The sequence below is a fragment of the Lissotriton helveticus genome, chromosome 5_1 (genome assembly GCF_964261635.1).
Source record: "Lissotriton helveticus chromosome 5_1, aLisHel1.1, whole genome shotgun sequence".
Lineage (NCBI taxonomy): Eukaryota > Metazoa > Chordata > Amphibia > Caudata > Salamandridae > Lissotriton > Lissotriton helveticus.
Window position 1 is genome coordinate 877,708,959 of NC_136065.1, and position 144,179 is coordinate 877,853,137.

Here is a 144,179-nt window from a genome sequence, read left to right on the forward strand (position 1 = left end):
TGCGAATGCAGCTATCACAGGACATACATTTGTACTACAGGCGTGCACAGAAGAAGTCTTAAAATCCTTAGACTTTTGATACTGGGAAGTTCACATGTTGAAAGGAGATTGATTGTTGCTGGTATCCTAAAAACAACATTGACATGAAAACTCTGTAATTCTGATTTTATTTCAGATTTTGGCTCCTTTTACACCTAGAACTCACTCTCCCCCTCTGTGCCGCAGATCACCATTAACTGGGTGAGCCAGGCTCAGATCCTGGACAATGCTCTGTATTACATACAGTACATGCGATGGTGCAAATGCAGACATGAACTTGATATGGCACTGGGAAAAGGACATTAGTCAAAGGGGACCAGCTGTTTGGACACACCAGTCCACCTTTCCTAGAGAAAGAAACACAGCCTACATTTCAAAGCGGGAAAGAGATCCTTCTGCAGGTGGGTTCAAGGAGTGACTACACCACCTGCCTAAGGGGTCACTAGGCCTCATGTGCACCTTCATGAGATGCACTGCCTGCACACCACCTCTATATGCAGGACAGTCAATGCACATCCTGATGATCTCCTTTCCTCTGCGCCCATAGCTGTAGCACAAGGGAAAAGGTACCCAATACCCTTATTTATATGCCCCTATGCAAACAAGGGAAGCCCCATTCGGATCATGCATCTGCATATTTAGACATTTTGCTCTGGCATAATCTGCATTACAGAAGGCGTTAGACAAGTGTCTCCAGTCCATTTTGTAATTCCAAACGACTCCATGGCCTGTGGAAGAAGGAACCGTGGGCAGCAGGGGAATCTATCTGCCCTAAAATTTAAAGTGGGGGGGACACAAGGGACAACATTCCGTCAGGTAGTACAGTGGAAACTGAAGACTGAACAATTGCTGCAGAACATGCCTCTTTGAAACCTTACTTTACATCACCTAAGTCTCTTTAAATCACTGTAACCTGAGGCGCAAACTCAATGACATTTGAGTTTTGTCAGGTATGTAATTGTTGTCATTGACATGTTAAATCTCTCCTAAAACCATGCTGCTCGTCAAGCCAGGCAAGCCTGCAGAGTTAGGGAGTAAAGGGAAGGCAGGAAACACTATTTTAAGTAAATATTAGTGCTGGCTCGGCTGGCTTGAGAAAATAAAAATGATTTTAGGATAGGCCGAACACCTCAATGACAACAAATATATATTTGAAACAAAAAAATGAAGAGCTCTCCCAGAGTTTGTCTTGCAGCGTATTTTCAGCCAGGCATGTTCTGTCACTGCGAGTGATCTTCAGTGTCTGTGGAAAAATTCCAAACAGAAAAGCACGCCTTTAAACTACACACAATATATATGTGTGTGTATGTAGCATCAGTTCGGTTTTAGGTGTGATAAGTGTATTTATTGAAGTTCATTTACTAACACTAATTGAATAACAATAATTGAAAAATTCAACACAATACACTGATCGCACCCCTACAATCTCTGAACTGCTCAATATGCAATCCTGGACTCAAATCTCAGCTTCATCCTTTGAACAAATTGGCTGTACCACATTTTTTATGACATTTATTGCCTTATTTACATCTTTTGATGGTTCAGCTTGTGCATTGGCTCTTATAGCCAAGCTAGACCTCTAACGCAGCTCTACCCAAGGCTGTGTCTGTCGTCCCATCATGGGGTTAGAGTTTTGGGTACTTTGTAACAAAATGGTAGCTATCCTGTCTGCTTTATTACAAGTGCATTATAACCTGTGGCATATGTTAAAAGGCAGATGTGATATTCGCCACATTGGTGACAAAGTAAGCCATCTGCCAAACTCTAAAGCCGGCCCATGGCAAGGAATATTGAGATATCATTTATGATATACTTTTTTAGGTGACGAAACTGATCTCAAAGAACTGCAGACCTGGTAAGGAACCCAACGTAATTCATGCTGAGCTGGGGAGATGTGGTCACAATTCTTTTGATGTTTGATAAGCCATGCATTGGCATTTAGTGTGGCTTTGAAAGGGCCATAGTGTAAACTGGTTAGCATTCAGGAGAATGTTACCTCCATAAAGATGGTGGAGGACCTATGCTTTGATTATTGTTCTGAAGTCTGTATGAAAGGGTTTTAATTTTGTCAGTGGTGAGATCTTGTACCAAGTAGCCTTAGATATCTTTTACAGAGTTCTGTACTGATGGTCAGCTGGGGAAGCGCGGTTCAATGGTTAGAGCGGCAGACACTGATGCAGAAGTCTGGCCTGGGACCAGGGTTCAATTCCCACCTCGGCGGCTCTTGGACTCAATCTCCCCGGTCCTGATATTTCTCGCCTCGGTGCCTAGTCTAATCATGGGTCCCACTCTGTGACTCGGGGCAATAGCTTGCTTAATCTCCACAATGGCCCCAGCAGCGCTTGCATGCATGGCTTTACCTTGGGGGTGCCCAGGAGTGGACATCTCACAGGAAAGACAGGAAGGGTTCCACAGCGGTATGAATACAGCGCTACGAGACCTCTGGGTAGAAGTGCGCTATATAAATACAAAACACATGAAGTCATCAAGTCATATCAGACAACAAGTCTTGGATATGTCGTTGTTTGCAGTTTTTCACAAATAAGCAACCCCACCTTTATTTGGTTATGTTCCAAGTAGGTATCTTATTTCTAATTCAGGATTAGTTCAAGGCAGCTTAAGAGACCTTAAATGTTGTTTGTTAATGCTTATCTAAGATAGAGTTGAGTACTGTTGGCATATGGGTGGAGCTTGTGTTGTTGTTGCTGTGTAAAGCCACCAAACTTTATCGGTAGATGTTGAAGAAAATGGGCCAGAGGACGAAACCTGTGATACTGTGCAGGAGATGGAAAACTTCTGGTATACCCTGGCTCCTCTCTGTATGAAAGTTAGGGTGTGGTGATGTAGGTAGTGAATCATTGTAAGACTGTGTCGGAAAAGCCCACACATGTTTACAGGGTATGACGAAGACTGTGTTTTAGGTCACAGAGAGGTTGACCAGGATCAAGTGGGAGGGATTGCTTGAAAGTAGCTAGCTTAGACATGACTAACAGTTACAAGAATGGATTATTATCTTACATCCTATTAGCAGCTGAGTGTGACAAATAATATATGAAGGCACAATTTCATAAAGTGGGTATATTGTTTATGGCTACACTTAAATATCTTTTGCATAAACACCATGAAATCCAAAAAGAATTTTCCTCTAAAGTGATATCTGGAGAAAGACCCAGACCACCAAAGTGATCTACAATGACCTGTTTATGGTCTTTTCTTATACTTATGTTATAACGGGTGAATATGATGTCACTGTGCACCATGATATATGCAAGCCCAACACCAGCAATACCAATAAATGCAAAGCCAACGTATGCCATGAACTATGCCCCATAACAATGTCAATACCAATAAATGCAATTTCAACGTATGCCATAAACCATGCCTGCATTACAATGTCAATACCAATAGAAACAATGTCAATGTATGCCGTGATCTAGACATGCATAACAATGTCAATATCAGTAAAGACAATATAAATGTGCCCTATGACAACTGTACGCACAATACGGAGGCTGTCTGTAAAAATGATATCAATGACCACCACAATATTTGTAGAAGTTCTAACAAACTGGTATCATTGCCATCAGATTCACCCAAGGTGACCTCCCCATCAACCCTGAGTCAGTGATCGGTGGTCAGATAGGCCCTGTGAACCCAACCCATGCCTACTAATAATAGGTCACAGTTGGGGTCTCCCTTAACCCAAAGACAAATGCACACCCAGGGAAAGCCCTGATCGCTCCCACCGATAGACAGTTGCACCACAAACAGGTCAGAGGAAATTGGCCCCAATAACATGTTTGGCCAGAAGCGCGCATTCCCAAAATACAACAAAGCTTACTGTCTCATATGGATAGAAACACTCTGCCATCCAGAACACAATATGCACACCACACGCAGTGATTACACGCTCCACACACCAGGCAGCTGGACACATACATACTGGCATACACTAGTTTGCCCCAAAGTCGAAAGCCACTTGTGTCTCCTTATCAGATTACTGTACTTGTTATTTACAATTAAGATGCTTTTTCAAGAATGCAGAATTGGTTTACTGTACCTCACAAGATGTATATATTGTTGGGCGAGACTCAGTACAGCAAGAGACTTTCTTCAGACACAACTCTGTCGATAGTCTCCCGGCCACTTCATTTAATTAAACCAACTTGTTCCTATTTTGCCAAAAGCCTCTTATCTTTTCATTTCTTTAAGGTAAATTTATATCCATGCAACATTTTGGCAAGCCAGCAAAGAGAGATTTGTTTATTGCGCTCACACTGCTGCCGATGGACAAGGAGTCCTGCCCGAATGGACTCACATGCACAAAAAGATCTGTGAGCAGAAGCCATTGTTGATTAGAACTTCTGCTGAACCCGCGGAGCGGAGGTTTGTCAGGAGGCCGCTGTCACAGGGTAAGACTACATCTGATCCTTAGTCCCAGTAGGTGGCATATTGGAAACTAGGACTACCCTAAATATCACTTTTGTTTTCCCCCTAGTTAGCACGCTAGAGATGGGAAAGGTGGATACAGTTTTTGGACCAATTTGCAGAACACAGGGTATGCTTGTCTCTGGCTGTCAGATAGGGATCACAGGAACCACTGGGCATGATACAGAGGTAGGCTCATTTCTGGGTTTTAGACAGGGACCACCTGGACCACTAGACTTGGTACAGAGGTATACTTGTCTCTGGGTGTCAAATAGGGGCCACCTGGACCACTGGGCATGGTACAGAGGTACGCTTAGGCTCTGGGGCTATAGGGCCAGCATCTCTATTTTATTTTTTAGTCTCAAAGAATTTTAGTGCTATCATTTTAATACATTGGTAGAATCTGAAAGAAGTGAAAGGTGTTACTCACTTGGACCACTGGGTGTTAGGCAGTTGGTAAGCACTAACCTTGGAGGTGACATAAAGTGTAATTCAGACATTTGGGAACAACTTGGACCTTGGTGAATAAGGTGTAGTTAGTGTCTGGCCACAGTGTGCCGATGATTGTCAGGTTATTTCTTTTTCTCTGCGTAAATTGTTGACGTTTTTGTCTGCCAAGCCTATATTGGCAGACAATGGAGCTCCCTTAGCTCTGTGTGTTACACAGAGCATCCCTCTCCTTGGGCTGTTGGCGCTAGGAGGGGGCTACGATTTCTTGGGGACAAAATAATAATGTTTTCTGTCAACCTTTTCTCTTTTTGTCTTTTTTAAATTTTTCTTGTGTGCATTTATTTTTGTGGTGGTGCTGTTAAAAATGTACAATTCTACTTCATGTTTAAATGTTATGTCATGTCAGTGAGTCTAAGGGGCCCATTAAAATTGCGGGTGGATTGCCACAGCCCTTTTGGCAGCGGTGATCCGCCAGCGAAAAACCTCCACCCGCTGTGCATATACCCCCGCCACATTACCATGGCGAGGGGGACCCCGGTGGATGGACAAACCGTCTGCCGGTTTTCCGCCCGGTTGCCGAGTCGACCGAGCAGAAAAGCTGCTAACCTGGTGGCGGGGTCTGGGAGACACCGCCATCCATATTAGCATGCCTGCAGGGTTGTGCCGTTGCCGCCATGGAAAGGCAGGTGTGTTTCGCAATTGGCGGCCCATAGCGGGCCCCCTGGGATTCGGGGGGTGGGGGTGCACATCGGGGATACCTATGGTACCCCCTGTAGTTCCATGCACAACATGGTAGGCACCGTGCGGTGCCTTCAATGTTGTGCATGGAAGTGCACAATATGCCTTCCTGGCATTATGGCGGACGGTGCTGGGTGCACCGCCCGCCACAATGTCAGGGATGCAGGATGCGCCCGCCAGTGTGGCGGGCGCATCCTAATGACAACGACAGAACCCCCGCAGCATCGGCGGGTGGTCCCAATCCCCGAAAGGAAGGCAGGCGGACAAAGTCCACCCGCCATCCTAATGACCCCCTAAGTTTTATGAAATAATAACCATTTTTCCCAAATCAGAATTTCTGCTAGTTTATTGCTACAAATCAAATCAACTCATGCTGTTCTGAACAAACAATTGCACTTTGTTACAGGTTATTACTATTTTATTGCATTTGTGTTTGTCTATTTTTAAGTGCTATTTTTCTTGATGCATTAATTTTTATAGAGCTCATAGCCAGTAGATTGTTTTCGGTACAACCCTCTGTACACAGTTTCCCACAATCAGAGTAGAATTTGGAATTATTTATAAAAATCTCGAGACAATAAAAAAACTTCCAAAATTCATAAACAAGTTCTCCAGCCCATCATGGAAACTCCACTAGACCGCATGCAAGTGAGGCTAACATACTAGTGAAACACTGCCACAAGTGGCACACCCACATGAAAGCACATGCATTTCTCTGGCCTGAGGAAGGAACATTCAATACCAACATGATAGAAAATACAAAGGCTCACATACAGACCTGGTATGGAGGACAGAAAAAGGATAAATGAGAGGCCCTTCTAGAACTGTAGGTCATCTTTGAGGTGAACCCATCCTACAATACTATCTCTGAGTTGGTAAGCGAGGCATCTGCACCTCTCTCACCATACAGCGGCAGGGGTGTGCTTTCCTGATGCCAGCCATCCCAGCCACCCCTCTACTGGGTTACACCAGTCCTCTCTGGTCAAGGGGGTTGGTGGACCCTCCCGGGGAAAAAAGGCACCAGGTCAAAAAGCTGAAGAGCCTTCATTGGCTCCCTCTACTCCAACGCTCTCTGTTTAAGGTAGGCTGTATCATCTATAAAGCCCTATCAAGGCGCGGGCCCATCTTCATTGCCTCCAATATTCAACGGAACACCACCTCTCGTGACCTACGCTCTTCAAACAAAAACATATTGGTCTCCCACTCTTTTAAACGTAAAAAATATGAAGGTCTTAGATACACAATCCTAGCCCCCCAGTTTTGGAACTTTCTTCCTTTTAATCTGCGCTCTGCTGAATCTTACACCAAGTTCAGGAATTTACTTAAGACCAGGCTATTCTCAGAGGTGTACAATTGAAAATCCACTCTCTATTTTGTAACCGCTGCCGTCCTTCCTTAGCGCCAAGAAACCGTCTGGTGAAGGTGCGCTTTATAAGCCGCCTATGACATAACATAACAGGACCAACCAGCCCAGATGCAGTTCACTGCCAGGTTTCTTCAGAGTTTGATTCCCATCCTCTTGGTCATGGCGAATAAGGTCCAAGACAAGCAGGGAGCATATACTCCTGACTGCCCCACAGAGCACCCTAGATCAGAGGTAAGTTTGTGGCGCTCCTGTAGGGTGATTCTACAAGTGGAGGGGAGAAAGGCGTCTCAGTCGTCCAAAATCCAACTTAGAAGGAGGAGCCATGGGCTATTCTAACCCAAGGTATGCCTATGGTGTGTGGATGCATCGGGGAGTGAGTTTAAGGCCCAGCCATTGCCTAGATAAACAGCACGCTGCACTGAGCGAAGGAGGTATCCCAGGTGGGAATTAGAGAAGAGGCCTGAGATAAGGATAGAAAGAGAGGGAGCTCTCGCCGGAGAATCCCAGCACGGAGGGGAAACAACTCCCTCTCCCATGGAGGGAACCGATGCTAGGCCTTGGGCCCCAAATATTTTTTAGCCCAAGGAAAAGTCACAAGGAAGGCCCCTAATAAAAGTACATACGTCACCTGGCCATCAGTGTCGGAAAGGGACTGACCAGGGAATAAGTGGTCAGGATAGCCTGACTGTAACCCATGCATGTGCATGAGGAGAGTGACAACGAGGATGTCCACCACTCCCCTCGAATGTGCAGGTCAGCAAGAGCAACCCCCAGAGAGATAGTATCCAGAGAGGAGGGCGAGGCCTTTATGTGGCATTTTTGCATGTCCTTGGCCAGAGGGACTGATTTATTTTCTTTACATTTTAGCCCTGCACATTTTTGGGCATATATATATGTTTTCTATCCTTATTTATTCCGGGAGAATATGTTTTTGGGTATAAACTAGGCTTAATGGGATTCCAGACTGTTTATCTCTCAGGTTAGTTCTACTTTAGATATCCTTAATTACTCTGACTTGTGTTCTAAGTAGACAGCATCTAATAACCTACTCTTTCTTATAGATGTATACCATTTACTCTGCTCGTGGACACCATCTGACCTAAGTGGGAGAGGAATTTTTACAGGTAGTTATTCCATAGTATTAAATTAATTAGGCTTCATTACTATTTTCTAAAGCATACACATTGTAATACATATACCTTATTTTCACTACAGGAATCATAAAGACCATCCGACTAGAATATTCATACCTGGTGCACGTTGGTGACATGTCTTCCTTTTTCCGTGTTTTGTTTCTCCTCTTCCCCCATTTCTACCAAGTTAGCTTTAACATTGTTGGGCGGTCATTGGTGAGTGTGCGAAGTTAGGTCCTTGCTTCAGAACTTGCATCTCACTCTTGCGGAAACAACAGTCTCTTGCCCCCATAGTTCTCTTATTCTATCTAGGAAATCAGTCATGGTCTCCCAAGACTTTATACTCTCTGCCATCAGTCCTCTTACATCTGGCTGCTCGGACCATATTCAGCCCCTTTTGTACCTGTTTTGCTTTGCCCCTCGTGCTCATGCGATCGGGAGCGGAGAAAGCCTGTCAGGTACAGGACAGCCCTGGACTAGTCCAGGTCCCTAGGTTGCATTCTTCTACCACATCCTCAAAAGGGGACTACCCACTGAAATCCAGACCAGAATAGATGGCAGAGTAGGGATAGACACCAAACCTTGGCAAGAAATACAGGCCCACATATTACACTATTCAGACACGACAGGCGAAGGACAGAGAAAAAGCAGGAGCAGGCACAAAGAGACACCACCAAATTGGTCCAACAGAAGTTGAAATAGAATGCCTTTAAGGTAGCCACGTTGGCTACAGATGCCCAGATAGCACCAGCCACAAAGGGAGCTCTGCCTGCAGACCTCAGAGGATATCCACCAAGTTTTTGCAGCCTAGGTCAGGGAGGCTAGGTCCCAACCTGCATAATAAAGGGCCACTATTGTCACAGAGTGGACCACATGGCTATTCAGTGCCGTCTAAAAATGTATCACGATCAGTATATGATTGTACCCAGACAGCCCCCACAGAATACCCATCCCCAAATCAAGCCCAGAACAATGCAAATGCATTGCACAATCAGCTTCAATGAAATCAGGATGCAGCCACCCTACTGCAACAGAAGCCAGGTGGTTGGCTGAGCACAGGACAACCACTGAAACAAGGGAGCTCAGTCCAACAGGGACAGGGCCCACACCCATGGCAAAGACAGGTGACTGTCAGGGGGTGGCAATGCCCTAGCTCAATAAGAGGGTACAAAAACGAAGTAAGTCTAAAACCATCCCCCCAAATCACCTATCCCCTTCATAGCACTTCCAGACACATTTCGTTACCTGCATTCATAGCCAGCCTCTAAGGCCACCCTACTAAGTCTACTGTGAATCCTCAAAAGAGTTTACCATCCGGGTGCCCACAGGGGCCTAGGCCCCCTCTGCTGTTAATCCCTCAGGACGGAGTTTACCAAAAACGCCTCTGGGAAAGACAGTCTGATGAGTGAGTAGGGTGGCCCCCAACTGGTGCATAAAACTGGCACTCAGATCCAGCAGTCTAAAGTCCAGCCTTGGGCAAGCTATGTTAGTCTCACCAACCCTAGGGTTTGCACCAAATGAGGGCCCCTTACAGTTCCAAAACGATGCAAATGTTCCAGTGATGGGAGCCAGGTTTTTTCCATGTTTAGGGCTGGGACATCCGCAAAACTTTGGAAGGAAGTGACCACACAACCCCAGTCCATAGCGAAAATTCCATTGAGTTAATTTGCATTACCCACAGCAGGCTGAGCACACATAGACCCAACGATACCACCTGACTCTCGTCGAAAAACACACCAAACACACACAATACCAGCCATTACCCTGCAGGTCTGTCCGGGGCCGCAAATGATGCCCCTACTACCTCCAGAATGCTGTATTAGAAGCAGCAACGGCCAAACCACAGGAAATACACCCAACGGAATCTGCACAAATTAGCCAAAAAGTAGCCCAAACACCCCAACCTTACAAAAGGATGGTGTAACCCAGCAACTCAGCCCAATTTAAAAAAAAAACTTGTTCCACACCACGTGCAGAGATTCAAGGGATGCGTTCTTGTCAGCAGAAAATTTGCCTTAAAAATTAAACATTCTGTTCCCCACACAATTACATGCAGCATATGCAGTTCAAAAGGAAACCTCTGCACTGGTTGAACATCACACATTTAAAAACGGAGCAGACCACAGAGGAAGAGTACTGCCCCCACAATAGCAAGGAGAGGGGGAAACCAAAATACAAACAGCACTACAGTAGCTTAAAGTCACCATTGCCCAACTTTTCTAGCACCTCCTTCCAGTATCTCGCTAGGAAATAATTGCTCATAGTAAAACCAAAGAGTGTATCAGTGAAAAGTAAACACAGGACATTTCCAAACAGCTGCCTAACTATGTCATTTTTCCAAGCTAACCTACAACCAACAGCTCTTGTCCTACAGATCTGCGATTGAGCTGCAAGTGCACCATCATAGCTGCAGGCCACCACCCTTTCGATAAAAGCTTTCAAACGGACTTTCACAAGGCCAACTGCTCAAGCAACACAGACTACATGCCATTACAAACATTTTCATAAAAAGGCTCTTTTTGTACTGTATCAAGACAAGACACCTCAGGACGCCTAGACAACAGACATTTCCCCTGAAGATGATCCTACAGCCTATGAATGTTTTCTAAGCTACGTGTTTTTGTCTTTTTGTAAACCCTCTATTTAGCTGACAAGCGCTTGCACCCTTCAGGAGCCAGAAGTATGTTTAGTCTCATAAACTCTACTTTGACATTCTTGAAATGCATGCTCAGAGACCTCAGTCACCTCAAATACACATATACTGAACCAAATGCTAGCATTCCTCATGTATTACGCAGCGTACTCCTACACATTATCTGGTACCGATATATGACCGCCGTAGGCACTAAAACCATGAACAGGTATTGCTATATATGTTCACTGATACCCCAAGCTGTAGGTACAGAGAGGCTTTACTTATCTCAGGAGAGAGCCCCTGAAAAATCAAAGTGCCTCGTCCATCTGTAGCTATGAAGGATCAGGGCCAAGATTCAAACCACTAGAGTAGTACCCTGTAGGGCAATAGTAAACATCTCCCGGTATGAGACCAACTCCTCAGCACCGTATCTTTTCACAGATTCTAGCGATATCCAAATTGAGCAAGACAGGATGCAGAGAAGGGGTACTATAGGGGTGAACACTGTTTGGCCCAGGGACTTTGTAGAAAAGAGGTTCGTTCTTGGAGGTAGTAAGAGGACCACACCAGTCCTCAAATATGTCCATTCCTGCCTCTGTCTGCGGTCCCAAGGTGTCCCTTAATGTCTTTGGGGCCATCTTCTTTAATGATAAGTGATCTCCGGACAAGGAATTCCAGTGCAGGGCCGCTCACCTTGATCACTCTAGGGGAAATTAGTCTTATGGGAGGGGGTCCAATAGTAGTATAGACACCCTGTGCCAGGAAATCTTGGATACCGAGATCAATAGGTATACATGGTTGGAGGGAAAGGGTCAACCCCTAGAAAATACAAAGGCTCACATACAGACCTGGTATGGAGGACAGAAAAAGGATAAATGAGAGGCCCTTCTAGAACTGTAGGTCATCTTTGAGGTGAACCCATCCTACAATACTATCTCTGAGTTGGTAAGCGAGGCATCTGCACCTCTCTCACCATACAGCGGCAGGGGTGTGCTTTCCTGATGCCAGCCATCCCAGCCACCCCTCTACTGGGTTACACCAGTCCTCTCTGGTCAAGGGGGTTGGTGGACCCTGCCGGGGAAAAAAGGCACCAGGTCAAAAAGCTGAAGAGCCTTCATTGGCTCCCTCTACTCCAACGCTCTCTGTTTAAGGTAGGCTGCATCATCTATAAAGCCCTATCAAGGCGCGGGCCCATCTTCATTGCCTCCAATATTCAACGGAACACCACCTCTCGTGACCTACGCTCTTCAAACAAAAACATATTGGTCTCCCACTCTTTTAAACGTAAAAAATATGAAGGTATTAGATACACAATCCTAGCCCCCCAGTTTTGGAACTTTCTTCCTTTTAATCTGCACTCTGCTGAATCTTACACCAAGTTCAGGAATTTACTTAAGACCTGGCTATTCTCAGAGGTGTACAATTGAAAATCCACTCTCTATTTTGTAACCGCTGCCGTCCTTCCTTAGCGCCAAGAAACCGTCTGGTGAAGGTGCGCTTTATAAGCCGCCTATGACATAACATAACAGGACCAACCAGCCCAGATGCAGTTCACTGCCAGGTTTCTTCAGAGTTTGATTCCCATCCTCTTGGTCATGGCGAATAAGGTCCAAGACAAGCAGGGAGCATATACTCCTGACTGCCCCACAGAGAACCCTAGATCAGAGGTAAGTTTGTGGCGCTCCTGGAGGGTGATTCTACAAGTGGAGGGGAGAAAGGCGTCTCAGTTGTCCAAAATCCAACTTAGAAGGAGGAGCCATGGGCTATTCTCCCCCAAGGTATGCCTATGGTGTGTGGATGCATCGGGGAGTGAGTTTAAGGCCCAGCCATTGCCTAGATAAACAGCACGCTGCACTGAGCGAAGGAGGTATCCCAGGTGGGAATTAGAGAAGAGGCCTGAGTTAAGGATAGAAAGAGAGGGAGCTCTCGCCGGAGAATCCCAGCACGGAGGGGAAACAACTCCCTCTCCCATGGAGGGAACCGATGCTAGGCCTTGGGCCCCAAATATTTTTTAGCCCAAGGAAAAGTCACAAGGAAGGCCCCTAATAAAAGTACATACGTCACCTGGCCATCAGTGTCGGAAAGGGACTGACCAGGGAATAAGTGGTCAGGATAGCCTGACTGTAACCCATGCATGTGCATGAGGAGAGTGACAACGAGGATGTCCACCACTCCCCTCGAATGCGCAGGTCAGCAAGAGCAACCCCCAGAGAGATAGTATCCAGAGAGGAGGGCGAGGTCTTTATGTGGCATTTTTGCATGTCCTTGGCCAGAGGGACTGATTTATTTTCTTTACATTTTAGCCCTGCACATTTTTGGGCATATATATATGTTTTCTATCCTTATTTATTCCGGGAGAATATGTTTTTGGGTATAAACTAGGCTTAATGGGATTCCAAACTGTTTATCTCTCAGGTTAGTTCTACTTTAGATATCCTTAATTACTCTGACTTGTGTTCTAAGTAGACAGCATCTAATAACCTACTCTTTCTTATAGATGTATACCATTTACTCTGCTCGTGGACACCATCTGACCTAAGTGGGAGAGGAATTTTTACAGGTAGTTATTCCATAGTATTAAATTAATTAGGCTTCATTACTATTTTCTAAAGCATACACATTGTAATACATATACCTTATTTTCACTACAGGAATCATAAAGACCATCCGACTAGAATATTCATACCTGGTGCACGTTGGTGACATGTCTTCCTTTTTCTGTGTTTTGTTTCTCCTCTTCCCCCATTTCTACCAAGTTAGCTTTAACATTGTTGGGCGGTCATTGGTGAGTGTGCGAAGTTAGGTCCTTGCTTCAGAACTTGCATCTCACTCTTGCGGAAACAACAGTCTCTTGCCCCCATAGTTCTCTTATTCTATCTAGGAAATCAGTCATGGTCTCCCAAGACTTTATACTCTCTGCCATCAGTCCTCTTACATCTGGCTGCTCGGACCATATTCAGCCCCTTTTGTACCTGTTTTGCTTTGCCCCTCGTGCTCATGCGATCGGGAGCGGAGAAAGCCTGTCAGGTACAGGACAGCCCTGGACTAGTCCAGGTCCCTAGGTTGCATTCTTCTACCACATCCTCAAAAGGGGACTACCCACTGAAATCCAGACCAGAATAGATGGCAGAGTAGGGATAGACACCAAACCTTGGCAAGAAATACAGGCCCACATAGTACACTATTCAGACAAGACAGGTGAAGGACAGAGAAAAAGCAGGAGCAGGCACAAAGAGACACCACCAAATTGGTCCAACAGAAGTTGAAATAGAATGCCTTTAAGGTAGCCACGTTGGCTACAGATGCCCAGATAGCACCAGCCACAAAGGGAGCTCCGCCTGCAGACCTCAGAGGATATCCACCAAGTTTTTGCAGCCTAGGTCAGGGAGGCTAGGTCCCAACCTGCATAATAGAGGGCCACTATTGTCACAGAGTGGACCACATGGCTATTCGGTGCCGTCTAAAAATGTATCATGATCAGTATATGATTGTCTCCAGACAGCCCCCACAGAATACCCATCCCCAAATCAAGCCCAGAACAATGCAAATGCATTGCACAATCAGCTTCAATGAAATCAGGATGCAGCCACCCTACTGCAACAGAAGCCAGGTGGTTGGCTGAGCACAGGACAACCACTGAAACAAGGGAGCTCAGTCCAACAGGGACAGGGCCCACACCCATGGCAAAGACAGGTGACTGTCAGGGGGTGGCAATGCCCTAGCACAATAACAGGGTACAAAAACGAAGTAAGTCTAAAACCATCCCCCCAAATCACCTATCCCCTTCATAGCACTTCCAGACACATTTCGTTACCTGCATTCATAGCCAGCCTCCAAGGCCACCCTACTAAGTCTACTGTGAATCCTCAAAAGAGTTTACCATCCGGGTGCCCACAGGGGCCTAGGCTCCCTCTGCTGTTAATCCCTCAGGACGGAGTTTACCAAAAACGCCTCTGGGAAAGGCAGTCTGATGAGTGAGTAGGGTGGCCCCCAACTGGTGCATAAAACTGGCACTCAGATCCAGCAGTCTAAAGTCCAGCCTTGGGCAAGCTGTGTAAGTCTCACCAACCCTAGGGTTTGCGCCAAATGAGGGCCCCTTACAGTTCCAAAACGATGCAAATGTTCCAGTGATGGGAGCCAGGTTTTTTCCATGTTTAGGGATGGGACATCCGCAAAACTTTGGAAGGAAGTGACCCCACAACCCCAGTCCATAGCGAAAATTCCATTGAGTTAATTTGCATTACCCACAGCAGGCTGAGCACACATGGACCGAACGATACCACCTGACTCTCGTCAAAAAACACACCAAACACACACAATACCAGCCATTACCCTGCAGGTCTGTCCGGGGCCGCAAATGATGCCCCTACTACCTCCAGAATGCTGTATTAGAAGCAGCAACGGCCAAACCACAGGAAATACACCCAACGGAATCTGCACAAATTAGCCAAAAAGTAGCCCAAACACCCCAACCTTACAAAAGGATGGTGTAACCCAGCAACTCTGCCCAATTTAAAAAAAAACTTGTTCCACACCACGTGCAGAGATTCAAGGGATGCGTTCTTGTCAGCAGAAAATTTGCCTTAAAAATTAAACATTCTGTTCCCCACACAATTACATGCAGCACATGCAGTTCAAAAGGAAACCTCTGCACTGGTTGAACATCACACATTTAAAAATGGAGCAGACCACAGAGGAAGAGTACTGCCCCCACAATAGCAAGGAGAGGGGGAAACCAAAATACAAACAGCACTACAGTAGCTTAAAGTCACCATTGCCCAACTTTTCTAGCACCTCCTTCCAGTATCTCGCTAGGAAATAATTGCTCATAGTAAAACCAAAGAGTGTATCAGTGAAAAGTAAACACAGGACATTTCCAAACAGCTGCCTAACTATGTCATTTCAAGAGGAGCGTGAACAGGACTGGTCAACCCTTTTAACACCAAACCCCTTTCAGGTTTTTTAGATACAGAGATGGAGGCAGATAAGGGCGCTAGTCTTGATGCAGAGGCATCTATTGAGCAGATATTCCAATCTACTACATCAGACTCATTATCTGAAAATTCACCTGTTGTTGCTACTGCTGAGTTGGGAGAGAAGACGGAAGACAACATATTTACAAGGAGGGATGAAACTTTTGTTAATGGAAAGACGGTATTCTCCTCGGTTGAATTAGGTTCAGGTCAGCAAGAGAGATCTGCCTCAACAGATGTGTCTGTCATGGAACTGTTAAGGAAATTGGAACGGGATATTCATCTAGGCTTTGAAGCCTCTAAAAAGAATCAAGAGCGCATAAGTGCTACATGTACACTGTTAGAGGATAAGATCGACAAATTAACGATACGTGCGGGAGAGATGGAATCCGAGATGAAAGTTGTGCAGGGAAGAGTTCTGGATAACCGTAAGGAGATAGAGACATTATATTCTAAAGATAGAGAAATGGATGAAAGACTAGAAAGATTGGAAAACATGCAAAGGCGCAATAACCTAAAAATTCTAAAACTTCCAGAAGGAAAAGAGGGGACGGATATAAAGACTTTTGTTGTGCAGTTGCTGAAGAAGGAATTAGCACTAGTTGAAACTGAGGAAATTTTGGCCCGAGACATTCAACGAATACATCGTGATCCTTTTAGGCTGAATCCTGACTGTGCTAAGCCAAGAAAAATTTTGATCAACTTTGCGACATATTCGTTAAAGGAAAAAATTCTGTCACTTGCTTTAAAGAAAAAGACTATTGTGATAGATGGAGTATCAGTAGACATTAGGTCGGATTTGTCACCAGCTACAGCAAATAGGCAGTGGGAGATGGGAAAGCGATTGATACCCTTAAGAGAGATAGGAGCCACGGCTCAGCTAAAATTTCCCGCTTTTCTAAAAGTAATGTGGCATAACAAGATGTATACATTCCGTACAGTTGACGAGGTAGATGCTTTTTTGGATGTTACTCAAAATGTATAGTAACAGATTACCGACCACAGTTTATGCAAAATAATAAAAAGAGACATCACCACTGAGACATCCACTGGCCTAGGCCATGGGAGTAATGGTTGGGTTTTCCAGGGAGGGAATTGAGAGTAAGGGGAGGGGAGGGAGAGGGGTAAGGGAAAAAATAAAAAAATATATTCCTCATGAGCGGTCTTGCTGTGCTTTACTTAGAAGGAGAAAATGGGCAGTATGTGACAAGTATGATAAGTATGATGAGCAGGGTTAATAATAAGGAGCTAAGGTTCCTTACATGGAATGTTAACGGGCTCCGGGTTAAATCAAGGAGATTACTTATTTTGAAATATTTAGAAGATTCACCAGCGCAGGTTATTATTTTGCAAGAAACACATGTAACACAAAAGGAAAGTAAAGAGATATTTAGTACTCAAAAATGGATTGCAAATGCTATTTTTTCATCTCAAGACTTGGTTACAAAGGGAGTGGCTATTTTGATTAGAAAAGGATCTAACATAGTAGTTGAAAATAGTTTAGTGGACAGTGGAGGAAGATGGGTGATCTGTAAACTACGACTGTTGGGTGAAGTGCTGATAGTTGTTGGTTATTACGGTCCGAATGTAGATGATCCCACAGTTTTAGAAAAAATTGAATTGGAGCTATTGGATTTTTCAGGCAAAGTCATCATGGCAGGAGATTTCAATACAGTATTAGATGGCAAGCTGGATAGAGCTGGCAATGCTAGGGCAATAATGAATAGTAAAATGACCACCAAAGTTAAGTCAGTGATGGTGCAGCTAGGGCTTTGTGATATTTGGAGACTTAAAGCAGCACAACAGTTAGGGTTTACTTTCTATAATAAAAAATACAAACATAACTCACGGATAGATTTTTTTCTGATAGACAATAGGTTGAAAGAGCGAGTTAGAGGTGTAGATCACATAGGGGCACACCTATCAGATCATTCTGCTGTAAGTTTAAACTTGAGTTTGGAAGTAGAAGAGATGAGCTCAGTTTGGAGACTAGACCGTACAATTTTAGCTGATGTAGAAGTTCTAGAAACTCTCAAAGAGGAGATACAAGTTTTCCTAGATGTAAATGTGGGCTCAGCTAAGGAAGAAATAGTATGGGAAGCGTGCAAAGCGTTCATGAGAGGTAGAATGGGAGCTCAAGGTGCAAAGAAACGAAGATTGTATTACAGTCAAGTTTTAAATCTAGAAAAAGAGATTCGAGAGTGTGAAATCAATCGAATCCCCCAGGGTGCTACTACTTCAGATGGCCCATGGGAGAAAAATTTTTTAGATTTAAAGGTTCAACTTACTGCAACACTTACACAAAGAGTTAAAGAGAGATGGGAAGCTAGTCAGTTGGCACACTTTTCATATGGAGAGGGATGTGGCAAGTTACTAGCGTGGAAAGCCAAGAAAGATGTCATACGGAATCAAATTAAGGAGATTAAGAAACCGGGCACAGGTCAAATTATAACAGAAAATAAACAGATTGTAGAAGCATTTCAGGAATATTTTTCGAATGTTTATACAGAGGACCTTTGTCCAGATAAGGATGAGATTGAGACTTGGTTACCTTTAATAAAACCATTGGCAGATGAGGATATGCTTGAGTTAAATAAGGAAATCACCCAAGAAGAGCTGATGAAAGTGATTAAGGATAGTAAAAGAGCGAAAGCCCCTGGGCCAGACGGTCTACCCGCAGAAGTGTACAAAGCCCTAGGAAACACGATGGTCCCCACTCTGTGTCATCTGTATAATAAATTTTTTAGAGGGGAAGCGACAATTCCAAGCTCTTGGAATGAGGCAAATATTGTTTTAATACTTAAACCAGGGAAATCTCCCAAAAATATGGATGCGTACAGGCCGATCTCACTGTTAAATTGTGATTATAAATTCTTCTCTAAAATTCTGGCTGACAGGCTTAGTAAAATCATCCATAAATTGATACATGAAGATCAAAGAGGCTTTAATAAGATGAGGTATTTAAAAGAACTTACCTACTCCTTGATAGGTATGATAGATTTAGCCTCTAAGTATGAATATCCCTTGGCTGTGATAGCATTAGATGCTGCCAAGGCTTTTGACCGAGTTAATTTTGTATATTTAAAAACTCTCCTGCAGTATCTCAACCTAGGAGATAAATTTACGCAATCCATTTTTTCTTTGTATTCTGCACCGACATCGCGAGTACTTGTAAACGGAACTCTTACACTTCCTATTAGAGTAATGCGGGGCACCCGACAAGGATGTCCCTTATCACCTTTGCTTTTTAATATATACATAGAGCCTCTTGCATGTAAAATTAGAGCCTCAGAAGAGATACCCCCTTTTGTTGTGATGGACTGGTCAAAGAAACTTGGCTTATATGCGGATGATATTATTGTTTATTCTACTAATTTAGTTGGGTCTTTGAAAAATTTAGTAAATACAACAAAAGACTTTGGTAAGATTTCTGGATACCAGTTGAATCAAGATAAAACCGAGATAATGACTTGGAATCTTAATACGAGAGGGGTAAAAACTACAACAGAAATGAGATACCTTGGAGTTAGGATAACTCAGAAGATTGAGGATTTGGCTAAATCTAATTTTGATAGAGTGAAAAAAGAGGTTGGTGACATGCTAAAAGGCTGGATGAATATACCTCTGTCAATATATGGGAGATCTAACCTTGTAAAGATGGTGATAGTACCAAAAATTACTTTTTTGTTTGAGACTATTCCGTTGGGTTTTAAAAAGGAATGGTTGGTGAAATTTCGAAGTATGATAACATCATTTATTTGGGCGTCAAAGGCCTCTCGAATCTCATGGAAGAAAATAAGGAGAAGTATAAATAAAGGAGGATTGGCGGCTCCAGATATACAAATATATGCATGGGCTTTTTGTTTAAAAAACTGCAGAATGCTGTTGGGTACCCTTTTTAGTTCTCAGATCGGCGGACTTTTTGGGATAATGCTGAAGATATCAGGTTATCATGAGTTTGGTTATTTATACAAGTTTGGAGACCCCAAATTTTTAAAAAAAGTGAAACTCAAGACTCTGAGGGACTTGGCCGAGATATGGTATAAAATCAGGAAAATATCTAAGATCCCTTATCTTAGTTATATGGCTCCGATATGGGAATCTCCGGGAGCTCCTTCCTGGACAAGAGATGCGTTAGCTTTAAACTTGATAAAGGAGCCTGCTTTGCAAAGGTGGAAAGATTTGTTTCAAGATGGCAATCTAATTTCTTGGAGTTGTTGTCAGCAAAAATGGGGCCCAGTTTTTTCAAAATACAAATACTTACAGATCCAAAGCTGGGCAAATCATTTAGAATCAGAGATTGGAACGGAAAATGATTTTGAGCTAAAGTTGGAGTCAAGGGCTTTTAAGAAGGAAGTAGCTTTCTGGTATTGGCGAATACTAGAAATTGAGGATGGACCATTCGACCTACCAGAGACCCTGTGGAAGAACAGCTTGCCAAGGATTGCGACAGAAGATCAATGGCAAGTAACTATGAGCATGCTATATAGAATTGTTAAACCTGCAAACCTAAGGCGAAATCTTCTATTTACCATTCACAGGGCATACTGGTCTCCGTACAGACTTTCTAAATTTAAGGATGGAGGGATTGTCGAATGTCCAAAATGTAAAGCTCCAAATGTCGATGACTTGCACATGTTTGTATCTTGTCCAAATATCAAGCAATTTTGGATTGACGTGAGTAATTCTCTTTCCAAATCGTTGAATCAATCCATTGAGGTAAGCCCTGAATTAATTATTACTGGGAGATATGATTTACAAAACAGAGTTTTGAGTAACAATGTTAGACTTATTTTTTATGCTATATTGTTAGCACGTCGAGAGATATGTAAGTTATGGGTCTCACCACTTAGTCCTATTTTACTGGACTGGATCTTAGCCATGAGGTACATGGCTAAGCTTGATATGTTAGATCGCTCTAAAAGAAATAGAGGTTTTTGGATACCCTTTTTGTTAAATTTTGGTGAAGTTATATTTACGTTAAAGTCCGATGATTAAGCCCGTGCCTATCTCGCTGGTATATGGACTATCCTAGGACGATGAATAGAGATGGTGGAGGACACACATGTTGGGTTAGGTGGTTAAGAAGGATAGTTTTGAGGAAGGCCAGACCCAAAATATGTGTTGTCTATGCCCCATTACTCTAACCCAGCCTAAGAGATAATAACAGCCGAGTGGTGGATTAGTACGAAGTTATGGGCGGCAAGACGGCAAATGAGGATTAAAAAAAAAAAAAAAAAAAAAAAGGAGAGGGGGAAACCAAAATACAAACAGCACTACAGTAGCTTAAAGTCACCATTGCCCAACTTTTCTAGCACCTCCTTCCAGTATCTCGCTAGGAAATAATTGCTCATAGTAAAACCAAAGAGTGTATCAGTGAAAAGTAAACACAGGACATTTCCAAACAGCTGCCTAACTATGTCATTTTTCCAAGCTAACCTACAACCAACAGCTCTTGTCCTACAGATCTGCGATTGAGCTGCAAGTGCACCATCATAGCTGCAGGCCACCACCCTTTCGATAAAAGCTTTGAAACGGACTTTCACAAGGCCAACTGCTCAATCAACACAGACTACATGCCATTACAAACATTTTCATAAAAAGGCTCTTTTTGTACTGTATCAAGACAAGACACCTCAGGACGCCTAGACAACAGACATTTCCCCTGAAGATGATCCTACAGCCTATGAATGTTTTCTAAGCTACGTGTTTTTGTCTTTTTGTAAACCCTCTATTTAGCTGACAAGCGCTTGCACCCTTCAGGAGCCAGAAGTATGTTTAGTCTCATAAACTCTACTTTGACATTCTTGAAATGCATGCTCAGAGACCTCAGTCACCTCAAATACACATATACTGAACCAAATGCTAGCATTCCTCATGTATTACGCAGCGTACTCCTACACATTATCTGGTACCGATATATGACCGCCGTAGGCACTAAAACCATGAACAGGTATTGCTATATATGTTCACTGATACCCCAAGCTGTAGGTACAGAGAGGCTTTACTTATCCCAGGAGAGAGCCCCTGAAAAATCAAAGTGCCTCGTCCATCTGTAGCTATGAAGGATCAGGGCCAAGATTCAAACCACTAGAGTAGTACCCTGTAGGGCAATAGTAAACATCTCCCGGTATGAGACCAACTCCTCAGCACCGTATCTTTTCACAGATTCTAGCGATATCCAAATTGAGCAAGACAGGATGCAGAGAAGGGGTACTATAGGGGTGAGCACTGTTTGGCCCAGGGACTTTGTAGAAAAGAGGTTTGTTCTTGGAGGTAGCAAGAGGACCACACCAGTCCTCAAATATGTCCATTCCTGCCTCTTTCTGCGGTCCCAAGGTGTCCCTTAATGTCTTTGGGGCCACCTTCTTTAATGATAAGTGATCTCCGGACAAGGAATTCCAGTGCAGGGCCGCTCACCTTGATCACTCTAGGGGAAATTAGTCTTATGGGAGGGGGTCCAATGGTAGTATAGACACCCTGTGCCAGGAAATCTGGGATACCGAGATCAATAGGTATACATGAAACCACCGCAATGGAGCGCACACTGCTAGCCCCTCCTCCGGATCGCCCCTCGGGACTCTGGCACTTGTAGTTCAATAGTGGATCACCCAGGTGGGTGCAAGTCGGTACTTGTTGGACTGATGAATCTCTAGACCCGATACATGTCCCGGGTTTTTGGGTATCGCCCGAGACATGGCTCGGGTTTCGGGATAACTTCCCTCATCAGTAGAGAAATGGTTAGGGGTGGAGGAGAAGGCCGCCAAACAACCGTCAATGGCCTCGATGCCCGAACCGGCACGCAGGGCAGCATCCAGGAGCCCGTCGGCTCAAAGCTCAAGGGAGCCAATTAGTAGAAACCACCGCAATGGAGCGCACACCGCTAGCCCCTCCTCCGGATCGCCCCTCGGGACTCTGGCACTTGTAGTTCAATAGTGGATCACCCAGGTGGGTGCAAGTCGGTACTTGTTGGACTGATGAATCTCTAGACCCGATACATGTCCCGGGCTTTTGGGTATCGCCCGAGACATGGCTCGGGTTTCGGGTTAACTTCCCTCATCAGTAGAGAAATGGTTAGGGGTGGAGGAGAAGGCCACCAAACAACCGTCAATGGCCTCGATGCCCGAACCGGCACGCAGGGCAGCATCCAGGAGCCCGTCGGCTCAAAGCTCAAGGGAGCCAATTAGTAGAAACCACCGCAATGGAGCGCACACCGCTAGCCCCTCCTCCGGATCGCCCCTCGGGACTCTGGCACTTGTAGTTTAATAGTGGATCACCCAGGTGGGTGCAAGTCGGTACTTGTTGGACTGATGAATCTCTAGACCCGATACATGTCCCGGGTTTTTGGGTATCGCCCGAGACATGGCTCGGGTTTCGGGATAACTTCCCTCATCAGTAGAGAAATGGTTAGGGGTGGAGGAGAAGGCCGCCAAACAACCGTCAATAGCCTCGATGCCCGAACCGGCACGCAGGGCAGCATCCAGGAGCCCGGCGGCTAAAAGCTCAAGGGAGCCAATTAGTAGAAACCACCGCAATGGAGCGCACACCGCTAGCCCCTCCTCCGGATCGCCCCTCGGGACTCTGGCACGTGTAGTTCAATAGTGGATCACCCAGGTGGGTTTAAGTCGGTACTTGTTGGACTGATGAATCTCTAGACCCGATACATGTCCCGGGTTTTTGGGTATCGCCCGAGACATGGCTCGGGTTTCGGGATAACTTCCCTCATCAGTAGAGAAATGGTTAGGGGTGGAGGAGAAGGCCGCCAAACAACCGTCACTGGCCTCGATGCCCGAACCGGCATGCAGGGCAGCATCCAGGAGCCCGTCGGCTCAAAGCTCAAGGGAGCCAATTAGTAGAAACCACCGCAATGGAGCGCACACCGCTAGCCCCTCCTCCGGATCGCCCCTCGGGACTCTGGCACTTGTAGTTCAATAGTGGATCACCCAGGTGGGTGCAAGTCGGTACTTGTTGGACTGATGAATCTCTAGACCCGATACATGTCCCGGGTTTTTGGGTATCGCCCGAGACATGGCTCGGGTTTCGGGATAACTTCCCTCATCAGTAGAGAAATGGTTAGGGGTGGAGGAGAAGGCCGCCAAACAACCGTCAATGGCCTCGATGCCCGAACCGGCACGCAGGGCAGCATCCAGGAGCCCGTCGGCTCAAAGCTCAAGGGAGCCAATTAGTAGAAACCACCGCAATGGAGCGCACACCGCTAGCCCCTCCTCCGGATCGCCCCTCGGGACTCTGGCACTTGTAGTTCAATAGTGGATCACCCAGGTGGGTGCAAGTCGGTACTTGTTGGACTGATGAATCTCTAGACCCGATACATGTCCCGGGTTTTTGGGTATCGCCTGAGACATGGCTCGGGTTTCGGGATAACTTCCCTCATCAGTAGAGAAATGGTTAGGGGTGGAGGAGAAGGCCGCCAAACAACCGTCAATGGCCTCGATGCCCGAACCGGCACGCAGGGCAGCATCCAGGAGCCCGTCGGCTCAAAGCTCAAGGGAGCCAATTAGTAGAAACCACCGCAATGGAGCGCACACCGCTAGCCCCTCCTCCGGATCGCCCCTCGGGACTCTGGCACTTGTAGTTCAATAGTGGATCACCCAGGTGGGTGCAAGTCGGTACTTGTTGGACTGATGAATCTCTAGACCCGATACATGTCCCGGGTTTTTGGGTATCGCCCGAGACATGGCTCGGGTTTCGGGATAACTTCCCTCATCAGTAGAGAAAATGGTTAGGGGTGATCCACTATTGAACTACAAGTGCCAGAGTCCCGAGGGGCGATCCGGAGGAGGGGCTAGCGGTGTGCGCTCCATTGCGGTGGTTTCTACTAATTGGCTCCCTTGAGCTTTGAGCCGACGGGCTCCTGGATGCTGCCCTGCATGCCGGTTCGGGCATCGAGGCCATTGACGGTTGTTTGGCGGCCTTCTCCTCCACCCCTAACCATTTCTCTACTGATGAGGGAAGTTATCCCGAAACCCGAGCCTTGAGCGTTGAGCCGACGGGCTCCTGGATGCTGCCCTGCGTGCCGGTTCGGGCATCGAAGCCATTGACGGTTGTTTGGCGGCCTTCTCCTCCACCCCTAACCATTTTCTCTACTGATGAGGGAAGTTATCCCGAAACCCGAGCCATGTCTCGGGCGATACCCAAAAACCCGGGACATGTATCGGGTCTAGAGATTCATCAGTCCAACAAGTACCGACCTGCACCCACCTGGGTGATCCACTATTGAACTACAAGTACCAGAGTCCCGAGGGGCGATCCGGAGGAGGGGCTAGCGGTGTGCGCTCCATTGCTGTGGTTTCTATTAATTGGCTCCCTTGAGCGTTGAGCCGACGGGCTCCTGGATGCTGCCCTGCGTGCCGGTTCGGGCATCGAAGCCATTGACGGTTGTTTGGTGGCCTTCTCCTCCACCCCTAACCATTTTCTCTACTGATGAGGGAAGTTATCCCGAAACCCGAGCCATGTCTCGGGCGATACCCAAAAACCCGGGACATGTATCGGGTCTAGAGATTCATCAGTCCAACCAGTACCGACTTGCACCCACCTGGGTGATCCACTATTGAACTACAAGTATCAGAGTCCCGAGGGGCGATCCGGAGGAGGGGCTAGCGGTGTGCGCTCCATTGCTGTGGTTTCTATTAATTGGCTCCCTTGAGCGTTGAGCCGACGGGCTCCTGGATGCTGCCCTGCGTGCCGGTTCGGGCATCGAAGCCATTGACGGTTGTTTGGCGGCCTTCTCCTCCACCCCTAACCATTTTCTCTACTGATGAGGGAAGTTATCCCGAAACCCGAGCCATGTCTCGGGCGATACCCAAAAACCCGGGACATGTATCGGGTCTAGAGATTCATCAGTCCAACAAGTACCGACTTGCACCCACCTGGGTGATCCACTATTGAACTACAAGTACCAGAGTCCCGAGGGGCGATCCGGAGGAGGGGCTAGCGGTGTGCGCTCCATTGCTGTGGTTTCTATTAATTGGCTCCCTTGAGCGTTGAGCCGACAGGCTCCTGGATGCTGCCCTGCGTGCCGGTTCGGGCATCGAAGCCATTGACGGTTGTTTGGCGGCCTTCTCCTCCACCCCTAACCATTTTCTCTACTGATGAGGGAAGTTATCCCGAAACCCGAGCCATGTCTCGGGCGATACCCAAAAACCCGGGACATGTATCGGGTCTAGAGTTTCATCAGTCCAACAAGTACCGACTTGCACCCACCTGGGTGATCCACTATTGAACTACAAGTACCAGAGTCCCGAGGGGCGATCCAGAGGAGGGGCTAGCGGTGTGCGCTCCATTGCTGTGGTTTCTATTAATTGGCTCCCTTGAGCGTTGAGCCGACGGGCTCCTGGATGCTGCCCTGCGTGCCGGTTCGGGCATCGAAGCCATTGACGGTTGTTTGGCGGCCTTCTCCTCCACCCCTAACCATTTTCTCTACTGATGAGGGAAGTTATCCCGAAACCCGAGCCATGTCTCGGGTGATACCCAAAAACCCGGGACATGTATCGGGTCTAGAGATTCATCAGTCCAACAAGTACCAACTTGCACCCACCTGGGTGATCCACTATTGAACTACAAGTACCAGAGTCCCGAGGGGCGATCCGGAGGAGGGGCTAGTGGTGTGCGCTCCATTGCTGTGGTTTCTATTAATTGGCTCCCTTGAGCGTTGAGCCGACGGGCTCCTGGATGCTGCCCTGCGTGCCGGTTCGGGCATCGAAGCCATTGACGGTTGTTTGGCGGCCTTCTCCTCCACCCCTAACCATTTTCTCTACTGATGAGGGAAGTTATCCCGAAACCCGATCCATGTCTCGGGCGATACCCAAAAACCCGGGACATGTATCGGGTCTAGAGATTCATCAGTCCAACAAGTACCGACTTGCACCCACCTGGGTGTTCCACTATTGAACTACAAGTTCCAGAGTCCCGAGGGGCGATCCGGAGGAGGGGCTAGCGGTGTGTGCTCCATTGCTGTGGTTTCTATTAATTGGCTCCCTTGAGCGTTGAGCCGACGGGCTCCTGGATGCTGCCCTGCGTGCCGGTTCGGGCATCGAAGCCATTGACGGTTGTTTGGCGGCCTTCTCCTCCACCCCTAACCATTTTCTCTACTGATGAGGGAAGTTATCCCGAAACCCGAGCCATGTCTCGGGCGATACCCAAAAACCCGGGACATGTATCGGGTCTAGAGATTCATCAGTCCAACAAGTACCGACTTGCACCCACCTGGGTGATCCACTATTGAACTACAAGTACCAGAGTCCCGAGGGGCGATCCGGAGGAGGGGCTAGCGGTGTGCGCTCCATTGCTGTGGTTTCTAATAATCGGCTCCCTTGAGCGTTGAGCCGACGGGCTCCTGGATGCTGCCCTGCGTGCCGGTTCGGGCATCGAAGCCATTGACTGTTGTTTGGCGGCCTTCTCCTCCACCCCTAACCATTTTCTCTACTGATGAGGGAAGTTATCCCAAAACCCGAGCCATGTCTCGGGCGATACCCAAAAACCCGGGACATGTATCGGGTCTAGAGATTCATCAGTCCAACAAGTACCGACTTGCACCCACCTGGGTGATCCACTATTGAACTACAAGTACCAGAGTCCCGAGGGGCGGTCCGGAGGAGGGCCTAGCGGTGTGTGCTCCATTGCTGTGGTTTCTATTAATTGGATCCCTTGAGCGTTGAGCCGACGGGCTCCTGGATGCTGCCCTGCGTGCCGGATCGGGCATCGAAGCCATTGACGGTTGTTTGGCGGCCTTCTCCTCCACCCCTAACCATTTTCTCTACTGATGAGGGAAGTTATCCCGAAACCCGAGCCATGTCTCGGGCGATACCCAAAAACCCGGGACATGTATCGGGTCTAGAGATTAATCAGTCCAACAAGTACCGACTTGCACCCACCTGGGTGATCCACTATTGAACTACAAGTACCAGAGTCCCGAGGGGCGATCCGGAGGAGGGGCTAGCGGTGTGCGCTCCATTGCTGTGGTTTCTATTAATTGGCTCCCTTGAGCGTTGAGCCGACGGGCTCCTGGATGCTGCCCTGCGTGCCGGTTCGGGCATCGAAGCCATTGACGGTAGTTTGGCGGCCTTCTCCTCCACCCCTAACCATTTTCTCTACTGATGAGGGAAGTTATCCCGAAACCCGAGCCATGTCTCGGGCGATACCCAAAAACCCGGGACATGTATCGGGTCTAGAGATTCATCAGTCCAACCAGTACCGACTTGCACCCACCTGGGTGATCCACTATTGAACTACAAGTACCAGAGTCCCGAGGGGCGATCCGGAGGAGGGGCTAGCGGTGTGCGCTCCATTGCTGTGGTTTCTATTAATTGGCTCCCTTGAGCGTTGAGCCGACGGGCTCCTGGATGCTGCCCTGCGTGCCGGTTCGGGCATCGAAGCCATTGACGGTTGTTTGGCGGCCTTCTCCTCCACCCCTAACCATTTTCTCTACTGATGAGGGAAGTTATCCCGAAACCCGAGCCATGTCTCGGGCGATACCCAAAAACCCGGGACATGTATCGGGTCTAGAGATTCATCAGTCCAACAAGTACCGACTTGCACCCACCTGGGTGATCCACTATTGAACTACAAGTACCAGAGTCCCGAGGGGCGATCCGGAGGAGGGGCTAGCGGTGTGCGCTCCATTGCTGTGGTTTCTATTAATTGGCTCCCTTGAGCGTTGAGCCGACGGGCTCCTGGATGCTGCCCTGCGTGCCGGTTCGGGCATCAAAGCCATTGATGGTTGTTTGGCGGCCTTCTCCTCCACCCCTAACCATTTTCTCTACTGATGAGGGAAGTTATCCCGAAACCCGAGCCATGTCTCGGGCGATACCCAAAAACCCGGGACATGTATCGGGTCTAGAGTTTCATCAGTCCAACAAGTACCGACTTGCACCCACCTGGGTGATCCACTATTGAACTACAAGTACCAGAGTCCCGAGGGGCGATCCGGAGGAGGGGCTAGCGGTGTGCGCTCCATTGCTGTGGTTTCTATTAATTGGCTCCCTTGAGCGTTGAGCCGACGGGCTCCTGGATGCTGCCCTGCGTGCCGGTTCGGGCATCGAAGCCATTGACGGTTGTTTGGCGGCCTTCTCCTCCACCCCTAACCATTTTCTCTACTGATGAGGGAAGTTATCCCGAAACCCGAGCCATGCCTCGGGCGATACCCAAAAACCCGGGACATGTATCGGGTCTAGAGATTCATCAGTCCAACAAGCACCAACTTGCACCCACCCGGGTGATCCACTATTGAACTACAAGTACCAGAGTCCTGAGGGGCGATCCGGAGGAGGGGCTAGCGGTGTGCGCTCCATTGCTGTGGTTTCTATTAATTTTTGCTCCCTTGAGCGTTGAGCCGACGGGCTCCTGGATGCTGCCCTGCGTGCCGGTTCGGGCATCGAAGCCATTGACGGTTGTTTGGCGGCCTTCTCCTCCACCTCTAACCATTTTCTCTACTGATGAGGGAAGTTATCCCGAAACCCGAGCCATGTCTCGGGCGATACCCAAAAACCCGGGACATGTATCGGGTCTAGAGATTCATCAGTCCAACAAGTACCAACTTGCACCCACCTGGGTGATCCACTATTGAACTACAAGTACCAGAGTCCCGAGGGGCGATCCGGAGGAGGGGCTAGCGGTGTGCGCTCCATTGCTGTGGTTTCTATTAATTGGCTCCCTTGAGCGTTGAGCCGACGGGCTCCTGGATGCTGCCCTGCGTGCCGGTTCGGGCATCGAAGCCATTGACGGTTGTTTGGCGGCCTTCTCCTCCACCCCTAACCATTTTCTCTACTGATGAGGGAAGTTATCCCGAAACCCGAGCCATGTCTCGGGCGATACCCAAAAACCCGGGACATGTATCGGGTCTAGAGATTCATCAGTCCAACATGTACCGACTTGCACCCACCTGGGTGATCCACTATTGAACTACAAGTACCAGAGTCCCGAGGGGCGATCCGGAGGAGGGGCTAGCGGTGTGCGCTCCATTGCTGTGGTTTCTATTAATTGGCTCCCTTGAGCGTTGAGCCGACGGGCTCCTGGATGCTGCCCTGCGTGCCGGTTCGGGCATCGAAGCCATTGACGGTTGTTTGGTGGCCTTCTCCTCCACCCCTAACCATTTTCTCTACTGATGAGGGAAGTTATCCCGAAACCCGAGCCATGTCTCGGGCGATACCCAAAAACCAGCGACATGTATCGGGTCTAGAGATTCATCAGTCCAACAAGTACCGACTTGCACCCACCTGGGTGATCCACTATTGAACTACAAGTACCAGAGTCCCGAGGGGCGATCCGGAGGAGGGGCTAGCGGTGTGCGCTCCATTGCTGTGGTTTCTATTAATTGGCTCCCTTGAGCGTTGAGCCGACGGGCTCCTGGATGCTGCCCTGCGTGCCGGTTCGGGCATCGAAGCCATTGACGGTTGTTTGGCGGCCTTCTCCTCCACCCCTAACCATTTTCTCTACTGATGAGGGAAGTTATCCCGAAACCCGAGCCATGTCTCGGGCGATACCCAAAAACCCGGGACATGTATCGGGTCTAGAGATTCATCAGTCCAACAAGTACCGACTTGCACCCACCTGGGTGATCCACTATTGAACTACAAGTACCAGAGTCCCGAGGGGCGATCCGGAGGAGGGGCTAGCGGTGTGCGCTCCATTGCTGTGGTTTCTATTAATTGGCTCCCTTGAGCGTTGAGCCGACGGGCTCCTGGATGCTGCCCTGCGTGCCGGTTCGGGCATCGAAGCCATTGACGGTTGTTTGGCGGCCTTCTCCTCCACCCCTAACCATTTTCTCTACTGATGAGAGAAGTTATCCCGAAACCCGAGCCATGTCTCGGGCGATACCCAAAAACCCGGGACATGTATCGGGTCTAGAGATTCATCAGTCCAACAAGTACCGACTTGCACCCACCTGGGTGATCCACAATTGAACTACAAGTACCAGAGTCCCGAGGGGCGATCCGGAGGAGGGGCTAGCGGTGTGCGCTCCATTGCTGTGGTTTCTATTAATTGGCTCCCTTGAGCGTTGAGCCGACGGGCTCCTGGATGCTGCCCTGCGTGCCGGTTCGGGCATCGAAGCCATTGACGGTTGTTTGGCGGCCTTCTCCTTCACCCCTAACCATTTTCTCTACTGATGAGGGAAGTTATCCCGAAACCCGAGCCATGTCTCGGGCGATACCCAAAAACCCGGGACATGTATCGGGTCTAGAGATTCATCAGTCCAACAAGTACCGACTTGCACCCACCTGGGTGATCCACTATTGAACTACAAGTACCAGAGTCCCGAGGGGCGATCCGGAGGAGGGGCTAGCGGTGTGCGCTCCATTGCTGTGGTTTCTATCAATAGGTATACATGGTTGGAGGGAAATGGTCAACCCCTAATTGTACTGAAACATCCACTGTATTCTTTGTGTTTCATAGGCAAAAGAACCATACCACTTGGCAGCAACAAAAATGTGCGTGATACTACATATACCGGACTTGTAATGGGGTATCCCCACATTAATGGATATCTACTGACTATGCAGTGAACTTGCCTACACCAAGCTCATCCCCAGATGGCGGAGCATCTGCACCCTCATGACCATACACACCCCAACGCTGGTCATCCTTGGAAAGATCTGCCTGAGCTGTATCAAAATCTGTTACAGAAGAAAACATGTCTGTTGCAGCAGGCTCGAAGAAGAAGAAGAACTGCTCATTATTTTGGCTGGGGTCAGTACAAGGACATTCCCAGAGAATTTAGACTGTTTACGCAGACTCAAGTAAACGCAGGAGGGTCGATACCCTTCTTCACAATGCGTACAAAGGCATATGCCTGCTAGTTACAGATAACCAGGTGAGAGTTATTTAAAATGATAAATGACACTGAGCTCAGCCTAAACACTATCAAGAACTAAGAGCCATCCGCCTTATGGTGATGCAACATCGATACATGTTAAACTTGATGTCAGTGATGGGGGTGTTTCCGCGATTGGTGCTTCTTGTTGTACTTTTACTTCAGGAAATGATCTCAACAATGGAACTTTCATGTTTGCATGTTTTAAAAAAAATATATTTTTCATTGACATCACATTAGGATATTATTTGCATAATTTCGTAACATAAATCACAGTGAATAGTAATTGCTGTCATCATTAGAGTACATTCAATAAATCAGAGTAGATAAATATAATCAGAATCAATATCTGGTAAATTGATCAGCAAAAATTCAACAAAAATAATTACAATACACCGTAAATAATCGTTCTTACTACAACCCATCAATCCTATATACATAAAGACAGAGTAATAGGTTTCTTTATCAAAATTAATCTATATCACGACAATAGGACCCCAAATTTTCTCAATCTTAACCATAGATCCTAATCCCCTAGTCTTTGCCAGAGAAGTTTCCAGGCCATGGGTATCTTTAATTATAGACCATCAATCACAAATAGTTGGCGCTAGTGGTGAAATCCACCTCTGAGCAGTAGCTAGCCTAGCTGCCCCCATCATTATTGAGAAAGACCGTGCGACAGCTTGTTTATCATCTTTATAGCCTAGCATAATTTCTATATCCGCTAGCATAGGTCTCACACCAAGCTTACTAAAAAACACTTGACCAATCTTCTGCCAATAAGTCCGCAATTCCGAGCATTCTTTAAACATGTGAGTAAGATTTGCAGCTTGAGTCCCACATTTAGGGCATTTGGTCTTCTCGCTGCCATTATTAGCTCCTGCCCATTTGGCAATCCTCTCTGGTGTATATTACAACATGCCACCTGTGCAAAATTGTCGTAGTCGTAAACTAACAGAATGGACAGAATCACTTATGTTACCCAGAGCCTGAGTAATCATAAAGGGTGTTATGACTGTATTCAGCACTTGACCCCAGCATGTCGCTAATTTTACAGAACCATCTACCTTGAAACTGGCCAACTATTTGTACAAATTGCCTATGAGAGATCTGGTTACCTCCCCATATAAAATATCCCAGATAGGAGATTTAGTAATCGCAATTGGATCCAAGTTCTTCCCCAGATAATCCATTATCTGAAGGTATTTAAATAGAGAGAGGTAGTAAGTAATTTATATTGTAATTGTAAAGCTTAACCCCTCCCATGCTGGTGACGGAACCGCTCCGTCACTAGCCACGGACGCGCTGTGCTGATGACGGAGCGGTACCCTCACGGCCCGCTCGGAGCGCCTGGGCGGCGTGGATTCCGCGCCTGCGCTGGACGTTCCATTGAGCGGGCGGGGCCGTGACGGAACCGCTCCGTCATAAGCACCCGAGGCTCGTGACGGAGTGGTTCCGTCACGAGCATGGGAGCGCCACACGGCCGCCCCACCCCCCTAGCTCTGCGGCGGGTTAAAATGATTTGATTCCTCTGACCGCGAACAAATCACCCAAGCATAAAATCCCATGTTTAGACCACTATCTACAACTATAATCTTGAAATACTTCAGGAAACATTGGATTACCCCAGAGTGGAAGCTTAGTATGTATTAACGACAAGTTGCTTCTGACAGCCATAGCCGGCCATATGAAGACACTGTCTCTAACTGTCTTAAATTTAACACGTTTAAAATAATTTGGGTCATTAACGTAGTATAAGAAAAATATCATCCCCTAGAAGTAGTTTGTATAAAGAATTTTGCTGATCAACCCCCAGGAGGCAACGGAAGCGTCCGGTAAACGCTGCCCAAATGTAAGTTCTGAAGTCGGATAAGCCCAAGCCACCTTGTTTATGAGGTGATTTAAGCAGATCAATGGCGTATCAAGCCTTCTTGAAGCCTCAAATAAAACTACTCAGCACTCCATTTAATTTTTTTTAAAAATATTAGAAAGACGTAGAGGGATAGATCTAAAAAGATATACAAATTTTGAAGTATTTTCATCTTTATTAGATTACATCTGATTGAATCCTTTCAATTGAGCAGAAAGGACAAGCAGGTTTGCAGGCAGACATGAAAAGAAGGAAAGGCCTCTGTTTTTACAGTGCATTTCTTTAAAAGTGTCCTTCCTGCTCAATCGAAATGTAAAGAAAGGAAGTGTCACATTTACTTTGAAGTCTTGCAGTGGTTCTGGCAGACTCTAAAGACAAAGACAAAACATGCCTCTTTCTCTGGTGCTTCTACGCCCCCTCCTATGCTTTTCTTATTTATACCAACCCTGCTGTCTGATTTTGGGACACTTATGTCAGTGTCAAAGTGCTCTGTGTTGTGCTGCTGGGGGAGAAGGGGTGAGCTGCAGCCTGGTGCTCAAAAGACACACAGGGACACGTTGTAAAGGCACAGGCTCTCAGAAGGCATTTGGGCTCTCACCCGCAGAGTCCACTTGAGTGTGTGCACTACTGTCGAAAGTATGGCCCGAGGCTCATTACATTCACTGACTGAGGTAAAGAGTCAGTGCCAGGGATGCCCAATGGCTACTTCCATTCCCAGCCGCTGTGTTTTTGAGAAAAAAATCGGCCTGGCGCAAATCGGCGGCATGTTATGAAATTTGCACTGCAGTGAGGAGCAATCATGGCACCAGGGCAGTTATGATCCGCGAATGGACCCGATCTTACTACCAGCGGCAGACTCTTAAAAGTACCTCCTGCTGGCAACATGTTGGAAGAGCCGCTCGCACAGCGGTGGTAATTATTAATTAAATTGATCCCGCTGTGACCGGATTGACCCGACCCCAATGGATTCCGGCGGCCTGGCTGAGAGAGAACCATGGACCTCGGCGGCCGCTGGATTGGTTGTCCTCAGCTCAGACCACTGTCACCAGTCCAATATGTGTACCTGCCAGAATTATGAAGCCTGACGTTGGTTGCCGTGGGAGTGAGAGTCCATGACTGCAGGCCGGCCTTTTTCCGCGGCACTGGCCCGCCTCGCTAAGAACTACTGTACTATGCCTGATTCTCCTAGTTGTACTTAATTTATTATGCCTTTAAAGGCGTACAGCGGTCATCCAGTGTTACCGAGAACTGTGCAGTCTTTTTTTTGTGCATTATGATTAGCGCATTAACACATTTGGCCGGGGTGACTTAGCGCCACAAATGTGGGCCACTGAACTTGCAAGTAGCGGTCAGCATGGCGGACCCTGGGTGGTAGGCCACTCAGCTATTAAAGAATGTTATCAGTGTGAGCTAAAAGTCTTCATGAAATAATTCATACAGTCTAGTCTCTATGTTTCCCATTGCTTCATTTTACTCGGGGAAAAAGTATCACTGATAGTCATTGAAATGTCACTCATAATTACTTTAAATTATGAAAATGTCACACACAGCAATCTGAAACTTGGCAGCTATGGTAGCTATGTTACACGAGGCGCTGATGAAAGGTAACCCGTTTTTTAAGCATGCGAGTGCTTTTACTGTAAATGCGTGCACTCTAATTAAACACTCACATGCAGTGTCAGATGGAGAAGAGCCCTTCTGCCCGTTTGAGGTGCTGCAATGCTCTGCAATCTCGTCAGACGAGGCACAGCTTTACCCTGCTTTCAGGGCAAATGGGGACATTTGGTAGCAAAATGCCCTGGGTTTGTCCACAAACAGAAAAGGAAATGCACGCACAGCCGTGCGAGCACAACGTCGGGTGACAAGCAGAAGCGAATATTAAAATAAGGCCAATCACCCTTCAGCTTGAACCTAAAGCTCAATGTTGATTGGCCAGATTGTATTGTAGTCTTGCCGTCCGGCGCCAACAACATACACACTTCTTATCTGCTGTGAGAGCGGGCGTTTCGTTTTCTACAACAACGGTAGGCACTCAAGTCCTGCGGACCCCCTGGGAATGTGTCACGGACCCCTGGGGGTCCGCGGACCACAGTTTGGGAAACGCTGGGTTAGAATATGAACCAAAGTATGAAATCTTAGCTGTAGGTTTATAATATAGAGCACGCACCCACTGCCTAAACTGATCACCAAGGCCAAATGCACTTAGTGTAGCCCATAGAAATTCCCAACTGAACTTGTCAAAGGCCTTTTCGGCATCTAAAAGGATCATCCCCAGACCCACCCCCTCTTTCTCCGCATAGTTGAACGCACCAATGGTCACGTTGACATGAGCTGTAGTGTCTCTACCTGGTATAAAACCATGTTGGATGTCGGACACTAGTCCTTCATCATTGGTGCGAGTCGATTTGCGAGGATTTTCGCAAAGATCTTTGCATTTGTATTTATGAGGGAAATGAGTCGGTACGATCCACAGTCTGTAGGTATTTTGCCCTTTTTAAGGAAAAAAACTATTTGAGTCATATTCCATGATTCCGGCGTCCTTCCGCCCATACCAGCATATTGAATGACTGTACTGAATGGTGCCAGCAGAGTACTTTTAAAAATCTTACAACATTCTATTGGTAGCAAATCTACCCCTGCAGCTTTGCTTGAAGGTAAAGCAGAGATGGCAAATCCTATTTCTTCCAATAATATTGTGTTAATTAAAGATACTACCTCGTCATCACTCAATATCGGAAGATTACTCTCAGTAATATACTGTGTAATATCTTCCTTATCAATCATAGAAGAAGATGAGTAGAGTTTCTGATAAAATAGTGAGGACTGCTCCAGAATAGGTGAAGTATGATTATGTAAAACACCATCCGGGCTCTTTGTAGCATTAATTTTAGTTTGGGCCTTCATTTCTGCTGTTTGAAAAGCTAGAACTTTACCAATATGTTCACCATATTCGCATTGTGTCAGACGGTACTTATTGTACCTCACTGCTATTTTTCCCCTAAAAAATGTTTTCACTGCTTTTCTAGCATCCAATAGAGTAAGAAACAGCTGATCCTGATCTAATTGGCCTCTTGGTACTGCCTCTACATTATGTTTTTCCTTATTTTGTAAATCCCTGATGAGGTTCTCCATATTGTTTTGTCTTAATTTATTCTGCCGCTAAATGTATTGTTGGGTCATACCTCTGACATACATACAAATCCTGAAAGGTTTTTGTTGTCAGATAGGCAAAGGGTGCACTGCCATCTGTAGACGCATCTGTTAATAGCGCGCTGTGTGAAGATGGTGCAACTGGGTGAGTGGGAAACCCTTGGAACCACTCTGTAGTTAGTAAAATGTCTACTAACTAAATGAGTAACAGAAGTACCCTATGCACACACAAAAGATCAATTAAAAGTTATGTAACAATAATTATACAGTGTACAAAGAAACAAAGCAGAAGAATGTAGTAAAAATCTCCTGTGGGAGAGTAGTCCGATGAACTCCTTTATTATGTTAGACAGCCAGCCGAAACGTGTTTCATCGCCTATGCGAATCCTAAGGGCTCTATATGGCTGTGATAAACCGGGAGGTCGCTCTGCTGGTGATATTTCCGACCCAGCAGGGCCCGTGACCTTAGTTGAATATCTCAGGGAATTGAGGTCCACACCCTGTGTCAGGGAGTGGGTTATCCCTTTTTTTGGAATCCCAGAATTCTGCGTTGACACGCATAGAAGAACCGTGTAGATTGTGCCATTCTCCAGACAGAGTAGAGAGGTGTTGAACCCAGGAGTCGTGTGCGAACTCGATACAAATAGCCGATAGTCAACGAAAAGTCTGATGAAAGTGAGTGCAGTGAAGCCGCGTACTCCCGGGTCGCCGTGTTTCTGTGTGATAATATACTGTGTAATATCTTCCTTATCAATCATAGAAGAAGATGAGTAGAGATTCTGATAAAATAGTGAGGACTGCTCCAGAATAGCTGAAGTATGATTATGTAAAACACCATCCGGGCTCTTTGTAGCATTAATTTTAGTTTGGGCCTTCATTTCTGCTGTTTGAAAAGCTAGAACTTTACCAATATGTTCACCCATATTCGCATTGTGCCAGACGGAACTTATTGTACCTCACTGCTATTTTTCCCCTAAAAAATGTTTTCACTGCTTTTCTAGCATCCAGTAGAGTAATAAACAGCGGATCCTGATCTAATTGGCCTCTTGTTACTGCCTCTACATTATGTTTTCCCTTATTTTTTAAATCCCTGATCAGGTTCTCCATATTGTTTTTTCTTAATTTATTCTGCCGCTAAATGTATTGTTTGGTCATACATCTGACATACGCTTTCATGGTATCCCAGACGATCAATGGGGAAGCTGTCCCTACGTCTTCCTCAAAAAAAGTCTCTAATTGTTGTTTCATACTAGAGACATATTCCACATCAGTAAATAAATATCTAGGAAAAGAGAATGGTCTGACATTTTTTTCTTCAGGGGTAACCATGAAAGATAGCAGAATAGGGTTATGGTCAGATGTCACCTGAGGGCATATGACAATATCTAAGGCTATCATTAAACTGTTGGAGACCCAAGCCATATTAATCCTAGAGTAAGATTTATGAGGAGCCGAATAATAAGTATACCAAGGGATAAGTGAATATATCTGTCTCCAAGCATCCTGCAAGGATTGTAATCTAGCCATTTCTAGTATTGCTGCCCTGACCTTTCGCATTCTGCTAATACCCCCTTTTTTGTTGCGTCAATATTATAGTCCATTACACAGTTAAAATCACTCATTATCAGACGTTCCCCATCCCAGTTCAACAGTTCAAAGATAAGAAAATCAAATATGCCAGGATCATCAGTATTTGATCTATAAATTGAGCCAAACCCATATTTCTTACCCTGAATCTCAATTTGGGCCAATACCCATCGACCTCTTGGATCAGCCATTGTCTTGACTATTTTACAGAAAAACCTTTAATCTTTTAATATAGCAGTCCCTTTCATAGATATAGTTTGGGAAGTACTAACAATTGTCTGATACCCTAAGTGTTTTAACAAATGACAATCCTTGAAGGCCAAGTGGGTTTCAGTAATTAAAAATAGATGCAGTTGATGCACTTTTAGCTCCTCCTGTACCAATTGACGTTTATTAGCACTATTAAGTCCGGCCACATTCCATGCCATGTGTCATGTGTGTTAGACAGGGTGCTTGTTACTTATTGTAATAAATTATTTTGTTTGTATACATTGTATTGTAAAGACAAAGGAATTGTTTTTCGAATTCTAATGCAGAAATGATTATAATTATCGTGGATGAATTGATAAATATATATGTAAAATTAAAAAAAAGTCTTTTTTGATATACCACTAAAAAAATGAATAAAATACCAGAAATAGAGGGAAAACTTGTGTATCTGTGTTAATCTGAAGTTTCACTGTTGAAATATTTAAGCTATGCTCTTTGAGAAAGTATGAATAGACCATGGGGAAATCTCGTTATGTTTTATACATTTTATCTTAGCCATAATAAATTATATTCCTTATTGACTTTCCCCTACAAATAAAGATTAGCCCTAAAAAACTGAAAACACAAGCAGAATCTGATGACGACTTAATAGTCCTTTATGATAGCTAGGTTTTACCCTAATGATGTCATCATTGGTTTTTTTTGCCCCCCCACCCACAGACCCCTTCCAGTCCTCCCTCTGACCCGAGATACCCTTGGAACCCAACCCCCTCCCAGTGACTAGTAGGAGGAATCCCCCATTTAACCTACTGCCACTGGAAAGGCAGTACTAGAGAGCTACCACCAATACGGTAGCTGGCCCACACCAGAACAAGTACCATAGGTGAAGAAATATAAGAAGTACCAGTTAAGATTAATCCCAAAGGGCTAGCTATTTTATCATACACATTTATTTTCCCTTTTGTTTGTAATATTAGGGCCCACACAGAAAAAAGGCATATAAAAAACACCCAACTTCATTAAAACATATACATATACATGTAAATATACATCTTGTTAAGACTTCTGTGCAGCTTCCGTTTGCCAATTAACAATAGTAGATTTAACTTCTTGTTCATCAACAAAAAATATGACCGACCATTTTTGAAAACCTTCAAGCGTGCCGGTTCTTCTAAATACACTTGTGCTCCAAACGCCTTAAGGGGGTCAATAAACTGGCTAAGCTGCCAGCGTCTGTCCATAGTAGTCTTACAAAGGTATGATCTAACAAAGAAAATAAAAGATTCCACAGTAACAGGTGTATTGGGTCGAGCCTTAAGGGCAACTGCCTGCCTTAACAAAAAGTTTCCAAAAAACCAAGAGTGGATGGGGTATTTACCTACCTGATTACCTTTACCAGTAGGGAGCCTATGCACTCTTTGCAATTGAGAATCCCAGTCCCAATCCGATAAATCGGGGACAGCCTTTTAGAATCACTGTACAAGATAGGCCCTGGGATCTGCTCCTTCTGGAATGCCAAATCATCGGAGGTTATGGCGGCGTTGACGATTCTCTAAGTCCTCAAGTTTAGGCTGGAGAGTTGAAATTTGGGTAACCTGCTGCCGAACTACAGTACCTGTTAGTCTTGCAGTTTACTCTGTCTCTCCTACTCTCTGTTGAAAGCCTTATATATCACTAGCAAGGCCCCCCACTTTGACTGACATCTCCTGTAACATCTGCAACATCTTGTCTGTATCCGACTTGGCTTGCATATAATGTTCTTGTGCCTCACTTCTTTGGTCTTTTAAAAACTGAATTATCAAGGCAAGTGTTGGTTCAGTATCTGCCAGGATATCAGCTGGCTGAGTCAATGTCCCTCGAAACGATACTGCTGAAGTAGATACTTGTTGGGAGCAAGCTCCCCTCTCTCTCTGTTCTTCTGCCAAACTGGCCCCTTTCTCTGCTCGTTTTACCGCAGGAGTATTGCTCGCCCTGTTATCCTCAGTAATGTTTTCAATGGGGCTATTACCAGTGATCTGGGAGACCATACTCTTCACTCATCCCTTAGCTTGAGCCCATTTACGAAGAGAACTGTTCTCTGAATAACATTTCCCACGTATGCTGATTTGAGGTGAATTTTGTTGTAAATGGTCCGGCCTCTGGGGAGTTTTCTTATTTTTGACTATGGACTTGATTTTCTTTCCAGGCTGTGTCTTATTAGATCTAGTACTTACTCCCGCTCCCGCTATTAAGGCTATTGAAGCATCATTGCTGTGGGAAGCCACCTCTTTCCATTCCTCCAAGGCATTCTCTCCAATGCCAGTGACCCTGCTGTTACATGTGCCGGTAGACTGATTTCTGATAATCTGCCCCTTAACTCCATTAAAGACTGGCTCATTAGCTCACCCATTTCTGGTGAGTTCACTGGCGTAGAAATATCTGATTGTTTTCAGTAAAGACTTCTGTCTCTGCTTCTTCCCTGACATTGTCTGACTAACAGACACGGCTGCGAGCAGCTCAGCAGCCTTCCCAGTCTGAAACAGGTGAAGTATTGGCTTGCAATGATCAAAGCTCCCATCTTATGTTCAGTGACAACAGCAGCAGTCTTATTTTCAGCAGCAGCAGCAGCTTCACTCACATCACCCCCTACATCGCCTCCATTAGCGTGAGTAAGGGCACAACCAGCCTGTGTTCCTCTCGGGGGGTTCTTTGGAGGTGCCATATCCTGCCTTATTATCAGCGTTGCCGTTGGAAAACCCAGCAAAAACAACCCTGGCCAGTTGAGTACCGAGCAGCAGCCGGATCTCCAATGGGTCAGCCTGAAAGCCCGCAGCCCGCAAACAAATTCGCGCAGAACTGATTGTCTGCATGCGTGCTCAAGTCTGCTCGCAATCCTTCACCAGCGGTATAATGTTGAAGCTACATTCCAGCTCCTCTAACCGTTAGCTCTTGACCGTTAACTCTTGGTCAGGTCTGGTCCCACTCTACAGCTCCACAATTCTACTCTGCTCCACTCGGACTATGGACTACACAGCAGACCAAGTGAAAGCGAGAAAACTCCACCTCCAACTTAATATCCTCTCCCCAGTTGACAGTGAGTGGTGTTTTGTTGTTTATTAATTTAACAGCTGCAAACTTTTTTTTATTTTTATTAAACTAAAGGCAGCTTTAAGTTCAAGCAGCAGGTTGGGCAGTTTTTTGCACTTATTGTGAGGCAGCTCCCTTAGGTCCCCGGGGCGCCAGTTTGTGTCCTGCGACCCTTGCCCCTGCTTCAAACTGCAACCCGGGGGGCTCACTCACAACTTGGCCGGACTGGCTGGCTGGTGACCTGGCTATCTTAGCATGTCACGGTGTATCAAAGCGCATGACTGGCCCTCCGCAGCTCACTCGCGTCTGACCTCTCCCCTGCTGGGTTCACATGCAAAGGCTTTAAGCTGAAGGTCATATGCGCCTTGCACGTTCTCCCGCCGCTCCAGAAGCACTCAGCATGGCTCGGCAGGGCTCAAGACACCGACCGCAACTTCCCCGGTGCTCCGCCTTGGACCCTGGGCCGCACTCTCCTCTCATTACACCAGCCGGCATGGCAGTGGCAGTCAGCGTTCTGGCCCGCGCTCTGGTCTCCCGGTGCAGTGAAAACACGGACAATCTTGCCGCTAGAAGCTTTCAGAAAGTCCAGGTGTGGTTAGGCTTCTGCGTGCGGTGTGCTCAGTGGCGGTGTAAGTCCGCCATCTTGCTCCTCTCCCCAAATAAAAAAATTAAAAACAGGAACTTTCAGGTTTGCCATCCAAGAACTGCATCATCTACAAGCTGACATGAAGAAGGAGAGAGGTACCCCTGAGCAGGACAGGTTGCATAGTATCTTTTCTTGGATCCCCCTATGGGTGTCTAAACTAATCTCGTAACTAACCCCAGTTTTAGTTATTGTTCTTCTGTTGTGTGGTTTCATACAAATAGGAGTATCCTGCTATAAAAACGCAGTCCCCAAATTAGGTAGTATGCACATAGCTAGGAAGATAATAACAGACACTAGAGCAACAAACACAGTTTCAAATAAAGTAACTGTTGTTGCATATGAGGAGGATAAATTAGTTGAAAATTCAACTAAAGGAAGAATATTCGAATGAGGGTATATGATGTCAATGTACACCATGATATATGCAGACCTGACACCAGCAATAACAATAAATGTATCATATTATGCCATAAACTCCGCCTGCTGAACAATGTTGATACCAGTAGAAACAATCTCAATGTTTGCCATAATCTATGCAGGCATAACAGTATCGATACCAGTAGAAACAATGTCAATGTACACCATGATCTAGGCACACAAAACTATGTCAATATCAGTAAAGACAATATCGATGTGCGCTATGACAATTGTACGCAAATACTGAGGATGTCAGTAAAAATGATATCAATGACCACCATATTATTTGTGGAAGTTCTAAACAACTCATATTGTTGCCATCAGATTCATCGAAGGTGACCTCCCCATCAACCCTGAGTCAAAGATGCGTGATCAGACAGTTCCTGCGACCCAAACCCATGCCCATCAAGTGACGGATCAAAGATGGGATCTCACTTAGCCACAAAGACAAACACACACTCAGGGAAAGCCCTTATCGATCCTATACTCTGTCTATACTCTCCTGGGTGCTGCATTTAATTAAACCAGCTTGTTCCTGTTTTTCCAAATGCCTCTTATCTTGTCATTTATTTAAGGTAAATTCACATGCGCCAACACTTAACACTGACGTTTTTGGAATTTTTTTGAGGGGATGTTCCACAGAAAATTATGAAGGAGGTAATACATAAGCAACGGAAGTAGGAATAGGTCACCACACTTCTGATGAAACTAATGTCTAGCTGTGACGTTATCCACATGCCTCCTCCAAATGTACCCAACCAAATCTGTCAAGGGAAGTTACAAGATAATTGCCAGAAAATGTGGAAAAACATATATTAGTCCATAATTATTTTTCAAGACTCCTAATTCTATTATTCTATTCTATTTATTTATTCGAGTGCTTGTGGATACACAATGTTTTGTTTTTCCGTCTGGTGCGTACATCAGTATTCAAAAGATTATGAGGGCACTGGGGGGGCCGATATTTAAAAAAATATTATGCCAAAAACTTTCGCGGGAGTGTACTCAACAACTTCCCAAAGTTTCCTGGCGATCGGATGAATGCTGTTTTAATTCTATTTATTTATTCGAGCGCTTGTGGATACACAATGTTTTGTTTTTCCGTCTTGTGCGTACATCAGTTTTCGAAAGATTATGAGGGCCCTGGGGGGCCGATATTTAAAAATCTTTTATGCCAGAAACCTTCACGGGAGTGTACTCAACAACTTCCCAAAGTTTCATGGTGTTCGGATGAATGGTCTTTTAATTCTATTTATTTATTCGAGTGCTTGTGGATACAGGATTTGTTGTTTTTCCTTCTGGTGCGCACATCAGTATTCGAAAGATTATGAGGGCCCTGGAGCGCCGATATTTAAAAAACGTTTATGCCAGAAACCTTCGCGGGAGTGTACTCAACAACTTCCTAAAGTTTCATGGCAATCGGATGAATAGTGTAGTAATGCATAAAGGACAGACAGACATACATTCGTTTTTATATATATAGATAAGCGAATTCCTCTTTGTGGCATTATTAAAAACCCTGTTGAATGCTGCACATACCTTGGACATCAAGTTCATCTAGTGATACTTTCAATTTTTCATTCCTATGAGTTGGGTAATTTATGATCCATTTGAGTCTTGATTTCTTCCAGCATAAGCTACTCAGACGTCCAGATTCTGAGGATTGAAGCTTCCAGCACAGTTTTACGAAAGAGTTCATGCTTTGAATTTTCTGGTTCTGGAGATCAAATTCTAGGCGAATGTGGGCTGGTGATGCAGATTTGTGGAGGCTGAGTACTGCCTTTTACACCTTGGTCTGAAGCTCACTCAATATTTCAATTATCTTACCACACCAAGATGCTAAACCATATGACAGAGTAGGTAGTATTTGCACTGCCATCACTTTTACAAGGTGGCTGTAAGATGGGCAACTCAGTTTTTTGCTCAAGAATTTATACGCAAAGATCAATGATTTGGCTTTAGATCCTAATACCTTTTTGTGTTCCCTATTTGATGTCCTTCGCTCCAAATGTATGTCCAAATATTTATATGCTGGTGTCTCTTCTATTTTTTGCTGTTCTGAGTATCCACCAAACATACCACCTTAGTTTTCTTTTTATTCAACTCCGGTCCTTGCCTGTCCAGATATTTTATCAAGTTGTTTATGACTCTTTGCAGGCCAATCCGTCTTTGGCTCAAAACGACTATGTCATCCGCATATTGTAGGTATGGAATTGGTTCCTTAGAGAGGTTAGGAGAATGGCTTTTGGAGGATAGTATATAGTTGTTTGTGTCGGCTAAATACAGATTAAAAAGGCTTGGAGCCAGGACGCAGCCTTGTTTCAGGCCATGCGTGGTGTTAAACCTGGCTGACACTCTACTACCATCTACGAGTTTGACCCTCGCCCAGGTATCACTGTGGAGAGCGATCAAGGCTTCAAGTAGATGCGTTGGTTATCCCCATTCTTTTGATTTTTCCCAAAGATGATTCCCCAGGACTTCATCAAATGCAGATTTCAGATCTACAAAACATGCAAGGTGCCTAGATTTTCTTTTTATAGTTTTTTCTGTTAGAAGTGCCAAGGTTGCTAGGTTTATGATGGTTCCCACACCGGGCCTGAAACCTGTTTGGAACTTCGGTATTGCACATTTTTCCTCGGACCAGGCTTAAAGATGGACTAAAATGCAGGATGCATATAGTTTTTTCTCTATGTTACTCAAAGCTATTAGCCTGTAATCTTCTGGCAGGCTTTGACTTCCGTTTTTAAAGATGGGATGAAATGTACTACCTTTCCAGGAGCTTGGTAGCTTATTCTGGCTAAAGATATGGTTGAAGAGTAGCGTAAAGTAATCTGCCCAGAAGCTTGGTGCCTGTTTGAATAGGGCATTTGGGAGTCCATTTGGCCCTGCCGCCCCTTCTGTGTTTAGTTTTTATATTATTGCTAAGCTGTTTAGCATCAGTTAGGATGTATGGTCCGTTGGACTTGAAACTGATAATCTTGCTGCCGGGGGTCGATGGCTGATGATTGTTTCTCTGTGCCTTTCCTCATGGGGGGCATCCTGATGCACAGTCTCTTTCTTTCTTGTGATGTTATTGTATTATTAAACATTTCGAGAATATGCTGTTTCCATATGGCTTCACTAATTCCTTCTTCTTGACATAATCTCTGTCCTTTTGATAGATTATTGATGTTTCCCAAAATTCCCTACTAGTTGACAGTTTATTAGCCCAAAGTAATTTGCTCTATAAATTTTCTTTATGCGCCATTTTTTCCTTCCTACAATTTTCCCTGTATTGCTTACTCATTTCTCTTAATTTGCTCTTATCAGTTGTTTCCCCTTTTCTTGCTATCGCAGCCTGTTGTCACACCACTCTATTGATCTTTCTTTTCTGGTTGCGCAACTGAATGTTGAACCATGGCTCTTTTCTTATTCCAAAGTTCTTTCGACGTGCTAGTTTTGCTGGGAATTTTTGTATTAGGATTTGTCTCAGATGTTCCTAGTTTTCTATGATCGATTTTTCTCTCAGAAAACCTGTGCTGTTCACATAATCCTGTACAACTTCCATGAGTTGTTTTGTGTCAGTTTCTCGCCATTTCATTTTTTTTTATTGTACTTATCTGAAAGGTAAAGTAGTGCTTTTGCTGTACACGTCGGGAGCAATTGAATGTTTATCTTCAGGGTATGTGGAATATGATCACTTCCTGGCATGGGCAAATTTGAAAGGAATCAGTCAGTCAGTCAGAAACCTTTATTCGATGCCAAATAAATCATAAAAGTTCACAAGGAAGACATACAATCATAAAATAAGACAATATTTACAAAAAAGCATAAATGATATCTTACGCAGACAATATAACAGCCAATTACGTACTTTGCATTGCATTTCGTTTCCTTACTATAAAAACAATTTTTATAAAATTAAGCACAGAGCTACAAATGGAAACATTTGCTAGGGAATGTAAATAATTTAAACCCATTGTTTAAAATTGGTTCAAGAAAACGCGCTGTGGGGTCTTTATATAATGTGCAAAATAACATAAGGTGCATAGTATTTTGTTGGGCTGTGCGGTTACAAGGACAGGGGGGTAGCCTTTCACCCCACCCAACCTGTTTTTGAAAAGCCACAAGAAAGTGCAGTGAGCCTAAATGGAATCTAGTCAATAAAAAATGTGCATTTCCCTGTAAGCTAAAAGACAAATAAAATTGTTGATATTTTTAAAAAGGGGGGACCGGTTTGTTTGTGGGCCTAGAAGATATACTCAGCTTAGATCCAAAAGCTTCTTTTATGGACATTTTCATGTTTGGCGGTATACACTCAGGCTTATCATAAAAATCTTCTAACCCTATTTTATAAAAAGTTTGTTTAACGTAGCGTAACCAGAGTACCGCCATTGCATTGTCTAGATTCATGCAATATTTTAGGACAAGTTGGGAGAAATTAAGTTCCTCTGAAGACCAGATTTACCCCCATAAAAACAGGGGTGTCATGTGTATTCTGTCTGTAATATAATCCATGCCCACCTGCGAGTGACAAAATGAGGTAGGCGAACTAGACGGGATAAATAAGAGTCTCTTCAAAAATGAGTTCTCAATTATTTGGATCTGTGTGCTCCTTTGGTATCCCCACACTCCTGCACCATAAGTTTCTCCTGACAGACATTTTGATTTGTATAGGGTTATCAGCTCTGCAACAGGCTTATGACCAAGTTTGGCCGCAAATCGAATCAGACCCTCAATAACTCTTGAAGCTTGTTGCACCCGGGATACTAAAAGTTGGTCCCAGATAACTAAAGTGTTTTACCTTCTCAATAGCTATCCCATTCACTGTGTATTGCCGTGTTTTCATTAATTTGGGCCTGCATGCCATGACAAAGGATTTTCCTATAATTCACCTTCAAATCTAGTGACGTCATATATTCGGTGAAAGCATCCAAACATCCCTGAAGGCTGTTGGCAGTCAAGGCCATCAGGACCGTATCGTCAGCATACGACAAAAAAGGTACTTGGGCACCTGCTATTTTTGGGAAGTCCAAATGTTTGTTTAACTGAAACTGCTCCAGCCCATTTGTATAAACCAAAAATAAAAACGGGGCTAGGATGCAGATTTGCCGGACCCCCTCTGTCGACACGATGGGCTTTGTCTTCTCTCCCCCTAAACCATACCGGATGACTACAGAAGTGGAAGCATGTAGTCTGTGGAGGAGAGTGACAAGTGGTTCCTCGAAGCCCATATCTTCCATCAGCGCCCACAACTTGCTCCTGCATACCGTGTCGAAGGCACTGGACAAGTCCATGAAAGCCAGGTGGATCGACGCTCCCCTGGCCTTTCTGTACTTGCCCATGATCATCGACAAGTTGAGGCACTGTTCGACAGTTCCCATTCCTTTCCTAAACCCATATTGGGTACGTGATATTAGTTCAGCACTATCGGGCCATAACTCTAAGCGTGCCGGAATCAACCTCCCCATCACCTTACATGTAGCATCTATAAGGGGAATCGGCCTATAACTGGTCGGATCGTTTCTATTTCCCTTTTTGAATATTGGCACTACCACTGCTTTCTTCCACGATTGTGGGATCTGGATAGTTATAACAGCTCTAAAGACATTTAATAGAACAGGGCTCCAAAGTGCCGGGTTTCTTTTAAAGAGGTCCAAATGTACCCCATCTGGGCCTGGGGCTTTAAAGGCAATGCCCATTCTAAGAGCCTCCTCCACTTTGCCTAAAGATAGGGATGCACTTAGTTGCCGGGCGGATTCAGGGTTGAAAAATTTACCAGGCTGGCTGTCCTGTGGGCTTATATCATTTGGGTTAAAAATCTTCGTAACATTGGACTCCCAAGCTAAACTCATTATATTTGATTCTGAGTTCCTGCTTACATCCGTGAAGAGTAGGCGATTGATCACCTCCCAAAAGGACCTGGAGTCTCTTAGCATTCCTGCCTTCTCTAAATCTTCCCAGGCCTGGTGTCTCAATTCTTCTCTTCAAAGCTCTATTGTGTTTTTATGAGACGGTCTAACTTCCTTAATCAGGGCCCTGTCCCGTGGTACTACGCTTAATGCTATTTTTAAAGCTTTATTTGCCGCTGAGCACTCCGAATCAAACCATTTATGTTCGGGGCGATTCAGTCATTTGGAGGAGATCATTGCTCACAAAGGTGAAATCGATGGTTGATTTCCTTGTTCCACTCAAGAAAGCGATTGCTGCTGGTCTATCACTCTTGGTGTTTCTGTTTAAAATTGTGAGGTCTAATAATTCCAGTTCTCATCTTAATTTCAGATTTTCTGTCTCCTTTTGTCTCGACCTCCTATTGGGGTTGCTCATGATGAGATTGCTGTTGATGCCCCCTGAGATAATCATTTTACTGTGCTGGTGAGTCATTTGCAGAACCTTTGTCAAGTTCAGGCTAGTAGATTTATCTTCCTTCCATTTTTTCTCAGGATATATGTATACATTTATTATTATTAGTTGCCAGGTTGTTACTTTGGTAGGGAGTTTACATACTCATTTCAGTACTCGGAGCCAGTTTTCTCCAGAGTCTAATACTTCAGAAGACCCATTTAGTTTTACAGTGGCAAATATTGACAGGCCTCCCCTTGGGTGCTCAACATTAGAGAGTCTTTCTGCAAGTACATGGTGTTCTTCATAGCCTATAAGTGTAATTGATTCCAGGTTCAATGTTTCCTGAAGAATGATAAGATCAAAACTTTGATAAAATGAAAGAGTATTGTGATCTTGTCCCATTTCTTTGAAACCATGGACATTTCATGAACAAATCTTTATGACGTACCCTTTGTTTGCCCTAGTAAATGCCCCTATACTTTCATGAGGTCCACCGTTGACTCAGGGTCATGGGCAACCATGACCAGTCCTGTTTGTCTACAGACTGTGGTTTGGACATTGGCGTGCTTGGCCTGACTTTGCTCTCAGCTAAATCTTTCTGTACTTTGAAGCAGGGGCAGTGTGTCCATCAGGGCGCTTGGGCATTGCCCCACTAATTAATTTGAGGATGGCACCGCACTCGAGTTGAACGTTGCTTTTGCCGTCACTCTTTCCTGACTCTCACTCACATTTGGAATTGAAATGCAATCACCTCAGCCCAGGCCGCCGCAGGAAGTCGGCTCAGAAGGGGGTGGGGCAGCAGCACTACAGAAGTTCAGCTGCAAGGCTCCAAGTGTCTGATGAGCCATCAATCATGACATCCACGATAAAATCAGGTGGTCAGCGGAGCACACACCAAGAGTGTGCATGTTATGTTTAGGGCTTAAACATTTTTGGTACCAGCCCGCACATGTGCACTAGGCGCTGCTCATTAGAAGAGCGAGGGTTGTTCCATGCCGCTCTTCTAATGAGCAGCCTAGTGCGCATGTGCAAGCTGGTCCCAGGGCCGGCTCAAGGCTCACGGAGGCCCTGAGAAGGAAGTGTAGGCAGGGGGCCCAAGGCCGCCAAATCCCTGCCAGGCGCCGCCACGCAAATATGTATTTAAGGATATATATTGGCGTGGCGGCCCCTGGGGTTTGGCGGCCCTGTGCAGGTGCACAGCTTGCACATGCCTTAGGCCGGCCCTGCTGGTCCCCAAAAATGTTAAGACCTAAACAGAACACGCGCACTACTGCTCAAGCCAACCCCGACGCTGCTGCTGGAGCAGCGTCTGGATTGGCTGAGCCGGCGGTACTTGCCAAGGCGGGAGTCGTACCCCGGCCCAGGAGGACTCGCAGAGGCGGCGCGGACCCGGTAAGTTTAGTTTGGTCAATGCTGCAGGTTTATTTTAAACACCCCCGTGCTGCACGCGAGCCCCCCCCCCCCCTCTAGTATTGGCGTGCGAGCTGCGACTGTCGGTACTGAACAATGAAAAAAACCCAGGCATGGCCGAGTTTGGTAAAAAAATGAATAGAAAGTAGAAGTTGTTGCATCTGCCAGGTTGAGGGCACTATGAGGCATTAGCTCCTGGGGAAAGTTTGAGCAGACAGTGAATTTTCCCTCATACGGTAAGAAAAATTGATCATAGGCGCTAATCCGATAAATATACCAACGTGAATTGAGCCTGCCTTTCCTAGCTCCCTTTTCTCAATTATCTATTTTTTACTAAAATGACATTTGTGTCATGTGGCACGTATATCGTGCACAATCATAATGATTAAACACTAAAAAATGTGTGTGAATGTATTTCTTCATAAGCGCGGGCCCGAGATGGCTGATGCGTTCCGTGATTAGAAACAAAGGGAAACAGAGTAAAGGATTACTATATATTGTATCCCATTCTGTCAGCCTGTAACCCCTGTGCCCTCAACAATTGCGTTTGGTATGGTGCATGTACAATAGACTGGGTATTAAAATAATACAGCTAAATAGGTTGAGCGCCTGCAGCACAGAGGCATGTGTTTTAACTGCAGATCGAGGGTTATAACCTCAGCAGGGTGCATTTAGTTTATCGCTCTTGTAGATACATCAAGAAGCATTGTAAAAAAGTAAGAAGGAAATAAAATAGTTTGCATTGTGTGCTGCGCAAATGGTGAATATTATTTTTCTCTCATTTCGAAACTCGCAATGTGCGGAGGGTACGAGAGTCTGCTCTCCTCGCCTACACGGACTGCAGAGCAGTCTCCAAATGTTAAGCGGCATTGACCTTCGCTTGATTAATCCATGCAACTAAAAACAATAGACAAATAATTACAAATGATAAGCACATGACGCCAACATACATTATAAAACAATTGAAATGAACAAAAATCAACGGTAATAAATAAAATGCAATTTAAATACAACAAATAATTAGCAGATCAAACGAAATTGTCCGGGCAGTCTTTTGTCATACTTTGATGTGGTATATGGTAAAACGCCTTAGTTAAATTGCATTTTGGGAAAAGCCAATAAAATATCTTTCAGAACCAATGTGCAGAGTGCGCCTAGGCTATGGAGCAGAAGTGCGCTTTGCAGCCGCTCATAAAAATACATCATCTTCCAAGTTGGAATGTATAATACTACCCCTTGTTGGCTTGTGTACAGTGTTTCGCTGCCTCTTGGGCCAAGGTCAGTGCACTAGGAATACTTTTAATAAAACATGAACACCTTGGTGTTCATCTCTTGCAGCCTGTCTAGCAGGTGTGTGTTGGTTTCCAGTTATTGTATCAGGTTCTTGCATTAGGTGAGAGACCCTTTTCTTGGTGTTCTGGGGCAATCACTGGTTATTTGTTAGTGTTGTGACTGTGCACCTTGGGGGCAGAGGGAGCATGAAGGCTACTAAGATGGCACAAAGTGACACACGTGGATTACACACACTACAGAGTCTGTGAAATATTTGCTTATGTATTATTGACAAGGTTTTTTGTGGTGCTCATACTTGAGCTCTGCACATTCAGGTTCCATTCTGTTGTGATTGATTGTTCAGTAAACCAGTGTAACAACACCTATTTTGATCACTTTTATCTGGCACTGCTTCTGGTTCCTTGATAGGAACGTAATTCTAAACTGGTTTAGCATTGCAGTACTTACCCTTATAAAATCTTTGACTTTGTTCCTTGAGAGGATTTTTACTTTGTGCACCAGTGTTGTTGTACAATGTACGTTTGCTATTTGCGATGCTAACAAGTTGTACATCGATACCATTTCAGTTCCCTATTGATGCAAGTTGTGATCCTGATACAATCGCATAATGTTTCATATTTGCCAGTGTTTTTGGAGTGATTTGGTATAACACTGTAGCAGAGAATGGGCAGGAAATAGGCAGACTTACGGGGTTGTGCCAGGGCCGGCTCTAGGCTCACGGAGGCCCTGAGCAGGGAGTGTAGGTAGGGGGCCCGAGGCCGCCAAATCTCTGCCAGGGGCCGCCACGCAAATATGTATCTAAGGATATATATTGTCGTAGCGGCCCCTGGGGTTTGGCGCCCTGTGCAGGTGCACAGCTTGCACATGCCTTAGGCCGGCCCTGGTTGTGCCTGTATTGACTGTTGATAGAAAAGTAATGGTTGTATGTATTTAAACATATTTTAATGCCTCATACCCCTAACTACTTCCTGGCTTTTAGAATGCAGCATGGTGTTTCAGAGGTGCAAGCTTGAACATTTGAGATGGAAGGGGAGAGGAGGCTGAGTGTCTAACTATTTGTGTGCATTATAATTCCTATTATAAGATCCGTTTGGGTGTCTCTGCTTTACAGTTTCAAGACTGAGATGTGTCTGCTTGTTAGTTGTGAATTTGTCTGTCTATTTGGAAATCCCCAGTAGAGAGGTGTGTGTACACCTGTGAGTGAGCATGGGTCTCTGGGGAGCTGGGTGAAGGTACAAGAGCAAAGCTGTGTGAAGTGAGGGAGGGGAGGTGGAGTGACCGATCTATGTTTATTAGCCCGAGCACTAATTGCTTTATTAACCTTCCTGCTTCCTCAAATTTGCTTAAAAATGCACCATTTGTCTACTCTTTTTTCAAAATTATCTTGGGGGATGAACCCCCCCCCCGAACCCCCGAAAGTTGTTCACGCTCGCTCGCCGCAGTGTAGTACGACAATAATGTTACGCCCTACCACTTTCAAATGCTTCTTGCACCCCTTATGCAAGAAGTTTGCCATTTGCAGTGACGTCACCAGTTTGTAGTGCCTCCTTTTTTTGTAAGAGAGGAAACGGATATTTTGGTTGTTTATGAATATTTAGGCTAATTCCCCAGGCTTCAAATGCCGGTCTTGTCGCATAGATCCGACCCACTAATTCGTTGGATATCCAGGTTGTTATCATTTCTTCCATTTCTGGACAATTTGCCTTTTGTTGAAACTCTACTGATTAGAGGTCTGGTGTTGTTATACCCCTTAAGTCTGGTATCTCTTTGAAAAATTTTTGTAGGTTACCTCTAATTAGTACGTCTTGACTCCCCTTGGTTTTATATTCAGGCACACATTTCAATTTTGATGTTACTTTTCATATTTCGTGTGGAATTTGCCGTTTCTGATTTGTAACTTTTTGATGTGATTGGTAATTATGATTTCAGTGACCTCTTGAGTTTCTTTATCTTGAACCTCTTTATCGGCTCTGTCATTAAATATGATAATAGAATCACCTTCTCTTGTGATTTGGGGTTCCAGACTTGCAGGTTTTATTGTGTTGGTTCCCGTGGGTACTCGGCCCTTGTTAATGGTTCAGTAGATAATTTGCAAAGTCATCCATGCATATTTACACTGACTTTTATTATGTTCCTGTATTCTTGTTCTATATCCATTGGATCGCCTGATGATTTTACAGCTGATATTTTTTTTTCTTTAACAGTTTTTTTTGTTTTACCAGCATGTTTGTATTCACTGTTTGCACCTCATGTTTTATTTCTCTACGTCTTGACTGTATTGATGTTGAGTATTCCCTTCTCGTGTTTGTTTTACCTTCTGTAATATTCGGTTGTTTGTGTTCTGATCTTACTCCCGGGCTTTTTGATTTTGTGTAGCCTTGTTGAGCTTCAACATATTCTGTTGTATTGGTTTCAGCAGGGTTTTATTCCTGATCGTTCCTGATGGCTTGGTCAGGTGAAAATATTTGAGTTTGTTTTTTAATGAAACTGAATGGTGTTATGAGTTGCACCCTAAATTCGAGGTGTCTGATGTTATTCTATATTACTCATGTCTTTTATGCTTGGTCTTAGTTGTTTTGTGAATATTGGATAGATTTTTCTGGATCCCACAATGGTTTGGTTACTGAACTTGAGTCTGGCCTTTCTAGCATATTTTTACTACCTTTTTGTTAAAACCCAGTTTGGTGAACAGTGTTTCGGCATTAAATTTACATAGTCCTGTTTTTTAGTTGTACGTCTTGCTTCAACTGTTTCCACTTTTGTAGTATTTCCAATTTGCACTGTCTTGGTGGCCTCAGAGGGACCTGCTGTATCTTGATTTTCATTGATCCAATGTTCCTCGATTGTGGGTTCTCTTGTTGATTGAACCACCTTCAGTGTTCCTGTGAGAATTTCTGGAAGTAAAGGCAACTTATCAATTATGTGTCCACAGCCACAGTTTGCAGTTGGTTGAGGGCTAGTGTCTTGCGCCTTAGTGTTCTTTCCTTTTGTAAATTCAGCTGATATAAATTCCAATTTAGTGTTTATTCCTGCAATATATTCTGCAATCAGATTCATTAGGTTGATCTGTTCCTCCATTTATCCGATTGGAAATGTAATACTTTTATGGCTTGCTCTAAAGTTCGTAACAAGGTTTCGCTCCACTGTGCTGCTGAGATTTTTTGTGGAGAGGTCCCCGTTGTCCCCGGAGATAATTCAATTCCACTTGTGGATGAAATTGTGATGGGTGATGACTGGTGTCTTCGACTTACTTTCGGATGAATGTTTTCGTCTTTTTTTTTCTTCTGCTGGTTTGGACTTGGGGAGTGATTTTTAGGGGTAGAAGCAACCCCCCTTCCACACCATCTATTTCGCCCATAGATGAAACTGTGGCAAGGTGTTGCCCTGAGTTGGTTAATTCAATCTCGTTTTGCTTTAATATATTTATTTCCAGGTCTTGCAGAAGATCAGCATTGTTTGATAGAGAAAAAAAGCCGGACTAGGCTCCTTCCTAAGATTTTTCTTGAATGCCGTTTTATCCGGAATGTCAATTTTTTGGGAGGATTCCTTCTTGCCTGAATTTAGGCTGCTGGCTACTTCCTTCTTTGAGGACTGCATGGGCTCACTTATGTGTACCTGTGCAGTTGTTCTTAACAGTACATGGGGAGTAATTTTCCCCTGTCGTGCTAAGTTCACTATGCTATCTGTTTAATGAAAGTTCTTTGCACTAAGTGAGATTCCGTTAGCCTGGGTTTGCCTGTTATATAATTTGGCGGATCCTTGTATATATTGTTCTACTTTGTCTGTTTTGTTTGGAACTATAGGACTTGGTAGGCCTGGTGCCTCGCCTGTTGGGGCATATAAAGAGTGGTGGTTCTGGTGTTGATGCTGAGACCAGCAACTCTTTTCGCCTGGTTGTGTTCTTTTTTTTACTTGAAATAGGAGTAATGACCTTTGAGAGGCCATTTTTCCTGTTTTTTCCGGTTACAGCCTGACGGATCTTTACTGATCTCATTTCCCCTGGTGTGAGATTTATTGTTTGAACAAGTTGAAATTTTGGCTGCTTGCTTTGTTTGCTTGGTTTATGTGGGGTTTGTATGCAGTGGCTGTTTACTTATTTGGATAGTCTTAAGTGGTAAAGCTGAGGGGATCTGATTCTAGCACTCCAGTGTGCCCCCCTGCTGCCCCTGTCCCCCTCTTGCTGCCCGCTTTGGGAACTCCATCTCCAGGAGTCTGCAAGGTTTCGTGGGCCTAATAAGTTGTATGTGGCCTGTTGTTTGCAGGATAAAGATCTAGGGAATTTCCTCAAAGTTATCTTTAGGAAGGTTTAGGAGAGAGACGCTGAAAGAAAGCCGATCGGGAGAAAGCGGGAGGAAAGCCGAGCGGGAGCACTCAGAGACTGCACAAGCCGTGCCCAGTCCTAGGCAGGCCGCTTCAGCACAGAGCCTGGGCTCACATTTCGCAACGGCAAATACGTTACTGCGTTCGGTTTCCCCTTACCTTGAGTTTGTTTCACTTCTGCTCGTGTTTCACCTCACCTCGCATCTCTCTCCTGCCACACCTGCGCAGGCCTTGGGTCTCGGGTCTCGAGCTTCATCCAGCCCATTAATTCCATTAATTCCATTCTGCCACCTTCCTGTCAGACTCGGCCTTTTACTTTTCTGTAGCCTTTCAGAAGCCGCCGTGCGTGGCCTCCTCTCCTCGTTATAGTCCTCCAACACTGTACCGTGCCCTTCGGAAGTCAGCTGATCACAGGTAAACCACTCTTAACTCAGAGGGGTGTCCTGGCACTGTGGGGGGATGATTTCTTAACTTATGAAGCAGGAATGAGATCAGCTCAAATTCGGATATGTAATCTGCAGTTTACACAATAATCTCTGCAACAGGTGTTCAACACACTGAGCTGTTCTACTTACCAGTTTCATTCTCTACTTGCTGCTGCTGAGGATAACATTGGGGAGTCATTAATACATTTAATAAGCTGTTTTTCCAATTGGGGCCAGGTAGCTCTGTCATGTTTGGTGTCTTTGGAATTGTAATGAAAAACCTATCTAAGGGTAAAGTAAGGTTTTTATTACAATTTTGAAAATGTCTGTTTTAGAAAGTTGGCATTTTCCTGCCCTTAACACTTTTCACTTTTGTGGCTGCACCATGTCTTGAGTCACGTGACTGGGTGTAACTAGCAATTAGAGATTGTGAATTCCTTCCAGACAGTCACACAATAGAAGAATTAGGTGTGCCTCAATGGCACATCCCTACTTGCAACTGAATAAGGAGTGTTCTGCCTTCACCCAAAGGAGCTAACACCTTCACATTGTCACTGTAGCCAGCTTCGAGCCCAATTTTTAGAAGACGGGCACCAAGGTATAAAAATAGAACCTCAGACACCAACTCTTCAGTTCCTGGGCCTGTGGAAGGACTCTCAAAGGACTGCCTGCTGCTGTCTGCTGTGCACTCTGCAAAACTGCAATGCTGTACCTGGAATCACTGCTTTGCTGCCTGGATCCTGCCTTGAACCCTCAAAGGCCTGCCCTGCTGTTGAGCCCTGCATCTTCACCTGAACTACTCAGAACTAGTTTGTTGGCCTCCTGTTAAGATCTACAGGGACAAAAAAGGCTCCCCCCATCTTGAACCTGCACACGGACCCAACCTGAGTGAGTCCAGAACTTCCAAGTAGTGTCCCACCCTTGGTTGTGGTACTAAAAGTGCCCAGTTACCCAAATAAAAAAATTGAGACTCAGATCATAGTTGGCCAAAAAGTGGTCAGAGAATCAAGAGGAACTTCGACCAACCTGCTCGCCTATCTGCTTAAGGTGCACCTTGATTGATTTCACGGCTTCTCCCACTCCACAGCAGCAAATCCTGTTCAGAAATCCTTCGACAAATGGGTATTGTGCCTCCTGGAATGGTCTTCGGCTACAGCCATTTATCTCATCCTGCTGGAGATTTTTGACTTCCTGAAAAGAGACTAATTTCGAACATAGAAACATTCACCGCAGCTTCAACCCAAGGCTCCTCGACAACAACACTCCTTCCTTAGCCACCGCCTGCAGCATTGCCCCGCTAAACTTTTCCTTCTCAGAAAATTTTTCTCAAAATTTATTTTTAAGTCGGAAGGTGAGCGCTGACCACAGCAAATATAGCTCTTGTATCCGAGCCATGCTCCATGGTGGGCAGTCACATTTTTCAACTTTGACCCAGTCTCACGCGACTAAATGGCTGTGGTTGGAGTTTTGATCTTTTAGGTGCTTGTATATACTAAAAACTATGTAAATTCATGGATCCTGTTCTACTAATTGGATAATTGTTCTTTTAGTGTCACATCATTTATTAAAATGTGCACAATTTCTTTAATTGGTTTGTGATTTTTCATGTGTTGTGTTTTCACTTAATTATTGTTTGTGTACAGAATACATTCTTTAAGCATTGCCTCTAAGTTAAGCCTGTTTGCTTTTACTGCCAAGCTATCCAGTGTTAAGCACAGTATGTCTTAGTGACTTTTTGTTTTTTCCCATGCAAGTGATTGTGCCTGTTGCTTGGCAAGGGCCCACACCCCAGTAAGCCAACAACCCAATTTCTTACAAATACTGTGTTCCCTACTTATTTATGGTAGCACTGCAATTGCTGGCTCTATCTGCCCTAGATTATGGAGATGGCACCTTGATAGCTACCTCTCCAGTTTAAAGCAATGTGAATGTTGGAAAGTAGGTTATTAGTAGTGGTAAATATGCTTTTACCACTGGCAATAAGGCCACTAGGGCTCAAAATAGGTCTCAGAAAATTATTTCCATTCTCACCCCTTGGTAGCTTGGTTGCAAGGAGTCAGGCTTAACTTCAGTGACAGGTATCTAAAGCATTTAAAACCACCAATTCATTCAATAATTAGGACACAACACAAAATAAAATCCAACATCAATTTATAAAATTAGGAAATAGCTTTATCTTTAAAAAGACAGCAAAACTAAAATAATCCAATGTAGGAAAACAGAGATATGAATTTTTAATGATTTAACACCATAGAGCACATAGAAACCGTTAGCACCATTTGTGACCTCTGGTCATGCTAGACCAGGACAAAGTCAAAGTTTCAGGCTGACTGCGATGGAGCCCTGCGCGGCTACCCCTAGCGGAAGGCCTCAGTCAAAGTTTCACCTTCGGACTTAGAAACCTTTCTGGAGCTTTTTCTGCTTGGATCCTTCGATGCTCTTCACCAGTCTGGGCTCTGCGAGGGTTCACTGGCTTGCTTTCTGGTCAAACACAGGAAGTCCGACCTCCAGAGCTTTTGTGTTGGCCGATCCAGCATGGAGGCCGGCTCACGGTTGAAGGTTGAGTTGGTCCCCATCTGGAGCTTTTTATAAAGTTGATCCAAAGTTATCCAAAGCTCTGGAACTTCTTCCTTAAGTTCCTATGGATGTCCAAAAGTGTACAAAACACAGTCCAATGGTATTTAATCTCCAAGATGATCCATGAAAGTTTGGGACTTCAGTTCCCACAATCCACTTGTACAAAACCCTCACAAACCTCACACCAGGTTGGGGATACTTCATGGTGATGGTCCAGGTGAGCACTGTTAACCTGTAGCTTACAGGAAGTCCACTTTGTATTACTCTTGAAGCAAGTTAAGTTAAGCCCACAGGGCTTTAGTTCCAGATTGTGCAGCAGGCGCAGTCAGTCAGAGTGCAGGGCATAGTTGGTGCAAATCAAACTTCTAGTATGGACTCTTCCTCTTCTCTTACTTTCAAGCATCAGATCTCAGAGTCCCCCGTTCTCAGATACTTATCCAGTGTTCTCCGGGGTTAAGCAGGAGGGCACTCCTGTCCAATAAGGTGCAGGGCAACCCCCCAAAGCATGACCACTTCCTCCAAAGTGTTGCATAATGGTCTCCCAGATAGCACTATTTCTCCAAAATCCAATATGACTAAAATGTCAGCAGAAGAGACAGAAATAGTTAAACCAACCTCCAGTATGGCTCATTTCCATAGCTGTCCTCCATCAAACATCTGAAAGTTCCTTTCTTAAGCCTTCCACTTGGCTTGATTCAGAGGGGATGGGGGTAGATGGGCCAGGCCTTTTCTGCCTGTCCCATTCTTCCTTTGAAGCCCATGCTTTACAACCCTTCCCCCCTGCACTGGCATCCCATGTAGCGGAGTCCTCTCCTACCAGATAGCCTCTCTCCCCTGGGACCATTTATCACTTCATCAAAGCAGCCTGGCTAATCGGGGTTGGGGAGACCACACAAAGGCTGAATTTACGTTTACAGATAGGAAAGTCTTATAACTTCTTTTTTGTATATTTGAGGATAAACTCAACAATAGCATATTGCTGGATTTATGAATACCATTCTCCGTGAATGATATATTTTGCTAATCACTAGCGATAGTTATGAGTTCATAAACTATTTGAATATTAGCCAATGTGTCTGGTGTTCTACAATGGGGAAAACAATTCCAATATCCTGAAACACCTGGACCTATAAATCATCTTTTATAAGGACCCTGCTTATATTTACATGACCCCTCACCCATGGGACAGCTAGGGCAGATTTAGGGGACTCTGATCTAGACCCTCACTCCGCAGTGCTCCTACCACAAAGGCGGATTTTGGGAAGCATTTTACTAAAATGGGGGAAGTGAAATGTGCAACTTCTTTATACCCAGAGCATATAAAACATATTTTATAGGAACCCTTCTTACCCTTACCTGACCCCCCTCCCCTGGGACACCTAGGGAAGACCCTGGGGATACCTATCATGCCAAATTATTGTAGTTTATCATTTCTCAGTACCCATACCATCAAAGTCTGGTTTGGGCACAATTTACATTTAAAAGCAGTGCTGCAATACAGGAATGCTTTCCTCTGGCTCTCAGCAGTGCACACATACAAGTGCAGAAAGGGCTCCAGGCCTCCAAACTGCTGTGCCCTGTTATATACTAGGGACTTAAAGGTAGTTTTAGACCCCTGTCCTGGTATATATTAGAGACGTATAGGGTGGGTCATTCCCATCATAGGGGTACCATAACAGGTACCCTAATGTGTATGTGTGTTTTCACTGTGTTTTCACCATAGCACTGGCCCTGGGCCCGGTTAGGCAGAGCCCAGGGGCATTCAGAGTCAGTCAGAGTCAGTTATCACCAGTCAGCAAAAATGGGAGTGCCCAGGGTACAGGATGACTTTGCAACAGTGAACATAGCAAACACCACCCGTTTCATCTGAAGAATTTAGTAATTTGGCCAAGCAGCCTACTTACACTCCCTCCATGGACTAACAATGGCTGTCAGGTATGGGGTTGCCCTAAAAAGTTTTGGAAAATATGGAAGCCATGGCTAGCACATCATAGGCTTTCACTCTCTGACTCAGGTGTACAGGTTTCGGTACCGGAAGGGACCCACAGTAATGTATGAGAATATGCTGCAATTATTTGATTGTCGACCACTGTCGTTCACGTATGATGATGCCGTTACACTGAATATGCTATTATGTTTCACTGCTCAACGATGTCTTTGTACTGTAATTAAGAAAATTTTAATAAACATATTTATTTTTAAAAAAACAATGGCAGTCAGCATTGATTTTAAAATAGCCTTCATAACCCTGAAAGTGCATCACAAACATCAGAAAATAGCCAGCCTTTTGGAAAGATATCCCATAGATGTAATACAAACATTTTAACAATCTATCACTATAAACTGGTGCTTGGAGGGAACACGTGACCTGTTACTCGAGAGGAATGGTGGAAGGCCAATAATGTACTGACTGGAATCCTGAGAGCAAGCAAGCTTCTTACACTGCTCAACAGGCTTGTCAAGTGAAACAAAAGGAGCTAGGCCCTTAAGGACAGGTGGGAAGGCTGGACCTTATCTTGAGCAAAAACACCAAAAAATTGCCTAACCACCTACATTTAGATCCACATTTATGGAAAGTTGAAAACGCTTACTGTCAGATTCAACCAGGTACTTTTATTTATACCAAACAACTTTTTTAGTTTTATCAAAATTTGTCAAAGAAGGTACATCAAAACACACAAAGACACTTATCTATTTTACATATTTACACTGTACAAAAAATATGGAATATAATCAATAACTAATATTTGAAACAACCCTACAAAAAAACTGAACAATTTTCACATGTGTAAAGAATAATTGTGGTGAATGAACAAAGTATAAAGAAAAGTAATAAAAGAAAAAAGAGTGAGAAAGGAGTACAGACAATTTATGAATTATTTTGCCACCAGTGAATGCTGGTCAAAAGGACTAAATTCCAAATTGATCCTTTCTAACTAGCCGACGCGTTTCGAATCCAGTTGGCAATTTCCTGGAATCTCATGATTAATCTGTCAGAGTAAAAGACGAAGAAAATTCAAGGGACAGAACACGCTGAGTCTAGCTGTGTGGAACTGGGCATCTCGAGTTGCAGTCAAGGAAAGGCAGGGGCCACCTTCAGCCAGTAAAGGCGAGGGGCCCTGGCGGCTGTCGCCGTTTTAGCGTGGTTTCCTGTCTGATTTCAACAAAGGAGAGGGACCATGGGCGCTTTTAATTGCACCAACAGTGGGTTGGTGCTTCGCGTGTCGAATTTTTGGAAGAATGTATCCTCTCGGTCCAAGTTAGTTAAGGCTTCCGCTGGGCTTGCCTTAGTCCTTGTCTACGGCGTTCTGCAGTTGAGCCAAGCAGCCTACTTACACTCCCTCCATGGACTAACAATGGCTGTCAGGTATGGGGTTGCCCTAATAAGTTTTGGAAAATATGGAAGCCATGGCTAGCACATTATAGGCTTTCACTCCCTGACTCAGGTGTACAGGTTTCGGTACCGGAAGGGACCCACAGTAATGTATGAGAATATGCTGCAATTATTTGATTGTCGACCACTGTCGTTCACGTATAATGATGCCGCCGTACACTGAATATGCTATTATGTTTCACTGCTCAACGATGTCTTTGTACTGTAATTAAGAAAATGTTAATAAACATATTTATTTAAAAAAAAACAATGGCAGTCAGCATTGATTTTAAAATAGCCTTCATAACCCTGAAAGTGCATCACACACATCAGAAAATAGCCAGCCTTTTGGAAAGATATCCCATAGATGTAATACAAACATTTGAACAATCTACCACTATAAACTAGTGCTTGGAGGGAACACGTGACCTGTTACTCGAGAGGAATGGTGGAAGGCCAATAATGCACTGACTGGAATCCTGAGAGCAAGCAAGCTTCTTCCACTGCTCAACAGGCTTGTCAAGGCATCTCTGTATCGAGATCACCTCTACAGCAGTGCGAATCTTTGGGTTAGTTACAGAAAAGTGAAAGCATTCTATCACTTTAAAATACATAAATGATTGTCAATGATTATCATTGTATGTAACACAATCAAGACATTTGGAAAGGTAGCAAATCTGTCTACACTGAATGATATTCTAACAACTTCCAACCTCCAGGCGAGAGGATGCTGATGATCTCCCGACCATGTTGTGGAGGTCAACAGAATTATCTTTGGAAACATTGAGACAAAACTAGCAGGCAATGGTTTGCTCACTCAAGCAACATCCAGGCTAGAAATGTGAAGGGCTAGGGTGGTAAACTGACCACTGGAAACCCAACAATTCAAAGCATGAAATGAAGGCTCCAATCTGCCATACCCTGTGGCCTCTATACCAAGAGCACATACATTGCACCTCTATCTCGTTATCTATCACATCCTTTTTTTCAAAAGCTAAATATTCCACAAGGCTCAACAATAGCTTCTCTCCCATTCAAAATAGACAAAATAGACTATACGTTCCTACAAACTCACTGCTACAATTATACGGATAACAATCAGATTACATTAAAACGAAAAGCTCTTCAGAGATCTGGACATACAAAATATCTGCAAACAGTCAACAAGAAGATGCTACAAAATATTTTGAAACTAAATCCTTTCAAAACTAAGATATTTTCTCATGGATTATGTTACGGAAAACTTTGCCAATGCAAATTAGTTAGCCTCCTACCACACAGATAGAAGTGAATGAATTGATAATGGGCTTCAAAATCTCACTCGAAAGACAGGTTAACAATGTAAAAAAAAATAAGCCCCTTCAATGTCCTGAGAGCATTATGATTGATTTCCCATACTAGGGGGCCCTTCAAACGCTACACACCTCAGCAGCCAAAATAGTCATGCCTAGCCAACATCAAGAGACTCTACTTGTGCTCATAAAATGCCTTTTCAACAAACTTCAACAAATCTAGAATGCTGTCAGAAAAGTTCCAACTCTAAAGTGAAATATCCGCCATCACCCCTATCTTTAAGAATATCCTTCAAAATAATTTGTATCAGCTACAGGGCAATTCATAGCAATGAACCACCTTTTCTCCAAACCATATTCAAACTACACCCAAAAGCAGCCCTTAGACTGATAATCGTACAACTAATTACCATCTCTCCTTTCAAACTAAACAATAAAGGTGAAAGATCTGTCTCATTACAAACTAGAAAACCCGAACCAAAGAAGTAAGGTCGTTCTACAACCACCTAGAAGACAGAAAAACAATTAACACTTGGCTGTTTCTTTAAACATGACCTAAGTTCTGGTAACACTTCATAACAAACGGACCCAGACATTACAGGAAGATTTATCAAATATCCCATGGTGTTAAGTCCACAGCACCACTTATGAATCCGAAAAATATTAGAGGAACCTTGATACTGTCTGACAACAGCATTTAGACGTACAACAATCTCCCAATATATATAGTACGTTCCTGCATCTATGGCCACAACTATTTCTCACAGTCTATGCAACACACACACTGATGCAACTGAATGTATTTCCAACTTCGAAAGCTTCTAGATGGCACTTAGGGGCATATAATCAAGGAGAAGTCCGCCGCTTTAGCGGGCCATTTTGGCCGAAAAGCGGTGATTTTTCTAACACCCAATCATCAAGGACACGCTAACGTGTGTTTCCTTGAGTAAGCAGCCCTTCAAATGCCACTTTGCATGTCATTCATCGCTAATGAAATGCAAAGTAGGCGTTCCCCGACATTACTCCGTGTAAATCCGCGCTGACACGGCAGCGCACTGTTAGGAAGCCTTGAGCAAACCAGCGATGCGATTAAATAAACCGCGCTAGCTGCGGTTATCGCGGGTTTGTTACGCCTGGTTGGGAGCTGACTTTGCCATACTTATAATGGCAGGTGGATTGTACAGCTGAGGCAACGGGGCATATTATCAATGAAACGCGATAAATATTGCATTTCCCGCTTTGCGCAATTCTGTTTGACACTGCTATCGCAGGATTTTTTCACCGTGGAGATATGCGTTGATGATAATGCGATATCTTGCTGATTAAATCCTGCAATACACAGCGTTAAACAGAATCGCGCAAAGAGGGAAATGCGGTATTTATTGCGTTTCATTGATAATATGCCCCTTAATTTTTCTCCCACATAGGACAATCCACAAGCAACATGCTTTCAATCGTGTACTTCATGGTCCTACTGGAAAGCAATGATATAATTGTAGTGGTTCCTAGTCGATGTCTTGGCTATGAGGCACTAAATAAACTATACATACAGAATAACTTTTACGCAGCAATTGAGAAAGCACTTTTAGCCTTGAAATGGGTATAGTCACACTATATAAATAACAATACTATACAATGCAATACAATAGATAAGGGAAAACATACCACTTAAGAGGGTAACGCACACCCATTCTCTTCATAGGAGCCATAGGCCCAATCATTACATAGCACTTAACACCTCATTCTAGATATTCAAAACACCTTCCCAGATATAGGAAACGCTAAGATGGACTAATAACTGTCTGCAGGTGACAAAGATACTGTATTAAAGATCACTCACTAAATGTGGAAGTGTAAAGAGAAGTTGTTGACTCATCTTCACAGAGACAAAGACTCATCCATTACACTCATTCACAAACAAGGAAATTAGAAAGAATGGCTGAACAATCCCCGCAGAGTACATCACAGAACACTTACCCCAGATTTGAAATCATCTGTACATTTCTATGACATTAGGGAAACAGTAGGGATGAATTAAGAAGCTCTGCGCCTCTACAGCAGTTCTAGTCAGCACTCGAATAGCTTCCTTCATAATCGATGTTCCACCTCGTATAGTTCCAATCTTCCCACTTTTCTGAACCTTCTTTCCTCCCTGCTTCTCTCTTTCCTTTACTTGTCTCTCTTTTCATTCCCTCCATCGCCTGCCAAAATTGTGGAAAATGTAATTAGACTGCTCTTCTTTATTATTAATATGTGTCAAAACAGTTTATTGGTTGCACATGATAAACCATGCTTACAGCCATGGGGTGCCTTAATTATTCATTTTTCATAGCATATTAAAAATATTCCTTAAAACACTGAAGCCAATGTGCTGAGCTATGCACATAACGTTACAGGAGTGCTTTGTTTAGCAGTATCATCTTTTTTTTTTAAACAAATGAAAAGTAATGAAAAATTCAGTGTAATACAATGCGAAAACTTCGGTGTGAAATCTCTAATGTATCGGCCTGATTGAGAATTTGACAGATGGTATTCTGTCCATCAGGGAGGACATTAACTCCAGCATCCTGATGGAATACTGTGTTTCATATTTAGAAATGACTGCAGGGCCAGTGGTCAATTCTATACATTGAAAGTTCTGCCATCATAGGGGTCCATTACTATGTCGGGCGGTTTGCCTCCGCCAGGCCGGCGGTGGCCACCGCCGGCCTGGCGGAGGCAAACCGCCCGACATCGCAAGCCCAAATCCCCCCGTCATATTAGGATGGTGGAGGGGAAGGCGGCGGTGAAAAACACCGCCCGCCTGTTTTCCGCCCCGGTCGCCTTGCGGCCGGGGCGGAAAACGAGTAACATGGAGGCGGTGTCTGTCAGACACCGCCCGCCATATTACTATGGGCTTTTGTCAATGGCTTTCCATGGAGGCAATGCCGCCACGGAAAGGCATGTGGTGTTTACTCTGGGGGGCCCCTGTGGGCCCCCAGAGTGAAGGCTAAGGGGGGGTGGCACACAGGGGGTACCTGTGGTACCCCCCTGCCTTTGCATAATCGAAGAGGCAGGCACCGCGCGGTGCCTGCCTCTTCGATTGTGCAAAGGCGTGCTTTTGTTTTTTAACATTTTGGCGGGCGGTGCAGTGAGCACCACCCGCCACAATGTTAAATTGAGGAATGCGCCCGCCACTGTGGCGGGTGCATCCTAATGGCAATGTCGGGACCCCACCCTTTAGGCGGGCGGTCCCGATTTCCGCTAGGGTGGCGGGCGGGCAAAGCTAGCCCGCCATCCTAATGTGCCCCATAGTGTTTCCTTTCAATACACAAAATGTTTGGTGGATGGCCGCAAGTGCTTTTGTTGCCCATCCACCAAATGTTTACATTTTTTGGGGGATTTTCAGAAAAAATCGCCCAAAGTGGGAGTATGTTGCAGACAAACGAACAAACGCCCATCCTGCGAATTTGCTCCCAGAGTGGGGAGGATCATTATTTTTTTCCTATCCCTTACTGCCTAGGTTTTCCTGGCAGTGATGGACAATTCCCATGCTTAATAGGGCGAGCAAAGTAATATGCTTCCTCAACAGCCCCAACACAATCAGGCCATACAAGGAGGCGTTCCTGTCGTGATTACACTTAAGACTTCTTTGTTGAAATGAAGTATTTATTGGTAATCTTAACCGGACATCACCACAGGCGTGCAGCACCACAGCACGGCAAGGACAACTGTCCCTTATATCGTTAGTACTTCAAACCTTAACAAAACAGTTGTACCATGCGCGAGGTAAACAATGCGCGAGCACAACATTTTAAAAGAAAACACGGCCTTGTTTCTGCTTTTCCTCGTGATCTCCCTGACAGGTCGAGTCACGCGAACAAGCAGAACACTACACATCTACTCCCTTGCAACACAAACATTTATAATTGTTCACATACATACTTGTTCAATGTTGCAGGACTACTGCTAATTCTTTTTTCTCTGATGACTTGATGTTTAATTGGAGATGAACCCTGTTGGATGTCAAATTTATTCTGAACAACTGGAATAGATTGTGACAAATTCTTGGTAGAAATGAATTCTTTACCATGTCTAACAATAACACTTTTTTGAGTTGGAGCATAGCACAATGCCTCTCTTTTAAGGTTCCAACACTTGCCATCTTCTAAAATAACAGCATTTTTCTTTAAGACAGCAATGCTTTGAGGATTACTGAATCTACTAACACCTTTCTTAATAAAAAAACATTTTTTTTAAATTTTAACCCATTGTCCCACACTTATTTTAACATCCTTGGTAGAATGTTTGGCATCATAGAATTTTTTATACTTGTCATGCTTGAGGAATAGATTGTGTTTTACCTCTGCAGAAGACCAGTAAACTTCACCATAATCTTTAAGGCACCCAGGATACCATTTAGATCTGTGTTTCCTCCCTCTCATTAATTCGAACGGAGAAAATTTAGTGGAATCAGTTATGGCAACCCAGTATTCCCACAAGGTTTTCATAATTTGAGTTTCCGAAGATACATTGTTTTTACAAGCCAATTGGATTGCACCCTTAAGAACTCTATAATACCTCTCAATTAAACCATTTCCACTGGGGTTATACAAAGAAGTTGTTTTGTGAGTGACACCGCATTTTGACAAATAACGAACGATAGTATCCGAAGTAAATTGCACACCATTATCACTAATTATGGTTGCAGGAGTACCTTCTGAGGTGAAACCTTCGTCAAAAAAATGCAATGACAGTGTCAGTATCCAATTTCTTGATAACTTTAAAAACAGACCACTTTGAAAAAACATCCATCATAGATATGACATATTTCTCTGAACTAGCGACTGGACCCATAATATCTACGGCAACACATTCCCAAGGAGAATTTGAACATAAAAAATCAGCCATGGATGGCCTGAGGGTTTTTAGAGTTTTGTCTGCTGAGGAACATAAACTACAATCCCTGACCATTCTCTCTACTGAAATATCCAATCCAGACCACCAGAATCTACTCTTAACTATACACATAGGGCCAGATGTAGGTAGCCTAATAGCGGTCGGTAACTGCCGAAATTACAGAATTTCGGCCGTTACCGACCGGTATTAGGCTTGTGAGATGTAGGAGGCCAAATTGAAGGATTCGGTAATGTACCGAATCGGTAATTTAAGGAATCGGTAAATTACCGAATCCTTAAGATACCGAATAGGTAATTTATCAAATCCTGAATGTAGAGAGCGCTCAAGTGAGTGCATTCCTCATTTAAGGATTCGTTATTTACCACCAACTACAAGTTGGTGGTAAATATCGAAAACCTTAAAAAAGCAATTTTGTGCTTTTTTAACTGCGCCATGTGGCAGACATACATAGGGCATGTATGTGTGTCACGTGTGCACACATGCACGATTCAGGGGTGCAACAGGGTGTCAAAGTGACACCCTAGAATGTGTTCCCCGTTTTACAGAATCGGTATTTACTGATTCGGTAATTCCCAATCATTCCTATGGGCCTCCAGGCCCATAGGAATGAATGGGAATTAACGAACCTTACCAATTCTGTAAAATGTACCGAATAAATACCTACATCCCATTTACCGATTCTGAAATACCAAATCGGTAAAATTCGGTATTTTAGAATTGGTAAATCTAGATTACCTACCTGTGGCCCATAGTCTTGAAAATTCCTAAATGTCCTTAATGACATAAAGCAATTATTTTTTCCCTCAAAGCTGGAGGGTGTATAATCTTCTCACCCCTCATGAGATTACCATCTACAAATGATAATTCATTTCTGACCTACCAAAAAGGTTTAATTCCACCAATATCAAGTTTACGCAGCCAACCATTGCTAACAAATTCCAAAACATTGTTTAAGCACACATCAATAGTCATAGCATCACGTCATTCCCTTTTTAAAGGATTCAATTCCGTGGTCCCATACCCATGTCACATGGACATCATCCATTAAGTCATCTTGATTTTTACCATTTGGACAGGTAACCTAGAAAGAAAATCAGCTACTGCATTTTTCCTACCAAGTAAGTATTCAATTTTATACAAGAAATCAAGAAGTCTGATGGAAATACGTGCTAATCTAGCAGATGCCTTGATCATACCAACATTGGACAGGACTTTAACAAGGGGTTTGTGATCTGTCCTGATGATAACCTCAGTGCCCCAAACCAAAGTGCGGAAATGTTCCAGTGCCCAGGCACACGAGAGTGCTTCACGTTCAATAAACGCGTGTGACGAGGAGGACCCGGACCCGGGCCCTCCCGGCTTACCTTTACCTGTGTCCTCTTTTGTCACCCAGCACGCAGACGCCTGGAAACCCGTAACGGACTGGCCCCAAACGTCCCGGGAACCGGAGGAGCCGTGTTTCTTTAACTGGGCGGAGCTGGAGCCGGAGACCGCCCCCCAACAGGAGGTAAAGGTGCGCCCAAATCGATCCCAGGTGTGTTTTACACCCGGAGGGAGTGGAGAGTGGTGGCGTGAGCGAGGAGCAGAGTGGAGGAGAACCGAAGACGAGGAGGAGGCGTGTGAGCATTGGAGGACGGGAGACGACGGAAGCAAGGAACATCAGCTGGACGAGACGTGTGAGCAGTGGAGGACGGGAGGCGAAGAAAGCAAGGAACATCGGCTGGAGGAGGCGTGTGAGCAGTGGAGGACGGGAGGCGAAGAAAGCAAGGAACATCGGCTGGAGGAGGCGTGTGAGCAGTGGAGGACGGAAGAGGACGCAAGCGAAGCACAGCAACGGCAGGAGGCGGGTGAGCAGAGGAGGAGACCGGGAGCGGACTGGAGAGCGGACCAGCGGAGAGAGGAGGCGTTAGAGGAACATCGGAGGACGGAGCCCAGTGACAACGGAGGCAGCGGACCACGGAACGGGGAAACCGAAGGGAGAAAGACCCGTGACGACCGCGACAAGCCGGGAGGCCAACGAGGAGGCGCATCGCCCAGCCACACTTCACACGAAGTGTGGCTCGAGCAGGTACGGTCAAAGTTCACGGGGTGGGCGGGACGTAAGTGGGGTAAACCACCGTAAGACCAAGCAACCGACCCTCAGTGCACCGTTACCTTCCCTTCACCTCACCGGCACTTTGAGAACAACGAGCACGTGTGGTCCCTCACTTCCCTTCCCTGACAAACACCCCAAAACCGCGATCTAATAGTGGTTTCTTTATTTCTGTTTCTTTTGTGGTCGAATCTGGAACGAGAGACAAGACGGCGGAGGCAAGAACTACAACGCCCAGATGGCACCGGGAAAGTCGGAGACTGGGAACCGCCAAACAAGTTAAAGAGGACATTGACATTCCTTTGCCTTTCTATCGAGTACCAGTTCAAAAGAGGAGGCTCTATAAAATAATAAAACCCTCTTTGCCTCGCAACCCCGTATCAGTGAGTTTATTGGACAACCCACCCGAAAGCCCACAAGTGGTGGAGAATGCGGGCATAGAAGAAACCATCCAGGACACAGAGATGGAAGCCATGTTGCAAGCCCTAATAAAAGGTCAAGACCAGCTGGGGTGGGCTGTGGAGCAACAGCTCGCCTCCGCGCAACTGGACCGGGACACTTTCCGCTCCACAGTAGTAACCCAACTAGAAGGGCTGCAACACACTCCTGATCCTGGGAGTAACCCTGTGCGCGAAGCCAGACCACCGCCTACACCGGCAGGCATCTCACTACAAAAGTACACCCCTGGAGAAGATCCGGATGCCTTTCTATTGAATTTTGAAAGGGTGGCACTGGCATGCGGATGGTCAGTCGAGAAGTGGCCTTTCTTTTTGGCACCCCTACTGACGGGAGAAGCCCAAGCCGCCTATCAGGTGGCCAACAGCAGTGGACAGACGCCCTACAGACAAATCAAAACGATCATATTGGACCATCTTGGTTTAGATGCGGAAGCATACCGCGTGCGCTTTAGGAAGGAACGGGGTCAGGGGGGGGACAATCCTAAAACCCTATTCTTCCGCCTGAAAGCAGCAGCGGATAAATGGCTGAACCCCTCAACCAGTTCCAAAGAAGACATTATGGATAAGATATATTTGGAGCAATACCTAGAGGCACTGCCGTACGGGACCCAACGCTGGCTGCGACAGCATTCCAACCTAACCACCCAGCAAGCTATGGAGATGGCTACCACGTTCGTCCGGGCCCAGCCCCGCCTACAGCCCAGTGAACCAGAAAAGTCCCACAAGGCACTCCCTAGACCAGAACGCAGACCCAGAGGCCCTCCTGGATTGCCAAACCCCCGTTTCTTCAGTCCGGAGGCTCCTCCGTTCCGAGGACCGCAGTGTTTTGATTGCAGGACCTGGGGCCACATAGCCCGCTTCTGCCCACAGAAACGCCGTCAAGAAGAACCGATGGAAGTGGAATATATGCCAAAAGCTGTCCTGTACTCCGCCGAACTGGGAGGCGCATATCACGTGAGTGTGACCGTAAATGGGACTGTAATCCAGGCCCTGCTGGATTCAGGGTGTAAGCAGTCAGTCATGCGGGATGTTTATGTCATGCCTCCCCAGGTAATGCCCAACGACCAAGTGTACATAAAATGTGTCCATGGGGATGTGAAGGGGTATCCGGTGGCATACGTCCCCATAGACTTAGAAGACCGGGGTCCATTGGTAGTGAAAGTGGGGGTGATGAGTTCTCTACCGGAACCACTCATACTGGGTACCGACAATCCCCATTTCCTAGAACTGTTCGAAGACCAATTAAGGAAAAACAAATCCCAGAATAAAACCCCTGTCCCGGCTTTGCTGTCCCCTGACCCTTGGGAAAACGATAGGAGCTTCAAGTTCGCCCAAGCGAATGATTCCACTTTGCTCAATGCGTGGGAAAAGGCCCATGCGGAACAAGACATCCTCCCCGTGAGATACCCTAGATTCCTTATCAAAGACGACCTCTTGTATCGACAAGCTAAAGCAGACGACCCAATACAACTCCTGGTACCTACCTGCTTTCGCGAGCAAATCATGTTCTATGCCCATACACACTTACTGGCAGGACACACCGGCAGTGAGAAGACAACTCAGAATGTGCTCCGTAACTTCTACTGGCCGGGTGTGTACCAAGATATAAAAAGCCACTGCCAGACGTGTGACATCTGTCAACGGAAAAACACCCATCGACCAGCTGCAGTACCCCTACAACCCCTCCCCATTATAGGGACCCCGTTTGAGAGGGTCGGGATGGACCTGATTGGCCCTCTCCCCAAAACCCGGAAGGGGCATCAATACGCTCTAGTAATCGTGGACTATGCCACGCGATTTCCAGAGGCATTTCCCCTGAAAGCTCCCACCTCGAAAAATATCGCCGAGAAATTCCTAGAGTTATTCTCCAGGGTAGGGTTTCCCAAAGAAGTCCTAACGGACCAGGGCACCCCATTCATGTCCCGAGTCATGAAAGAAGTCTGTCAACTCCTGAACCTCCACCAGATCCGTACATCAGTGTATCACCCCCAGACCGACGGACTGGTGGAGAGGTACAATGGTACCCTGAAAACCCTGTTGAAGAAAATGCTCACTGTTAACGGGAATGAATGGGACCTCTTGTTGCCATTAGCATTATACGTCATACGAGGCCAAACGCAGAGCAGCTTAGGCTGTTCTTCTTTTGAGATGTTATATGGGCGACAACCCCGCAGCCTGCTGGAGATGACCCGAGAAGTATGGGAGAACGAAAGTGACGGTGACACAAGATCATTGCTGGAGTATAGCCAGAATCTACGGAATAAACTTGGGAAAATACGGGAGCTGGCCTTCACCCAACTGGAGTCCAGTCAACAGAGACAGCAGACCCACTACAATAAAGGAAAGAAGTGGCGACATCTGGCAGTAGGTGACTGGGCATTGGTGTTGTTGCCCTCGATGTCAAAAAGATTCCAGAATGAATGGCAAGGCCCATTTCGAGTCCTTGAGACGATCGGGAAAACTACTTATCGATTACAAATGAGTAGGAAGAAAAACCAGGTGTTTCACATAAACCTCCTAAAAAAATGGTTGGGACCAGCCCCTCTGGTATCAGTGGTAACCCTCACGGAAAAAACCAATAATCAAAGTACCACACTGGACGAACTGGTGATAAGCGAGGAACTGTATGACAGAGAACAAGACGAACTACAAACCACTTTACGTCCCTACAAGAAGATCTTTTCAAACACCCCAGGGGCCACTACCCTACCCGAACATCGGATTGAAACCCCCGAGGGCGTCACAGTAAAACAAAGACCCTATAGAATACCAGCAGCCAAGAGAAACGCGATAAGCAACGAAGTACAAGAGATGCTGAGGCTAGGGGTCATCCGGCCCTCACGTAGCGAATGGTCTTCACCCATCGTAATGGTGCCCAAGCCAGATGGTAGTAGCAGGTTCTGCATGGACTTTAGGGCCTTGAATGCAGTGTCATCCTTCGACGCCTACCCAATACCCCGCATTGATGAACTGATCGAGAAATTGGGAAACGCAAAATACATCAGTACCCTTGATTTAACTAAAGGGTACTGGCAGGTCCCTCTCAGAGAAGAAGATCGGAAGAAGACGGCCTTCGCCACTCCTGACGGACTCTATGAGTTTAACGTCCTTCCCTTTGGCCTCCACGGGGCTCCGGCCACTTTTCAAAGACTCATGAACGAAGTACTAAGAAACCATCAAGAATATAGCTCGGCCTACCTGGACGACATCATTATATTCAGTCCTTCTTGGGAAGAACACCTGACGCATCTACAAAACGTACTACAGCAACTGAGGGAAGCAGGGCTTCACGTCAATTCAAAGAAATCCAGAGTAGGCTTTCGAAAAGTCAAGTATCTGGGGTATGTACTGGGACATGGTGTCATTGAACCACAAATTGAGAAGGTCCGGGCAATTGCAGATACCCCTTTTTCCTCCAGTCAGAAGGAAATGAGAGCCTTCCTTGGCCTCGTAGGCTACTATCGAAGGTTTATCCCCTCCTTCTCGGATATAGCCGCCCCCTTGACGGACACATTGAAGAACCACACCAAAAGCCAGGTTCTACTGAATCCAACGGTAGCCATGTGGAGCGCATTTCAAACACTGAAGCGGGCCATCACGACCAGTCCCGTCCTTACCTCTCCGGATTTTAACAAGCCCTTTCTCCTACACCCGGACGCGTCTGATTTCGGTATTGGGGCGGTGTTGTCCCAGGAATCCGAATCCGGCAGTGAGCGCCCCATACTGTACATCAGCCGCAAACTGTTCCCCAGGGAAGTTAAATACCCGACCATAGAGAAAGAGTGTTTAGCGATCAGGTGGGCTATAGACAAACTGAGATATTACCTGGAGGGGCATTCATTCATCCTCTATACTGATCACGCCCCGCTTACCTGGATGAGCCGAAACATCTCGAACAACCCGCGTGTCCTGCGGTGGTTCCTGGCCCTGCAACCCTTCCGGTTCCAGGTCCGTCACCGTAAGGGGAAGGACAACGCCAATGCGGACTACTTGTCACGGTATCCTCTCCCCGATCGGGAGAATCGTAGGGGGGAGGGATGTGACGAGGAGGACCCGGACCCGGGCCCTCCCGGCTTACCTTTACCTGTGTCCTCTTTTGTCACCCAGCACGCAGACGCCTGGAAACCCGTAACGGACTGGCCCCAAACGTCCCGGGAACCGGAGGAGCCGTGTTTAACTGGGCGGAGCTGGAGCCGGAGACCGCCCCCCAACAGGAGGTAAAGGTGCGCCCAAATCGATCCCAGGTGTGTTTTACACCCGGAGGGAGTGGAGAGTGGTGGCGTGAGCGAGGAGCAGAGTGGAGGAGAACCGAAGACGAGGAGGAGGCGTGTGAGCATTGGAGGACGGGAGACGACGGAAGCAAGGAACATCAGCTGGACGAGACGTGTGAGCAGTGGAGGACGGGAGGCGAAGAAAGCAAGGAACATCGGCTGGAGGAGGCGTGTGAGCAGTGGAGGACGGAAGAGGACGCAAGCGAAGCACAGAACGGGGAAACCGAAGGGAGAAAGACCCGTGACGACCGCGACAAGCCGGGAGGCCAACGAGGAGGCGCATCGCCCAGCCACACTTCACACGAAGTGTGGCTCGAGCAGGTACGGTCAAAGTTCACGGGGTGGGCGGGACGTAAGTGGGGTAAACCACCGTAAGACCAAGCAACCGACCCTCAGTGCACCGTTACCTTCCCTTCACCTCACCGGCACTTTGAGAACAACGAGCACGTGTGGTCCCTCACTTCCCTTCCCTGACAAACACCCCAAAACCGCGATCTAATAGTGGTTTCTTTATTTCTGTTTCTTTTGTGGTCGAATCTGGAACGAGAGACAAGACGGCGGAGGCAAGAACTACAACGCCCAGATGGCACCGGGAAAGTCGGAGACTGGGAACCGCCAAACAAGTTAAAGAGGACATTGACATTCCTTTGCCTTTCTATCGAGTACCAGTTCAAAAGAGGAGGCTCTATAAAATAATAAAACCCTCTTTGCCTCGCAACCCCGTATCAGTGAGTTTATTGGACAACCCACCCGAAAGCCCACACCGCGTAACGCGATTCAGCTGGGGATAGGGATCTGGAGGCATAAGCTACAACAGATGCAATACCATTTGCATCAACCTGCAAAAACACAACACCTATGCCAGTGCCACTTGCATCAGTGGTGATTATGTTTTTCCCTTGGGAATCAAAACCTTGAAGTGCAAGTGCAGAAACAATAGCACTCTTAATGTCTGAAAATTCTTATTGACAAGCATCTGACCATGTAAATTTACTTTTTGATTTTAGTAATTCTCTTATGTGGAATGTTCCACTCGAAAACATTTCCACAAATTTTGAAAAAAATTCCACTAACCCTAAGGATTTAACCTCATCTTGGTTTTTATGGCTGGGAGCATCAGAGATAGCAGACACTAATTTTTGTTTTGGATAAATCCCAACAGCACTAATCTTGTGTCCTAAATAGGTAACTTTGTCAGCAGCAAACTTACACTTAGAAGGCTCAATATTTATTTATTTGTTTATTTTTGGAGTTTTATATAGCGATGACCATACCCGCGGTTATCGGAGAGCTTTACAACATAGTTTCAGGATAGACCAACATATTAGAACAGTCCTCAGCAAAGAAATTAGGTAGTGCAAAGAGTGCTGAGGTTTCTAGAGGTAGGGTAGAGTCCAGTGGTCGTCTTCTGGAGTGCTAAAATTTGGTAGACCGAAGAAGTTCAGCAGTTCAGCAGTTCAAGAGTGTTGAGTCTTCGAGAGGTAGTGGTAGAGTCCTGAGGTAGTCTAGTTGAATGCTGAAGTTGAGGTAGACCGAAAGGTGTCAATAATAAAGTGAACAATTAGTCCTGAGGCAGGTTGAGGGGGATGTGAGCAGACTATAGTCAGAGAGCACCGGCAACAGGAATAGCGTGGCTATCCATTCGGGAGGGCGCGGTTCAGCAGGAGGGTTTTAAAGTGTTTTTTTAATTTGGTGAAGGAAGGGATAGTTCTGATGTTGTGGAAAATTAGTACGGTCTGGTAAACATTATCTGCGCCATCTTGCCCTTTTTCCCCTGATGCCACACTTTTTGTCGTGCGCACCCCCCATTTTAGGTGCCTCGATCAGAACAAACCCTTTTGCATGCCACTGGCCCCCAGCATAGCCCTCCTCCCTCACAAAGCCCGCACTCTGACAACCCCCGCTCGCACATGCCTTGGGTCATAAACCCCTCTTCAGCGCAGCTCTGCCTCAGAACCCCATCCTGTCCCCGGCGCGACACCTCCCTTCCTTCCTTTCATGGTCCCAGGCCCTTTTTGATACAAATCCCCTTTTCCTGTGTGCCCGTTTGTCTTCCTCGTTCCCAGGCCGACACCTAGCTCTGCCAATACTGTTTATTGCCCCTCCCCGTACAGTAGAAAGCTTCCCTCATCAAAGGACCCCCGAGTTGATCAAAGCCCCCACCCTATGAGATCCGATCAAAATCCCCACATTCCATGAATCGGCGGAATGTCCAGCTGCGCAGTAATCATCACCTGTTGTGATCGGGGTGGGGACTTCAACTGTAAATATGTGTGGGAACGGGCCTGAAGGGGAGAGTCGGAGGATATCCCTCCGTACATCAAAGCATTGCCAAGAATGTGTTGTATGTAATAAAGCAATAAACCTGTGTATAAGAGGCCAGGCCTCAGAGATGCGGGTAGAGCACCTCATGACGATACCTGCTGTCTGAACTGATGTGTTCTCCTCCGGAGAGAATAAACCTTGTTTCCTGCCTTCCCGTCTCCAGCGCCTGCCTCTTCATTGATTAATAATTCGTGGGTTAAAGAGGCGATACCGCCGGGCAAATATCGATTGTCCCTTGACCTTAGATTTAACAATTGGCGTCCCAAGCGTGGGGCCCATCAGCGACTCGTGGATCCAGTGGGAGAGGTCCTGACGACAGAGTGAACGACTGCAATGATCGGGAGAGCTCTTGCCCAATAGACCCTCGTCTGGCAGCCGATCATCCGAACTTCACTGGTTCCGAACAGACCTCTCCCGAGTGATCTACGGTCCTGACTGGGAACCATCAGGAGTGCTGCGAGGAATACAAAGAAAAGAGGACGATCGGGCGCTGGATTCGGAAGACAAGAAACTGTCTATACGGTCCGGGTAAGGTCGTGTAGACACGACGAAACACGAAATAATTGTTTAATTGTTCAGAAAATACTAGTATTACTCTTTGTTGACCTATTTGCAGATTCACTGTCTGCACACGAAGAAACAGTAGGCTCTTTCTCTTTGCAAACAGTGAAGGATAGGTAACGCAGCCGTCGCGCCTATCTTTCTCCCCCACTGAATCGATTATTTATTAACGGCCACTGATTAACTGTTTTTTGACCCCGAGCTACTGTTCGCGGATTGTTTTCTGGAGATTCTCTGTCTACAAACAGGAAAGAACAGGTTCCCCTTTGCAGATAGTGAAAGGGTAGAGGACGCAGATCTTTTGCGAATCTACTTATTCTTCCCACTGGTCCTCTTTTTGTTCATTTGATATTCGTTCATGAGGTATTCACTGCCTGCAAATAACGTAGAATAGAAATATTCTGTCTAGTCTTTGCACACAGTGATAAGATAGGCAGTGCTGACTTTTTGTCCCTCGTTGTGAGCTGTCATGTCTGTCTTCTCCCCACTGGTCGATAGCTGGTTCAGCCCGGACCGTTTATTAGAGGTGGATCATCTAGCTCCGCTGGAAGGCACCCCTAATAAAGACATGTTCATAAACTATGGATTAGTTACCATAGCCTATAGTAAACTGTGGCACAGGTATACCAAAGAAAGTCAAGAGAAACAGTGGCCACTGATAGGATCCTTCGATCTTGATAAAATAGAAACGTTAGAAATGGCCCTTCGTGATAATAAGACAACGCCTATTATGCTCGACTGCCTCGGTATGTGGCGCAAAGAAGCAATGCAACGAAAGAAAAGAGACGAGGACAGAGCAGGTAAAGGAACATATCGACAGGATGACCCCAGGACACAACGTCCCGAAAGTAATCCCCCTACACTACGCACAGGACGGCCAGACTTAGGGCAAAACCAATGTGCTTTTTGTAGATATGCCGGGCACTGGAAAGCCCAATGCCCGACTCTACTGAACGTGAGTAGGAGCAGAGGACCGACAGGAATAACAGGCCAGCAGAAAGGGAAAAGGCGCGAGACAAAGATGAATCAGACTGACATGGACAGGCCAGATAGAACCACCACGTTCGATTATGCCCGATGGCACAGATTTCGCCAGGCCGATTTCAGCGACATGTTCGAGTCCTCATAGATCAAACAACGATAAGACGGGAAAACCCAGTCTAGCTCTAAATTAACAGACGACAAACCCCGAAGAAACCAGAAAGAATAATGTACACACATGATCAAGCATCCTTACGTTTAGCCAAGTAGGGAAAAGTTTAGGGTATTTCGAGGTAAGGGTTACACAAGTATCCTTCGCCGAGAGGAGTAGGGATATTGCCAATGTCTGAAAACCTACTACCTCCTTTCTTCCGCATCCTTATAGGCATATAACTAAAGTCTGCCCCATTGCTCTAACAAAAAGTATGCGCAGCATATAGAAATAAGATAATTATGGCCAATAACTGTTTTATGTTTGTCTTGGGTCTTTTTATATAATATTTGTACTGTCTCCCCGTCTGAGTTTGTGTGTACGTGATGCATGAATCTGCGTCATCCCTCTGCCTGTGTTACCGTGTTACTTAAACTTCTGTTAACAGAAGCTTTAGCATGGAACAACCTGGAAAGAAAGGAATGGGAAAACGAAATCCGTAGGCCACTGATGAACTTGAACTTTTATTTAACATAACGAACAAGAAACAAATAACGGTACGTAATAATAACACCTATCAATGCCCTAACAACAGAAAACGTTTGAAACAAGAATGGTAAACTAGAAAATGAAAGTCAGCAGAACATTCGCCCCCCCCCCCATTCTGGAACCTTCCAAAGTAGGGCAGGGTTACGGCTACGCCCAGCCGGCAGCAACCCATATAAGGCGGGTCCTGCTGCCAACAGTCGGCCAGGAAATCGTAACATAGGGTGGAGCCGGAGGAGAGACAAGGGCCAGCGGGACCCAGCCAGGGGATCACCTTGACCACACCGGAGAGTTGTAGGGGGGGGAATGTCTATGTCCTCGACCCCCCTCTCTCTCTCCCCCAGTCCGGCCACGGTGGCACGTGGGAGTTTCAGGTAGTCCCGCCACATGTCTTCCCGGTCCGGCCACCAATGGCCGGGGACTGGGGCCAACTGGATCCGGCTGCAGCCGATGAGCCAAGGAACCCGTTCATGGGGCCAGAGCAAGGGGCATCCGGCCGACATCCACCGGAAGCCCGGCCCAGAGAAGGACGGGACACTTCTTTCTTTTCCCCTCCGTAATGGCCGCAGCAGCACGCCCGGAGCCACTTGAATAATGGCTGCGACAACTCTGGGGGGAGGGATGTCTTGTACATACCTCCGCGAAAATTAGTCCAGGTCGGGCTGGGAGGGAGAGGCGACGCGGACGAGCCTCTCCCACCTCCACGGATAGGAGGTTTCCCAGCCTCCGGCCCAGCGCCGAACTCCTCCAGCCTGGCGGTGGTGCCAATACCTGCGTAGCACCGAACATACCATGGTGGCGCCCCAGTACTTGCGCAGCACCGAACATGCAACGGTGCCGATACTTGCGCAGCACCGAACATGCAACGGTGCCGATACTTGCGCAGCACCGAACATGCAACGGCTGCACCAATACCCGCACAGCACCGAACATGCACCGCAGGTGGCCATACTTCCGCAGCACTGGACATGGGTTCACTTCAAAAGGTCTCCTCCACTCTTGCAGACTCGACGAAGGGCGGCTGCTGCAGGCCTCAAAATGGCGTCTGGGCCCCCTGGAAGGCGGGTCTCGGCCGCTAGAGTAACTGTGAACAGCAACGTAACTCGGGCGCTTGCCCACCGGGGCACGAGCCCCCACCTCCGACAGCACCCCCACAGCCTTGAAGATTCTACAAAAGTCCCAGGAGCCCTCGGCCCCTGCAGGCTTCCGGTGAGGAACAACTGCCTTGATCGCTAACGAAATAAGCATGACATAGCCACTCCTTCTGTTAGCATGAATTCTCGAACTGCCGAAAAGGACTCTGGTCCAACTGCCGGTTGTAGGAAACATTTTTTCCTTGATACTACTTCCGGACTAACCCGGCCCCGCCCAAAATGGCGCCGGTAACAATAGGAACTTACGAACGCCTCGTGGTGTTTTCTTTTGCAAAAAAAGACTCGATGTTCCGAGATATGTTATGATCCTTTGTACACTTGACGGAAAAGAGGAAGGATTCACTCGACGAACATGTAAAAGGACCTCGTGAAAAATGTTTTTCAATGTACGATTCATTATGATATTATCATGTCTGACATGTAACCTCGCTTATGACACACTCCCATGGTATACCTATAGGAATTTGATTACAACTAGTCCAACTGTGTTTCCAATTATGAAATGAATGCCCCTTGGTCCCTCAACTATTCGATAGACGTTTTTAGTTCACTGCGAATGAATGAATGAACCTTTTTTTAAAACATGTTTTTAATCCTACAAGATAGACCCCCCCCCTCTACTGTACGCACTTTAGCCATTGCCGTATCCGGCCAACCCCGATCACACTGTCCTATCAACATGCTGAACGATTGTGCAAATAAAGGTTTTCGAAACTATGAACGGGTATTGCATGCTTTATTTAAAATGTGGGATCGGCGGGAGAGTTTTTCTTTTCTGTGCACCCTACTCTGCTCTCTCTTTAAGGTTAATAGAAGATGGTTGCCCAGCCCCGGATGGAGGATCGAATCTAAGACACGACACTCTGCCGTCAAATATGCGACTGACTCAGGGACTCGCGCATGGAGAAAGACCTCGATTTCTGGGGTTGGGTAAAGCGAAACGGTGTAAAAGATGGAATATAAAGGATGGGTAAAGTGAAACGATGTAAATGATAGAATATTATAAAGATACGACACTCAAAGGTACTAGGGAACAGAGTTGACCGAAGAGCTGATAAACCTTAGAACATCACAGCGTTGGAAGAGATTTAAGGACCCCGATAGCTAAATACACCTACCAACTAGAAACCTTGCGCTAAGTGCTTCTGATTCTCTAACGTTTTCCTACTCACAGCCTATAAGGACACACTACCCCCCCCCCCCCCCCCCTTGGCTCCAGAAACCACAACCCCAGGGATTCTATCCCGAGGAGATAAGACGAGTATGAGGTAAGTAAAAGACTTTCGTACCCGTGCTTTTGATATGCTCGAATGTTGTCCCCCCCCCCTCCCCTCTTTTTTCCCCCCCCTGCAGGCCACATCGGAATCACGACCAAGGTATGGTGAAGATCTGAAGCCTCGCCATGTCTGATACACGAAGCGGACTAACACTGCCTGGTGGCACCTAAACACACCCACAAACTGCTCTTGTACCAAAAGAGCCAATAAATTGTATGACATGATGAAAGCGATCACCCTTAGCGATCACCCTTAATCCGTGTTGCGTGAATGGACACCTGTCACGTATGTCTGAAACTATGAGATGATGTTTGTGTATGACTGACGCGTTGACTTAACTGGTTAAAGGACAGAGAATGCAAGAAATGCGACACAATGGTGCCCTTTTTACTCGATGCATGTCCCCTGTACCCGGCCTAATGCTCGTCCATCCCAAACTGCATGCTTTCAACATTCTAACACAGACCCGTAATGTCTTATGTTGTATAATGCGCTGAATAGCCTATCTTAATGCACGGCCACTCCCCATGTCGCACGCGTACTATTTAGCCTGTTGTTGCACCTCTCTCTCTCTCTCTCTCTCTCTCTCTCTCTCTCTCTCCCTCTCTCTCTCTCTCTCTCTCTTCCGAACGACTAGCACCTAAATTGGCAAACCGCCACCCCTAGTGCACCACCAATTGGCTCCAAATACCACAAGTATTTGCTCAAAATTTATCCTAAATAAAAATCACCCTGACGCCGTGTCACTACCTCTCCTTTCTGCTAAAAATTGATGAAACCGAGATTTGGCCATTAGGGAAAGGACAGGTAAGACGACTGAGGTTCCCTAATCTGACCCGAAATAAGGGAACTACATGTCAGCGGCTCCTGTGTTATAAAAAGATGCCTCAGACCTTCCCCGTCCCGAATTGTCGCAATACCCAAACAGTAAAGGTGATCGAAACATCCTCATGTTCCCGGAACGCCCCCTGTTTCGTATCAGCTGCCCCAGACGAAGGTTATAAAACTGTCCCTCACCCCCGGTTGTAAGAGATGGGTCTATTTACGCCCTTACCACAGTTTTCTATGTCCCTAGTTGTTTCCCATAAGACCCCTGTCTTTTCTAATTAAGTAGTCAGGCCGTAAGAGGCTACGTAGGAACCAGAATGATGTTTTACAAAGTTAAAGATTAGACCGAAGCGAAGAAATCATTGCAATGAACCCTGTTGAAAGCGAAAATGTTTAGTTGAAAGGCAGGATGCATTGATAGAATGAAAAATGTTTAGCCTATGTTCGTCCCTCAGCAAGATACCTGTCAGACCATGGTGATAGCACACAGCACCCTTTTTAAATATAAAGCCCTGGAGAACGGTATAGCTTCGTAAGGCTCGTATTAGGAAGGTTGGTCTCCGTCAGAAGATCTGACGTAACTGTAATGCAATAAAAGGTGCCAGATCTCGTCCCACGACCAACAAACACCAAAGAAATAGCTGTGAAGGAAAGTTATAGTAAATCCAGCAGGCCCATCATCAATCATTTATATGTTAGTTGCGAACCCTAATATAACGGACGTTTCCATTTTTGCCTGGAGCTGGGAGAGAAATAGACTTATGTGATTACCTTCCTCTGCCAATTCTCTAAAGACTGTCTTTTCAAACTCATTTAAGGGTACGACTGTCGGAGGAAAGAAGGACCGGATGTGGGAGCACGTGGCCTGACTACAGATCGTGGAACATCTGCGACATTGGCCAAGGCGAGACCGCGACAGAAAGGAGTTGCAGGACGAGGCACTGTTTCCGTCAAAGTGAGAGGAAAGGGCTGACCTGATGCCCCTGCTCAATGTTCAACGTGTGCCGAAAAGTCCCCGCTAACTGAATTCGGTCATGAGCCCGCCTACCTGAAATTTCCGCCCCCCTGATCTGTTCCCGATTTGGCCCAGCTCCATCCCCCCTTTTTTTCTCCGACCTACCCTATGGACTACACACTCTTCTTCCATCTGAACCTTTTTGACAATCAACTCAAAGGACACAGGGCGAAAAGGACATTTTTGACCAGAAACGCGAGGAAAAGGTCGTGCCCTGCAACGCGGGACCTAGAATAGAGCTGGACCCGTAGCTCCACCGCCGGTGCTCCACAGCGCCAACAAAAGACGACAAAGAATGCTGAGAACTCATTAACTTCGAACATTGACACCCTCAATTATCGTTTCTACTACGTCTCATTTCTCTCCCAGCCACCATTGTATTAATTATGCTCCAACCAAACATGAACAGAACTCACATATGTAATGACCTATCAATTTACATTCCGAACGACTATAAGCAGCTATGAAATGTACCCAATGCTCTCACTACAGAATCATCTTTGTCTGTTATTGCATTCCTATGGCTTTCCTGCAAACGAGTTTTTTATCGATAGACCCGCCTCCTAAGATGAAAGATTTTAAAATGTAATGTTTATAACTCCTTCACCTGGGTACCTACTTCTTTTCCTATGACCACCACAGTCGACATGAATTGGAAATAGGCCAGCAAGATGTCTTGGATATGTTAAAGGGAGGACTGTGGAAAATTAGTACGGTCTGGTAAACATTATCTGCGCCATCTTGCCTTTTTTCCCCTGATGCCACACTTTTTGTCGTGCGCACCCGCCATTTTAGGCGCCTCGATCAGAACAAACCCTTTTGCATGCCACTGGCCCCCAGCATAGCCCTCCTCCCTCACAAAGCCCGCACTCTGACAACCCCCGCTCGCACATGCCTTGGGTCATAAACCCCTCTTCAGCGCAGCTCTGCCTCAGAACCCCATCCTGTCCCCGGCGCGACACCTCCCTTCCTTCCTTTCATTGTCCCAGGCCCTTTTTGATACAAATCCCCTTTTCCTGTGTGCCCGTTTGTCTTCCTCGTTCCCAGGCCGACACCTAGCTCTGCCAATACTGTTTATTGCCCCTCCCCGTACAGTAGAAAGCTTCCCTCATCAAAGGACCCCCGAGTTGATCAAGGCCCCCACCCTATGAGATCCGATCAAAATCCCCACATTCCATGAATCGGCGGAATGTCCAGCTGCGCGGTAATCATCACCTGTTGTGATCGGGGTGGGGACTTCAACTGTAAATATGTGTGGGAACGGGCCTGAAGGGGAGAGTCGGAGGATATCCCTCCGTACATCAAAGCATTGCCAAGAATGTGTTGTATGTAATAAAGCAATAAACCTGTGTATAAGAGGCCAGGCCTCAGAGATGCGGGTAGAGCACCTCATGACGATACCTGCTGTCTGAACTGATGTGTTCTCCTCCGGAGAGAATAAACCTTGTTTCCTGCCTTCCCGTCTCCAGCGCCTGCCTCTTCATTGATTAATAATTCGTGGGTTAAAGAGGCGATACCGCCGGGCAAATATCGATTGTCCCTTGACCTTAGATTTAACAATGTGTGCTGGGATGGAGCTCCACATTTTGGGGGCTGTTCCAGCAAATGATCTAGTAGCTATTTTGTGTTTGCGTGTTCTCAAGGGGATGAGAGGAGGGAGTATGAGCTCCTGAGGTTTCTCGTCTGCCCGGCCCTTTTACGTTTGGCGGCTAGATAGTCCGGTTTTCCAGTGTAGAGGGCTTTGTGAGTGAGGCATGCCGTTCTGAAATTGGCTCGCTGTTCAATTGGGAGCCATTTAAGTTCTCTAAGAGCTGGTGAGATGTGGTCATATTTCCTGATTCCAGTGACCATTCTGGCTGCAGCGTTGAGGGTTGTTTTTAGGGGAGCCAAGGGGAGCCAAGCTGGATTTTGTGGCGCCTGTTATGATTGCGTTGCCATAATCGAGCCTGGATAGCACCAGCGATTGGGTGGTTTGTTTGAGGTCTGTAGCAGCGATGAATGGTTTGATTTTGTATAGAAGCTTTAGATTGAGGAAGGCAGTCTCTGCAGAATTTTTGATGTGGTTGGTCATGTCCAGTTTGGGGTCTAGGTTGATTCCTAAGGATTTAATGGATTTGGCCAGGATGTGATTGCCGTTTAGAGTGTCCAGAGCTTTAAGCCACTCTCTAATTTGTGGGTTCTCTTCTTTGTTGGAGATAAGGAGGATCTCCGTTTTGTCCTGATTGAGTTTAAGGTGATTCTGGGAAAAGCCAGCGTTGAATTTCTTTTAGAGTGTTGTTAAGTCTGAGAATGTTGTTTGGGGAGGAGGTTTCTAGATAGAATTGGGTGTCATCTGCGTATAAGTTGAAGGGGATCTTTGCCTTTTTAAGAATGGTGGTGAGAGGTTCCATGTATAAGTTGAATAGTTGTGGTGAGAGCACTGAGCCTTGGGGAACACCTCTGCTGACAGGGTGGAGGTCAGAAGTAAAGATTTAGATTTTTATCTTTTGCGAGCTGTCCTGGAGGAAAGATGAGAACCATCGGAGGACCATTTCATCTGCACCAACCCTTTCTTGTAGGACATTTATGAGAAATGGTGATATACCATGTCAAATGCTGCCGATGGGTCGAGGAGGATGAGAAGGCAGCATTGCCCGGAGTCTAGTGATTGATGGATGTTGTCTGTGATGTTAAGGATCGCCGTCTCAGTGCTGTAACCTTTTGTGAACCCCGATTGGTGAGGGTCAAGAAGGTTGATGTTGTCCATGTGTTGAGTCAGCTGAGAGAGGACACATTTCTCCAGGATTTTGAATAGAAGGGGGAGATTGGAGACAGGTCTGAAGTTGTCCAGGTCTTTGCAGTCTAGGCCTGTTTTTTTTAGTAGTGGCGTGACTTGGCCAACTTTGAGGCAGTTAGGTATAATGCCGGATTGCAGGGAACTGTTGTTGATTCTGCACCAGAGCTATGGAGAGTTTGGGATTTTTTGTTAGTTGAGTAGGTATAGGGTCCAGGAGGTGAGAAGCGGGTTTAGACATGGAGATTAGTGTTGTATGTAAAAGAAGTCCATGAGTCATAGATATATTTATGGTTGCTTTATTCAGGATAGTTACAGGTCCAGTTCTTAAGATGATAATTAAGAGACCCCACCAGGAGTGACCTCCCTGTCACTCAGCCTGCCTCTAACTGCCCTTAGGCTCAGGCAAAACCCCCAACATTCTATGATGTCACCAGGAAATATCACAGTGACATCAAGAGAGCAACAAGGAAATACAAAGCTAAGAGAAAGAGACAAAGTCCCTGTACAACATATCTCCTTTCTTTAGGGAAAGGAACAAATAGATGTAAACTAATATAATTATTAAATGAGAAATAGAAACAATTAGTACAAACTAATATCATTGTTAAATAAGCGAAAAAGCTATGTCGCCAAACAAGAAGATACGAACATATATGAAGCCATAAGAAAGAAAGAGGAGTGGAAAAACAAGGAAGACACAAAAACTACCTATGAGGTAACGCACACCACCACCCTCTTCCTAATAATGGTCAAAAGCAAGGAACATACAAGAAGATAAAGATAAACACAAGAGAAAGAATACCAGACGTCTCCGGCACCCTAAGTATAGTGAAAAAGAATCCCCTAAAACACAAGTGAACCAGCACGAAGAGTAAAGGTAGGAGACTAAACACCAAATTACAGAAAAATAGAAAGTTCAAGAAGAAAAACATGAATGCAGGGATACACTCACCACCCAATCACTCAACACGGAAACTATATGTGGAATATATATATTCACACATAATAATAATATGAAGGGATACACTCACCCATTAATAACTCAACACAAAAACAACCTGCAGGATTTATCATATGGGAGGAATACACTCACCCTACACGAATATCATATCAAGGGATGTACTCACCCTTAAAGCATAACAAGGGATACACTCACCCTTCACAATTATCATATCTAGGGATACACTCACCCAAAAACAAGTAGCAGGGATACACTCACCCAGCAATACAACTAGAACGTAACGGGGTTTACAAGAGTGAAAATATCAAGTAATACCATACATCATAAAAACTGTGACACACTAACTAGTGCAATTTAATAGGGAATTGCTAACTCAGATAATAATATCGAAAATGAATTTGGGACAGAAAACCATACCAAATTATTCCATGTAACGAAATCAGACCCTCACAAGTCATAAAATAGCAATAATACAATGCCAGAAGACACTTTACAGTCGTCCCATGCACTCTCAGAAAAGAAAAAGAAAAAAACGACAAATAAATGGTGCTGAAAAACAGAAGGTAACTTGACCCTAAGTGTTATCAAACATAATGTAATAAATGTAAAGGGAGATCTCAGTAATTAGTTTAAAACATGAAAATGAACTCATGGTAACACTTCTATAAGAGAACTCCCAGTTTTACATGACTAAAATTTTGTTGACAGAAAGTGTTAACACTTGTTTGTTGACACCCAGGAATGCTTAAATAACGTGCGCGTTGTTGAAGAAAAATACGTATATTAAATGTTACTTTAGCGTGCGCATCGCTGAAGAAAAGAAGTTTTGCCTTATAATATAAACCCCCTTTAAAACAGTTATTAGGATTAAAATTTATATAAGTGTCAGCATTAAATAACACAAGAATGTAACTCCGGTGAGCGATGTATCACCCGAGGTCCTCACCACACGGAGAGTTCTTTGAAGGGTTAACAGTCGATGAGCTTTTCCACTAGAGCAAATGTCAACACGCAATTCAGTAGAGTGAAAGAAATATTGCCAGACATCTGCAACGTTTGAAATGAACTCACTAGATTTATAGTCATTGAATGGCAAGCAAAAAAAAACTCAACAAGGCAGCACGCAGTCCACGTTATGCCAGTCCACGTCACACCGGATGGCTCTCCGCACGTTGTCGTAGAGAACGTGAATCAGCGGAGCAGAGCTAAATAACGTCACAGGAGGCTGTCCGCTCGAAGCGCAAGAAACAGTGAGTAGCGCGTGCATCTTTTAATTTTAAACGTCTGCGCATTTTTTAAAACTGAAAACATGCGCTGTCATCCGCCATCAAAGTTTTTCTCTTTAAAATAAATGTAAAGAAAACTCACGTGGCATGAGCTGTGTACAAACAATAGTTCTCCATTCACAACCGCCATCATGAGTAATTAGATACCAGATGTCAAAATTCAGCGCTGTTTCAATTTAATTGTAAGACTCCACGCATGCCCTCACACGCAGGTAGAATGTGTGCTGCTCCAAAAAGATTGAAAACCTCTCTACATAACTTCACTTAGTATGAGCACTGTTGACACCCAAAAAAATCTGTTACTGCTAGATCGGGTAACACACAGAGGGCCGGACATAGAGCACAACAGAGCGCTCCCTCTCATTCACCAACTGATAGCGCTGTAAAATATAGGTGTAGTTTCTTATATTTATCTGACCTTCAAACAACGAATTTTCTCATAAGAGCTGCAGACAGAAATGGTGATATATTTTTTTTTTGTGTGTGATAGGCACAACAATTGTGGTACGGTAATGTTCATAGTAATAGTTCATTGCTGAGGTAAGGGTTCAAACGCCATGGGATACACGAATCTTTACACCAGGGCTTCATCCATAAATCACGACTCCATAAATCTTCTTTCCTCACTTTAAATTCCTCTCAATACATTTTCCAATGACAAATAAACGCCTTGGCTACAGGCTGTCTGGATAGTAACAGACACTGGTGGGGCCAAGCAAGGCGTTTCATGTATTTTACGTATAGTTTAATAAATAAGGAGAGGTTTCAAAGCATATAGTCTTATGAAAATTAATTGTTTCAGACAAGGACTTACTTTAAGGCTGTGAGTTCGTTTCTGTAGTTCTAGTTTCTTTTTTTTGTAGTTCCAGTTTCTTTTTTTTGTAGATTATTGTTTATTTCATTCCTTATTTATCCTCAAGTAAGCTGTAGAATTTATTTTAATTTTCTTTTGCACGCTGTAGGTTCTTTAATCTTCTTTTGCACGCTGTAGGTTCTTCAAAGATGTCCAAAAGTCGCCAAAATGTTGTATATAAAAGAAGTCCATGAGTCATAGATATATTTATTATTGCTTTATTCAGGATAGTTACAGGTCCAGTTCTTAAGATGATAATTAAGAGACCCCACCAGAAGTGACCTCCCTGTCACTCAGCCTGCCTCTAACTGCCCTTAGGCTCAGGCAAAACCCCCAACATTCTATGATGTCACCAGGAAATATCACAGTGACATCAAGAGAGCAACAAGGAAATACAAAGCTAAGAGAAAGAGACAAAGTCCCTGTACAACAATTAGCTTGGTAATCTCAGCTTCTGTGATGGGCGTGAAGGCCTTCCATGAAGTTGTGCTGAGAAGGCATGTATTTTCTATAGTGTCTAGGGGGAGGCTTTCGTTGGCAGGATCGATGCTGGTGTCTAGAGAGTGTTCAATCTTGGTGATTTTTTCCTCGAAGAAGATGGTGACGTTTTTGCAGAGTTCAGTGGAGGCCTGGGTGAAAGTTGTTGTGGGCTTAGTGGTTTGTAGCTTAATGATTTTAATTAGTTAATTGAGCTTTTTTTTGCATTGTCTAGGGCAGAGCAGAAGGAGTTAGCTTTTTCATTATGGATGTGTTTGTTGTGATTTCGTCGGGCTGCTTTGAGTTGTTCGAGAAGGCTAGTGGAGAGGTTGTTTCTCCAAAGTCTTTCTGTGGCTCTAAGTTGTCTCCTTTCATTATTGATGTCCTTATTAAACCAGGATCTGGATGGGATGTCCAGATCCTGGAGCTCAATCAGCCCTTGATCACTGATTCTCATAAGAGAGGTATCATTGGAAAGGGGAGAAATTCTTCTTTCCAATGGTATCTCTGCCCAGTGAATCCCTGATTGGGGATCCCCAAACAGGGATCCTCCCACTCTCCACCAGCGATAGGCGAAGCAGCCCCTTGTGCAAGGGCTTGTGTTGTGCTCGGGTGAAATTTATAATTTCAGTCTTTCTGCCCCCAAGGACATTTTTTCTTAGAAAAATAAAAGGGTGGGGGCTGCCAAGCATGGGCATGGCCATGTGCCATCCCAAGTAAATGGGTAACAGTTTTTCTACCCCCCCAGGGGGAGATGGGGGTAGTTGCCCACGATCTGCCCTCAGGGATGGCAAAAAGCCCACAAAATGACACGGATTTATTTTTTAGATGTAGGAGTGGGGGATGCCCACCATTGGCATGACATTGCCCCCACAGAAACTAAATGGGGCAACAGTTTTTTCGCCCCCTTGGGGATACATGGGGGTAATTACCTCTGAATTTCCCCCCTGAAGGGTAGAAACCCAGTTAGGCATGAGGGACTAAATTCCTGTAATATTTCTGCTTCTCCTGATAGGTGGAAGGGGTATTTACTGCCAATCTGCCACAGCAGAACCCCACTGAACACCAGGGATTTCAAAATGGCACCAAAATAAACAAATGATGAGTCAGATTACCCTGGCATTGAGCTGTACCCCTGCCCCAGTGGTGTCAATAGTGTCTTTCTGCCCCCCTCGGCTTGTCCCAATAGTGAAGGTTGCCCCAAACCTGCCCCTAGGGGGTAGAAAATCCACCAGACATCAGGGATTTTCCCTTTTTTAGCAACATAAAGTGGTACAAGTGTTGCATTCTGGCATTGGTCACACCCCGACCCAAAAGGGATAAACCGCCCCCCCCCCCCCCAAAGAAGACAGGAAGTGTGCTCCCAATTTGCCCCTGGGGTGTACAAAGCCCACTAAATGGAAGGAATATATATTTCTTAATAAAATAGTGGATTGCGTTTTGCCCATCCAAATATCAGTTCCCACCCTCACCCCTAAAACCTCAGAAGTTTTTCTGCTCCCTAGAGGACTAAAGCATCCCAACCCAATGGCAAGTGAGAGGACATTTGATTCTTTTTGGTGTTGTTTTTACATATGGGCCAGGAGAGTATGACTGACTCCCAGTTCCATCCCACTTGAATGGTGCACGGCTGCAATTTTTAGGCTTGAGTAACTTGCCACCTGGAAAAACCTAACAGACCTAGACATCTGGGTAATCCAGGTTGGTGTGCTTTGCATTCATCACACATAATTTTCTTACCCACAATGGTCTGCAAATCTCAAGATTTGACTGAAAACACACATTTTCCTCATATTTCTGGGTGAAATTTTTTTAGAAACTGTGGTGGAGTCACAAATGTCCTACCACACAGCATTCCTCCAAGTATCCCAATAAAAATGGTACCTCACTTGTTTGGGTGGGCAAGAGAGCTTGACACAAAAGGCTCTACAGTGCTGCGTTTAGAGATCAGCAATAGGGGGTAGATGCAGGATTTGGAGCTGTGCTCAACCGCCACCGAGGGAAACTTATCAACCACAGCCATTTTTAAAAACTAGACAAACAGGGGATTCCAGTGTGGTGTGCTTTGCATGAATCCCACAATGTTTTCTAACCCAAAATGCCCTGCAAACATCAAACTTTGCCTGAAATCATGCCTTTGCCTTACATTTCTGTGATGGAAGATTACAGACTCCAAAGGAATCCACAACATTCCTACCACCCAACATTGCCCACTTATGTCCATATAAACGCTGTGTCACAGCTACTCCTGAGGCGGAAGCCGGGGGTGATGTTCCTCACTGTGTAATCCTTTTTAATATTTGCTTATTTGCACTTTGCTGATTTTAAAAAACAAATCCTTGCTTATTTCCACATTGTTGATTTAAAAAACAAATTGTGTTCTCCTAGCTACGTAGTTGAATCTTAGCTGTATCTGGGTTTTGGGGACACTCTCTTGCACAGCGGAGCCAGCGCTGTCGTAGGGAGGACCAAAACTTCGCCGCCATCACCACCCACGAGACACTAGGCCGCGCCCCTAACGCTAAGCCACGCCCCCTCTCGGAACTATTAAAAGCCGCGCTGAAGTACGAGCCGGCGCTGACAGACAGCTACTCCTGAGGCGGAAGCCGGGGGTGATGTTCCCCACTGTGTATTCCTTTTTAATCTTTGCTTATTTTCACTTTGCTGATTTTAAAAAACAAATCCTTGCTTATTTCCACATTGTCGATTTAAAAAACAAATTGTGTTCTCCGAGCTACGTAGTTGATTCTTAGCTGTCTCTGGGTTTTGGGGACACTCTCTTGCGCAGCGGAGCCAGCGCTGTCGTAGGGAGGACCAAAACTTCGCCGCCATCACCACCCACGAGACACTAGGCCACGCCCCTAACACTAAGCCACGCCCCTTCTTCCTCCCCATAACAATGCTCACTCCTCGGAAGCGCAGCGGACGAGCGCAGCGGGCGCGCCCTCAGCACGCCGAAGACACGCCAAAGACTCGCCCGTCTGTGCCCGTCCGGGCCAGGACGGGGCACGAGGCAGAAGGCCATGCTCTACCCACTCATAAAAGGCTGGTAAGATCCCCTAGTCAACTAAGAGCGCTACGCCCAATCACTATTACTAGGTGTACAACGCTCGAACTCCACAAAACAGGAGTCACCTCCTGCCCAAACTGCAACCTTACCCTTACTATTCGCCAACCTTATTCCGACACTGCGAGGAGGCATAAGAAACGCAAACAGCCCTGTAACACTGTGGCACGAGAATACTTACTTTATAGTACAAACTGCCGCTCACTACCAAAACACAAATTAGACATCTTTAACCTCCTACTGGAAGATAAACCTAGCGCCCTCTTCCTGACAGAAACGTGGCTACACGAGAGTGCTGGCCCAGACGTTGCTACTGCCCCCCCCGCCAACTATGCAATCACTAGGATAGATAGAAATAAACAACTAGGTGGTGGAATTGCAATCCTTTTCAATAGAGACTTGAAATGTACATTAGAACCAGTCGACATCCCTGAATGCGCAGCCGGCTTTTTAAAAATATCTTTGAACCCGAACTTTACGATGTCTGGCCTATTGATATACAGAACCTCCGGCAACTCATCCCAATGGGCGTCAAATCTAGCCAATTATATCACTCCGTACTATATAGCTTCCAAAAATTTCTCACTTATCGGTGACCTTAATTTACATCTTGACGACCCTTCTATCCCCTTTTGCTCTAACCTCTTAGATGATCTGACGGCCCTTAACCTGACCTTAGTCAATTCTGGACCTACCCATAAAGCGGGCCATTTACTCGACCCCATTATTTCTAATATCAAGGAGCTAAAATGGCATGATACCATCCCCATTTGTTGGTCTGACCACCATTTAGTAAAATTTAGCATCAATCTCCCACCCACCACCACTATGCAATCTGTTTTTTTAGCTACGTCCAGGAAAAACTGGAAATTACTGGACATGGCAAAACTTAACGCAGCACTCCATGAAAACCCTCCTACAAAAATCCACATGGATAGCTTAGCAGTAGCCACTCAACAATGGCTCAGTGACGCAGCTGATCACTGCTTACCCACCCCTCATATCAAAGGTAACAGACACCGTCACCCTGCCCCATGGTTCAATGACCTTCTGAAAATTTAAAAATCGAAATGCAAGGCACTTGAGCGTCAATGGCGTAAAGACTACGCCCCTGTTGTAAAAAAGACCTACCATGAAGCCAGAAATTTATACCACACTGCTTGCGCAAAAGCGCGAGCTCTGTTTGTTTCTAACACCATCATGGAAGCAACCAATAAACCGAAAACTCTGTTTAATAAGGTTAAAGGACTTGCAGGTGCACAAACCACAGCCATGGCTCCCCCTCTCAAGACTTACCAATGCCAAGATCTAGCCTGTTTCTTTACCGAAAAAATCGAGAAAATCTTCAGGGACATTAAAACAAATAATAATGAACCATCTCCTTTTGCTGACACGGAATATTCTCCCTCCTGTGAGAATACCCTGGAATCTTGGCATCCCATCACGGTTAATATACTGAAGACCATTTTTAAGACCATCAAATCCGGCTCCCCCAGGGACCCGATTCCTATCAAAGTAATTAAACGACTGGACGATCGCTCCCTGGAAATCATTGTGGATACGTTAAATTTCTCGTTAGAACTTTCCACAGTTCTGGCCCTCTGGAAACACGCCATGATAACGCCATTGTTAAAAAAGCCCACAGCAAATCCGGAACTCCCAGCAAACTATAGACCTATATCTTTGCTCCCTGCTTTCTCCAAATGCTTAGAGAGACATGTCCACTCGGTCTTATCCATCTTTGCTGAAAACAATTCGCTCTTGCACCCTTCGCAATCGGGTTTTCGGGCCGGTTTCTCGACAGAAACCACCCTCCTAGGAGTTACAGAACACATCCGGAACCTCCTTGATAACGGTCAAACGGTCGCGCTCGTGCTTTTAGACCTGAGCGCGGCCTTTGACACCATATCCCACGAAACACTCATCAAGGCGTTATACAGAAACGGTGTCCGTGGGAAAGCGCTCTAATGGATCTAGTCCTTCTTGGCTCAACGGACATTCCAAATAACATCCTCCCTAGCCTGCTCCGACACCTTTAAAGCCCCTCACGGAGTGCCACTGGGATCTATTTTGAGCCCCCTGTTTTTTAATCTTTACCTCAGACCCCTGGCCGACCTAGCGGAAAGATCCGGACTTACCGTCATGACCTACGCCGACGATTCCCAAATTATTTTCTCCCTATCTGAATCTTGTCCATCTTCTCCATCTCTCCTCAAATTAGGGCTTCAAAACATCCTTAATTGGATGACAAGAAATCAATTAAAGCTTAACGGAGACAAAACAGAGATTCATCTCTTAGGGAAACAACGTGATCTTTGGAATCCCTCACACTGGCCCAACCAGATGGGAAATTTTCCCACCCCAGTTACTCAAGTACGTAATTTGGGAGTCATCATGGACAGCTCCCTCTCCATGAATGAACAGGCCAGCAAAGTTGCCGGCCTATGCCTTACCATTATCAAATGGTTGAGGAAAATCCTTTGGATGCTGCCCTCATCCACTCAAAAAAACGTAGTCAATGCCCTCATAACATCACGGCTTGACTATGGCAATATTCTGTACCTTGGTTCCAACAAAGCGGTAGTCAGTAGACTACAGCTTGTTCAAAACGCAGCTGTTCGACTACTGTGCAAAATCCCCAAAAATTCCGGAGTCTCGAGCTACCGCCGTGAACTCCACTGGCTCAGGGTAGAAAGCAGAATCCGTTTTAAAGCCCTGAACTACATGTTCAAAATCAAAGCAGGCATTGCACCCAAATACCTCCTAGCGTTGGCTCATCCTTACACTCCCAAGCGAATCCTTCGCTCGCAATCAGCTGCCAACTTCTACGTACCAAGATTCAAACTGGCAAGAATGGGAGGCAGATCTTTTGCCCACCTTGGACCATCCCTCTGGAACGCACTCCCTCCCTTCATTCGAAAGAAGGAGAACCATGCTAGGTTTAGAAGGCATGTTAAGACTTGGCTATTCGAACAATAACTAGAATAGCCAGAAATTCCCTGCCATCATTATGCTGTGTCTCGGCGCCGGGAAACCCTTTTTGGGTAGCTGTTGCGCCTTATAAATTTAAAAAATAAATAATAAATAAATAAATAAATAGTTGCGCCTAGTGCCCACAACAAGAATGGATCAAACCAAGCTCAATGGGAGTTCCCCTGCAAGACCTCCCATTGACGTTGGTTTGATCCATTTCTGTCACAGGAACTGTCGTTAAAGAAGACCACTTTGCTGACACACATAAAACATACATTAAGACTGTAAAAAGTGGCAGATGACATACCAAAGCTGACTCAGCCAAGGTTAAGCGATGTTAAGCCCCAAGTCCAAACTGCAAACGACCCAGCAGTGACAATCCTTAACATTTAAAATATACACATAGGTTAGACTGGAAGTGTGCAAAATATAAAACAACATGGCTGAGATAACATGCTTCTTCCAAACAGCAACACCTACTTTTTCGGGCTAGCTGATGTGGAAGACCCCACCGAGTCAGGGATCAACTCCATTAAAAAACACGATTATAGAAGCCTATTGAAGGGCCAAGAGACTAATGGACATATTTACGAAGACCTTGTGTCATGCTAGCACCATGCAACATGGATCATGCACGATTCAAAGCTCCTAGCCATATTTATGATGCTACGTTGCATGACTTTGAATGGCTTCATCAATATGGAACAGTGCAACAACACAAATTGCTGTGTTGTATTACCCTGCACAAGGAAGGAATTCCATTGCTGAAGAGAAAGGAGTGAAAACAGCTGGGTCATAGATGACTGCACCACCAGGACTAGTCACAAGTTGTACGTAATATTGCCCATCTCAAATGATCTGCTGCTTATAGACCATACATATAACTATGTGAATTGGTTGGATGAGAGGCAATATATAGTCACAGGCAATTAAGTACACAAGAACACACCAATAAAAGGCATTTGCAAATAAACGTTTCTTTATATTCTTTTTATTCTCAGATGTGCTTCGTATGATAGAACCAGCCAACACGTTTCGCCTAAACATGGGCTTCTTCAGGGCTGTAATGGAATGGCATACAACATGAGTGTATTTTAGAATAATGGTAAAATACCATGAAAAACATTGTAAAGATAGGTTTATAGAAAAAAAAGATAATAGAGAGGAAAAGAGCAAAGAGAGAGGTGAAAGGTGTTAAATAGGAGTGAAAATAACATGGGGGTGAGATCTAGTGAGCAATACAGTTACTCGTGAGCAAAGAAGTGTGTAATACTTAGAGCCAAGCAAATATTAATGAAAGGTGAGTAAACCTCATTCAAAAAGTGACACCATATGTGAGGCTGCCTCATAGACCAGTGCCAGTGTGCAAAAAGATCTAGTGTGGCTAGATAAAACTATATTACCAGTAGGGTGTGGAAATGAGATGTATCCTCAGACGGGTATATCAAAGAAAATTGCAGCGAATCCTAAAAAACGCCAGAAAAATAGGTAAAATGAGCAAGTCCACAACCAAAACTGGTAAAAAAGAGCGAGAACTTAGTGAAGAAATAAAGGTTCGACATACCTAGGGTGCATAGGTGAGGCTCATGGTCGGGCAAAGTCCTATGAGTACATGTAGTATCGTGTACCTGCAAAGAAATTAATTATTAAATTGGATGTATGGAGAAGCTCCAGCACGCTACTAAACCACGTAAACTCAGTGTTTTTAGGGAAAGCAAGCCCAGTCAATCAATCAATCAATCAATCAATCAATCAATCAATCACATAACTTTATTCGGTAAAAAAAATACCATAAAAGTACAGATAAAATGCATCAAATTTAAAAACCAATTTAACAGTCTAAAATTCTCCATAATACACATTCGATATATCAAAAAGTGGGTGCCCCTCCCTTCAACCAATTCCTTTTTGAGTCCATGAGCACGGGGTGACTTCTCGCTCAGCCTATGTTCTCCCCATTTCCCCTAGTTGCTCTAAGCCTGACCGCTACCCTTAAAAAATGTACAGTACAACACAGAGTCAAAGCATCTGAGGACAATTTTAAAAATAACAAAGCCGCTCTTGCGTGTTTAAATCTGTCTTTTTTTAAATTCTCTTTAAAAAAGTGCTCCTTGGCTTTTGAATAAAAGGGATATAGTAAAACAAAGTGAAGGGTATCCTGTGGAGATCGTTAGTCGCAGCCACATGGTCCCTTCATCTCTGTGGACGGTGTATATCCTACCGGGTCAGCTAGTACGTGGTGCAAAAGATTTAACCTAAACCGTGTCATTATGAATCTATCATGGGCATTATGGAAGTAGGGCAGATAAGGTTCAATGCCCATCGATGTTTTAGTTAGAAGATGCTCTCTTACTCATGGCTTAGTCAGCTCCCTGTCTTCCCTGAGTGTTGTAACATGCTTAGAGAACCTGTCTTTAACCCGAGTCTTACCCTGCATAGATATTTTAGAGGGGTTAGTAAAAAGGTCTGCGCATCCTATTCCTTCGAGGGAGTCCTTAACGTACTTTAGCCATGGGATATTAAGCCCCCGATCACGGGCCAGGCAGTCTGCAATGACCTGGCTACTAAATGATGCCGCTGTTTTTGCCCACATTTTGACCCAACAGATTAGGGGCTTAACTCCCAGCCTGTCCCTGATGTAGTTAGCGGCAAGTTTGTCATGGACGATATGGGATGGCGTGCTCTGTGGCACTTTGAGCAAACGCCAAAAATACTTGTTTTCCTCTACCTGTAGTTGCTTCACATCAATAAAACCCCATTCCTCACTTCCATACAAGACTTTGGCGCAGCACATCGAGGTACATAACCTCCAAATTTGCTCAGGTGACCAACGACCTAACCTTTGTGCAAAGTTCATGATCGACCCAAGGCAACTAGTTAAAATACAACATTTCTCCTCTAGTAAATATTTAAAATGTAAACGGCCGTCAAATAAAATCCCCAGATACGAGAAAGAGTGTACTTTTCCCAATCGATGTTCACCAATGGTATAGTTGTAAGTTTTACTTGTTTTTTTTCCGATTTCCATTAACAGATGATTTTGACAGGTTGGGAGACAAATCTAAATTTTACATAAAAAGAACAAAGCCATCTATCATAATCTGTAGCCCTTTGGGTGTACAGGCCAAGAGTACCGCATTGTCCGCAAAAAGCAGGACGGGGATCCCTCGTGAGCCAATCCTGGGTGTATCAACCTCTAAAGTGCTAAGTGCCTGATCAAGTCTGTTTATGTACAATGTAAACAAAAAGGGGGCCAAAATGCAGCCTTGTCTGACCCCACTAGAACATGCAAAAGGTTCTGTGGTATTTCCCCCCTGGTTATATCTGACCGTGGCGGTGGTGTTCCAGTGCAAGATTTTTAGAATATTAATAGGTCCTGGGTCCACACCAAGGTCACCCATGATTGCCCATAATTTCCCTCGGTTGACACGGTCAAAGGCCGCTGTCAAGTCCATAAATGCCAGTTACATTGTATCTGGCGACAGGGTACTTGGCTGAAAGCAGATATAAGTTAAGATATAAGTTAAGACATTGATCGGTTGTTGACTTCTCAGGCCTGAAACCATATTGGGTGTCAGTTATAATGTGCTAGTCCTTAGCCCAATCCATTAATCAGCTGAGGATAGCTCTCCCTAAGACCTTTGCTGACACATCTATTAGGGAGATTGGTCTGTAACAAAGTGGGCTATCTTTATTTCCTTTTTTAAAAATGGGGACTATCGTGGCTTTTGACCATGATGATGGCATTGCAGTATCAACTGCTGCATTATTGACTCTGGTCAGGATGGGCGCCCATAGATCTACCTTGCTCAGAAAGAGATCAGGTGGAATCCCATCGGGACCTGGGGCCATATTTCGGGTAAAATATTCAATCCCTGCCTTGATCTCACCCAAAGACAATCTTATCTCAGTGATGTTCCATTCCCCCCTATTACCCTCCGCCTGGGTCTTATCTATGCAATGGTTGTAGAGCCCAATAATGTGCTCTTGCCATTGCCCTGGCAGAATGTTGTTAGCTATCCTAGGTTTATTTGCCTCTTGAAAACAGGAGTTATTTATGACTTTCCAGAAGGCAGTTGAATCTTTTAACTCCATCGCCTCCCTCAGATCCTCCCAGGCTTGGTGTTGTGATTTTATTTTACGGCCTTTAACGGCTAACTTGTAGTTCGGCCTGCAGAGGATCACCCTGCCCTTATCTCTTGGGGTAGATTTTAGAGCAGCTTTCAGCTCTCTTGAGGTACAGGAGCATTGTTGATCAAACCACCTTCGATCTTCAGATTTAGTTCTGTGTGATGTTGATCTGAGCAGACCATCAATTAGTGGGGTGACAACTAATTCAGTCCCCTCCACCTCCAGATCTAAGCAACTTGAAATGGCTTGTTCACCATCTGTCACCAGTGCTCCATAGAAAACTTCCCCGTTAGCCTCGTACCATCTCATCGTGCCTTGATCTGTGGCACTTACCGTCCCCCCTCAACAGGTGTCTTCTTACAGAGATTTAACTCTGCAAAAGACAGGACAAGAGGGTTATGGTCGCTAAAAATGCTCCAGCAAATTCTAAAACCTTTCACCCATTTTTTTAGGGCCAAGGAGACAAAGATGAAATCAATAAATGAAGAGCATCCCCCGCCTATAAATGTGTGGTGGATCGTTTTATCCTTGCCAACTTCAACCAGATCCATGGTGTGTGTGATGGCATGCACATTTAATAATTTACTAAGTGCTTTTCCCTCCTTGGTATGTGCCGGCCCTCTTCCAATGTGCATGTAGACCAATTTCCACACTTAACTCTCAGAATTGGGCATAGGTGGAAATTGAAGTCGCCAGCTAAGACAAGATGAGGAGCCATCCCCCCTCGCTCTTGTATTTGAGTGAGCCTGCTGTCTAGCTCTTGCAAGCTTACAGTGCCTGCCCTAATGGCATTGCATTATTATAATTTATAAGAATTAACTTGTGACCTCTGTTGTAGAACCTAAGCCCCTGCACAATATCTGAATCCCAGTCCAAGACAGTCCATCTGCCCTGTAACCGTAGATCAACAAATGTGACCAAACCTCTCCTAGCTCTCCCTGATGGTGCCTTGCGGGCCGGGAAAAAGTAGGTCTTATACCCCTCTATGTAGAAGGAACCGTTCACCACTTCCCATGTTTCCTGTAGACAGATAATTTGAAATTTCCTTATATAGCGTACCCAGTCTTCATTCTTAAATTTAGAGGACAAACTTGCTATATTCCAGGAAACTAACTTGAGTTCTCTCTCATTTTGCCTGTCTGCACTGACCACCGTCAGACCGGTGTGGGGCCCTTTGTCCTCCATATTTAGGTTGTTAAGCTCTTGTAATCGTGCTACGTTGGGGTCTGAACCTGTTTGACTTACTGCTCCCCCAGCTGTGATCGCCACTTCTGTCCTTCCCGGGACTATGATGATGGCTTTGCTTGCATGGCATGAGCACCTTTGACTTCCACAGGCAGGCCCAGTCAATCAATGTTAATGAACTCTCTAGCATTACTGAGGGGGGCGTAAATGTTGTGTGTCAGGGCTCTAAAACCTCCCTCATACTCTCCCACCAGATACCCCATATGTTCCTGCAGGTTGTTTGAGATCATCGTGTGTTCATAAAAATAGCCCAGTGGGACCATTTTAATATTTGAGCCCCCCTCATCTCGATATAGCCCCTTACTCTGAGAGAGCAGCTTACGCACGAGCTCGGGGTACCTTAAGGTCACAATAACGCAGTCCGCTGAGAAGGCTTTCCTGGTGCTGCCAATCCAATATGCTCTCCTGGCCATCAGAATGTGCCTATAGTCAGTAATGTTGAAACCTACATTCCTGCCCAACCAATGAGCAGTCTTGTTAATCAGCATTATTGTAGATTCTTCTCTATCATTCGTGCAGGCTGGAACAACTGTCAGAACCACCGTATATGGGCATGAGGCGGGGGTAAATCTAAAACTGGCAGATGTATGGTACATCGTGCACTTTGTGTCGACGATTCCCTAAGATGTTGGTATTGGGTGGCTCTATCCACTGTGTTAATGTGGGCTGTTTGTTGTGCTGCAATGTTACCTGCAGTCCCCAGTCTCAGGTCGGTGTCCCCTGGTAGTAGTGCTTGTGCTATTTCTATTTTCAGCCGGGGGGACTGGGTTTGACGCTCTAGTGTCCCCATCTTGTGAACCTGTGGGCTGTTCGTAAACCCCATTTCCCTCCCCCTCGCCCACTGATACTGCGGGTGCTACTTGGAATTTAAGATGTTCCACTGCATACTGGCTAGCAACATTGGTAGATGCCTTAGTCGGGCCAGGAGTAAGAACAATTTTTCCTCTATTGACCTTAGTCTGCCTAATAAAGGCTCCAAAAGGACAGTTATCAGTGTGTCCATTCTTTTCCAATACTCAAGATCAGCCCCCAACTCTACGCTAGCACCACTGTCGGACTTTCGACTGGCATCTAGATCTACTGTATCCCAGGGCCTATCCCAGGGCCTAGTTACTTGTGTCGCTGGCTTGTTTTTTTGTTTCTTATTATGTGTTGATTTGAGAGATGCCCCACCCCTAGTTCGCTTTGCTGGAGGCTCATCGCTATTTAAGGGCTTGGTGGTACTGATACTGCAAGGTTTAGTGACCCTCTTCGAGTGGGGAATGGCCTCCCCCGCCTATGCTTGGTACAATTGCATTACTTGTGGTAGACGGTGTCAATGTTGTGGCCCCAGCATCCTCCCCTGCAGGATTCTGGGGAAGGCTGATACAAACAGTTTGTGCCTCTGTGAGTTTTTGTGACAGGCATACTAACAAAGTATGCCCGTCTCTACCTGTGGAGTAAAAGTAAAAGCCAGAGAGGGAACAGAAGAGAATCTGTAAGAGTTTTTGTTTACTGCAGAGATAGAAATTACCATATTACAAATCAGCTGCATCAAGCATTAGGAGTGTGGGTGGCAGTATGGTTACAGTGCCACAACAAGGTAACAGTGGCAATGTTCAGACTACTCAGTTTAATACCCATACGTGGAGTCATGCTCAATCAGATACATGAGTGAAGGCTGGACAAACATGGGGTCCCACATAATGTGACCCAAAACATTAAAAGTTATCTGGTTAGATGCCAGAACATGGTCAATGCAGCATGAGAGAAAGACAAGAGATCACAAGCATTCATATGTGGAGTCATGCTCCATCAAATACATGAATAAATACTAGACGAACATGGGGTCCCACTAGAAGGAAGTGACCCAAACACTGTAAGTTATCTGGTAGGGTCCCAGGACAAGGTCAATGCAGCGTGATATAGATGCAGGAGAACATAAACAGTATTATCTAAAACGCGATGAGAAATACATTTTACATTTAGTGCCCAACAAGTTGAGAGGCACAGCTACTTATATTCTCATTGTTAAAATATGACATAAAACCTACAAAAATGACACTAACCCGTACAACACTTGTTACTGCACAAGGTATTACAGAAGGAAAGCAACAGGAGAAAGGGAAAGGCGGGATAGGGGAGACTACGAGATCGATCGTGCATTAGTAACATTGATACATGTAGTGCTAACAGTCTGATGTATACGGTTGGTCCTGAGAGACAATTGGCCATGCTATTTACAGAAAATAGTGTAACTCCTTGTCTGTATTGAGGCCTAGAATTGAGGAACGTTACATGCAAATCCATCTGGCTTCTAATTGTCTCAACATCAGAGACCTGTCCTCGCCCGTGTATTGCTAGTGACGGTGTCTATGCCATGGAATTGGAAACAAGACGGTCAACACCCACTCTACACTCGTGTGAGACAAGGGCATGTGAAGTATCCCCATTCAGATACAGAAAAAACAATGGTCCTAAACCTATTAATTATGATAGTTGACTAAGTCAATTATATTCCCACAGTTTCTTATATATGCAGAGCAACTACAAACAGTCTGCTCTAATGTACTCAAGTTGCTTAGTACTACAAGATGAACCTACACCACGGTTAGAGAAAAGACTTTTAATTTAGTTTTTTGTAGTTCTTTTTTTACACAATATCATTTTAGAATAGATAAAAACAAGGTGGTTGCCCAAAAACAGAGGCGTGCAAAGAAAAGCGTGATCAGAGGTGTGAAATAGATAAACAGAAAGGAAATTTCATAGTAGTGGTCAGAAGATATTCACATTATTCAAAAAGCAATATCGGACATATAATTTGCCGTATTGAATACCTGGCCAAACCTTTTTAACTTGTACAATCAAAACAGTATTGCATCCAGACATATAAGTCCTAGAGTTTTTTGCACTATATACAAAATTTAGTTGGTCCAAGGTTATATAAAAGTAGCGTCGACGTTTCGACTCGTCTTATGCCCAAGCGGTGATTTGAACCTGGGGATTGCGAGTCTTCATCAGGACTGGAAGAACTCACAGGCGCACAATAGGTGGCATAAAGTTTCTGTATGGTACCCACATAGACGGCATGTCTTTGCTTGTTGTTTGCTTTTCCAAGTGGGGACCAAATCCTTAGAGCAGTAATCGCCTAATCTGTATGCCATAAACCTCCTTTTTAGTGATAGACGGAAGTGGGCTGCTAAATAGGGTTGTGGTTTTGGTCTTTTGTATGAATTTATCACCACCCATGCATGACGGCGTTTGGCCAATCTCCTTTTATCTTCCACAAAAGATAGTGACTTAGCCCTGGTGTTACACACTTAATTGAATGATGTTCGTTCCAAGTTGCTGTTCCAAGCTTCCTTGATCTCTAATGTCTCCAGGGCAATACGCAGGTAGTCGCCCCAAGTATTTTTTTTTTTTTGGTCATATTGTGACTTTATTTCCGTCCAGCATATGTTGTTCAATGTTCCTATTTCTGATGCTCTAAATTTCCAGCACAGTTTTGCAAAAATTGCTTTCCTTTGGTATTCTTGATTCTGTAAGCCAAATTCTAAGCGTATTTGTGCTGGAGATGAGCCTTTAAAGAGGTTGAAGACTGCTTTGTAGACTTTGATCTGTAATTTGTTTAAGGTGTTAATTTCTTGTCCATGCCATATTTCCAATCCATAGGATAAAGTTGGAAGCAATTGTGCTGCCATTATTTTTAGGAGGTGCCCATGTGAAGGGCATTGCAATTTCTTGTTAAGCTGTTTGTAGGCGAAGATTAGTTATTGGGCTTTAGCCGTAATGTCCCTTTTTTGATCCACCAAGGACATGTTTCTGCCCACTTTAATACCCAGAAATTTATATGAGCTTATCTCCTCAATTTGTGTATTCTTTGCGTACCATTTATTTTTTCCTCGCCTAGGGCCTGCTAGTCTCACCACCTTAGTTTTTGTTTTGTTTAGTTCCAGGCCTAGTAAATCGAAATAGTCGATTAGTTTATTTATGATCCTTTGCAGGCCTATCGGAGTTTGGCTCACCACCACGATGTCGTCCGCATATTGCAGGAACTGAATTGGCTCATTTGCCAATTTTGGCGGATGACCATTTACTTGTAGCAGGTGGTTATTTAGGTCTGCTAAATATAAATTAAAGAAACATGGAGAGAGCACACAGCCTTGTTTTAATCCGTTGGTTATATTTATTTTTGACGATATTCTTCTCCCGCCTCCAAGCTTTACTGTGGCCCATGTTTGACTATATAAAGATGTTATTGTGTCTATTAGTATCTGGGGGAGTCCCCATGCTTCCAATTTTTTCCACAGACGATCACGTGGCACTCTATCAAAAGCTGATTTCAGATCGATGTAACATGCCAGTAATCCTGCCTTCTTCTTTTCTGCTATTTCATCATTCTGTTGCAACCCAGCTGGCAGATGTTGCAGGTGCTGCATGTGTAGAAACCTTTAGGTTTGGTAAGCCATGTCCCTTGTTTGGGTTTGTTCTGTACGGTGTAACTCAGGCATAGAACATCCCTAATCGTCTTGCTTCTCCTGAATGATATTGAGGGCCTTTCAGTGATCATATTGCTAATTCCAGGCACCCCTTTTGGTAAGGCCAAGTGTTTACCCTGGACTTAAATACCTCATGATTTAATGTAGAGTAGGTGTAATGAACGAAAGTCTCTGGACTTCCTGATTGCGTTTCTTTTTGTTCCATTTCAAAGTGTCTTCTCTCTTAATGGTCTGGACCTTAGTGCCAGCGGTGTCAAATATGTGTGGATCATAGACTCTTTTTTTGAGTCTCTCTGTAGCCATAGTAGAATGTGCTGCAAAGTATGCCTCCTCGCTGTAGTTTCTGCAGATGCGCAGTAGCTCTCCATAAGGAATGGCTTTCTTGGTGGAGGGAGGATGTGAGCTAGTGTAATGCAGGATGCTATAAACAGCTGTTTCCTTCTTGTGCAGTGTTGTATGAATGGTACCACCTTGAACATATGGTTCTAAGTCTAGAAAATGTATTTTAGTTTGGGACATTTCAAGGGTAAAGGAGACATTGAGAGTGTTGCCATTGAGAAAATTGTAGTATTCTTTCAATTCAGTGCCAGTTCCTGTCCAGATGATGATATCGTCAATATAGCGGCCCCAGAATTGAATATGTTTGGTCCATTCTGAGGCCGCTCTGATCCATGCATGGGTGCGCTTTACCCACCCCATGAAGAGGTTTGTGTACGAAGGCGCAAATTTCGATCCCATGGCAGTCCCCTGCTCTTGTTTGTTCCACGTGGTGTTAAACATGAAGAAGTTATTGACAAGTTCAGGTCTATCATCTCCAATAGCATTAGATTGTGGTTGTAAAGACTGGCATGTCTGATAGAGAGATAAAAGTCTACATCTCTCTCTCCAGGTTCTCGTTTGATGCAGTAATAGAAGGATTCTACATCCAAGGTGGCAAGCCACATATTGTCGTACCATGCTAATCTCGGCTCATAGGGTGGCTGACGTGTTGGCAGGGCTCTGTCAGCACGGTCGGTGCTCTTTTGAAGCTATTTGCTGATTTTTTAATCTCGTTATTTTAAAGCTGGTCAGTTTTTTCAAATTTGTAATTTGCTGCTAAAATCACTACTGCTGCTCTAATTTGCCATCTTGCACAGTGCCTACCTTGTGGGGGACCTGAGTGGTCTCCTGAGGCTCCTGGGTGCCTGGGTGCCTTCCCCTGGTCGGGTCCGTCTGTGCGAGCGGACCCGCCATCTTGGGGGTAGTTTGGGACACGCTCTAGTGCTCGGGATGCACGCTCTGGGCTCCATAAGAAGAGGGCTGGAGCGAACGCGCCGGTGGCGCGTCAAAGGCAAGCCCGTCTGCGCCAGTCCGCACCACGGAAGCGCCCAGTGCCAGTTATGCTGCCTGTTTGGGTCACACCAAGGACTGTTTACAATCTTCCGGCCCGGTATACCCCAGGGAGACTCTGCTACATATTGGTAAGCTTCACGCAGACAGGGGGACTTTTAGGCTGTTGCCTTCGGCCCACCCATGGGCTGATTTTCTTATCAATGATCTCTTGTTTTGTGGGCTTTTGAATGTGAGATCCCTGCCTAGGCATAGTGTGGAGATTCAGCTGCTAATTGAAACACATGAGCTTGATGTCCTGTTCATGACTGAAACATGGACTCGCCCTGATTGTTTAGTTGACCCCGGCTGGGCGTGCCCGTCTGGTTTTAAATTCCTACATCTCCCCAGGTCTAACGGGAGGGGTGGGGGGGTAGGGGTTATTTACAAAGCCGCTTGGAAGATTGGTATTATTGACATGGACCCGGCTGAGGGAACGGAACTGCTGGGCTTATCTATTCAGAGTTGTTCCGGGACTATCCTTTCTGGAGTCTTATGCTATAGGCCCCAGGAGCCTTTAGCGTTCAGCAGCAACAATCGCTATTAGCGACCCTAACTAATATGGCAGCTTCCCATCATAATTTGATAATTTTAGGGGATTTTAACCTTTGGCAAAATGGTTCCCTGGATGTAGGGTTAGCAAATTTGCTTCACTTATGCGAAAGCTTCGGACTTTATCAACAAGTTACTGCAGCCACCCACAAGGCGGGGCACCTCCTGGATTTGGTGTTTAGTGTCCCTAACTTGGTGGTTATGGGGGAAATCCTGCCTATGGATTGGACAGATCACTCCCTTGTTAAATTGTATGTCAAAAGCAAGGGTTCTCAGACAAGGACTCCACAGGTGATTATTGAGTTTCAGTGTAGAGATTGGAAGGCTCTTGCCCGACTTAAGTCCTCCGGCGTGGTGTTTGAAGTGGGAGAGTGTTTTGCTTTGGATAAGCAAACGGAGGAGAACTATGCCTCACTCTGCACTAAGATTACGAAGGTGCTGGATTCTCATGCCCCCCCTTAAAGTTCGTAGTTGCAAGGGGAAAATCTCTGCCCCTTGGTTTAACGACACGCTGAGGAACCTGAAGCGTGGTTGTAAACAAGCGGAGAGATGCTGGAGGCGCGAATATGAGGAATCTTATAGGATGCAGTGGAAGCTTAAAATCTTAGAATACAAGAATCAGATTAGGAAATCTAAGGCTGACTACTACTCTTCCGTCATCTGTAATGATACCAATAGTTCTAGGAGCATTTTTAATATACTAAACAGTCTTATTAGCCCTGAGTGTTCTAAGAACTCCATTGTTCCGTCTCTGGAACTTTGTGAGAATCTTGCCAAATTCTTTAAGGAGAAAATCGAGCTAATCATTGAGGACTTGGAGGACTCCTCTATGACTGACTGTCCGTTGGCCACGGGTCATGGGGCGCCGGCAGACAAGACCAACGAGCAGGTTTGGTCATTGGGTGAACCTCTATTAGAGTTCCCGCTACTTACGGAAGAAGAATTCAGCTGGCTGGCAAGGGGGATCTCTTCTGGTTCTCCTTTGGACCCAGTGCCATATAAGATCTGGAAGGAGTTTGAGGAGGAATTTTTTCCCACTCTCCGCCTGATTTGCAATCAATCTTTTGCCACGGGTACGGTTCCAGCCCAGTGGAAGCAGGCGGTGATATCTCCCCTGCTGAAGAAGCCTTCTTTAGATCGGGTTTGTTCCAAGAACTACAGACCCATTTCCCTGCTACCTTTCCCTACCAAAATTGTGGAGCGCTGGGTCAGTCTAACCCTCTCCAAACATCTGGAACAGCATCACTTATTAGAGGAAGATCAATTTGGCTTCCGGCCGGCTCATGGGACCGAAACAGCATTGGTTACTGCCGTGGACGAGCTTCAAAGGCGTGCAGACAGGGGACAAGCAGCGGTTTTGATCCTGCTTGATATGTCTGTCGCCTTTGATATGGTTAACCATGGGATCCTGCTGGGCCGCTTAAGTGATGCTGGGGTGGGAGGTAGCGCTCAGAGGTGGTTTTGGTCATTTCTGCAGGATAGACAGCAGGCGGTGTCCCTGCCTCCCTTTCAATCGGCTTTTTCCAATGTCTCCCACGGGGTGCCACAGGGATCAGCAATTAGCCCCATTCTTTTTAATTTATATTTAAGACCTCTGATCTCACTTATTAAAGCCTACAAAATTAAAATAATAAACTACGCTGACGACGCGCAGATGATCCTCTCCTTTGAGGGAGAGGATTCTACACCTGTGGAGGTATTCCACAACTGCCTGCGTGATACGTCATGCTGGCTAAAGAACAATTCCCTCCAGTTTAATGCTGGGAAGATGGAGGTGCTCTTTAGCACCGGGAATAAGATCTCCCGGCCATTTCCAGTGAACTTTTGGCCTCCTGAGACAGAGACTAAAGTGCGGCCAGTGGAATCAGTTCGCAACCTAGGGGTCATGCTTGATCAGAAGCTCAGCATGGAGACACACGTCAATAAGATGACCTCCTGCTGTTTTGCTATTTTGCGGTCGTTGCGGAAGATCATGCCATTATTACCATCTCAGGCGCGCGCCCAGGTGGCAAGGTGTACTATCCTCAGTAGGCTGGACTACTGTAATGCCTTGCTACTGGTGTCCCCTGGCTTCCTTTTGGACAGGCTCCAAAGACTGCAATCAATGGCTGCTAGACTGGTTCTGGGGCTTCCTAGGAGAGCACATGCGCAGGCGGCCTTGGCGAAGCTGCACTGGCTCCCTATGCGATCGAGGGTACAATTCAAGGCCCTCTGCCTCGTTTTTAAGGCCTTACATGGAATAGGCCCTCTACCCCTGCAATCCAAATTTGCGTGGTATTCCCCAACCAGGCTGCTTTGTTCCTCAGCGGCTAGGTTGGTGAGAGTGCCTAGGTTTAGGAAGACCAGATCAGGGGGTAGATCTTTTGAGGTGACCGCGGCCAAGCTCTGGAATCTGCTCCCGTACGAAATCAGGCAAATCAAGGAGCTTCCCCGTTCAGAAAAAAGGTTAAAACCTGGCTTTTTCCTTAGTATGTGTAACTTGCTTGTCCTGTCCGGTTCTGTCTGACACTTCCGCCCTCTTTGAGCCACCAGCACCAGGATGCCTGCAAGGTGACAGTGCGCTTTATAAGACACATAAATAAATTCCAGGTCTGAGAATTTGTTGCGTAAGTCAGTGCAATCCTTGATGTACGAGGGTAACTTAGTCACTAGCGGCTGCAGTAAAAGTGTCTACAAACTTAGCTAGGGCCTCCGTCAATAAGCAAATACCCGAGATGATTGGTCATCACGGTGGGAATTCTCTTTTTTATGTTTTTTATGTATTTTGGGGAGAAGGTAAATGCAAGGGTACCTGGGGTTACTAATGGCAATGAATTTGTGTTCCACATCAGATAAAAGGCCCAGGGCCTTCCAATGTGTCAGTTGCATATTGATTTTTTTGGTGGCTGCAGTGCAAGGGTTATGGGTACGTTTGGTGAAGTGTGGGGTGTTGCTCAGTTGTCTTGCTACCTCATTTTCATAGTCAGTCCTGTTCATGACGACAACATTGCCCCCTTTGTTAGCCTCTCGTATTATGATATCGTCATTACAGCGTAGGTTTTGCATCCCTGCTCTTTCAATTGGTGTAAGGTTGTCTATAATATGCTTCTTTGGTCTAGTAAGTTGCTGGTCCTCTAGGCGGTACAGTTCTTTTGTTACCAGGTCGTGGAATACATCTAGACTGTTGACGTGTGCACCCTGGGGCATACATATGCTACTGCTGTGGAGACCACTATTGCAAGGGTAATCTTGTGCAATGTTCATACTTTCCAGCATATGTTCATAGAAAGAATCATTATCAGTGTCTAGTGAAAAGAGCGTGGCTACATTCCTGAAGTATAATACAGTGACATCAGTTTGTGGTGTAGGAACAGAGGGTCTGAGGTTATTGAGAGCAAAGTGACATTCAAGTTTTGCATGTCTGACAAGTCAACATGTAGATCAGTAAACAGACCCCCATACACTGGACAATATCAAAGACCTTTATTTAATACATTGATTTCTTGTACATTTAAAGGATAATCTGACAAATTAACAACTAAATTGTCACCACTAGAAGTTGCCGCCATATTTGCCACAGTATTCAAATCCAGCATTTGTTCAATTGGCTTTTCTGATATCTTGTCAGAACGCAATCTTTTGCCGCATTTCCCCCCCCCCCTCTCCTGGTTTGTCTCTTGATTTTTTGTTCCAAATTCTGAAACAGAGGACCTCCTCAAAAAAGGTCGAAGAGCATGCTCCCTGTGCGTTCAATTCTGTATTCTCTTCCCTGTTTGTTTCCTCAATAGGCTAGGCATCTGAACTGACACTAATGCTAGAGATACTCCCCTTGTTGGGTGGAATTAATGTTTTATCCATGGGAACCTGAATGTTGTCAAACTCTGCTGCGAATGTAGAAATGCGGCTGTGATACTAGCCACAATCGTCTCGCATGATTTTGTTGAGCTTCCTGTTTTTGACAAGTGCTTGGTGATTGATAATCTGTTCCCTTAGGTATGCGTAATTTATGGTGGTTGCTTCTATTAGGTTAAGCTGCCTGATCTCTTCTTCCAGAGCTTTAATTTCAACCTGTAATTTTGAACATTTTCTTTCAGCACGTGTTATCAGAATCCTCATCATAGTGAATGTCGAGTTGTGTAAATTTTCCTCCCACTCAGACAGGAGGTCCGGGTTGAGGTTGTCAAAGTTAAGGAATGTGAGTATCCTGAGCCCTCTAGGGACCTTTTTGTTTTCAAGGTATCTTTTGAGGGTAACTCCGTCTCACCACTTTGATAGCTCACTTTTCTTGAGCCTTTCTGGAAGTTGCCGCCATATTTGCCACAGTATCACAGTTATTCAAATCTAGCGTTTTCTCAATTGGCTTTTCTGATATCTTGTCAGAACGCAATCTTTTGCCACAGTCCCCCCCCCGCCTGGTTTTTCTCTTAGTTTTTTGTTCCCAATTCTAAACAGAGGACCTCCTCTAAAAAAGTCGAAGAGCATGCTCCATTTGCATTCAATTCTGTATTCTCTTCCCTGTTTGTTTCCTCAATAGGCTGTGCATCTGAACTGACACTAATGCTAGAGATACTCCCCTTGTTGGGTGGAATTAATGTTTTATCCTTGGGAACCTGAATGCTGTCAATCTTTGCTCCAAACGTAAAGATGTGGCTGTGATCATAGTCATAATCGTCTCACATGATTTTGTTGAGCTTCCTGTTTTTGACAAGTGCTTGGTGATTGATAATCTGTTCCTTTAGGTTTGCGTAATTTTTGGTGGTTGCTTCTACTAGGTTAATCTATCTGATCTCTTCTTCTAGAGCTTTTATTTCAACCTGTGATTTTGAACATTTTCTTTCAGCATGTGTTATCAGAATCCTCATCATAGTGAATGACGAGTTGTGTAAATTATCCTCCCACTTAGACAGGAAGCCCGGGTCGAGGTTGTCAAAGGTACGGAACGTGAGTATCATGAGCCCTCTAGGGATCTTTTTGTTTTAAAGGTATCTTTTTAGGGTAAGTCCGTCCCACCACTTTGATAGCTCACTTTTCTTGAGCTTTTCTGGAACTTAACCCTTCATTTTTTAATCCCCCACCCCGAGACTACTTGTTTCATCTCGCTATTTGGTTTAAAGAGATCTTTAGCAAGTTCTTCTCTATCATCGTCGAAGTTCATTTTAAAAATTGTACTTTTTTATTTGACAGTGCGCCTGGGGTCCTAATCGACCCTAAGTTAATAAAGAGAAAGGAGTGAAAACCAATGGGTCATAGATGACTGCACCACCAGGACTAGTCACAAATTGTACGTAATATTGCCCACCTCAAATGATCTTCTGCTTATAGACCATAAATATAACAATGTGAATTGGTTGGATGAGAGACAATATATAGACACAGGCAATTAAGCACACAGAACATGTCAATTAAAGGAATTTGCAAATAAACATTTCTAGTCTTTTTATTTTCAGATCCGCTTCGTATGATAGAATCAGTCAACGTGTTTCGCCCAAACATGGGCTTCTTCAGGGCTGTAATGGCATTCGACATGAGTGTACTTTAGAATAATGGTAAAAGACCATGAAAAACATTGTAAAGGTAGGTTTACAGAAAAAGAAAATAATAGAGAGGAATGGAGAAAAGAGCACAGAGAGAGGTGAAAAGTGTTAAATAAGAGTGAAAATAACATGCCAAGCAGATATTAACGAAAGTTATATATTCACTAAGCTCTTACTCCTTTTTACCAGTTTTGGTTGTGGACACGCTCATTTTACTTATTTTTCTGGCGTTTTTTAGGATTCACCGCAATCTTCTTTGATATACACATCTGAGGATATATCTCATTTCTCAGTAGTTCTTTTTGCACACTGGCACTGGTCTACGAGACAGGCTCACATAGGGTGTCACTTTTTGAATGACATTTACTCACCTTTTGTTAATATCTGCTTGGCTCTAAGTATTACACACTTATTTGCTCACAGGTAACTGTCCTCGTCTCTAGATCTCATCCCCATGTTATATTCACTCCAATTTAACACTTTTCACATCTCTCTGCTCTTTTCTCCTTTCCTATCTATTATCTTCTTTTTCTTTAAACCTACCTTTACAATGTTTTCGTGGTCGTTTACCATTATTCTAAAATACACTCATGTTGTATGCTATTACAGCCCTGAAGAAGCCCATGTTTGGGCGAAACGCATTGGCTGGTTCTATCCTACGAAGCACATCTGAGAATAAAAAGATCAGAACGTTTATTTGCAAATGCCTTTTATTGACGTGTTCTTGTGTACTTAATTACCTGTGTCTATATATTGCCTCTCATCCAACAAATTCACATAGGAATGCCATTGCTGTTGTGGTGGATTCCCACGCAAATCCCAAGTTTTTATTATAAATTCCCAGATTCCTCAAATTTGAGAAAATATATACCTCCCCGTGTGAGGCATAACGAGGCAAAACAGCTAATCATTCTGCATCTCACACACAAAAAGGAAAACAACTCTATGGATTGTTTCCGTGCAGGAAGGTGCCCCATCCTGCAAAAAAACCATGGTCCAAGGGTGCCTCTATTGACGCTAGGCTGCCAAAACGGTGCCAGCGCAGGGAGAAGGACAGGAATGCTGTGTATTGGATAAATAAGGTGCATCCCTGCCCTTTCCTTGTGGTGCAGGGCAGCTTAGGAAGGTAACTTGCTGCGCTACCCTGCGCCGCATCTCCCATAAATATGCCCCCAAGTAACTAGCCCATGTTTCATTATCCAAAAGCTTAAAATAAAGTGTTAACTTATCTTCTATAGCCAAACACAGTTTATTTTCGACTAGCTCCACATATTATTTTTTATTCTGCTGCCTCCATAGTTACGAATAACGTCTAGAGAAAAATCAAACACTAGTCAGACCACTGTAACCTCACACCCATAATTTAACTACATGCTTTTACTGTAATGGATGCCTGACATTTCTGCGTGGCCAAAAAGTAGCACCTTGGTATGAAAAATGGCAAAATAAATATACAACAAAATATAGCTGTAAGAAATAGCCATGCATCTTAGTGACACATTTAAATACCAGTAGGCACATTTTCATCAGGCATATCTGGATACAGATTTGCTGTGCAGTTGTACAGCACAAGGTGCTGGATCTCAGAGCTGCAACATTTGCTTACTAAACTACAGTTAATATAAAGGCACAAAGAATCTCAGGACCTTAATTAATTGAATTTGCTCTACTGAGCTAGGCAATGTGTCATGATTACAGTTTGAGAGAAGGTCACCCATTAACTACTTGACCTTTTCTGCTTGAAATATTATTCTTTCTTTGACCAGTTAATGGGGCATGCCCCTCTTAATAGACTAAAGTAGCCAAAATATATCTTAAAAACAATCCAAAAAAATGTTACTTCTTTTTAGTTATGGGGTTATGTTTCTGGACCTTTTCTAGCAAGTGCCTTGATGTTTTAAAACACATTTAACTTATGCTTCAATTCCTGGAATAACGACGGTACAGGCAAACAAAATGTCAATATGAAATCTAACATGCAGTATGTGCAACTTGCCATGACACAGAAGCCAACACTTTCTAATAGCTTTTCCTTTTTTAGTATCAACTGTCGCTTTCTCCCCAAACATCAGGCAGATATTTTCGATCTCTTATTGGACTTACAACCTGACGCCATATTCCTAACAGAAACATGGCTTACCAGTTTCTCAGGGTCTGACCTGGCCAGAGCCCTGCCTCCTAATTACGCCATTGTGAGGAAGGACAGAGAAGCTAGGGTGGGAGGTGGGATCGCCATTATCTTTAAGAACAAGTTTTGTTGTAAATTCGACGAACTATTGATTCCTGGCTGTGAAGCTGCTGCTTTCAAACTCACTTTGACTCCGCACTTTACTTTTTCTGAGATGCTTGTGTATCGCCCCACAGGCCCTGCTGGCTTACGGGCAATAAAGTTTCCAGGTTTTGTTTCTCCTCTGCTGCTTCATTCAGCTAATTTTTCTATTTTAGGTGACCTCAACCTCCATCTAGAGGATCCCAGCTTTAATATATTTCCTGCACCCTTGTTTATGATTTGGCAGCTATGAATATTCGTCTCCTGAATAGTGGGTCCACACACAATGCAGGTCATCTTTTTGACCCCATTTTCTCTAACCTATCTCTTTTACACTGTTTAACTGCCGTCCTTTTATGCTTGACTGATCACTTCTTAGTAGGATTCAGCTTGAAACCCCCCCGTCTTGCATATACAAACTGCAACATCACTGTCAAACCCTCTAGGAACTGGACGAAGCTTGACATTACCAAGTTTAAATCATTGTTGTCCATCAATGCTCCCAACTTCAATAATAATGTTGCCTCTGATCTGGTAGCATTTCAAGTCTGGATTCAACCTCTGTCAGGAAGTTTAACAACCACCGCCCCCCCACCCCCTGGTTCTCTGATGAACTAAAGAAGGAGAAAACCAAATGTAAAAACTTGGAGCATTGGTGGCGCGGGAACTATGCATGATGATGATGATTGGAGCCTTATATAGCGCAACTTAGCCCATAGGCGTCAAGGCGCTGAGGATGGAGAGAAGTCAGTGTGGAGAGGAAGGAGGCGTGCTGACTAGCAATAGAATTCACTGAAGAGCCAAGTCTTCAGGGCCTTCCGGAAAAGGAGATAGGATGATTGAGCCTTGAGCTCCACAGGAAGGGAGTTCCAAATCCTTGGAACGAGGGAGGAGAATGCCGTCCCGCCCCACCTTGCTTTGGTACTTCTGGGAATGGCAAGGAGATTTTTATTCTCTGAGCGAAGGGCCCTGCCGGGGATATGACGGGACACCAGAGAACAAATACCTTCTGCCCCAAGTCCATGCAGGGCGCGGTGAGTAAGGCACAAGGCTTAAATTCAATCCTTGCTTGCACGGGGAGCCAGTGCAGGTTTTTCCTGATGGAGGAGCCTGATGACCGCCTAGGAGCGTCAACAACGAACCTTGCAGCCGCGTTTTGTATAATCTGGAGATGCTGGACAAGTTGTCTATTAATTCCTAGATAGAGTACATTGCAGTAATCTAATCTTGAGGTTATGAGGGCCACCGTAACCTGTTTACGGGCTTCAATCGAAAGATAGTGAGCGATTTTCTTTAAGATTCGCAAGACCCCACAGCAGGTTGAGGTAGTCCTGCTAACCTGGGTGTCAAAGCGAAGCGAGGAGTCAAAAATTACACCCAGATTCCGGGCAGACCGAGAGGGCGTGGGGCAGGCACCTAGAGCGGAGGGCCACCAGTCAGCAGACCAGGCCTCCTGCTTGCCTCCAAAATGAGCACCTCCATTTTCTCCCCATTTAACTTGAGGTCATTTCTCGCCATCCAGTTCGCAACTGCTTCCATGCAGGTTCTAAAATTACGGGCTGTGATGTCTGTGGTTTGCGAGATGGAGACCATGATCTGGGTGTCGTCCGCATAAGATACGACTTCCAGACCAAAGGATCTGACCAGCCTAGCCAAAGGTGTTACATAAATATTAAAAAGCGTGGGGCTCAGGGACGAGCCCTGAGGAACCCCACACTGCACAGGCTTGATGGGGGAAAGGTAGTTGCCCAGCTTGACCCTCTGTTCGCGTTTAGCCAGAAAAGATGTTAAAAGGCCTAGCGCGGGTCCCTCCACTTCTATCTCCCCGAGGCGCATGGCCAAGATGGAAGGGGACAGGGTGTCAAAAGCGGCTTTGAGGTCGAGCAGGACCAGCAAGGTAGCCTGGCCACTGTCGACCTTAGCCCGTATGTTGCATCTGAAGCCAAACTTGCCTATCTTACTAGCAAATGGGCCTATCACTCCCTTTGTAGGGCTGCACGTGCCAACTGTTTCCACATCTATTTTACATGCTAACAACTGTTCTAAAACCTTGTTAAATATGGTCAAGGATATATCTAGCTCAACCACTATACAACCTCCTCCCAACCTTAATTCAACACAATGCGAGGATCTTGCACAATTCTTTGTAAATAAAGTGGAAACCATCTGTTCTACACTGGTTAGCCCTGCCCCTACTTCATCTCCTTTACCCACTGTCCCTGCCGATTGTCCTGTCTTGGCACCCGAAAATCACACTGACTTGAAAAATGTGACCACCCTCGACTTTTGGCCACTCTTGGACATGGTAGCACTCACACATCATCTTAGTCATATTAAATCGGGATCTCCCTGTGATCTACTGCCCATTGCAGTCTTGCGACAAATTAACTCACCCTCTCTTAACCACGTTCTTCAATTGCTTAATACATCCCTAACGACTTCCATTGTTCCTTTAGCTGGAAGCATGCAATGGTTGTCCCATTGTTAAAAAAGCTAACGCTGATCCTGCCCTTCTTTTTAACTTTCGTCCAATCTCTCTTCTTCCTGCTCTCTCAAATATTCTTGAGAGACACATTAATGGGCATTTGTCCAAGTTTATTGAGACAAATGGGCTTCTGCATCCCACCCAATAAGGCTTCAGGACTGGTTATTCTACCGAGTCCACTCTGCTTGGGGTTAAAGAAGTGCTCCGACACAACATCGTCGCGGGCAATACCATGTCCTTGGTACTGCTTGACCTGAGTGCGGCCTTTGATAGGGTCTCTCATACCGTACTCATAAAGGCCCTCCAACTCTCTGGTGTCACTGGGACAGCCTTGAGCTGGCTTAGCTCGTTCCTCGCCGATCGCACCTTTCAGGTCTTCTCATCTACCTCTAAATCCAAACCTCATCTCTTGCCCTATGGGGTCTCCCAGGGTTCAACTCTCAGTCCTCTACTGTTAAACATTTATATCAGACCGCTGGCTGCTTTGGTGGAGGAATCGGGGTTGTCGCTTTTTTCATACGCTGATGACACCCAGATCCTCTTCTCTCTTTTAGCTGACAAAACTTCTGATCCTTCGGCACTTAGATCTGACCTCAGCAAAGTTATGGCTTGGATGAACACCAATTTCTTAAAACTTAATGGTGATAAAACAGAGGTTCTGATCCTTGGCAAGGATTGAGGTCTCTGGGGCCCTCAACATTGGCCACCAGAAATGGGTACGCTTCCACAGCCCTCCACTCAGGTGTGCTACCTTGGTTTCATTGTGGACAATTCCCTATCTATGCGGCAGCAGGCTACCAAGGTTGCCGCCACCTGCTTCACCATTCTGAAATGGTTGAGGAAGATCATGTGGATGCTTCCATTCCATGCCCAGTGTACCGTGGTCCAAGCCTTGGTGACTTCTTGTCTGGACTACGGGAATATTCTCTATTTAGGTGTCAACAAAGAGATAACACGTAAACTGCAGCGAGTACAAAACTCTGCCGCTAGACTGCTTTGCCGAGCACCCAAAACTGCCTCAACGTCCAGGTTGCTGGTCGATCTCCACTGGCTTTCAATGGAGAAACGGGTCAAGTTCAAGGCCCTTACTTACATGTTCCGCATCAAGCATGCTAAATCCCCAGGCTATGTGCAACAGCTTGCCTGCCCCTACGTTCCCTCCCGTACTCTCCGATCCTCCACTGAAGAGAAATTCAGAGTTCAGAAAGTTACACTTTCTCGGAGGGAGGGCACTCCTTCTCTTATCTTGGCCCCACTCTGTGGAATGCTCTTCTACTGCCTCTCCGCATACAACCTGACCTTCTGTCTTTCCGCAGATCCCTTAAAACATGGCTTTTCAGCCAATAGGCCTCACCTCCCTCTGCTGTTCTTTGTTAGCACCGGGAAACCCTTGGGGGTAGCTGTGCGCTGGTATACAAATTTCAATAAATAAATAAATGGCTGTTTACAACAGAGAGTAAGAAGCTCTTTGAAAACTAAAAACTCGGAAGGCATGTCAGACGTTTTCGCAGTGCCCAGGTAAAAAATGTAATCAGGTGTCATCTACTTGCATAGTTGTGGTAAGTGCCTAATCATTAATAAACAAGGCAGACTTATTTCAAATTCCTTAAATACATTTTGGAGCTATCCTGAATAAGTTCAGATCTAGGGGAAGGATGTATGACATTACAATGCATGCTTTTACCACGCATGCCTTTACAACGCTGTTTTTACAACGCATGTCTTTACAACGCATAGTGCTTTGGGGCGCTGGATAGTGAATAGTTTAATTTACTATTCCAACTCCAGTCCCCGTGGATAGTAGGGAAGGTGTTGGATAGTAAATTAAACCTATTCCCTATCCTAGAGCACCCCCCAGCGCAATGCGTTGTAATGGTTTGCATTGTAAAAGTTGCGTCGTAAAGGCACTGCGTGGTAAAAGTTGCGTTGTAAAGGATGTTTCCCCTAGGGGAATAGTGCCCCTCATGTTCTCCTTCCTGATGCCACTGACTGATAGACAAAGGAAATATATTGGTCCTAGGTGCCGATCATCAACTCGGTTCTAATTAACTATCCAAAAACCCAGTTTGACATTATGTTGAACTTCAAAGGTAAATGGTACTTTAGAAGGATATAGCACCAGATGTATTAATATAATGGTTGCAAAAGTGATTGCAAATTGCTAAGTTTTTGTGGCGAGTATCTGATTTTTTGAAATGATCTATGTTTTATTAGGACAAATCGCAAAACCACCATTCACATGGGGCTTGGGTAAGGCCTGTCGAATGAATATTACTCCCAGGTTCCTTCTGTCTGAAAAGGGAGATAATCCTATCTCACGTACAGAAAAAAAGAACAAAGGAATGCTGGACCCTATCCCTTCCTCTCTCCCACTAGGAGTACATAAACTTACTTACTCAGCATTCCTCCTGTTCTTTTTTTCTGTCTTCATCAGAATGGAACTTTGTCAGGAGCGGGAGCTTCTGGCGGGACGACTCCGCTGCCGGGTGGTGGGGGCATGGCTGGTGTTCCTGTCTCCATCCCTGTTGGACTTGGAGGGAGAGATTACGGTTTACCTTCGGGCCATGGTGGTGATTCCTGGTTTCTCATACTGTGCCTCCTGGGTTGCTGGGCTTGTGAGAAGGAGCATGACTTCCTGTGGGGGCGGCTCTGTGCTCTGGGATTATGGAGCGCTTTTGGGTCCTGTTGCCTGACTTCCTTCAGGAATGGTGAATCAGGAAGTCAGGCATGACTCTGCCAGTGGTGAGGTAAACATATTTGAGGATGGCTGGTAAAGACATTATATCTGAGAGCTGTTTGGTGAGTACCATATAGCGGTTTGGTGGCAGTACTCTCTCTTTGTGTTTTCCTTTGTCCTTGTTGCTGTTGGTCTCAGACAGGGGATTGTGGTTCTTGCTGGTGTGTGTCATGATGGGCAAACATTCAAATGGCGCAATCATGTGGCGGAATCTTCATATGCCTCTCTGGTTCCTCTTCCTCCTCTTCTCCAGCGCGGTATAAGCGCCACATGCAAGGGGTGATGCCTGTATTAAAACACCTAGTTAAGGATACATTGCAAGAAATGGGTGGGAGTGGTTGGCCCAAATGCTCTGGTCCTGTTTAACCCTTTCAGTCTTCCAGTTCGGGTGAGGATTGGATGGGGGTTAGGAACATAAAGGAAAATATGTTGACAAAGTCATGTTGCCAGATTTGCTGCAACATGTGAAATCCAACATGGGCTTTCCTGATGATGAGGTGCCCAGCACCTCTGGGGGTCCTTGCTTCACCAGTTCCAGAGTACGGCACAGGTTGATGTGCCTGTTCATCCCTATATCCAAGAGGTTTTGAAATGGGAGTGGAAGGACCCTGATCGCATTATGATGCCCAGGTTTATGACCAAATTTTATCCTCTACAGGACATGTGTACTCTTTTGTCTGACTCTGTTCCAATATATTCCTTCATGGCCAGTCTGTTGGGTCGGAGTCATTGGCAGGACTCGTTGGATAAAGATCCCGTGGATAAGAAAGTTGATGCATCCTTGAGGAAGGTGTTCTCTGGCTCTGAGTGCTGGGATCTATGGGACGTATGTTGCTCAGTCTCTTATTTCCAAGGCTCGTTTGCAATCCCTGGATGAAACCTCAGATTGTTAGTGACTTTTGGAGCATATCAAGAGGCAGGTGGAGCTCCTTTTGCGGGTTTCCTTTGATGTTAAGAGGGCTTGGCGCAAATTGGTTCTGAGGGATTGGAAGCCTGAAGGCAGTTGCCCTGCATTTGCCTTTTCAGGGTACTTTGTTGTTTGGGGAGGAGTTAGAGGGCAAGTTCCAAAAGCTTTTTCGGGAAGAGAAGCACTCCTCTTCAATGAAGCAGCCCTCCACTAATAAGGGTTTTGAAAGCCTTAGTCTCCCTTTCATCCAACTTTCAGGTGGCAGTTTTCGAGGGGTCATGGGAGGGTTTCTTCTGGATGGGGTGAGGACAGGAAGGCGAAGTCCCTCCAGCCAAAGCATTGGTCCTGACTTTATGATGGACGTCAAGGGTTTGTTGGTAGGAGGATGAATTCAGTACTTTCTTCTGGCCTGGTTGCAGTCTACCACCAATGTGTGGGTTCTGGACATTGTGCGCTGGGGATATCGCATTGATTTTATGGTCCCCCTGCTTGATTCAAGGGTTTGTCCACGTCCTTGGCCGTCCTGTCAGTCCAAGAGGACGGAGTTGTCTGCGGGACTCCAGTCGCTCCTACAGCAAGGGAAGATTCAGATGGTTCCTCTTCTAGAGAAGGGAAGGGGTTTTACTCTCTGATTTTTCTGGTGCCCAAGATGTACAGGGACTGCCGTCTGGTTCTGGACTTAAAGGCTCTGAACAAGTTTGTGGTTCAACTGCACTTCAAAATGGAGACTCTTCAGAGGGTGATTCTGTTGGTTCTCCCGGGGCATTTCATATGCACCCTGGATCTGTAGGATGCCTACTAACAGGTCCCAGTTCATTCTTGCTGTCGCAGGTTCCTGAGGCTTTTCCTCCGGGGCAGTCATTTGTGTCCTGCCATTTGGTCTGCAGTCTGCCCCAACTTTGTTCACAAAGGTGGTGGCTCTGTTTGTGGCCTCCCTGCACCTTCAGTGGATCATGCTTCACCCTTACCTGGATGATTGGCTGGTCCATGCGCGTTCTCGGGAGCAGTTGCTCCTCACTCTGGGGGGTGGTGTGTTCGGGGTGGGTGCTCATGTGTTTTTGCTGAACCTTCCAAAATATCATCTGGTGCCCTCTCAGGACCTGACATTTATAGGGGAAAGCTTTCAAACAGAGCTGAACCAGGTGTTCTTGCCAGACGTTCAGGCTTTGACCTTGGGTTCTCTTGCTTTGCGATTCCTTCAGAGGGACTCCTTTCCTGTTCTCCATTGTTGCGGCTTCTGGGGCTCATGGCAGCAACTGTGTTCACAGTCCCTTTGGCGCAATTGCATCTCTGTCCTCTGTTGGTGCATCTGTTGTCCCATCTGGCAATTCTGGTTCCGGTGTCTGCTTTGATCCACCTGGCTGTGCACTGGTGGACGGTGTCGGCCAACCTTTCCAGGGAGTTGCCGTTACAGCCATCCCCTCCCATTATCTTGAGTACGGATGCCAGTGCTTCGGGGTGGGGAGGCGACGTTGGGGTCCAACTCCCTCCAGGGTCGCTGGTCCATCCAGGAGGGGAGGTGGTCCTCCAATTGGAGGGAGCTGTTGGCGGTGTCTTAGGCTGTCATGGGGTTCTGGCGGCTGGTATTGGGGCGGATGTGGTTGTGCGTTCCAACAACATGTAAATGTATTTGAGCTTGTAAAGCGCACTGCTACCCGTCCATACCTTTCCTGGCGCTGGATAACTCTGGGGAACCCGTCCTGGTTTTCCCTGTGGGATGGTCCCTGCTGGGAGTCCCCAAGGTGGAGCCAGGCATCCCCGGAATAGATGGGGCCGTTGTGGAGATTAGGCAAGCTAATGCCCAGAGTTGCCGAGTGGAACCCCTGATTAGAGTAGGCCCCGAAGCGAGAATTATCAAGTCCACTGACCCAAGTCCACGACCCTGCCGCGTCAGGAATTGAACCCTGGTCCCGGGCCGACTTCTGCTCCCGGGTCTGCCGCCTCTAACCAGTGAGCCACACTACTCCACAGATTGGTGTCTGTGACTGTTGCCTACCTAAATCATCAAGAGGGGATCTGGTCCAGTTTCCTGAATGCAGTCGTGGTTCCCTTGTTTTGTTGGGTAGAGTCACACCTGTTGTCTCTTTCAGCAGTTCACATCAGGGGGATGGACAATGGGGTGGCAGATGCCCTCAGTTGTCCTCCCCCTCCCAGGAATTTTCTCTGTCTCCAGTAATCTTTCAGGAGGTAAGCAGGTGGTTTGGTCTTCCCTGCCTGGACCTTTTTGCATCCTGGCACAATTCTCAGGTTCCTCACTTCTGTTCCAGGGTTCCTTAGGTGGGTGCTTGGGGAGTCGATGTACATTCCCTCCCATTGCCCTGATCGCCCCGTTCCTTGCTCGCCTGGTACAGGAGTCTCAAGATGTTGTGGTTCCATTTTGGCACTGCAGGTCTTGGTTCCCTATTCTGAAGCTGTTAGTTGTTCGGGGTCCATGGTTGCTCCCCTGCTTTTCTTGTCCTCTGAGGTCGGCTCTCAGGTTGCCTCTCTTGATGCTGGACTGTCGGTCTGGAGATTGAGAGACAGGGGGTGCGATGTTGCGATCTCCCAGATCACTTGACCTTGGCTATTCAGTGGTATCATGGCCTTTGACTCTGAAGTCCTATGGTAAACCTTGGGGAAATTTCCAGTGTTGGTGTCAGGCTCTGAGATTGTCTCCTCTGGAGTGTTCCCAGCTGGTGGGACTGCAATTTTTCGAGAAGCATTTGGCTCAGTCCACATTGTGGACTTAGTGGTTGGCCATTTGGGTGTTCATTTCCCCTTGCGTGAATTTGCTGGATGGGGACAACTTGGTTTCCTGGGTGCTGCAGAGCTTTTCATTATTCCATCCTTATGTGAAGCCCTTATTCCCTTTGTGGGACCTTTCTCTTGTGCTGTGTGCATTTGTGGCTGCTTCGTTTAAGTCATTGGCTGAGGTGGATCTTAAGTTTGTTACCTTCATGGTTGTTTTTTTGATGTCTATCACTTCGGCTAGTCGCTTTGGTGAGTTAGAGGCTTTGATGGCAAGGCAGCCTACCCTGTCATTTGCTAATGATGGAGTGGTGTTGCGTTTGGATTCATCTTTTGTTCTAAAGGTTTGTTACCAGTTCCATCGTTCCTCAGGAGTTGATGTTGCCTGCTATATGCAGGGATCGTTTGTCAGACAGTGATCTTCCTTGGTGGATGTCAATCAAGCCTTGTGGATCGATTTGGTTCTGGTGGTCAGACGCCTTGTTTCTTTCGTTTGGGCTTGCCACTCGGGCAGGAAGGCTTCTTCTTCGTCCATTGGTCATTGGCTGCGGCAGGTCATTGAGTTGGCTTACTCCCTGTCTGGTTTGCCTCCTTTTGTTGGGGTGCAAGGTTGTTCTACTCGTGGGATAGTGGCCTCCTTGGCTGAGGTGAAAGGGGTTTCCCTGTCTCAGATCTGTAGGGTGGCCACTTGGGTGTCCTCTAACACGTTTGTGAGGCATTATCGAAGCCAGAATTTGCTGGGTGATGATGCTAATTTTGGGTTGTGAGAGTTACAGGCTGTACGCTCCTTATTTCATGTCTCTGTATTCCAATAAATCACTTGGTGTTGCAGTTTCTCTGTCTCCTGGTGGTTTGTTGTGGATGAATGCCAGTGTGCTGCTTGGGTATTCTCACTTGTCATGAATAGGACTGGGACAGGAAGGACCTGGGGGTAATGGCCTATTTCTTACAGGTAATCATCATTACTCCTGGTCCCATTGTCCCCGTCCCATTCATGACCTCCCTCCCTGTTGGTCCGACTTCATCTGGGCAGCTTGTCAGTTTAGGAGGAATGCTGGGTAAGTACATTGATGTAAAACCGGTGGAAGGGGTAGGGTCCAGCATTCCTTTGTTCTTTTTTTCTTTCGTGAGATAGGATTATCTCGCTTGTCATGAATGGGACGGGGACAACGGGACCAGGAGTAATGAAGATTATGGGTAAGTAATAGGGCATTAATTTGGAAGGTTGAAATTTGCAACTCCCAGCAACTGGCTAAAAACAAAGGATTGGTGGCCTGCGAGGGATAGCAAGTCACCATCCCTGTGCTTTCAAATCAAAACATTTTTTGTTTTTTAAAACATACCATGTTTCTTAAAGGAACTAGTGCTGCTGTAAAAATAATATAAAATATAAAATATAAAAATATAAAATATAAATAAATGGAATTTAAAAGTTTTTGATTTAAAAAACCACCTTGGCAAATCATTTACCAAATTCTTTGATGTGTTGGGTACTGTTCAGTGGTTTTCAATGATAATTTCTGTCGCAAACCATTGATACAGTGAAATTTGGAAGGAAGGCCTCTTTTACTCCCTTTCCAATTTGCGATTCTGTACGGGACGCAAAACCCACTTTATGAGCATCAAAACTTTGCGCCCTGTAAAATGGGTGTTGTATATGCAAAAATTTACTTTTATGTTCCAAACCCAGTGATTTTCTGAATTGTACAGTTTACAATGGAAAAACCCTTTAGTACATCCAGCTCACTCTTTTTAACAAATAGGATACAATAATAACTCTGATATAGCGCTTCTAATCACTGTAAATAAAAGATGTTATATATTAGATAATTTATTTTCACTGAATTTGATGACCTTTGGAAGGATGGACAGACTTGACAGGTTTTTAACTTGTGATTTTTATGTGAAGCTCGTGTTTTGTGTGGTAAACGTTCAACTTGCCGAGCTATCCATCCTTAAGTTATCAAATTGACTTCTACTTAATTTGTCTTGATTCAGAAAGTGCAATAATTGTCATCGCTATTTCAGATTAGGTGCAAACTATTTGTAAATTAGGGGCATTGCACTCATCTTGCTATATAATCCTGCTGATACGTTCTCCCTTTCCTAATTGCTCGAGCACTTTGTCTAACAATAGGAATTATTAGATTTATAAAACGTGACTTTGTCACGTTTTATAAAGGTTGTATTCCAGAACTTCCTATTCAACTCTTCCCATTTGCAGTTTTTATATTTTATACCCCAGTAAATATTGGGGGTAAATATTAGCAAGGTGATAATTGTCACCTAAAAGTTTTTTATCAATTACCGAATGTACTCTAGCAATAGCCAATGTGCACTGCTACTATGCGGCTTGTTAGCCTCACAGTCTATTTATCTCCTTGGTTCATTCCTATCTTCAATTACATTTTCAGGGATCAGATAAATGTATGAATGCTTTTCATGTAACCAATATTTGAGATCCTGTGCTTAAGATGCTTGAAAGGATCAGTCAAGACAGGATTGAGTATTGAAATGTGGGTTTATTTCATGTGAAGAAGATCCCATCCATATCCCAGCAGCTGAGCCCAGCAACAGTTGGTAAACTTTGAATACAAAAATTCTAACCGTCCTGTGACATGGGTGCCACTCCAGTGTCTACATTCAATTGTCACTATGGAGAGCCCCAGAAATACAAGGCACAGATACCACACACCTTTCTCCTACCACGTATAAACAAACATATGTACAAAGAAGAAGAAAAAAAACACAATCCAAAAGAAAAACTAAAAAAGAAAAAAATCTTCTACTGTACAAAATCTTTCAGATAGGAGGGTTTCCCGCTCACTCTTGAAGGCGTTCTGGGAATGACCTTTGTATTACCATCATCCACACTCATAACATTCCAATTGTCTCCTCCCGTTACCCCTCTACCAGAGAGACCCTCCACCCCTTGTACTGTACAATCTTACCCAAATTCTAAATGCGGTGATCTTGAGTCTTGACTGCATTATCAAACACTTTGATAACCTGAATGGGTTTCGAAAACTTAGAGTTCTTACCATTCCACCCTGGATGTTTAATCATCACCATGTCTCCTACAGCAACAACTGTTTTTTGGGGGGCTTTCCTTCAATCAAAATGACATTTCATAGCTAAGAATTTCTCAGACTCCCTATAACGCTAATCATCTGTGCATTCCTTCCCCATTACTGCACCTTCCAAATCCCTCACCCATGACGGTTCTACCATGGTACTAGGGAACCCCCCCAAATAATGCAAACAGGGATTTCCCAGTCGTGCTGTCAACCGTCAATCTGTATACTTCAACTTTCTTCATTACTTCATTTTTCCAGTTCAAGCAACTGGCTTTAGCTAGAGCAATGGTCTCTTTTAGTACTTTGTAAATATCTCCAGCATGCCATTGGTTTCCAGATGATAAAGAGCACATTGTTGGTGTCTTATGCCACGCTTCTTCAAAATGCTTCCACTTCCTGGGAGATTAGTTGAATACCATTATCTGTCAATAGAGTATCAGGCTATCCTTCCCTTGCCATCAATTTTTCCAAAAACTCAACCACATGCCTGGTTTCGATTTCCCCGTCAAGCACACTCTGGCCACCTCAAATACATATCAATACCTACAATGACATAGTGTTGCTGTCCTTCCCCATGAATGGGACCAAGTATATCCAAGGCAATTTCTTTACATGGTCTTACAGGTAACTCTCTGACAACCATGGGATGAACCCTCACCGGCTTAGATTTCACACCCATAGAACATGTTAAGCAATCCAGCACAAGCCTTTCAACCTGTAGGTCCATTTCCGGCCACCAATACGAGGATCTTAACCTTTCTTTTGTTTTGGACATCCCAGGTGAGAAATATTGGCTAAATCAATCAATTTTTCTCAAAGCTTCATTGGGAGAACCAAAGTTGTGCCCAAAGCAACAGGTCACCAAACGTGCCCAACTCGTCTTTGACGCACCAAAACCTTGTTCCCTCTTTAGAAGCTTGTTTATTGGTCTGTCACCCCTTTTTAAGCAGAAGCAAAACTTTTGAAAGTAGTGGATCAGCAATTAACTCCTCCTGTCACCGTTCTTCAAATACAATCTCCTCATCAACCACACACACAAGTGAATCATCATCATAGAGTTCAAATTCATTGCGTACATCACTCCCCTTCTCAACTAATCTTGACAGAGTGTCAGCAACTCCATTCTCAACACCCAGTAAGTACTTTATGTCAAAATTATATTGTTGTAAGGCAATTACCCATTTTGTTATCCTCCCAGAGACTAGATAAATGCATTTCTTAGTGAATATTTCCCAGAGAGGTTTGCGGTTAGTTCGCACCACAAACTTTGTGCCCCACAAAAATTTCTTTAACTTACTAATTGCCCAAAACACGGGTAGGGCCTCACACTCAATTACCAAATACTTAGAGTCTGCATTTTTCATACCTTGTGACACAAACATAATGGTATTCATGCCCTCTCTTCCTCTCTGTTGTAGCACGGCAACTAAGCCTTTAAGGCTAGCACCCGTAGTAATTATTGACTCATTGTGTGGGTCAAAACTCTTAAGCTTAGGAGCCCTGTTAAGCTTTTCCTTCAAAACAATAAACTCCTTTTCACAGGCATCATTCCAAGCAAACTCAACACCCTTTCTCAGAAGCAACCTCAAATTCATGCTTAACTCTGCAAAATTCTCCAGAAACATGTCTAAAAATGGCATCAACTCCTCCCTGGAAGAAGGAGTGCACATGCGCAAGATAGTATTCACCAACTCAGCCTATGGCATCACACCATCGCCGGTGATGGCGTGACCCAAATAGTTAATGGTGATAGTGCAAATTGACATTTTTCTGACTTAATAGTCAAATTTGAGTTATTTAGCTTTTCCAGCATGCTCCTGAAATGACCACCATGTTTCCCTTCATCCTTCCAAAACACAAGAATGTCATCTTGATAGACACAGACACCCTCCCAGCCATTCAGTACGTTCACTATTGCACGTTAAAAGACTTATGCTGCTGACACTAAGCCAAACGGCATCCTAATAAACCTAAACATGCCAAACGATGTAACACATGTTGTATAACCTCTTGAAGACTCTTTCAACTCTAACTGGTGGTAAGTCGCCGCCAGATCAATAGTGCTAAACACTCTTGCCCCACCAAGTAGTACCAATAGCTCTAATATATTGGGAAGGGAATACCGGTCCACTATGACATTCTTATTGAGGTGCCTTAAGTCCACACAAAGATGAAGACTTCCATTGGGTTTGCCAGCAGCAATGACAGGGGCAAGCCATTCAGTCCCTTCTCTATCTCCCACTGCATTTCATCTCTACTTGCCAAGGGTACACCCTCACTTTACAGCATGACGGTTGAGCCCGAACATACAAGCGTATTTCATGCTGAAACCTTCTTAGACACCCAAGCTCTTCTCTAAACACATTAGGAAAATCTCTTTTTACTTCACACTCAACCTCACTACCATGAAGTACACTATCAAGTATCATGTGCACTTTTTCCTTCAAGAGTATTGGGCGATTTTATTTATTTGGATCAAACATAACCCTCAAATCGCCTTGGTGAAACCAACTTATAATGCTATCCCCCTTTACAGATACATATATCTTCCATGAAACATAATCTTGTTTGTATTCTACCAATCCTACAAAGTATACTCTCAAACGTATTGGTTTACCACTGTAAGCAAAAGGGTTTATATCCGGATTATGTAAGGAAATCTTACTTGCCAACCTGTTTTGAAAAAACAGCCTTGAAACAATCCCTGAATCAAGCAAAACCCTAGTGGACTCCCCTGTCACCAGGATAGTATCGATGGGACAGGATTTATTCTTACCATCTGCATATCCAACTTGCAATACAATCTGTCCACATACAAAATTCTCATCTGCATCCTCCGTTTCTACACACTTTACATTTGAAATAGATTGTCTTGCCTTACACACATTGGCAAGATGCCCCTTCGTTTTACAAGTGGAACAAACAGCCTTTGAGGCAGGGCAATTCTTGTCACAGGCCAGGTAGCCTGTCTTTTCAAATTTGTAACACCTGCATGTTGTAATTTTGCTCTTTACTCCACACCCTTAAATTTTAACATTTGTTTCCTTTGGACCATCTTTCACCACATGTACAGTTTGATCATTGTGTTCCTTGATGATGGCTAAACATTTCATTGAATGTTCCACTTGTATTACCTCATCCAGAGAAGATTAATCTCTCAACCACAATTCCTCTCTTACTCTATCCATATTGCACCCCAACATTAATTGATCTTATATTCTCTCATCCAGCAGATTAGCAAATTTGCAAGAGGAAGTAAGCTTCTTTAGATGTGTGATATAGCACTCAACCAAATTCCCCATTAATTTGCATTCTTCTTGCAAAATGGCATCTTTCCAGTATTGTGCTGACCCTCGGAAGCAAATGTTTATCCAATTTTTATATACACATTTCAAACTCATTTAAATCCTCTGATTCAGAAGCACGAAGTTCAGGGAGATTATCAAAAATGTCATGACCTTCTGACCCCAAACGATGCAAAAGAAGTGAAGACCTACACTCTGCACTCAACGCTGCCCCACAAACCTTTGGATTTCGCTTCCACTTTTGCCATTTCATAGGCGGCTCACCTGGGGTCGTTAGAAAGAAGGGAGGTGCAGGTACATTTTGCATTATCCAAGATCAAATCAGAAAAAATATGCAAAACAAGTGGTCAAGCAAAAAGTACCTATATGATAACAGTGACCCACTCAGCAGTCCAGTGTTCCAGTCACAGAGCAGGCAAGAAAGCGAGAATGTAACTTTGTGCCTGTCACAGAGTAGGCAAAGACCTTCAGATCCCAGAAGTCTCATATGCCCCACACTGAACAGGCAAGGCAGCAATAACAGTGTGCCTGTTACAGAGAAGATCAAAAAAACAAACCTTCGCACCCCACAAATGACAGCACAATAAGTGACTCTTAAAGAGGTGAACACCTAAAAATTCAAGTGTGCCTATCACTGAGCAGGCAACGAAGATCCCAGCACATAACCGGGTGAGGCCGAAGCTTCAAACATTTCAATGTGCCTATCACTCCATAGACAAACTCGCCAACAAGTGTGTCTAAAGAACAAATACTTAGGAGCTCAGCGTGAGTAACGGGAATCCAGGAAGGTGAAGAGGAGGTTAGCGATCTGGCTTCCTCCTACACTTTGCACTGTGCACTAAGGAAACTAAGTCTGTGGGCGTTGCAGACTTACAGAGGGTTAGTGGTCAGGCTCTCTCCTACTTTGAAGACAAGGATTGACCTCTGCACATAGACAGGAGGGGCGCTGCAGGTGGTGGTGAGCTTTCCAGATGTACAGAGGAGTTAGCACTCCAGCTCTTCCCTGCATTGAAGACAAGGTCCGTCCTTTCCGTGCAGTCAAAAGAGAGCACAACAGGCGAAGAGTGATCGAAGAGATTCAAAACCGTGCAGCTCCCCCCCCCCCCCCCCCTGTGGTCAGTGAAAGTTCCGGGAGGAAGCGCTGTGATCGGTGATTGCCTGGAATAAAGCCTCGAGGAAATAACAGAAGCGGGAAAGCACTCTGAACAGTACGTCAAGGGAGCAGTAGTTGCACAAGTGGTAAAGTTAATTGAAGTGAGAAGGATCTTTAGATCGTACGTGCACACCGACAATGGGCAAATACCTTTAACATACAGTACATACTCACAACCTCTCAGAACCGCTTGGAGGGGTGAAGGTTCTTGTCTAATTAAGTAGCACACAGTGGTTTGTAGAGATCTTCTCTCTGAGGTTCATGGAGCTGCTGACTATGCCAGTGTGAGATCCTGTACTTAAGATGCCTAAAAGGATCAGTCAAGGCAGGATTGAGTATTGAAATGTAGGTTTATTCCATGTGAAGAACATCTCATCCATATCACAGCAGCTGAGCCCAGCGACAATTGGTACACTTTGAATACAAACATTATAACCCACCTGTGACATGGGTGCCACTCCAGTGATTACATTCTATTGTCATTACAGAGAGCCCCAGAAATTTAAGGCACAGATACCACAGAATACATAATAATGGGGTAATGCATAAAGTCAAAGGACCTGGGTACAAATAATACATGCAACAAATGGGCCTCACGCATATTGTGGGCAAGCTTAATTATTAAACTTATCCTGAGGCAATCCAATTAGACCTAAACTGCTACTCCAACAGAGAGAGGTAAGAACTGTATTAGCAAAGTAATTATATCACACAAAACAGTACAAGTGAATGCAAAAAAAGTCATACTGTGTTAAGGAACAACAATATTTATATAGAATGATTGCTCCAATGAGTGCAACAGGGTGCTCAGTTGTAGTGCTGGTGCATGAGTTTTAGAGATGAAAAAGAAAATAATAACAAAGCATATTCAACTTCATTTGAAAACGAGCCTCTCTGTACATCATCTTAAATCATTACAGATATGTTCCACTATGTAGAGGTGATTACTTAAATCAATATTGAGCTCTGTGGATAGTCTCCTCAATCCAGGCTGTAGAAAAATGTAACCAAGGCACATTCCATCTTCATCAGTTTCTGTCTCCTGCCATTGGTGTATAAAATGCTTTTGGAGTGCCTTGTGTTTATCTGCCTGCTGCTATTTCACAACATTAGGGATTGTGTCCATTTCACAATTTCCTGTATTAAGTTTATGCCTACTTCTTTCTTTCTTTCTTGCTTTTTTCTCACCTTCGTCTCTTTCTTTCTTTCTTTCTTTCTTTCTTTCTTTCTTTCTTTCTTTCTTTCTTTCTTTCTTTCTTTCTTCCCTTCTTTCTTTCTTTCTTTCTGTCTTTCTTTCCTTCCGTCTTAATTTCTTTCTTTCTTTTTTCTTGGGTTCTTTCTTTCCTTTGTTCTTGCCTTTGTGCTTTCTGTTTTCCTTTGTTCTTGCCTTCCTTCTTTCTTTTCTTTAGCGTGTGTTCCTTTTTTCCTTCTTTCTTCCTTTTCTTTTTTCTTTCTTACGTTCTTACGTTGGCCTTGTTTCTACCTATATTTCTTGCCTTTGTTTTTGCTTTCTGGTCTTCTTTCTTTCCTGCATTTTTCTTTACTTCTTTCTTTCTTCCTTTCCACCAATCTTTTTTCTTTCTCTCAGTCCTTTTTTCCTGCCTTATTTCTTGCTTTCTTTAAGGTCTTCTTTCTTTGATCCTTGCCTTTGTTCTTATTTTCTTGCCTATTTTCTTTCCTGCATTCTTTAACTGATTCTTTCTTGCATTCTTTCATTGCTTCTTTCTTGCTTTCTTTCATTGCTTCTTCTTGCCTTCTTGCTTGCATTATGTCTATCTTTATTTTTTGCATTCTTTCTTTCTTGCATTCTTTATTTTATTCTTTTGTCTTTTTTTGCTTTCCCTCTGTCCTTCTTTCCCTCTTTCCATCTGTCCTTCTTTCTTTCTCTCCTTCTGTGTTCTTCCTTACTTTCCTTCTGTCCTTTCTTTCGTTCCTTCTTTCTTTCATTGCTTCTATCCTTTCTTTTTTTTTTCTCCAAAAAATTTTGCATTGGAATTCTGCTCCTCACAACTCATAGTCAATTACTAAGGTCAGTGAAAGAAAGAAAATAATTTACAGGAACAATCTTAGGACCTGATTTAGATCTTGGTGGACAGGTTACTCAGTCACAATTGTGACGTATATCTCGTCCGCCAAACATAAATCCCGTAGGATATAATGGGATTTATATTTCGGCGGACGGGTTATCTGTCACTGCTGTGATAGAATAACCTGTCTACTAAGATCCTAATCAGCCCCTAAGACTACATTTACGCATTCCTCAAAAAAAAAATGAAAAAGAATAATTTTCCAACTTTAACCTTTTCGGTGCTCATGACGAGCTCAGCTCGTCATGAGGCACAGTGCTCAGGTGCTCATGAGGAGCTGAGCCCGTCAAGGCCCGTGGAACGCTCACACACGGGGATAATTCCCCTGCTGTGCTGAGCGTTCCATGGGAAACGGGTGGGGCAGTGACGAGCTCAGCTCGTCAGGAGCACCTGAGCACTGTGCTTCATGACGAGCTGAGCTCGTCATGAGCATGGGGGCGCTGTGCGCGCCCCCCCAGCCCCCAGCACAGCGGGGGGAATTACCCCCACTGCGAAGAGGTTAGGTGCTCCACAGATTTTCCCACTCCTACAAAGAAAGTGGGACTAACAGACCACTAGCCTTGACTCTCTTGGATGATTACAATGCAGCATACATGGAACTTCCAAACATATACATAATCAGGCATCAGATTGCTTCTCAATATGAAGAGCTGGGACATCATCAAACACAACTCCCATCAAAGTACAATTCAAATTTCTCTACGCCAATAATAAAATATGGAAGAACATGGGGCACAAAATAGAAAGAGAAGCGGGTGATGCTCTATGTTCTCTCAAGGAATAATTGTTCAATCAAGGAAAAGACTGCCCATAAATCCAAACAAAACCAAAATTACTTTATTCAGTTTCATGTGATAAAACTATAAAAGCACAAGTAGAATAAAATACATACAATCCAGACAGGAACATACCCAGTTTAAGCATATTGTATGCAATGTAAAAAAATATATACAGTTTAAAAATATTTAATTACCAAATCTCCAACGAACACACATAAAATACCTGCTAAACAACGCTCTAAATGGTGCAGTAAGACCTTGAGCTTTATTAAGTTGTTAGTTAAATGGCTAGTGGAGCAAGGTAATATGCATATGTCGAGGATAGTGACAAGGGTCGGGCGAGTTAATCCTGCTCACCCTAAGCCTAATCGTGGATTTTAAAAAGTTAAGTACATAAAAACAGTGTTACCCATCAACATTTGTTGAAATATACTTGTCTAAATTTCGCCTGTTTGAGAATAGGAATTAAAAAGGATTTTCTGGGCATATCATAAAATGGGCAAAACATTGTGAAATAAACCATGTCCTGCAGAGATGTACCCTCGCAGGATGAAAGAGTGTGCCCTTTATTCTGACCCCTGGGATGTGCAAGAAGAAGATGGAAAAGATCAAACTGAAACCTGGTCAGAAGAAAACTGTTGTATGAGTTTGTGAACCCCAATAAGTACGGCTCGACCATCGGAGTGGTCCTTAACATGATGAAGCGACGCATGCTGGGCTTCAGAAGATCCTTCTCCTCCCTTGCCAAGGTTTGCAGTGCAAGGAAGGCCTTTTAATGGGGGATAGATCTTTCTTATTTGTTGCATCGGGTTGGAGAAAAGGTCTCCCCTTTCCAAACTTGTGAGGCTCCTTTATACATATTGGAGCCATGGTACCCAGGCTGCGTAATCGAGGGCCAGACAATCATTTAGAATTACTTTATTGAGGGAGGTCCCCTTCCCCACCCAGATTTTTAGCCAGAGATACACCGGGCAGAATGCTATTAAATCCGATATGTAGGACATGCATAGCCATTCATGAGCAGTGAAAGAGGGAGTACACTGAGGAACAGATAAAAGACGACTCAGAAATTTGTTTTCCGGAATTTGGAGATCGTCTGTGTCAGTATACCCCCAGATTTCACTGCCATAAAGGGCCTTTGAAATGCACTTGGCCCTATAGAGCTTTAAAAGGGCACCCACTGGTCTTTTCCCCAGTCTAGTGGCAAAATGAAAAAGGGCTGCAGTCTCCCTGGTGAGGTCATTTCTCTTGTGGATAAGTTGGAACCCCTAGTTAATCTTTTCATCTAAAAGTACCCTCAGATAGGAGAACACGTTCAACTTAGGAATCAGGGTAAGCCCTGCCCTAAAAGTATATGACCTACTGGGTTGTGCCTATACTTGCTTAATGTATGGCTTAAAATTATTAATCATCAGGTCCATATCCCCCAAAGATTGCGAGTAGGAGTTTATAAGCGTTTGCAGACCTCGTTCAGTCCTGGCCATTAAAACGGTGTCATCTGCATATAGCAGGACCATTTGACCACACCGTCATGCCTGAGGGAAATCTGCCTTGGTCTCCAAAAGGGTTTTCTCAAAGGTCTTAATGTAGGGATTGAATAAAAATGGGGCCAAAATACAACTCTACCGGACTCCACCCCTGACGGAAAACAATCCGGATACATTCAGGCAAGCCGAATAATGCACGGTTGTCTAAGTGTCATGATGGAGGTCTTATAGGAAGTTGAGTATGTCCCTGTCCACCCCTAGAGAAAGAAGGATCTGCCACAGTTTACCTCTGTTCACGCAATCAAATGCGGAAGACAGGTCCATAAAGGCCAAAAAGATGGTACACGAGCGGACTACCATGTACTTATTCAATATCATAAAGAGGCTTAGACATTGATCAATCGTGGACCAGTCAGAGCGGAAACCGTATTGGGCATCCAACAAGATGTTATTGTCAAGAGCCCAAGAAGATAACCTGCCCAGCAGGATCCGTCTGACCACTTTGACCACAGTGTCCAACAGGGATATAGACCTGCAGAAATAAGTACTATTGCTGTTCCCCTTTTTAAAAACTGGGACAATTATGGAGGTAGCCCAAGAGGCAGGAGGGGCAGCCCTCGCGGCTGCATTAATTACATAAGTAAGCAAGGGTTCCCAGATCTCCACGTCAAACAGATAAAGATCAGAAGGAATTCCGTCAGGTACCGGGCCTTGCTGCACATCAGGCCAGTAAGTCCTTGCCTCACTTCTTCCTCCATTACAGATAGGGTTGTATTTTCGGTACTCTCCTCAGGGAGTGAAAACTGGGCCAAAGCGCCCTAAAACATGCTCTCAAAATGGCTGACCCAGTCCTTCTCTGTAATGTGTGCGTCTAGGGAATTTGCAGCCTCGACTCCCAAAAAAGGACTGGTAATAATGCTCCAAAACTTGGCACTACACTTAATGGTTGTGGCTTCCATAAGCTTACCCCAGGCTTCCTCCTTCAGGTCCTCCTTGTGCTTACTGAGTGCTATCTTATACTGCTTTCTTCATGTTTTAACTAGGGCGCTGTTCCTAAGGGTGGCATGCAATGCTATTCTAAGCCTCCTAGCAGCAAGTGAGTATTCTGGGTTAAACCATCTAGGTACCCTATCCATTTGGGCTTTAGTATCAGGAACGGTTAATAGCTCGGCCTCCGAACAAGAGATATATTTGACGGCACAAATGATGGTCTTATCTGGCTCTGCCTCCGCGTCCCGACAATTCTGAATCTTGTTCTGACACTTCGCCGAGAGGGACTTAATCAGGGAGCCTGGAGTAATCTGCACCTATTTAAGTCTTCTACCTCCATCAGTGGGCTGAAGCACTCCTCCTTCCCTCCTCCTCCTTTTCAAACCCAATATAGGCCAGTTAGCTTTAATACACAGCGGATTATGTTCACTGTGGTTACTGGCTGTAACTGAAAAGTCAGAAATCAAGTAAAAAAGAGGGGTGAAAACTATAAGATGTCGATGAAGGAGGGTTCACCACCTAGCCCTTTAAAGATATGAATTAAATTCCTCCTAACTAAGTTCAATTTTCCCATAGCTGACAGCAGGTCCAGATCACAAACTAGGGAGTTTAGTTTGTCCCCTGTCCACTATGTTCAAAGTGTGCATTTGTAGCATGAGGGCAGTGGAGCCTCCAATGCCCCCGGTACCCTGCCGCTTTGCGTCCCTACAAGGATGAACGTTAAAATCCCCTATCAGAACGATGTTACAGGTGTTACGGGGGAATCATAAAAATTTGCCAGGAAAGTGCCTAAGCGAGTAACGTTACACACCTCGGGGAGGGAAGATGTATCATCATAAAAAATTCAAAAGCAGTAATCTACATGGCCCAAGAGAAAACAGCAAGACCTACAGGCATGGATTGTCAGTTTTCAGGTCCATAATGCAACCCCCATCCTAAGTGACACATAGACTGCAAGGCCCCCCTTGGGTCGACCAGCCCTCAGAAGGTTGGAGGTATATTAAACAACTTGTAGCCTTCCAAGGAATAGGAGTTGTCAATAGGCCACGTCTCCTGTAGGCAAATAATGTCATATCTTTGGATAAAGCACTGCCATTTTGGATCTGTAAACTTGCTGGCCAGGCCAGCTATATTCCAGAATATGAGATTACAAGTATTGGTGTCCGGATCATGACTGCTAGAGTTTCGTTGTGCCAGCTGATGCATGGAATCATGTTGTAAAGACGGGGCCTTAGGGGTCAATAATGCTGCCACATCCAGTCAATCAAAATTGTCGAGGAGCCCCAGCGGTGCAAATGTGTTGAAAAGTGGTACCAGCAAAGACACATGAGGCCACTCGAAAAGAGCCGGACTAACTGGTTTCCTAGAATGTGAAGACGTGGATAATGATGTATAGAAATAGCCCAAAGGGAGGGCCATGATGGAGGTTACATGGGCCCTGGCTATTACAATGACTGGCTGCATGAAGATATCTCTCTGCCAGGTGTGGCTGGTTAAAGTTGATGATTACGAAATGGCCGATGCTTCTCTTTTTTGATCCTCCTACCCAGGCCACCCACCAGATCATAATGATGTGCCTCTCCACTCTGAAGTCCAAGGATGTGTTGATGTTAGGCCAGTGAAGGACTTTGTTCTTTAACTGATAAAAATCCTCGGTAACACCTGGCTTTAACACTGGGACATTACCCACGACCACGACATATGGAGTTGCTTTCAGTGGTAGATAGATGATGTTTGGTCCCAGGGGCTGTGGACTCAGCCAGCCAGGAGCAGAAATCGAAGATTCCCCACCTGCGATCCTCGTACTGGAGGTCAGGTCACTCCAGTGACCGGCCTCCAACCTGAGGGGATCCTGAGGGCATGCCCTTGCCTGTGTTCAGTCTGTGGAAGATAGATGCGGGCCAGTGTGAGAAAGGGAAGAGGAGTGGGGGTTGATACTCCTGGAATGCGTAGTGCTGGCCTTGAAGCCTCTCCTATGGCAGTTACTGAGGAGGGGGACTTGGGTAATTATGAGCGTTACTGGTTAGGGCGACTTCATCGCTAGTACAGGCTGTAGAGATGGAGGTCTTGAAAAATTGAGACAGGCTGTAGAATTCCCTCTCAATGGAAGACAATTGTTGCTTAATAGGTTCTAATTTAGAGTGCAAACTGCCTAGAAGGGAACTCACACAAGCTTTCAGCATGGCTACCAGTTTGTCTTTCGAGACGCCCCGGCCCCTGGAGTGGAACACTTGCGCTTAGACCCAGAATTGATCCCCCCTTGGGGCCGCCCCTCCTGGACGTCTGCTTGAGGTACTTGGTTATTGGCTGATGCCCCACGACCCAACTCTCCTAATGTCGCTTGATCCTTGGTCTTGGTGGTTAGGGGGAAAGAGGAAGAGGGTGGAACTGCCAAACCTACCAACTCTGGAGTGATCCACTTTTGGGAGCAGAGACAAGGGAGCATAGTTGATTCACCAGTGAGCGTTAGAGCCGACACTCCACCAGTTTAATTTCCTTATCAAGGACCCCCACCGCTTGCTTTAGGAAGCAGTCCAAAGACGTAATGGCTGGAGCTGCACGGATTAGGGCAGCTGTCTTGCATTTCCCCATAACTCCCAGCTATATAGGACGTGTGGTTGTGAAACAGAACAGTACAAAGCCAATTTTATAAATCCCTAAGAATAGATGTCCTTAGCTTGGCCTTGGTTTAGGCTAAACGTCTTCAATGAAAGTTCGATTGAAGAAAAGGAGTAACAGAAATAGGAGGATTAAATCCGGATGTAAAAAATGCGCCCATATATTCCTAGTTGAAAGGGAGAGCATTTGGACCTCTTAGAACTTCTGCCCTCTCCCGGCAGACTACCCATGGCTGATCAGGAACCACACCGGTGTAAGTAATGGTAGTACCCCCCGTAGGGCTTACCTTATAGCAGTGCGGTCTGTTAACTCAAGTCCGGATGAAGACTGATCAGGGCACGTCAAGGACCTTGCTTTGCCGTTCACTGCTCTCCTTGTGTAGCAGCCCCAAAGGTGAACTAAGGCGGGAAGGGGCCCAGAAAGAAGATCCAAAGGGGGGGCTCAGCCCAGCCTCCTCCGAGCTCTGACAGGCGCAGACAGAGCCGCCTTTGGCCCAAGCTTTGCCCGGGTGCGTCCCACGCAAGTCCCGCGCCGTGGGAGGCAACCAGCTTTTTCAGCATGTGCGGCAAAGGCATGCTGCCCAGCTCTTCCTCCTCCTTTAGGCAGATGATTTCTGGGACACTGAGTCCCCAATGGCAGTGAGCAGGCTAACAGCAGTGACTGAAATCTAGGAAAAAGAAGCGCGTCCCATGCCGCAGAAGGCAACCAGCGCTTTTCTGCTCATGCCGCGCGGTGGTGCTGCCCACGTCCTCCTCCTGCTTTACGCCTGTGAGTTCTGGGAAACCGAGTCCCTTTGGGCAGTGAGGAGTCCAACAGCAGAGGGCGTAATCCATGAAAACACAAGTGCGTCTGGCACTGCAGGAGGCAACCATACCTTTTCAGTGCTTGTAGTGCAGGTGTGCTGCCCAGCTCCTCCACCTCCTTTAGGCCGGCGATTTCTGGGACACCCAGTCCCTTATGGTAGTGACCAGTCCAACAGCAGTGGCCGAAATCCAGGAAATTAGAAACGCGTCCCCTAAATCAAATCTAGAAGTCGAAAACATAGGGGCTGATCTCTGGGAGCAAAAATACAAAATCCCTGTGACATTCTGCCATCAGCTATGATGGCACCGTCTTGGTTTCCTGTAAAATCTGACAGCCTATTTATCTAGGCAATCTTTAATGAGTACTGAGATCGGCAGAAACAGTAATGGGAAATGTTGGAATGAGAGAATTCTGCCATGGGCAATCAAATGGAATTGAATCCACCTATTACCCAAATTACCCTCGACCCACTCTACTGCCAACAATTCTTGCCTTTTCCTGACGATTGATATAGCTACATATTTACTGGTGACCGCTAGTAATGTCCAAACAAGAATCCGACCACAATAACACCAAGTCATGCATTTAACAAATGAATAATACAGATAAAGCCCTTATTGTTATGTATGCATCGTCTACTGAGGTGGTCAAAAAGGGGCAAGTCACCATGATATAAAATTATTAATAAGATACTTTACCAAATAATAGCCAAAAGAAATGGACAGGCATTTTATTGAACAATTCTGTGATTTATATTGGTAGACACTGTTAGGTACTCAATGCTTGCACGTGTTGGTCTTCAAGGGGTGAGTGCCACCACTTCTCAAGACTGTTTACACTTTAATGAGACAGTACCCACACTACTCAGTAGCAAACAGGGACTCAGTGATAGCGCATGCAATTCTACATTTCCATTTCAAGATCTGGACGAATTTAAATAAATGCTTCCAAACCTTTTATGGAAGGAAAACAACCGGATATGAATTTGAAGTGCGAAGATATTCAGTACAAGATGCTTGATCATATTTGCTCCAGCAGTTGCTTACAAAGCTGCAGCTAATAGGGACTCTAAAGAACTCAGTATGTTAATTAACTTTCTTTGCTCCAGTGACTTCAGCAATGTGTCATGATTGCAGATGGTGTCTAGGTCGAATAGTAACCACTTGACCTTTCGTGAGCGGAATATTGCTATTCCATAACCCGATAATGGGGCTTGTCACTTTTAATCAAATTAAACAACCTAATATACATCCTGGGAACAAACCAACAAAAATAGCAAACATTATGGGTTTTAAGGGCTACAACCCACCTGACTAGATGCTTGTGAAAGAACGCACTTGCTACAACACTTACCGAAATAATGACCTTCCATACAAATGAAAAGAAAATTCCAATATTAAATGGATATTTATCATCTTATTCTCTATGTTCTGTACTTCACCTATGTTTGATAGGGATAATGGGAGCCCAGAGCTACGCAGTGATTGTTGTCTGATCCACACAGGAATTGAATGCATTAATTAACCATTCTGTGAAATCAAACCCCGTGTTTATGCACTTGAGAACCTCAGATGAAGAGACACCAGACCCACATATGGAAACTATTTCACCCGCTTTATCAGGCCTTTAATGTTTATTCTCAGCCAACAACTTTGACCAGTAATGCTTAGGAGTCTAACATTGTATATTGAAAATCAAGCAGTTTCATGCACAGAAATTGCTATATTTAAAAAACATGGTCAAATTGTATGGGAAGGCATTCATGTCAAAATTACAGCTCTACAAATATGGCGCGCTATAACGTATAGCTTGAAACAAAATTAATATAACACAGACCACAAAAACATATAATAAATATGATGCATGGCAGAATCAATACGCCAGGAAGCAAAACAAATAGGCTACATGGGCAAATTAATTAGTTACTTAGAGAATGATATGAATAACCCATAAATGGAGATAAATAAGGCATACACTAAAATATATGTCAACCATACAGAAATTAATAGGACCCTCAGTAAGAAATATAGCAACCGCCGAACTGAATATGTCCTGCATTTAAAGAATATTATATTTGCCAAAGTGTCTGATAACAAGTGTTGAAACAAATATGACACACCATGAAATGAACATGACATACTGGAGCCATTAAGCCACCCTTTCAAATGCATATGACACACAGAGAAATGAATGCAAGACTTTTGAAATGAATTTGTCATGTCGAAACAAACATGTTAAAATAAGCAAATGACACACTGAAATAAATATGACAAGTGTTAAAATTAATTTGACTTATGCTAAAATGATTATGATAAGTATTGAAATGAATATGGAATGTGCTGAAGGAACTTCATACATACTGCAATTAATATGTCAAGGTTTGAAACTAATATGAGATGTACTGAAATTAAATTAAACACTTTTAAAAAATATATGGGAATTGATAAAAGCAAAATGATCTATACTTTAATGAATATGAAAAAAATTAAAATTAATATAGCCTACATTGAAACAAATATCACTTCGTTGATTTAAATATTTGCTTTGAAATGAATATGAAATGCATTCAAACAAAGTGATCTTCTATTCATAGAAATCCACGACTGCATGGGACTAACCTTCCGATCGGCAGACCTTGAGGCTTGACCTCCAATCAATTGGTTAAAAGAATATGGACTGAAATAGTGATCATTTTTTTGCACCTTCTGTTCATAGGTTCTCACAATGATGGCCCTATGATTGTTTCTCCTTCATTCAAGGCATGTTTGTTGACCTCTTTAGGGCAGAATTCCTGTTTAAATAAAATGCCTTGAGAAAGCTCTGGACCTTCGGCTGCCACAGGGCAAAACATGTATTGACTGATTGCTCGCTGATTCTATAAGCAGCTTTGCTACTTTGCATGCATATGCGGAAATACTTCGTATATTTTGTAGTGAAAGACTGATTTTCCATTGCCTACTATTAGCA